The sequence below is a fragment of the Trichosurus vulpecula genome, chromosome 4, assembly GCF_011100635.1.
Source record: "Trichosurus vulpecula isolate mTriVul1 chromosome 4, mTriVul1.pri, whole genome shotgun sequence".
Classification (NCBI taxonomy): domain Eukaryota; kingdom Metazoa; phylum Chordata; class Mammalia; order Diprotodontia; family Phalangeridae; genus Trichosurus; species Trichosurus vulpecula.
The window spans coordinates 193546864-193691042 of NC_050576.1; the positions used below are offsets into that span (position 1 = coordinate 193546864).

At 42.6% G+C, this 144179-nt stretch overlaps 1 protein-coding gene across 1 annotated transcript; it reads left to right on the top strand.

The window, feature by feature from the left end:
- The first annotated feature begins 10033 nt into the window (after positions 1–10033).
- Positions 10034–113963, top strand: LOC118846982 (corticotropin-releasing factor receptor 1). Its single transcript, XM_036755636.1, has 15 exons — positions 10034–10204; positions 10338–10455; positions 10727–11238; positions 66041–66125; positions 81558–81677; positions 89743–89828; positions 99367–99473; positions 103226–103346; positions 104120–104273; positions 104952–105012; positions 109826–109898; positions 110414–110499; positions 110782–110917; positions 112672–112713; positions 113823–113963. Exons 1-15 carry the CDS (start codon positions 10034–10036, stop codon positions 113961–113963), a joined length of 2013 nt encoding a protein of 670 aa, XP_036611531.1.
- Positions 113964–144179: the final 30216 nt, after the last annotated feature.

Genomic DNA, 144179 nt, shown 5'->3' on the forward strand with positions numbered 1-144179 from the left:
CATTGGTTACCATTGCTGGAGGGTGATAACTGGAAAGTGTGGGACATTTACTATCTTCCCCACTCTGCCTCCAGTCATTTTGGATAGGAATGAATAGAAGAAGAGAGGTCTGGGCCCCTTGCTCCTAGCCAAAAGCAGCCAAAGCTGGTTCTTATTGTATATACTGTAATTTAGTTTTTGTCCCCTTATATTTTCATGTGCTACTTATGTCTGATTACAAACAACAAAAATCCAAGTGGCTGCTGAATCCTTGTTTTGGTGTGATTCATGATGGTAGCAGATAGAGATTTGGGAAGAAACTTTGACCCTTTGAAAGGGATGGATGACATTATCTCTGCTTCACTGTGAGCTGATGTGTGGGGAGTGGGGTGGGGGGAGTGGACACTGATCCCATTTGGATTCCCCACAAGTAAGAGAGAGGTGCCATAATCATTCTCCTAGGCAAACACAGGTGTCTCATAAACAGATGTGTATGAATGCACATGTGCATATATGCATGTGTAAATGTACATATATATGTATATATATATATATATGTGTGTGTGTGTGTGTGTGTGTGTGTGTGTGTGTGTGTGTGTGTGTACGTATGGGATCCATTCCTGCGAGCATGCACAGGAAACCCAGGTGGATGCTTGGTAAGTCTGTTTACAATGATGTGGAATGGAGGGGTGAGTGAAAAGTCTCTTGATTTGTTCCTGAGCCAGAACTAAGTATTCTCAGATAGTTCTGGATTTGCTCAATAAAAGGGAAAAGAGGGCTTAATTTGGCTAGTTTTCCGTCATTTCAGTCACATCTAACTCTTTGTGACCCCGTGTGGAGTTTTCTTGGCAGAGATACTGGAGCGGTTTGCCATTTCCTTCTCCAAATCATTTTATAGTTGAGGAAACTGAGGCAAACAGGGTGAAGTGACTGGCCAGGATCATACAGCTAGTAAGTGTCTGATGCTGGATTTGAACTCAGGTCTTCCTGACCCCAGGGGTATATCCACTGTGCCTCCTAGCTGCCTCTACGTGGTATTTTTGTTATCTCCATCTATGTGTATATGTTGCATCCCCCCCACAGTAGATTTGAACTCAGGAAGACAAGTCTTCCTGACTCCAGGCCTGGAATTCTATCCACTGCATCAACTAGGTGCCCCCTAATTTGTAACTTTGGCTAGTTACTAACTTTTACATGCACGCCAAGTTCTGGCTCAGCAACCAATAGAAAGACTTTTTTTCTCAAACGAACAGGAAGCAATCAGTTGAATACCTGAGCATCTGAAGTGGAGAGGCAGGCCCCTCCTTTCCACAGTGTCATGACCTTCTAGAAGCAGGCTCACCAAACATCTATGAGGGTCACCTGTGTATGCTCCCAGGATTGAACCCTCATTGGCCAATCCCCCACCATTAGAAACACATGCACGTTCACCTTTATACATGTGAATGTAGATATGTTTGTATGTGTTTGTGTGTGTATGTGTGTGCAGCCCTAGACCTAACGTAGATAAGTCCTTCAGGCAAACACAATACTAGTTAGTAACAGCCTCTTGTGGGGTCCTGGAACTCTATGGAGAGACATCTTTGATTACTAGCTGGGTCATGCTTCTTCTAATCTCAACTCTAGAAGATTATAATTTAATGAAGATGTCAAAGGTGGTAAAAAAAAATTTTAAGTGCTTAATGAACTTTTGTATAGCAGAAATAATACAAGAATGAACAGTCAGAAATCCCAGATTCTTGTCCTAGTTCAGGCATTCCCTTTGTGATCTTGGTCAAGGGTCATAGTCCTGAAACTCTGGAGCCTATGGCCCTGAGACCCACAAATCTCCCTTGCAGTTTGCTACTTTTACTTTGGGCACTGGGCTTGCCCTCTCTGCCTGCCTAACACCCTTGCCTTTGAATTTCCTAGAAACTTATAAAACCCATGCTTGTACTCCCTATTTACAGAGGGTTTCTGTGAGGATCACTTGAGATTAATGTCAATGTAAGCAAACTCTTGATGGGGGAGGCAGGGGGGAAAGGAGATTTTTCCCACCCAGAGGTCCCAGCTCAGGCTCAGACCTAGTTTTATCCTGGGGGACCCTGGCCTTTAAAAAAGTACATCAGGCTCTTCCTCATACTCACCAACCCAAAGCTCTGGAGGGAAAAACTCTTAAAACTCTAGTTTGGCTCATATGTAGGTTAGCAAAAGAGATTAGCAGATTCCCTTCTTGATTCAGCGTACAAAGTAGTGATGTCCTCTCTGCCCAGCCTCAATCGAATTCTGCAGAGAGGCTGCCTGAGTCCCAAAAGTCTTGAGAGAAGGGAGGAGAGAGATATAGTGGAAATGATCTTTCCTTGTAAAGACTATGGTCAGCAGTTCTTCCTGCACTGTGGCCAATCATTTTCAGCATGGTTCCTCCATCATGGGATTCAAAGGATCAACCATAGCCGTCAGCAATGACCAGGAACATGTGTTGTGGCTAGCCAAGAAAACTAAAGCAACTCCATTTTTGTCTGTAGTTCCTCTATCTTGCCCTGACCCTGTTTGTATTACAACCCCAACTCTGTCTACTATCTTCCTTACTGCCCAAACAGCAAGGAGAGGCCAATCTATCAGGGTGGGTTTGCAAGAGATAGCTAACCTTTCCTGTTACTGTACCCAGCAACGGACTCTGTTTAATCAAGGAATACAATATCCCCTATTCCTACCCTGGAAGCCCCCAGTGACAGGCCCTGTCCAATCCAGAGGTATCTCATACCCAATTCACCTCCTGCCTCTCCTTCAGAGAGTGGGAGTGGGGTCCCTTGGCGGCAAATACAACAAATCTTGTTGGTTCCTAAATTTCTACTTTAGGGTTTGGTTTTGATTTTGGTTCTGTTTCTAGTTTCTTCTGGCACAGGCAATTTTACTGACAATATCATTGGACACGGCCTTATTGTGGGGCCATCAAAGAGGTCAAGGATACATATCCAACTCCCTGGAAAATGCTTCATCCAGAGCATACATGGAACAAGAAGTAGCCTTAGCACTTGTTCAACTCCATAAAAAGTACTCCAAAGAGCAAATGGAGGGAAGAGCTCCTTTGATGACCTCAGGGTATCTGCAAATCGTACCCTTTAAATGCTACATAAATGTCAATAATTATTATTAATGTGTATGACTACAGATTAGACTAGAGAAGTGCTGAGACGTTCACCATGAGAGGACTGGATACCAAATGACTTTTTTTTGCAATTCATGAAAATTGTCCACTAAGAAAATATGAAGGGAAAGCTAGGAGAGTCCACACAATCTGCACAACTAGGAGTGTACACACTAATGAATCTTGGACAATTTGAAGCATTCAATTTGAATTCTCTGTGCTTTTTCATAGGATTCAGAACACGAAGACACTTCAGAGAAGAACATCGAGCCCAAACACCTCATATAGAGGGATAAATTGAGGCTTAGAGGAGAGGAGGTCACTCGTCCAAAACTATAGGGAGTAGCCAAGCTGGGATTCGAATTCAGGTCTTTGAATTCCAAATCTGAAGCTCTGTCCAATGTACCAGGCTGCCCATGTTGATATGAAAGCTTTGGAGACAGTAATATGGGTTAACCTAGTAGTACTTCCTGGAGAATCATGACTCTAGGGTTAGCTAATTATACTCTACACTGTCTTATACACTTGAGTCCCTCATTCTTCTCCCAGTCCCAAACTTGTCCTATCACTGCTCATCTCTCACCAAACTTCAGTCTGAATGACTCTCACCATTCATCTCCTCTACTCCTACTCCCATGCTGCTGAATAGAGCTGGAAGAAGTCACACAACTGCCCTGACTTTGTGCCTTATAAATTCATGTTATTCAAATTCAACTGAGCCCTCACTACAGCAAGGCAATCCTTTAATTCCTCTGTAATTGATTCCCTATCTCATTACCCAGAGAAGCTATTCCAAACTTTGTCTTCCTTCCTTATTCTATGTCTGCTGGGCTGGTTTCCCTTTAAGGGAGCTGTGAGGCTGTTCTCAAGACCATCATTGGAAAGGCTTCCTTGCTAGCTAAGACATAAAAGGCCTATAGCATAGGCCTTATTCTATGGTAAGTTTGTGTTGGACATTTCTGCAGAAATCTCATTGCCTTGTGGGAATAGCTTTCCAAACCAGAGTGGCCAGTTGTCTTGGGGAATGTGGAGGTGGAATAGCCATTTGATCTGAATTTTCTATTGTTTTTAACCTTAGGAATTGTATCCTTTTACCTTTGTTGTTAGCAAAGTCTCTTCTTTGCTACATTTTATGGTCCATGAGTGTTTTATTGCATTTTAACCTCAAACCTGAATCACTAGACTGGCCTGAGTTAAGACTGACCCAGAATATTTAAGGGGTTGTTTGTAGTTAAATTAATTCTTTGTTAAATTCGATTCAGTTTGCAATTAAATTCACTTTGTAGTTAAATTCATTGTTGAAGTGGGGAGAAGAAGATGTGAAAGACGTAGAATCTTTAGTGACCGGAGGGCCAAGATAGAAGATTCTGGTATCTTGTGGTCTCGGTGTTCTTAGGGGTATGTAGGAGTCTTCTCAGTGGGATAGAGGGGAAACGTTCTTTCTCTTTGCAGGGTTAACACTGTGGATGCTTAAGGAACTTGACAGAGAAAGTAAAAATAGAACTAAATAAACTATTCCTTGGTTCTTATTAGTGACTTTAGAAAAACTAGATTGGTGACAAAAGGAAAATTAAGAATAATTTGTCCTTGCGTATTAGACAATTAGAAGTAGAGATGAATGAGCTTTCATCTTTAAAGAATGTACAGTTTCTAGATCTAGTCATAGGATGGATGAAAAGGACAATGAAAATGGGAGTGGGTACTGATAGGCTACAGATGAGGAGCATGATCTTTGAGTCAGAGGTTTTCTTGGAGAATATGTTAAACCCTGTTGATATTAGGGCTAGAAAGGAAGAGAATGGGAAGAAGAGTAAAGATGGAGACTAGAAACCAAGATTAGTGTGAAGAAAGCCTGGGTAGATTACCTTCCTGGATTGTCTCCCAATATAGGGCAGTCAAGGCTTTCCCTTACAAGGAACTAGGAAGGTCACAAGAGAAGTTTTAACAGCAAGCTAATTTATCATTAGAAGAATGACTAACTCTCTAATGGCTGAATCTCTCTAATGGAGAATTTTTGTCAGTGGTAGAGTTCCATCGGTTTAGAGAATTATGGGGAATTTTCTTCTGTAAAACTAGGTGAACCAGTTAAAGGCCCCAGATGAGGACTGCTCTTTGTCCCATGTTATGGGAAGTTTGACACACTTGGCCTAAAAAGATGAATTCCCTCTGTGTCTTACTCCTTGAGAAGTGATAGCAACATTTTGATAACATTTTAGAGAGATGGGTCTGGTGGACTGGATAGAAGCCATCTCTGCAAAATCCACTACTCCATATATTGTTCTTCAGTCATTTTTCAGCCATGTCCTACTCTTTGTGACTTCATTTGGGGTCAGCAGAGATACCAGAGTGGTTCACCATTCTCTTCTCCAGCTCATTTTACAGATAAGGAGACTGAGGCAAATGGCTAAAGTGATTTGCCCAGGGTCACACAGCTAGTAAATGTCTGAGGCTGGATTTGAATTCAGGAAGATAAGTCTACTTAACTCCAGGCCTGGTGCTCTGTGCCCTTTGGCACCACCTAGTTGCACCTCCAATTCCAGTAGTCGGTTTCTACTATACCATACTTCCTACGAGTTGCCTGCAATTAGATCCCCGCTTTTGGCAAAGTCCTACCTGAGTGCCATCAGAATATAGTTATGGGTCTTATCCGCTAGATCACCATGCGGTACTGGGTAAATCAGTTGGTGAAGCTTTGAGAAAATTGAGGGAGCCTCAACAGCTTTCCAGATAAATAGGAATATCTACACAAAGAGGTGATCTGGGAAAGAAGAGAGAAGGTATGGTGCCTGCCATCATGTTAGACGGGTGATAATGCCTTTTTCTGTAAGGAGCTTTGGGTATGGTTTTTGAAATATGGAGTTGACAAGAAGATGATTGATGGTCAGTCTAGAAGGGTATTAGTGAAACTATATTGGGACATCCAGGACCCAAGAAGTAAGAGTCCTTCTGCTCTGTCCAAATTTAGGACATCTCTGAAACCCTCTACCTTAACTGGTCAATCCCTCACCATGGGAGTTCCTTATATGTTCTGTTCAAGGAACACAGATCATTGCATCTAGATTTGAGGGACCAATGAGATGAATTCCTCTTGGTTGAGGGCCAAGGTTTCCCTGGGACTTGGGCTATTCTATCTCCAGGACCACAGTAGGATTGGAAGCCATTTGTTCAAGGAATTATGACTTAGAAAACAGAGGGGTGGTGTTGTCACATATTCAAAAGCCTTCTAGATCCCGGCAACCAGGTTACCATTATATCAAAGGACCCTCAGTGCATCCATAGGGATATACCACTTTTCATAAGAGGTTTTAGGGGAAAGACTACCAAAGGAAGGAGCATCTTTGCTCAAGTGAAGATGGTAGGTAATCAAGGAAGATGTATAATGGGCAACACAGTGCCTGGCACATAATAGGGCCGTAATAAATACTTGCTGACTGATGAATGTTTTAAGTTTGGAGGAGTCAGATCTTTTAGTTCTCTGTGATTTTTCATAGGATTCAGAACATGAAGACACAGATCTTTATGGTAGCTTCTATTTGGATCATTGTGGATAGAATGGAAGCTCTTGGAGCTACCCTAACTATGCCCCATAGTTAATATTAAGTAATATTAGGTCCAGGTTTAAGGAGTGAAAGATTTTTCCTCCCTCATAATGGAGATGAAGGAGGTTGGAGTATTTTGCTATAAAAAACTCCCCTTATAATAACCCAGTATGGCTGGTAATGAAGCCAGATGGCACTTGGCAACTTAAAGTAGATTATTAGGATATGAATAAAATTGCTATGCTGATTTCTGTAGCCATTCCTGACTTTGTCCATGTGATAACTGGGTGTCCCAGGTCCTGGGTAAGCACTATGGAATTAGTGATCTCACCAATGCTTTCTTCTCCATTCCTGTTGCTGAAATCAGTCAGAACCAGTGGGGAGGCATTGAGTATCACTGCATTATCCTTCCTCAGGGATATTTGAAGAAATCACTGGAGAATTCAGAGCTAAAAGAATTTGGAATGGGTCCACTAAAAATATACATATTTCTCAGAGGTACCACATGACACAAGCACTAATTAAATCCTTTATAGGCCATAAAACAATGAATATAGTAGTAAATAGAATCGTGGTGAATAGGAATTCACATGATAGAAAAGGGATATTTTAACTGACTTGATGGTAATTTTGAGTCCCAGGATAAAGGAACCAAAGGTAACCCCTCAGCCAAAGCCTTTGAAGTGACCAAAATGTATTACCATTCCCCATCGAGTTTCTCAGGGAGAGATAGATTCTGGCTAGATGGCTAGCCCCCACCAAGAGGACGGCAATATCTTGTGAATCTCAACACCCACTCATACCCCAGGACAAATTACATGCAAGAGGCCTATGACCTTTTAGTTATTATGATACAAATGACCAGGACCTGTGATGAGGCTTGGTAACGGTGTAGGAGGCATCATCTGCTGCAATTTGATGCTACTGGTGCTGCTACTGGCCATCAGAGTTGTTTTTATGACAGGAGACCTACTTTGAATTCCCCCTAACATTGCCTCTACTGTATGAATTGTACCTCTGAGAAGATTGTATTGTTTTGTGTTTTATTATTTATGTTAAGCTTTTCCTCTAGTGCTGGTTGTAATGTGATTGTTTTAAGAGTATTTTAGTGATGTAATATCTCCTAGAAAATTTTGGGACCTCGACATTATTGGGTGGGATTTGGGAGGATCAGGGTTTCTTTTTTGTAGTCTGGTTTGATTTCCCTTCAAGGGGGTTAGGAAGCTATTGTCAGTGTCATCATTAGCATAGCTTCCTTGCCACCCAAGGCATAAAATGACCCATGAGTGGGGAACCTGCAGCCTTGAGGCCACATAGGGGCCTCTTGGTCCTCAGACCTGGCTCTTTGATCGAATCCAAACAATAGCACCTATATTGCAAGGCTTTTGTCGAGCTCAAATGAGGTAATATTTTAAAATGTTATTTAAAATATTTCTAAATATTGCAAATATTTGTAAAAAGCCCTTAGCACAGAGCCTGGTACACAGGAGGCTCTGTACAAATGCTTATTCCCTTTCTTTCTCTTCCCTTCCCTTCCCTTGCCTCATCTTCCCTTTCCTTCCCCAGATCTTCTCAAAGATCTGACCACGTCATTCCTCTACTGAACAAATTCTAATGGCTCCCTGTTGCTGCTAGAATCCCATTTAAAGTCCTTTCCAGTCTGGCCCTAGGCTATCTTTCCAGCCTCATTGGACCAGACTGCTTTCCACAGCTTCTGTGATCTAACCAAACTGGCTTTTTCAATACTTCTCAACCACAGAACTTTATCTCCCTTTTTGCCTTTTCATTAACTATTTCCTATTGCTGGAATGCTCTCTCTTCTCACCTCTACCTCATACAGTCCCTCTCTTTCTTCAAGATGAAGTCTTTCCTAATCCACCACCACTACTACTATGCACTCTCTCCCAAACATCCTTGCATTTAACTGTTCGGTATTTATTTTGTTTGTACATATACGCATATATCCTTCTTGTCTCCTTTTGTTGCCCAGTCGTTTTCAGTTGTGTTCAACTCTTCATGACCCCGTCTGGGGTTTTCTTGGCAAAGATACTGGAGTGGTTTGCCATTTTTTTTTCTCCAACTCATTTTACAGATGAGGAAACTGAGTCACACGGTGAAGTGACTTGGCCAGCTAGGAAGATGAGCCTTCCTGACTCCAGGCCTGGCACTCTTGTGCACTATGGTACCTTGCTGCTCTCTTGTCTCATCAGCTGGCATGTAAACTCCTCGAATGTTTCATTCTTTTAATTTATACCTTCAGCACCTAGCACAGGGCCTGTTGCATGATAAATGCCTTTGGTTGATTGGTTGATTTTGAAGGTGATTTGGGATTATCTTTTTATTAAAAATTGATTTTAAAAAAGGTTTACTGATGCCTTTTACATATTTTTTTCAGATATAGATCATTCTTGACCCATGTGGACCCTCCCTTGCAACAAGGAGCAGCTAAGTAAAACTGACACATGTACTAAATCCTACAGTGCATTTAATGTTCCCCTGAGTTGAATCTTGAAGGAAGTGGCAGAGGAAAACTCAGGATAGCCAAGGTATAAACTTGATTAGGATTGTAATATCCCTTACCTTTTGCACATGCTGGTTCTGGAGGACTCTCCCTTTTCCTCCTCCCCACTGCTTCCCCACTCTCACCCCCATCTCCTCCTGTCTTATTCAGACCTATCCTTCAAGGAGCAGCCAAATGACACCTTCTTCATGGAGCCTTCTCTGATTCCCTGCCCTCTTGCTCCAGCCAGAAGTGATCTTTCCTTTTTCTTTACTTGCTTAGCACTGAACCTCTTCCATGGAACATCCTATATTGCCTTGTAAAATGATTCTCTGTGCTCAGGTCACTTCCCCTACAAGATGGTTTGCTTCCCAAGGGTAGGAACCTCATCTTATACTTCTCCCCAGTACTTGCACTATGGTAGACACTCAACGAATTTTTTCTGAATAGAATTGAAGATGGATCCAGGAACCAAATCTCTAGCCCCAGGAAGTGAGCTCAAAGTTCTGTCTTGTATATCAAAGCTATAACTAGTGATCTTGGGGCTGGGGAGACAGACAGTCGTCCTGGCTCTGGGCAGCAAGGATGGGTAACAAGGGCTAAGGAGCCTGGATTGCAATGTTGTTGATATCTTTCTCTCCCCACTGACCAAGAGGAAACTGCACAGCCTCCTCTTGGGGTCTGGGTGGATGGGGGACAGGGAATGTTATCCTGTAAATGAGAAAACTCTCTGAAACATAGAAGGGCTATGCAGGAGTAAAGAGTAGATGCTAGAAAGAGCAGAGAGTGCCCATGCTCTAGCACTCAGGCCTCGAGTCGTAGACCCCCTTCGGGAATGGCAAAGAAAGGAGAGATGGAAGGGCTGAAGCAGAGGAGGGGCTGTGGGGGATGGGTCGGGAAACACCCAAACGCAATCCTGAGCTTCCAAAACTACTGCTAGCCTTCCTTCCCTCTCCAGCAGGGTGCCCAGGAAGCAGTGGTGGAGGGGCACCTTCCACAGACCACCTCACCCCCTCCTGCCTCTGTTCTTCCAATCAGACCCAGTCTGTGTCCCCAGAAGTATGTCTCGCCTGATCTCCCCACTATGTCCCGCAAGTCTCTATGTTCCGTAGCCTTTCCAAGAAGCGAGTGGAAGAGGGGCTCTTAGTGTCCTCTCCCCTCCCCCCACTCTCGCCCCAGTCCCAATCTGTAGGTTCTTCTCGGACTGCGGTCCCTGAAGCTGGCGGCGCAGAAGCTGCGCTCAACTGACTGCTGCACACTGAGAGGGGGCAGGGAAAAGGGGTCAGCGATTAGCCAGGCAAGGTGGAGGGGTGAGGGGGAAGAGCTAGAAGGGAAGGGACGGGAGGGGAGCGCGAGCAGAGAAGAGGGAGGGAGGAGGAAAAGGGGCAGAGGAAGGAGGAGGGAGGGAAGGGGGAAGGAGAGAGGAGGAAAAGGGAGAGGAGAGGAGGAGGTGGGGAGAGGGAAAGAGGCAAGAAAGGACAGGGAGGAGGAGAAGGAAAAAGAGGAGGAGGAGAGAGGTGGCGGGGGCGATGCGGGGCTCCTGACTGCCAGGCGCAGGCTAGACGAGTGCCCTCCCTTAAGAACTGGGCGGGAAGCGGCCGCGGGGACCCGGCTTAGGAAGAAGAGAGGTGGCGCTGCCGGAGGGAACCGAGAGCGGAGCTGGGGGTGGACGGGAGAAGGAGACGGTTGTTGGCAGCAGATGTGACCGGGCTGCGGGCTGCGGGCTGCCCGCGGGGGACAGAGCTGAGGAGCCGGGCGGGCAGTGCCGCCTTCTAAAGGAGCACCTGGCGCTCCGCTCTCTCCCCTCCCCTGCGATCCCCTGCTCGTCCACTGCCAGTGCCGCGGTCCCCTCCCGCTCCTTACCCTACTCACCCCCCCCTCCATCCCTCTGGGCTCCCACTCTCGGAGGCTGGGGCTGCTTCCCTTCCCTACCAGCTGCACTACCTCCGGCTTTCCCCCGCAGCTCACTAGCAAGCAAGCGCCCTAGCCCGAGCTTGGCCGTGCCCTTCTGGGGATGTGCCAGTAAGCCAGGTGTCCCGGGCCCCCAGAGAACCCCGAGGATGGGACGCCGCCCTCACCTCTTGGTAGTCCAGGTAAGAAAATGGGCGGGCAAAGAGACCCCTCCACTTGCTTCAACCCCTCCCCCCCAACAACCCCAGCGGTAGCGGGGGAGAGGGGAAGCTGCGTGCGTAGAGGAGCGGGGGCGCAGGATTGACCCTCTCCAGCCCGCGGCCGGGGGCTAGGGCTGGTTTGGGAACGACGAGGGAGGGAGAGACCACTTTAATGCCCCTGGGGGAAGCCAAACTCTTCAGAATGAATGGACGGTTTTCCGTGGAAATGGGTGGGGAGGACTCAGGTTGGGGCTGAAAGAACGCTTCCCGGAATCCGCAGTGCCAAAGAATCCCTTCCTCAAGCTTCAGAGTGCCTGGGTTGAGTCCCCATTTCCCCCTCCTCTACCTGCCCCCGCACCCGCCGATCATTCTGTCTTGGTTGGGCTTCAATAGTTCAGCGCTTTGGAGGTAAGGTTCTCGCCTGTTTTTTTCCTTAAACACCTTCCTTAGATTCTACCTCCCTCTTCCCCTCTTTTAGGCCGCCCAGTGGCTCCTTTTCCCTTTGCAGAAATCTGCATGTCTATGGAGATAAATCTCTCCCGCTCCTCCGAGCCCTTTGATCAATAGAACAATATTCCCCAGAGGAGATGAAGTGTCAGATGCTCCGTCCTCTTCTCTGGCTATCCTCCCGACGGGGCCCTGCTTGAGCTGGGTCCGAGAATGGGAGCTGATTTATTCCAGTAGAACTAGGAGGCAGAAGCCGCTCGGTCTTGCATCTAGCGTCTAGCGAAGATATTCCAGCTCCTAGAGTTTAGGAAAGTCATCAATAAACCCACCAATGTTTGCCTGCAGAAGTTCAGTGGCAGACAGACCACTCACTCATCCCAAACCAGGAGCCAGTCTTCAATGAGGGAGGATAGCATATTTTAGGGTTCAGAATGGAGTCCGATACCCTCCCTGTAAACGAGAGAATTCTGGGCATCTATTTTTTAGTGGTCTCCAGTGCACACTCGGATAAATCACTTTAATTGATTTCTAGGTTGTTAGGTTTGGGGTTTTTTTTGGGGGGGTGCTTTTTGTTTTTTTGTGTATGTGTGAATCTTGAAATTGCTGAATTTTTTAAAAGTGATTAATAAGTGATCACACGATGTTAAATGACCCATTTGATATATTTATTTTTACTTTTCAAATTGTTGTTGAACCTTTGTCTTGTCTTTTGTGTCTCTACATACACAAAGAAGTGCGTGAGTCAAATCGTCTTTGAAAACTAGCCGTTTAATTCAAGCTGTCTGTGACAGAATATTTAAAAAATAATAGAGGGTTTGACTGAAATAAACCATACTTCCCACCCCCAAAGCCCTTGTAAAACAGCTTTCTTTTAAGTGAGACAGTGAGAAAATTGTTGGATTTGGATCAGGAAGAAAAACCTGGGTTCCAATCTGGTTGCACTACCTGTGTGGTCTCTGGCAATCAATTAAAAAAAACCCCACAGATATTTATTTAGCATCTACTATGGGCTAGACACTACACTTGATATACAAGGACAAAAGTCATACAATTGCATGGCCTGGAAAGCTTACAGTTTTGGAGAGGGTGGAGAGAGGGAGAGGTAACACATATATACATATATGTATATGTGTGTATTTGGTATCATTATATACCAGATATATCGATGGCACCAGAAGCTAGGGAGGGGCAGGGGTAGAAAAAATTTCAATGTGACACGAGTTGGGGTTTGAAAAGGAGTCAGAAGGGAGGAGGGAGTAAACCCCAGGCATGGAGGATATAGTCAATGCCAAGGCACTAGAAATGGAAGGTAGAGAACTGTAAGTAAGGAACAAGAGGAAGACCAATCTGGCTGGAGAGAGGAATTCCTGAAGGGTAGGAATATGTAATGAGTCTAGATAGGGGCCAAGGCTGCAAAGGGTTTTAAGTGCCAGAGTTTGTATTTGACCCTGGAAGTGGAAACAGTCAGAAGAGATGGGCTGAAGTTTGAGTGTGGCAATGACTTGGAGACATATGCAAAGGGGAAGATCACTGTGGCATGAGTGGTGGGAAAGATGGATTGGAGAGGGGAGAGGGGAGAGGCGTGAGGCAGAAAGACTAAGGAGGTTACTGCAGTAGTACAGGGAGGGGGGATGAAAGATTGAACTGCTGTGGAAGTCGTGTGAGCAGAGAGAAGGGAACAGGTCACTGTCTGCCCCTCGACTTCGGTTTCTTCATCTCTAAAAGGAGGATGTTGAACCAGAAGACCACTAAGGGGCCTTTCTGCTCTGAATCTTATGATCAAGGAAGTGGGGGGGGGGGGAGGAGGGATAGAAGGATTATGGTAAAAAAAAAAACCTCAATAGATCAATAAAGAATGAATGGGGGAGGGAGGAGTAACTGAGTGAGGACATGAGAGGATTTCATTTCTATTTTCAGCTTTTGTTTGAAACTATTCTAATATAAACTTTAGACACACACCCTCCCCCTAACATTACTCCATCTCCTAAGAATTAAAGGATCATAGGATTTAGAGCTGGAAGGGACCTAAGAAATGGTCTAGTCCAAACCCCTCATTTCCCAGAAATGGAAATTGAAACCCAGGTCATAAATAATGATTGACCCAGGGTTCTAACCTACTGACAACAAGAAGACTAAGGAACCAGGAAAGCAAAGAGGAAAAGCAAAGGAGGCTTTAGCAAACTAGGCAAAGAATCCAAGCAGATCAGTGAGGGCTGCAGAAAGCATTTCTTGAGCATATACTTACTGTGTGCCCAGTGCTCTGGGCTTAGAGATAGGACTCCAAATCTAGCACTTGACTCACCGCCTTAGTTAAAAGATGAGGTTTGTTTTTTATTTATTTACTTAGGGGTGGGGGCAGGGGGAGGGGAGGGTTATTTCAGAAGAGAGGATACTGTAAAGAAAATGGACCATGTATCTCCTTTTTCCTACAAATGAGATATTTGCATGACACTTAGCACTGTGCCTGCCACATAGTAGGCACTTAACTAGATTTAAGGGTGTGAGGGAAAGGAAGTGTCAAAGAGACAGTGTCCCTACCTTCTGGGAGTTTATAATCTATTTGGAGCACAGAAAACCAGAACTGGAAACAATTAATTATAGTTACCAAACCAGGTTATAAAGACATGATAATGAAATGTAAGCTGGGGGGAAGGGAATGACAGGTAAAGGTTTGGGATAAGATAATTAGAGAAGGCTGCCTGGAACAGGTGAGTTAGGGATGAGCTAAGACTAGAAAAAAGAGGTGGGTGCTTCTACTTCTTGGGAGAGTAACCTTACAGTGTCAGAAACAAACTCTTGGAGTGAGGGTGATATAGGGAGTGGACTCATGGCTAGAGAGTGAGCAAGAGATGAGGCTGGGGGTATAGCACCAAGAAAGAACATGAACCACAGACTAGAGCTAGAAGAGACTTTGAGATCTTCTGGTCCCACCCCTTCATTTTCAATTTACCCAGAGGGGAAAGTGACTTACCCAAGGTCACACAGCAAGTCGTTTAGACACATGAACACACCCATTTTACATCAACTCATAGAATAGAAATAACTTCTCCAAGGTCATACAGCAAGTAAATGTCAGACCTCGGACTTGAACAAGGTTCTGGTCTCCATGCCCCCGATGCTTCTTCCACTACACCAGACATTCTGGTCTCAGGACCCCTTTAAAATTTATTGAGGACCCTCCCCTCTCCAAAGACATTTGTCATATTTGAAATTAAAATGTCCTAGTATTATTATGAAAATTTTTTTGTTTATGGATCCCCTAAAAGCATCTCAGTGACCCCCAGATTTCTCCAGATCACACTGTGAGAACTATCTTACTCTTCTTTTATGAGAGGGAAATGGGTTGGAAGTGAGAACGTGTAGTTGATGGAAAACCCTTGAATTCTAAGTCATATAAATTTATCCTTTATCCCAGTTCCGCTATCAATTGACTTATTGTATAATCGTGGACAAATTAATTACCCTCTTAAGGCCTTGGGTTTCTCCTTTGCAAAATGTAGGGAGCCACTGTAAGGGGCACAGGCAAGGGGAGACACCAGTTTAGTCTAGGTAGGAAGGACTTTATAGATTACAAAAAGGCAAGACTCTGACTTGGAGACCACAAGTGACAAATGGACTCTATGGGAACAGCCATTTCTCACACACAGTAATACTTGACTTTTCTGTGGGCATTTAACAACCAGAAGAAATCATTTCAGCTGAAAAGAAAAGGCAGCCATGGGTCAACGTATAATTTATCTCTGAGACTAGGGTTACTTCTTGTTCCATCCCCACCCTGCTCACATTTGTAACTACAGCTCCATTTGTGGCCAATGAGACAAGGCTATCTAGGCATCTCCTAACTCCCAAGCCCCAGCCAGCATTCAAGGGGAAAAGGCTCCTAACTCTCCACTGAGGCAGGAGACAATGAAGCAAAAAGCCTATGACATTCTTGACCTAAGCCAAACAGATGCCCTCCCTCATCTCTGCTTCCAACATAAACCCAACCTTTAAACAAAGGCAGTAGAACCAATACCCCTCTGCATTGCCTCTCCTCTTTCTTTGAAATGACTTTGTGTATATGTCATATTACATCTATATATATTCATCTCCTTCCCCTTCCCAAGTAAAATGTAAGCCCCTTGAAATTAGGGATTATTTCATTTATATTCTGGTATCCTCAGTGCCTGGCACTTAATAAGTGTCTTTTAAATGAATGGTTTCCCATAAAGAAAGGATACCATAAAGAAATGGACCATGTAATTCCCTTCTCATTCAAATGAGATATTTGTTGTTTGCCTTCTCAATGAGGGTGGGAGGAGAAGGAAGAACAGAGAGAATTTGCAACTCAAAATTTTTAAAAGATGAATATTAAAAATTGTTTTTATGTAATTGGGGAAAAATTAAATATTAAATAAATAACAAATGAAATAATATTTGTAAGACACTTAGCTTAATAAATGCTTGTTCCCTTCCCCTTGTCCTTTCCCATTCACAAGAGTTCTGTTTTAATGTAAGCAAGATAACACAAGCTGCTTGACAGAATCTTGAAATAGAGGAATCCTGGTTCTTAATCTCATGGTGCCTCAGTTTCCTACCATATGAAATGAGTTTGATGGCATCAGGGCTTTTTAACTTGGGTTATATGGTTAGATTCCAGAGAGTCCTTGAACTCGAATGAGAAAACTATTTTAATATCTGTATGTGAGTATAATTGATTTTCATTGTAATTTTACAAACATTATTCTGAGAAGGATTACGTAGGCTTCACCAGATTGCCCAAGGGGTCCACGACACAAAAAAGGTAAAGAACATCCAGACTGAATGTTCCTGAGGTCCTTTGAGCTCTGGCCCTCTGGGATTCTAGTCTGGGATTCTTTGGCTGCCTCATCTAGGTAGCTGAGTACTCTATGCAGTAATCCCAGCGTCGAACATGCTATTCATATGGTTTGAAAATGAGATGTCACAAACAGACCTGACCTAAGTGAGAAATTTATATTCCAAACAATTCTTGGTGATGGGCTACTGGACACTGAAAACCAGCCAGAATCCCATCATGGTCAAAACCTCCTGGTTCAGAAGAGGCCGATTCAGAACATGGAATGCTTGTGATATAGGCTGGGCCGTGGCATCCCTTTACTCTTGGAGGAAACCTGTGGAATATTTAGTTTGCTTCAGAGCAAAATTCACTTTAGCTGATGTCATACACGAGATCTGGAAGCAACCTTAGAGGCCATCCGGTCCAACCTCCTCATTTTACAAATGAGGAAACAGGCCCAGGGAAGTTAAGTGGTTGACTGCCAGAGGTCATATATCTAGCTAGTGTCTGAGGCAGGATTTGAACTCAGGTTTTCTTTACTCCAAGGCCAAGTATCTCCACAGGACCGCCTGGCTGAGTTGTATTTATATTCAAACAACAAATGATTCTTACCTATCCATTAAAGTACTCCTTTCCCTCTCTTAGAGTCTCTAAAATGGATGGTCTAGCTCCCTTCCCTCTCTGGTGTCACTTTAAAGTAATAAAACTACATTTAGATTTCTCATACTTTCCCTTTCTCCTTAAATCAGGTAATCTCCCCCAATTAGGATGTTAATGAGGCTTTAATCTATAAAACAATTTAAGGAAGGTCATCAAAGTAAACAATGAAGCATAAAGTGTGGGGTGCCAGACCTTAACCTGGGCTGGATTTCACCTGATCTGAGGTTTGTTTCAATCTTTTTACAATCCTCTGTGGGGAAAAGAGATAAGGAAACCCACTGGGGTCCAATCCAAGCCTGTGTGACCCCACAAAACAGTTTTTGCTTTGTTTTGTTTTGTTTTAAGAAAGCATTTGTTTACGTTTGAGGTAGGACATAAAGAACTTCTACCCGGAAGACACATCTTGGACATTTAATACCTCTGTGACCTTTGGCAAATCCCTTCCTTCCTCTGGGTCTCAGTTTCCTCATCTGTAAACTAAGGAGGTTGAACTAGATCAATGCTTTCCAGACTTTTTTTGATTGTTTACCTCATCAATAAATTTTTTATCATGCACCTCCAATATATGTATATTTATTTATCAATTATATGCAGTCACCACTATACTAACATCTTATATACATTATTAAACATATAAAAGAAGATGTTTAAAAGATGAGATCAAGATGAAATAATCTGTTAAAAAATGATTGTTTATTTTGCTTGTGGTTCAAAAGACCTTTTTGCTCTTGATAAAATGTGATTGCTACTAATCATATTTTGAGATAAATTTAAAGCAATCATTTTAGTGTGAGCAAAAAGGTTTATTATTCATAATCACGTTTTAGCAAGAGTAATATGATTGAATGTGCTTCATTATTTTTGAACAGCCTTGGTTTAACTCTATAGTAGAGCAATGTGTCTTCACCATATGCCCAAAATGGAATGAATGAGGGAGGGCACCACTGTCAACCCCTCCACAATGTGGAGCTGCTGCTCTCCCCTCAGGATACCGCAAGCACAGTGAGGCATGACCATCTGACGCACAGACCAAAGTGTCAATCCATATCTTAAATATTCATCAAGTTTAATTTCTTTTGAATTTAAATTTTTTCTACCAGATTTATAACTTTTCTTCAAATGCATATAGATGCCAATTATATCTTGCTGTTGTGACAATCCTGACTTGCTGTAAGCAAACACGAGGGTGCTCTTATAGGCGAGTGGAAGGGAGCACAGGGTATGTAGGACAGCATTTAGTTTGCTTAAGGGAGTCAAGTTATTAAAAATCTAGACTGGAAACAACAAATGATGGGAATGAGCCTTCTTCTTATTCATTATATCCATCGTTGACTGAAATAATATGGTAGGCAAGTTGCAATAACCACACTAGTCATTGATTTGGGGTGTGCTCTTCTTAAAGTATTGCCTTGTTCTATGTGACTCCCCTCCTCCTCCATGCATAAAGTACTAGGCAATCGCAGCTCCTCAGATATTTTTCATCCTTTAGAAAACCAGGCTATCCGGCCAGTCTTGTTTTTTGTTTGTTTGTTTGTTTGTTCGTTTGTTTGTTTGTTTGTTTTTGTTTTTTGAGACCGGGTCTCCCTATTTTGTCATGGCTGGAAAGGCAACAGCCAGTCACTGGCCTGATCCCACTAATGAGTAGCATGAGAGTTTTTTAACCTGTTCTCTTTCCAGTCTAAGCTGATTGCCCTCCTACTTAAGTAGCCTGGTGGCTTCCTGCTTCCAAGATCCCATTGATGCCACGTTTAGCGTGGGCGTCTGATCCGTTCAGCTCATTGCAGTTCTGGGGTCCTGTGTTCAAGCAATCCTCTAGCCTCAGCCTCTCCAGTAGCCAGGATTACAGACAATTGCCATCATATCACTTATTATCTACCCAGTCTTTAATCTCTTCCTCTGTAGTACATTGGGATGTATTTGGTGGTTGTTCAGATTCCAAAGTTTTGCAGAAATGTGTTTTTTCCCCTTGGGGCACTTTCTTATATTTCTTAGATTTGGGGTCCCGAGATACCTGAGCTGTTAAAGAGTGGCATGTTGTTCACTATTGTAGGAACATCTAAACTTGGCAACAGAACAAGTTCATTGTCCAAATGGTCCACAGTTGGCTTCAGTGGACAGTGATTTTCTGACAAGCCTTTGAAGATCACAGCCTGAGTCTGTCTTTACCTGTGGACACGGAGAGGCTTGATAGCATCAGATATTGGAGTCAAAGACTCGTACCAAGGGCAAACCATCCTCTTGTCATTTTCCATCTGTTTCCTATTTTCTTTGGTTTCATCTGTGTGAGCTCTGAAGGGGCATTATAATGCCTGGGCTAACTCAGCAGTCACATTTAGCCAAAATGATAGATGTAGTCCTTGAAGGGCTCATGCCAAATGACTCACAGTCCTTAAAGAGGTCTGAAATCTGTTTGGGAAATGAAACCCTGGTATCTCATTCATTTTGTTCCCTCTCCATAAAGAAACTGTGAGAAAGAATTACCTGCAGAGCTAATCAGAACACTGGAATCTGCTCCCTCTTTAATTTGTTGTTGTTCAGTCTTTTCAGTCATGTCTGACTCTTCATGACCCCATTGGGGGTTTTCTTGGGGAAGATACTGGAATGGTTTGCCATTTCCTTCTCCAGCTCATTTTACAGATGAGGAAACTGAGGCAAACAAGATGAAGTGACTTGCCCAGGGTCATGTAGCTAGTGTCTGAAGCCAGATTTGAACTCATGAAGATGAGTCTTCCTGACTCCAGACCCAGCACTCTATCCATCATGCCACTTAACTGCCCTCATGATTTACCAAATTTATTTTCTGCTTTTTTCTCAATATCTTGATATACATGCCAATTTGAAACAATCTTCCCATTCATCATTTTCACCTCTTATGCTTCTGTATTACTGCCCTCCTTCACAACCTGTCTCTCAACTTATTTTTCCACCCTTATTACATATTACTCCCCTTCACACAATCTTGTTGCTATTGTTCATTCACTCTTCAGTCATATCTGATTCTTCATGACCCCATTTGGGGTTTTCTTGGCAGAGATACTGGAGTTGGTTTGCCATTTCCTTCTCCAGCTCATTTTACAGATGAGAAAACTGAGGCAAATAAGGTTGTTACTTGCCCAGGGTCGCACATTCTTAGGTCCAGCCAAACTGGCCTTCATCCTGTTCCTCATATGTAACATTCCATCTCTCACCAGTAGGCCTTTGCCTGTCCACTAGAATGCATTCCCCTGTTCCCCCGGCATCTTAGAATGCCAATTTCCTTTAAGGATCTACCCAAGTCTTCTATATGGAGGCTTTTCCTGATCCCTCCTGAGTACCTCCTTCCTCCCACATCATCTTGTATCTATACATATATATGTATATATTATCTAATAGAATGTTAACTTCTTGAGGGTGAAAACTTTCATTTTTGTCTTTGTGTCTTCAGTGCCTGGAATAGTGCCTGACATACAGTAGGTGATTAATCCCTACTATCTTATCCTTCACTCCAATCTCTGATGATAAGGAGGTAGTTCTAATTGCCAAGCCCAGCCCCTCTACATGTATCCTTAATTCTCTTCTCTCCCACCTTTTCTACTAGATCACAACCTCAGTCATCCCCACCTCCAGTTTTTAATATTTCCCTATCTACTGGGTCCTTCCATGCTTCCTACAACCAAGTTCAAGTCTCCTTTTTCCTAAAACAACAACCAAAAAAATCCTTCAGTAGATCCTGCTCTAACCACCAGCTAAATCTCTTCTCCCCTTCTCAGTTAAAAGCCTTGAAAAAAGTCATCCTAGCACCTCCCCTTATTTTACTCACTGTAATTTGTCTTCTAACCTTATCATTCAACTAAAATTATTCTCCCCAAAGTCACCAATGATCTCTTCACTGTCAAATCTAATGGACTTTTCTCAGTCTTCATCTTTCTTGACCTCTCTGCTTTATCTGACTCTATTCTTCTCCTTCTCCTGACCTTCTCTTCCTTGATCTCTCTCCTCTCTGAGTTTTCTTGACTGCTTGTTCTTGGTTTTCCTCCTACCTCACTTTCCTTTTCTGGATTTTAATCCACACCATTACCCACTAACTGTGAATGTCCTGCAAGACTGTCCTAAACCCTCTTTTCACTTGGTGACCTTATCAGCTTCTATAATTTCAGTTATCGTTGCTATGCGAATATTTCTCAGATCTTTATAACCAACCCTAGTCTCTCTTCTGAGCACCAGTCCTCCATCACCAATTGTCCATTGGACATGTTCAAACTGGATGTACTAATTGGCATCTCAAACTCAACATGTCCAAAACAGAGCTCACTGTCTCCATTACCACCTCCAAACTCATTGTTCTCCTGAATCTCCCTCTTTCACTATACCATTCTCCTTTCATTCTTCCAGGCTGGCAATCTTTGCATGATCCTGGGCTCCTCACTCTCCCTCATGCCACATACCCAATCAGTTGCCAGATCTCATCATTTCTACCTCTTTAGAGTCTTTTGCATATGTTGCCTTTCTTCACATCCAGCCCTCTAGTTCAGGCCCTTATCACCTCTCTCCTGGAATACCCCAATGGATTTCTCTTCCTCAAGTCCCTCCCCACTCCAATCCAACCTCTGCACAACTGCAAAAGTGACTTTCCTACAGCATCTCATCATCTCCTACCTCACTCAATAAATTCAAATGGCTCCCTGTAGGATCAAAAGTAAGCTGTTTGGTATTTAAAGCTCTTCACAAATTGTCCCCTTCCTACTTTTCTAGCCTTTTAACCCATTATTCCTCTCCACGTAATCTATGGTCCAACCACACTGTGTTACTTGCAGTTTCTAACACACAATGCTCTAACTGCCATTTCTATTCTTTTCCCTCACGCTTCTGGCTATCCCCCACACCTCTAATAATTTAATTCCTCACTTCCACCTTTCGGCATTATTGGTACCTTTCTCTTTTTTCTTCTTTTAAGCAGTATTTCATTTTTTCCAATTACATGTAAAGACAACTTTTAACATTCCAAATTTTCTCCTTCCTTCCCTCCTCCCTAAAACAGTAAGCAATTTGGTATAAGTTATATATGTACAATCATGTGAAAAATATTTCCACATTAGTCATGTTGTGAAAGAAGAAACAGATAAAAGACATGAAAAATAAAGAAAATGAAAAATAATATGCTTTGATCTGCATTCAGACTCTGTCGGTTCTTCCTCTGGATGTGGATAACATTTTACATCGCAAATCCTTTGGAATTGTCTTGGATCATTGCATTGCTAAGAACAGCTAAGTCATTCACAGTCGATCATTAGACAGTGTGGCTGTTACTGTGTATGATGTTCTCCTGGTTCTGTTCACTTTGCTTCACATCGGTTCATGTAAGTCTTTCTAGGTTTATTTTTTTTTCTGAAGTCAGCCTGCTCATCATCTCTTATTGCACAATAGTATTCTATTACAATCATATACCACTTGTGGTTGACTTTTCCACAACTTTCTGTGTTTATTGATGTTTATTGACTGACTGATAGAATATGGAAAGTTTCAGGGATGAGCTTCTCTCAGAGCTGGGCCCTCACCCAGAGAGTGCTAGGTTACTCTGTATAATCCTAAGGGCTCAAGAAGGCTTTTCTGATAGACAGGTTTTTGAATAAGTAGAGGTAGCATCATTTAGCTATCACACCCCAAACCTAAACCTCTCCTTTGGGGATGCTGAGGAGTGGGATGAAAAGGATGTTTGGGAAATCTCTATTTCCATCAGGGCCTTTGGTTGGGAATTTGGGGTTTGTCTACGAAGCCATTCATCCTTTCCCTTTGTTTTTTCCCAGCTTCATTCAGCAGCTTGCCACTTGTCAAAGAGGTGTGAACAGCTTCCTGGGGAAAGCAAGAGCCAAGGGCTGGGCCAGCTGGCTTTCTGGGGTGCTGGGAAAAACATGGAAGCCTCCCAGGAAGCTTCTCCATTTCTTGTTGGTGATAATGGAGCATTTTAGCAGGGCAAGGGAGAGGGGAAAGGGAGAAAATTGTCTTTGAATGTCATAGGATTCTTAGAGCTCTAAGGAACCTTAGAGATCATTCAAAGGATGATAATATTGAAATCTGCAAAGTATCTCAGAGATCATTCTGTTACAGGATAATAATAGATTTAGAGCTGGGAGGGATCTCCAAGGCATCTGGCTCCAGCCTCTCATTTTAAAAATTTTCTTTTTTTATTATGAACTCAACAAACATGAATATTTCCATACATAAGGAAAAACAGAAAAAGGGTATTGTATATGAAACTGTGAACTTCTATTACATATAATTTTTAGAGTTTTAAAAAATGTCTTAAATTTAACATAGTACCAACAATGCCCTGTTTTCTGAATGAAGTTTATGGTACCATCCTGTTCAAAGGATCATAATGATTTCTAAAATGAAATGTTACTGGAGATTTCTGCAGTGGTATAATTGCTTAGCTGTAGCTTCTAAACCTTCTTTAGCATTTTTCAGCCTAGTTTTCAGGGGCAGCTAGGTTGCACAGTGGATAGAGTGCTGGGTCCAGAGTGAGGAAGACTCATCTTTCTGAGTTCAAATCCAGCCTCAGACACTTACTAGCAGCTGTGTGTCCCTGGGCAAGTCAGTTAACCTTGTTTGCCTCAGTTTTCTCATCTGTAACATAAGCTGGAGAAAGGAAATGGCAAACCATTCCAGTGTCTTTGTCGAGAAAACCCCAAATGAGATTATGAAGAATCTGAAACGAACAAATGTTTATTTTTCAACATTTCAATGATTTTTCCCTTTCTTCCCTCTTTTTTATATCACCATCACTTCCCGTACCTGTCCCAACAACTCTTCATTCTCCTCTGTAAATAAAAGCCCTTCCTTATAACAAATAAGTATAGTCAAGCAAAATAAATTTCCACATTGGGAGTATCTGAAAATGTACATCACGAACTTAATCAAGGTCAGAGGCAGTAAGCACCAGACATAGGATTTGAACCCAGGTCGACTACCTCCAGAGCTAGTGTTCTTTCTATTTAACCATAGTGAATATCAGCACCAATCTATAAGATGCTCTCCTAGATCTCTGTCTACCCCAAAGTTAACTGAGATTATGGTTTGTGGTTCTCAGCCGGGGTTCCAAGATTGCTAATTACAGTTCTGTACAAAGATAGAAATACGTTAGGTTCCTGTCCTCAAGGAAGCTTACAGTCTAAGAGTGAGAACAAGACATGTATGTAAATAACTATGATACAATCAATCAATCGACAGGCATTTATTAACTGTTTCCTATGTGCCAGATACTGTGTTAGGCTATAGTGACAAAAATGAAACAATCCCTACCCTCGAGGAATTCACATTTTATTGGGGGAGACAACATCTACAAGTATAAGTATACAGAGAAAAAATAGGTCTACCTCAGAGGAAAATTACCTGACTACACCACACTCCCTTGGGAACCACTGTCTGAGACTGGAAGGACCTCGGGGATGACCCAGAATGGGATTTCTTGAATTCACGTAACAAAGAGAAAGAGATAGTATGGAGAGAATGAGAGGGAGGGGGTGGAGGAAAAAAAGAGATTGATTCACCTTGGAGAGGCCAGCTGAATCTTCATCACTATCAATGGGGGAGGGGAAGGCACTCTCCTACCCTGAGCTCCTTTCTAAGCATCTTCTGCAGCTCTGCCTCAGCTGCCAGTGATCCCCCAAAGGGTGGGCCAGTAGGAGCATCCCAAGACTGCAGCTGTGTTATATTACAAGCAGTTAGCCAGCTGTTTGGCTTCCCCAGTACCCAGTCAGCAGCCGAGAAGAGGAGTAGCACAAGGTCTGGTTTTTATATCCTGGCCACATGCTAGGGAATGAGTCAATCATGCAGAATAGGTAATAGCATCTTCTGGTTGGTGACTCCCCTAAGAAGCTAAAGATAGGGTAGATGCCACTCTCTCTCTCTCTCTCTCTCTCTCTCTCTTTCTCTCTCTCTCTCTCTCTCTCTCTTTCTCTCTCTCTCTCTCTCTCTTTCTCTTCTCTCTCAATTTCTCTTCTCTTTATTTTTTCCTCTTCTCTTGTCATTCTCTGTTATTCTTTCTCTATTTCTCCTCTCAATTTTTCTCTTTCAATCTCTCTTCTCTCTCCTCTCTCTGTATCTCTTCACTCTCTCACTTTTCTCTTTTCTCCTCTTCTTTCCTCTCCTCTGTCTCTGTCTCTCTGTGTATCTGTATCTGTCTTCTGTGTTTCTTTGTGTTTCCTGTCTCTGTCTCTCTCTGTCTTCCTTCTCTCAATTTCTCTTCTTTTTTCTCTTCTCTTGTCATTCTCTCTTCTCATTTTTTCTCTATCTCTCTTCTCAGTTTTTCTCTTTCAATCTCTCTTCTCTCTCCTCTCTCTGTCTCTCTTCACTCTCTCACTTTTCTCTTTTCTCCTCTTCTTTCCTCTCCTCTGTCTCTGTCTGTGAATCTGCCTCTGTCTCTCTCTGTTTCTCTCTGTCTCTGTCTTTCTCTGTCTCTGTCTCTCTCTGTCTCTCTCTCTCTCTCTCTCTCTCACACACACACACACACACGGAAAGAGGGAGAGAGAGAAAGAGAAAGAGAGAGAGAGAGAGAGAGAGAGAGAGAGAGAGAGAGAGAGAGAGAGAGTCAAATAAATTCAGAGTTTTCAGGCTATGCTGCTAGTCCAAATGGAGGAATAGATGAGATAGTCTGAAAGTCATGATCAAGAGGAGCACAGAATGAATCCTGATCCTAGCCCTGGGATACAGAGGTCTAGGAATGAGGATAAGGCTGGGGTGGATCCTAGGGATTGGGTGCCATCCTACATGAGCAGAGGAAGGCTTGCAGGAAGTCAAATCTCCATGAAGAACTTTTTCATCATCGACGGGTATTTTGGAGGCTTTGGCTGGGGAGCTTAAAACAATTAGCTTGTGGAGTTTGGGAACTAGAACTGCTTAATTGCCTCCCCTGTTTTCCTCAATAATTCAGGTTCATAAAAAAATGAAAATGAAAATGACCCTATTTCTATAGAGCTTTAGGAAGACCTGAATTTGAACCTTGCCTTCGACACTTACTAGATGTGTGACCCTGGGCAAACCACTTGACCTCTCTCAGTCTCAGTGTCCTCATCTGTTAAAAGGGGATCACAATCACACCTACCTCACTGTGTTGTCAGCATTAAACAAGAAAACATATGTTCCAATAACCTAAGTTTCAACCTTGAAGTGCCTTATAAATGCCAGCTATTATTATTTCATTTGCACAGAGAACCCTGGGAAAGGATGCGTATCGGCATCTTCTCTGTGACTTGGAGAATTGCAGAGAGCAATGAGAGGTTTGAGTGACCCAGGATCGCACAGGTGAGATGCAGCAGAACCCAGGTCCTCATGGCTCAGAGGCCAGGCTTCAATCAGCCCTGTGAAGTGATCTCTCTAGGATCATTTAAGGGTTTCAAAGCACATTTTTCATCACATGCTGGCGAGGGAGGTAAATGTACAAATGCTATCGTCCCCATCTTACGGAGGTGAAGACTAAGACTCAGAGAGACTCGCCCCCAGTCAGGTCTCCTGACTTCAAGTCCAACACTGTCCTGTTATATTACCCAGTCTCCCTCTTGAACCCAGCTCAGATGAGCCACGCCAGTGATTTTTACACCTTCTAAAAGATCCCAGGCTGGCAAGAGTGCCTCACTCTTGTCCATTCCCCCTTACTGAAGTTTATAGACCACAAGAAAACACAGTCCCCGCCCATCCTGTGTGACACAACAAAGCGAAAGCACCCAAAGTTACAGGTCAGGCGGCAACATTCCCCAAGATGCCAATGTTGTATGCTGAGCCCTGTACACACATTGTGGGGATAAGGGCTACAAAAGAAAGAGAAGATGTGATCCCTACTCTTGGATCAGAGTGGGACCAAAAAAATGCTGGCATAGCTAGCCACTTTTGTGCCTCTGTTACAGTCAGGCCATATTTGTACAGAAAACTCACTCCAGTATCCCTTCCACATCATAGGGGTTAGGGGTGGCGATCTGGAAAATCCATGTAAAATTTTTTGGCCCTCTCTTCGTACCAGAGAAGAAGTCTGAATTTTTTCTTTTTCTTTTATGGGGTGTTTACAGTACCTAATTACAAAATCTTGGTTAAGTATTTGGCCTTAGTTTATATATAGGTCAATGTTAAGTAAAAATACTATATGAAAAAGAACTTTTTGTGTCATCTGCTGGCCTTCAAGCATCATCTACAGCTTTCAAAAAACTCCCTAAAAATTCCCATCTAATTTCTTATGCTGACCTGCAAATATTTTGAAACCATGAGGGGGAAAGTTGTGATGTGGAAGGGATAACTGTAAAGCCTAGCCTAAAGTGTTCATGGCCAGTCCAAAAGGATCCCTGTCAGGGTACCCCATGTCATACCCAGATAATTGCTTCCTTGTGAAAGGAAGGGATGCGTTCCTGGTTTAGGGAAAGTCCAGTGATCCCCAACTCTTAGTACACTAGGTACCCACACTTCTTCTCAGTAAAGATTTCCTCAACAGCTCAACCCAGATCCCTGGATGGGATTCAACTCTGCTCTTGTTCACATGCAAGCAACTCCCTCCAAACATTGTCCAAACTGGGAGAATGGAGGGAAGAGTCTGGATTGCTAAATGTGAGTGAGCATCAGTGGGTGTTGGAATTACATTTTGTTAAGTGATTTTTCAGACTCTTCATGACCCTCTTTAGGGTTTTCTTGGCAAAGATACTGGAGTGGTTTGCCATCATTTTCCTCTAGCTTATTTTACAGATGAGGAAACTGAGGCAAATAGAGTTAAGTATGCCCAGGATCACACACCTAATAAGTGTCTGAGACCAGATTTGAACTCACAAAGATGAGTCTTCCTGATTCCAAGCCCAGTGCTCTATTCACTATGCCACCTAGCTGCCCCTGGGACTACATAGTTTAAGGTACTGAGTCAAATTCACTAGCAAGAAAGAAAAATGAATTGTCTGCTGAGCTTATCATTCTTATGATTGGATCACCAGAACATCTTTACCATAATGTATAGCCATAAATGTTAGTCTGGGAAAAGAGAGAGGGAGCACATACCCTGCATCCATGCCCCATATGGTCTTGGGTGACTTGTTTAGTCAATAAGTATTGATTTAGCCAAATGGGATAAACCCTGTAGTCATTATTCAGTCATTTTAGTTGAATTCAACTCTTTGTGACCCCATATGAGGTTTTCTTAGCAAAGATACTAGAGCAGTTTGCTGTTTGCTTCTCCAAGAAAAAGACCTAGTCCCTACCTGTGGAAACTTACAGACAAATTGAAGCAAAGAGACAAATGCATGTGAAAAGATACAGGACTAGTCACTAAGCAGCTAGAAGGACCACTGAGCAGGGGTAGACTTCAGGGGATCCATGAACTTGGATCAGAAAAAAATATACCTTTATTTTCACTAACCTCTTATATTTAGCATTTCCATCAATTATGAATTTTTTTAAAATGTTATTCTGAGAGGTGGTCCATAGGCTTCCAAAAACTGCCAAAGAGGTCTATGACCAAAAAAAAGGTTCAGAACTCCTGCTGCAAAATAAGGAAGTTCAAGGTCCTCCTTGTACCTAGCCCTCCATCTACAGATTGTCAGGCTCTCTACACTGCCCTAGGCACAGGAAATCTCCCTGATGGATGGGCTTTTGCACAGGTCGAAATAACATTATTTAGCCAGCCAACTCCACACCTGTAGTTCTTCTTTGGGGATATTGTAGAGTCAGGTGAAAGAATATTCCAAAAATGCTTGCCTTCATCAGGGTCTTTGGTTGGGGATTTGAGGCACCAAAAAAAGATTAAGATCCCTTGATCTTTGCACAGGAGGAAAAGAAGGGCCAAAAACATCAAGTGGTTTGCTCGAGATGGGGGCAGATGGTAAGTAGGAGAACCAGAATTTGAACCCAGGACCTCTGACTCCAGGTCCAGCACATCTCCTCCCAATATACCACACTTCTTCCATGATGAAAGCAATTCAGTTAACTGCTGAGTTTGCCTCTCTGAGGAGAACCTGCAATCCATCCTTTTGCTAAACAGTATCTTCTTCATTGTTCTGAATTCTACCCTCTGAGGCCAAGAAGAAACAGTCACATCCCTCTTACATTTAAGGGAAAAATAAGACATAACTAACTGGGGATGGGCTTTGTCTTAGAGGTGTGGTGAGTTGGATGCTCCTGCATGTGATGGAGAGAGAGGCAGAATGAAGCAGAGAAGGCACTGTAGGCAGGGACCTGAAGGCAAAGTGTTGTTGCTTGAGAGGGGTGGTAAGAAGAGCAGCTGGGTGAAAGTGGACCAATCAAGGTAGATAATAATGATAGGTGACATTTGTGGGCATTAGAGAGGGGAAATATTTGATGAGAGGTTTTGAATTCCAGGTTAAAGAAGATAATTTTGATTCAATAGATACTAGTGGACCTCCTGTGTCTTCCTGGTCACATTTTGCCACTAGATTAATTTCCCAAAATACCACTTTTACCACAGTCACTCTCCTGTTTAAAACCTTCAAAGGCTCCCTTGACAAGGCAAAGCCATTCAATCAATCAGTAAGCCTTTATTAAGCACCTGTTATATCCAATTAGGGGAGACAAAGACAAAGGCAAAAATAGTCCCTCCCTCAAGGGATATAGACAGCTAGGTGGCACAGTGGATAGAGCATGGGGACTGGAGTCAGGAAGACTCATCTTCTTGAGTTCAAATCTGGCCTCAGATACTAGCTGTATGACTCTGGGCAAGTCATTTAACCCTGTTTGCCTCAGCTTCCTCATCTGTAAAATGAGCTGAAGAAAGAAACAGCAAACCACTCTACCATCTTTGCCAAGAAAATCCCAAATGAGGTCATGAAGAGTTGGACACAATTGAAAAGTGACTGAACAACAAGGGATATATAGCCTAGCTGAGAGAAGTGACATATGAATTATACATGTACTTGCCCCTTTCATATAGGAAGGGTTTGATTGCTAAAAAGAAGAGGAGAAAATTGTGTAAGGAAAACTGCTAAAAATCAACTTGAGAAGAAACATAATCTCTCAGATAAAATGATGAGGAGAGACACAGACTGTTCTGGAGACCAGATCGAGAATTACCCCTCAGATGAATGTACTGAGATGAACTATTTGAAGGCAGACCAATAAAGGAGCTAATGATGGCTGCAAAGCATTTTGGTCTATCAGCTCATTTGCATATGACTGTTTTTTAGAATTTTGAAGTTTATAACTGAGAATATGTAAGTAAAATAACCATTTGGAAACTATGGGAAGATTCTAGAAGAATTGTTGGGGTCATACTGTACAGAAAGGAGGAATTGTTTTACGTCAGAAGTTAGAGAGGATGACCACTTTCAAGGAAGCTCTGAAACCACCATTGTGGCCTTGGGGAAGTGAGCAGGGTTTAGGCTAAATGGTTTTTGAGGGCCTTTCTATCATATAGGTGAGAATCTATCATCTAAGCAGGGGAAAGCATTATAGGAAGAAGCCAGCATAAGAAGAGGGGGAAAAGAAGCGTGGGAAGGGGGAGCCTGAGCATAGAAGCTGCTGTATAGGAGGTATGAATAAAGCTGCTTACAGAAGACAAAATACAGAAGCTGGTAGCAGCTGAGCCCTTAGAAAAGTTTTACAGCTGTTTCGTTGGAAGCTGTTCTGATTAGAAGCTATGCATTGCTTTACTGAGAGCTCATTGGAAGAGAGCTGAAACCTGCTTTCCTGTGAAGGGCTCTCTGGGCTTTATGTTCCCTAGTGCCATCTATAGCCTGAAAGAGGATGTACCCCTTAGGGGTGTTTGTATTTCTCCCTATTGTCCTCTCTCATTTGAGAGGGATAAATACTGAGGGTAGGACAAGTTTGCATCCACTTTGCCATGGTTGGGGGTGGGGGGTGAAATGGTTTGACTAGACAAAGTAGAATCCTCTGTTATCTGAAGAGCTGCCTGGAGAAAGGCTGCATGACCTTGCTGCTTGAGAGGAACAACCTTTTTAGAGCCCCAAAGCAGATCTGAGGAGCTTGGTAGTTTTCTAGCTTAAGGATACTACTTGTCATTGAGAGTAACACTTTCTCAGCATCCCACCAAGGGTGGCTATGTGCTAAGAGAAAGTTTGTCAATGTTTCAGTAACCAGAGAATAGCAGAGAAGTGGCTTTGTTTGTCAAGAAAGCCATGAGGATCAGTAGTGGAGCAGATGGCAAAGAACGTTTATGCCCAGCAGGTAACATGTGTTGAAGATTGTATTAAAGAAACCAAAACATTAAGACCCACTAACCACAGTCATGAATTGCTCTAGGTGCATTATATGTCTCCTTGCTAGTTTTCTGTAAATGTATGCTTACTCTCTTCCATGGATTCTGTATTAGAGGAAGATATTTATGGGTGAACTATTATATTTTGATTATTCCTGTTCTTTTATTCTACTGAATAAATGTTTTTATTATCACTTCTGCCTTATTTAGTAAAAATTATGCATAAGAGTTAATAGAGTCACAGAGATTAATTTTGTGTAATTGGGAAGCACACTAATGGGGTCTCAAGAGCTACAATGGGAAGAAGTAGAATTCTCTACACACCAAAATTACCACCAGGACCCAAAAAGAAAATTGAATTTTAGAAATGTGATATACCCCACTCTGTGAACCCCAACCCTGTCAATATGAGAGCCAGCCCAGAGACCAAAAGTATGCCACATTCAGGCTATTATGAGTATATAGAACAGATACAAGGTGATTTTGAGAGAAAAGCATTAGCAGCTAGGAATCAAAGGAAGCTAAATACTTTGAGAGATGAAGGTGAGAAAAGTATATTCCAGGCATAGGGGACAGCCAGTACAAAGGTATGAAAGTAGGTAATGGAGTAAAATGTTTGAAGACCAGCAAAAAGGTCACTTTGGCTGAACCACAGTGTGCATGGAGGAGACTAAAATTCAATTAAGCTGAAAAATAGGTTGGGACCAGGCTGTAAGGGCCTTATATTTCATTTTATTTATTTATATTTTATTCTAGAGATAGTAGACAGTGAAGACTTTATGGGGAATGACCTGGTCAGAACTGTACCCCAGGATCTGTTTGGCGGCCGTATGAAGGATGGGTTGGAGTGAGGAGAGATTTGAGGTAGGAAGACCAATTAGGAGACTGTCTGAGCGAGAGAAAGAAAATAAGATCTTGAACTGTGGTGGTAGCTATGTGGGAGAAGAGAAAGGGACAAAGGCAAAAGATGTTGTGGCGGTAGAAGCAGCAAAGTTTGACATGTAAATGGCTATGTGATGTAAGTGAATCAAACTGATGGCCCATCATGACCTTTTTGGATTCTGATTCAGGCATCCATTTGTTAGTTATTCTTTTCATGAAAGCTTTGTATCATCAAGTTTGATGAGCATGCTATTTGTGCCTTTATCCAAATCGTTAATAAAAATGTTAACTAGCACAGAGCCAACCACTCCACTAGTGATTTCCTGCCAAGTTGTTACTGAATTATTAACGATTACTCCTTGTGTCTACCTTGCTTATCAGTTCCAGGTCCATGTAAATCGCTTTATCTTCTAATACATCCTTCTCCATCTTTCCCATGAGAATGCTATGGGATACTTTATTAAATGCTTTGCTAAATCTAGGTAAAATGTTGATTCAGCATTCCTCCGATCTACCAGTTTGGTTATCCTGAGCTGTGTTTTTTTAAAGCTCTTTGTTCTTTCTTCTGAACTTCTGTAATACTTATTCTTTGTAACCCTCATTAGGCCCTTATCACGCATAACCTTTTGCAGTCAGATAATCTTGTCAATTAAAGTTTTATTTTTATATTGTGGTCATTTTTTAATATACTGCCCCCCAGGGAACCTACCTTTATAACAAAGAAAAAAATTGTTAAAGCAAAAACAACTGACCACGACTATATAGGACAGCATATTCAACATTCTGCCCCCGTTACCCACTGCTTCTTATCATTACATAGCATTCAGCTTCAATTTTAGCTTATTATTTGTTATGTTATAGTATTATTTACGTCAGCTATCTTTTTCATTGTGCTAGCCATTGTACACATTATATTCGAGGTTCTGCTCACTTCATGAAAGTCTTCACATTCTTCTTCGTTCCTATACAAAGGCAGCTTCGTGGATAAAGTTCAGTAAATAAAGTGCCAGGCCTGGAGTTAGGAGGACCTGAATGCAAATCCAGCCTCAGATACTATGTCACTTAACTCTGTTTGCCTCAGTTTCCTCATCTGCCAAATGAGCAGGAGTAGGAAATGGCGAACCACTCCAGTATCTTTGCCAAGAAAACCCAAATGGGGTCATAGAGAGTTGGGCACAATTGAAAAAACTCAGCCACAACAATATTCATATACCACAATTTGTTCAGCCATCCTCGAATCTATGAGTACCACCTTTTCATGTATGTGCATTCTGTCTCCACAACTAACTTATAAGCTTCTTGAGGGCAAAAGACCGTGTCACATAGGGTTATGGAACCTGGGGTTAGAAGGGACCTCAGAGATCATCTAGTTCCACCCTTCCATCTTATGGAGGAGAAAATGTGTCTAGAGAGGTAGTGATTTGTGCAAAGCCACAAAGCTATTTGGATTTAAACTCACTTCTTCCGCTTTCAGATCTATTGTCCTTCCCATTATTGGTGTCATTTGGTCATTTCAGTCATGTTTGACTCTTCCCCGTTTGGGGTTTTCTTGGCAAAGATACTGGAGTGGTTCGCCATTTCCTACTCCTGCTCATTTTACAGATAAGGAAACTGAGGCAAACAGGGTTAAGTGATTTGTCTAGCATCGCACAGCCAGTAAGTGTCTGAGGCTAGATTTGAACTCAGGTCTCCCTGACTCCAAGCCCAATACTCTCTATCCACTGTATCCTGGCTTCCCTCTATCCATTAGAATGATATGATAATCCTCTTTGTAATCACAGTGGTTCCTAATAAAGGGATAGATACATAGAAATATTGGTTGGTAGAGTAATCATTTGGTCTGAGAATGATCTTTTTGGAGTGGTAAGAGCAGGGTCTGGGGAAGGAAGAGCTACATTTATCCCTCCTCCCAAAGCTGACTCAGTTTGCAGTGTCTCTGCTTCATATCATTGTCTCTCTCCCCCTCCTGCTGGGTACCATTTCTCTGCCCATCAGCACCTCATCCAGTTAGGGGCAGGGAAGGAAGATTAAGTAAATTCAAGTATGTCCTTTGGGCTGCTTCATGACCAGTTAAGGCTCATCTCTGCCCAGGGAGCCACAATTCCCTACCCAGCTGGAGGGCAAGTACATAGGCAAGGGAGAATGGAATCAGCACCTGAGGGGCCTGTGAGCCCAGCTAGGAGTGCAAGTCTGAATAGCTCTTAGGAAGACATCCCACAGTGATTGTACGGAACCTTTGTAACCTGCTATTTGCCAAGGTAAATCAGATGACTAAGCATTTCTCCCGATGCTGGGCTGGTCCTCTCCAAATTCCTACAAATGGGGACCAGAGCTATACTCTAGGCAACACCACCACTGGATTAATCTTACTCAAATACTCTTTTTGTCTTGTCTGACGTGAAGTCTTTCAATCAACCAACAGGAATTGGAACTCATTCTGTGCCAAGCACTGTGTTACATGCTAGAGCTCCGAATATGAAAGTGAGACAGTCCCTACCTTCAAGGGGGTCACATTCTTTTAATACATTCATACTTCTTCGTGTCATGAAGGAGACCCAGGGCTCCTGAAAGTTACACTGAAAAAAAGTATTGCTTCTGCTGTTTAGTCATTGCTTACTCTTTGTGAGTCCTTTTGGGGTTTTCTTGGCAAAGATACTGGAGTCATTTGCCATTTCCTTTTCCAGGTCATTTTACAGATGGGGAGACTGAGGCAAACAGAATTAAATGACTTGATGTAGTAGCAATCTAGATTTGAAGATCTTTCCCACCCATTGATGGGCCATGTGGCCTGCTTATGTCACAGGAAGCCTGGGTCCCATGTGGACCTTCCTGACAGGAAAACAAAGTTATGTCGCAGGAAATGGAGAGAGAGAGAGAGAGAGAGAGAGAGAGAGAGAGAGAGAGAGAGAGTGCAGTTATGGCTGCTAATGGCCACCATTGTGATAGAGCTGAACAGGCTGACTTAGCTGTGCTGTGAGTTTGTTTTGGAGAAGACGCCAGCAGGGGGTCAGAGAGGCTTTGGGATGTTGTGATATTGTGTACGAATGTTTTACGGCTCTGATAGATTGGATAAATGGCTTGTGGGCTATGACTCTCTGGTGTCTGAATAAATGGTTTCCTTCTTCTACCTTCTACTTGGAGAGTCTCCGATACTTTGCGATACAGAACCACATAGGCATTTTGACAATTATCATCCACATTGTTATTACTGCCTTACCGATACACTTGACCAGGGTCACATACCTAGTGAGCATCTGAGGCTGGATTTGAACACAGGCCTTCTTGACTCCAGGCCTGTACCACCTAGCTGCTAGGAACTGCTAGTTCCAGTCAAGTTTAACAAGCTTCAGATCTAGGCTCGCTGGTGAACTATAAATCTATTGCCTGAGAATTGGTTGAATCAAAGGGAGAGAGAGGTTCATTACTGAAAGGCCGGCCTCTATGGAAGGGAACTATGGCATAGATGGAACCAAAACACAAAATGACTAATAAATTACCTCTATTTGTCTTTGAAAGGCAGAATTACCTGCTCTATAGGGGTAGTGAAAAGGGTGTTGGACTTGGAGGCAGGAGAACTGGGTTCAAATCCTGGCTCTAGTATGTACTTGCTGTGTGACCAAAGGCAAGATATTTAAATTCTCTAAGCCTCAATTTATCATCTGTAAAATGGAGACAATGGTACCTCTACTGCTCCTCCCACAAGGTTGTTGGGAAGAAAGCAATTGGTAACCTTGAAAGCAGTAGCAATATGGGCTGTTGTTGCTATCACTACTATTATTATCATCCATACACAGGTTTGGTTTCATTTTTTTTGTTGTTTTATTTGGTTTTTTGCAGGAGAGAAGGCAGAGCAATTGGGGTTAAATGACTTGCCCAAGGTCACACAGCTACTAAGTGTGTCAAGCGTCTGAGGCCGGATTTGAACTCAGGTCCTCCTGACTCCAGAGTCGGTGCTCTACTCACGGCGCCACCTAGCTGCCCCTTGGTTTTATTTTTTAACTCAGAGAAGTTTATTTTCAAAATTTGAGGGTTTCAAACATATACAATGAAAAGGATCTAAGGAATTATTATTTGGGAGGGGGACGAGGGCATTTCGTGTTCATATTAGGATAAGAAAAAAGGAATCTGTAGATATAAAGGAGTTGGGGGTAGGAAGAGAATGGTGATTCGGGAGGATTAAGGTGAGCAGAAAGGACTAAAGAAGGGAAAGTAAATTGATGGCCGTGACATCACCACCACCACCACCACCCTCCATGTAAAGTCTGCTTGACTCTCCCTGAAATTTCACTGTTGCTCGTTAATTATTTTGTCCTTAATTTTTTTTATTAAGAACTTAAGGATCATCTCAATAAGAATAAAGAATAAAACCCCAAACGAAACTATATAGGGCATCTGAAAAAATCTTAGTGATATGAAAGCTTAAAAATCGAATAAAGCTTTATAATAACTAATAAGCTTTAAACTCTAATGCAGGCACACTTTGGAGGTGTTGTAGGTTCCATTCCAGACTACCACAGTAAAGTGAATCATACGAATTTTTTGGTTTCCCAGCACATATAAAAGTTATGTTTACACTATCCTGTAGCCTATTAAGTGTACAATAGTATTATGCCTAAAAAACCCCCCAATGTATGTATCTTAATTAAAATATTTCATTGCTAAAAATTCTCAGCATCGCCTGAACCTTCAGTGAGTCGTAACCTTTTTACAAGCGGAGGTCTTGCCTCATTGTAGACGGCTGCTGATTCATCGGGGTGGTGGTTGCTGCTGTGGCAATTTCTTAAAATAAGACAACAATAAAGTTTGTGACATTAATCAACTCTTTCTTTCACTTGAACACTTAGAGGCCATTGTAGGGCTATTAATTGGCCTCATTTCAATATTGTTGTGTGTCTGAGGGAATAGGGAGGCCTGAGGAGAGGGAGAGAGATGGGGAACTACTGGCCGGTAGAGCAGTTAGAACACACACACACACACACACACACACACACACAAAATATTTGTTGATTAAATTTGCCATCTTATATGGGTGTGGTTTGTAATGCCCCCAAATGATTACAAAGTAACTTCAAAGATCACTGATCACAGGTCGGCATGACAGATATAATAATGATGAAAAAGTTTGAAATATTGTGAGAATTACCAAAATGTGACACAGAGACACAACATGAGCACACGCTGTTGGAAAAATGATGCCGACAGACTAGCTCAATGCTGGGTTGCCACAAACCTCCAATTGGTAAAAAATACAATATCAACAAAGTGCAGTAAATAGAAGTGCAATAAAACAAGGTTTGCCTGTATTTCAAAACTGCACCAGGGCTTTTGGGACCCCCTGTATAATGGTTTAAGCCAATATTAAGGAAAATTTGTATTTCCTGAGCCTATAAGGACAAGCAGAAGGTATCAAAGCATAGCCTAATGGATAGAATGAGGGACCTGGAGTCAGGAAGACCCGAATTTAAATCTGACCCCTCGTATTTATGAGCCGTGGGACTACGGGAACATCCCTTAATTTCTTTGGGCTTCCATTTCTTCTTCTATAAAATGGGGGCATAAAAAACCTATAGTGCTTTCTTACAGGACTATTAGGAGGACCAAATGAAACCATATCTGTAAAATACTTGGCCAACTTTCAAGTGCTATATAAAGTCAGTTGTTATGGATAAGGCTGGGGTCAGAAAAGGGGAGCTAGGCTGATTTAGAAAGTTGGCATTACAGAGCCCTGGACCTGAGAATCTATAAGATAAAATAATCCAGCTCCATGTCTTTAGACAGATGGATATCTCACCCACTCAGAACAGATGGCTGCCTGTTCTAGGTCTCTGGAGCAACTACTCCACAGTTTCTTGAGCGACATGATGCTTATGACCTTGGACAAGTCATGTTCTCTCTTTGGGTCTTATTTTCCTAAGCACAGGGGTTATGATAGGAGAAAGAAAGGGTTGATAAGATGATTATAAGATAGCTAGCCAGCTAGCTAACTAGAATGTTTATTAAGCATTTACTATGTGTTTACTTTCCTTATCTGTTAAATGGGGACAGACACTGTGCTAAGCACTCAGGATACAAAAACAAGCTTATCTCTGCTCTCAGGAAGGTTATGTTCTAATAGTGGAAGACAAAACACAAAGGACAGCTTGGGGGAAAAAAAGCGGGAAAAAGAGCAGGAGAAAGAGAGTATACTCTCAAAGAGCAAGGCAGCAGATGGGAAGGTGTACTAGTCTGGACCGTTAGTTGAGTTGAGAATGAAGCGCATAGTATGGCTGGGGCCCCCTCGAGGAATAGTGGTCCTGGCCAGGGACTCAGCAATCAGAGAGAGACCTCAGGGTGTCACCATCCTGATGTGGACAAGGAGAGGTGGAATAGATCCCTTCCAACCCTTAAAAGTGCTGTGATTCTGGCTGCCATTTTTCCTGCCAAGATAAACCTATTTTTTCTGGTAGCATCAGAGTGGGGGGAACCAATTACAAAGCATCTGACTTATGGAAATCCTTTATTTTCTTAAGACAGATATGAAATTCTCTCTATGCCTTCCCTTCTACAGGGTAAACATCTCCAGTTCCTTTCACCCATCCTAAGATTTAGATTTCACGTCCTTGAATATTTGGTCTTCCTTCTTTGGATACATCCTTTCCTAAACGTGGCTTTTTTTCCTCCCTGAACCTGAAATTTCCATCACTGCTCTGTGGTAGGAAAAAGCTAGTGTCAGGGAGATTCAGGTTGGCGTACCTGATGGTGTCAGGTGGATAGCAGGAATCTTCTGGACTGTCCATCACGGATGTGCTCTCAACCCCTTGTCTCCTCTAGTCACATTAGCAACCTTTTCCAATATAGAAAAACTTCCTTGGGGATTATAAGAAACTCCCCACCTTCCACAGAAGGATTTTCTTTGTTCCCCTCCCCATACACTGCTAGTACAATGAGATTATCTTTCGTTTATACTGTGTATAGCTAGGTGGTTCAGTGGCCAGAATGCCAGGCCTGGAGGCAGGAAGATTCATCTTCCTGAGTTCAAATCTGGCCACAGACACTAGCTGTATAACCCTAAGCAAGTCACTTCACCCTGTTTACCTCAGTTTCCTCCAGTATCTCTGCCAAGAAAAAACCCGAATGGGAACATGAAAAGTAGGATGTGACTGAGAAATGACTAAACAGATAAAATAGCCTGTGGGTACATAGTTTGTATGTTGTCCCCCTTGTTAGAATGTGAGCTCCTTGAGGGAAAGGATCATGATTTTGCTTTTTTTTTTGATCCCCAGTGCTTAGCACAGTATTTGTAACACAGCGATTGCTTTAAGGAATGCTTGTTGACTAGGTGACTGACTGGCTCTATGAGAACCCAATAAGACACACGAACACCATGGGGACTGAAATCCAAATTCTTTGTATCCCCAGTGCCTAGCACATTATAAATGTATAATAAATATTTGTTTATTGACTTATTAATACTCTTTGTGAACCAAGTTGAGGTACAAGTGATGAGTCGAGAGGAAAAGGAAAAAGGCCCTTGTTCAACTATCTTCCCCATCTGTCCTCCTCCACCCCCTACCTGGAGATATTATTGGAGAAAGGCTAAAAGTTGAAAGTAAGACCCACTCCAACAAGGGTGCCTTTGGGGACAAAGAAGAAGGAAAATGGGACTGAGACTAGGAGAAAAACTGAGGGACAGAGAACTAGAAGAGATACAGGGCAACTGGGACACGTCTGCTTCTATGGGTTCAACAATCATCCCAATATAAAAGACTTTCAGATTTCTATATCTTTGTTTGTATATTCAGATTTTTATGTCCTGGTATCTCTTGAGCTCCAGTCCTGCATCGCTAACTGCCTATTGAGTGTCTCATACTGGATGTCCCATAAGCATCTCAAAGCAATACGTCCAAAACAAACCATTATTTTCCCCTTCAAAACCATTCCTTCTTCCTCACTTCCCTCTTTCTGTCGAGGGCACTACCATCCTTCTAGTCATACAGATCTGTAGCCTCCAAGTTATCCTGGATGCTTCCCTCCTCTTCACACATAATCAATTGTCAAGTCTAATTGATTCTACTTCTTTAATATATTTTGCATCTGTCCCCTTCTTTCTACCCTAGTTCAGACCTTTATCACTCTCACCTTAACTATTACAATTCTGTTTTTCAGTCATGTCTGACTCTTTGTGACCCCATTTGGGGGGTTCTTGGCATAGATACTGGAGCAGCTTGCCATTTCCTTCTCCAGTTCATTTGACAGATGAGAAACTGAGGCAAACAGGGTGAAGTGACTTGCCCAGGGTCACACAGCTAGTAAGTGTCTGAGGCTGGATTTGAACTCAGGCAGTTGAGTCTTCCTGACTCCAGGCCTGGTGCTCTGTGCACTATCGTGCCACCTAGCCACTCTTGACTATGACAATAGCCTCCTTATCAAGCCTCCATATATGTCTATTCCTAAAGCACAGTTTCTTACTATGTCAATTCCCTGCTCAAGATGCTCCAGTGACTCTTTCTTGCCTCCAGGTTACAGCTCAAAACCTCTGCTTGCCTCTTAAAGCCCTTCCCAGCAGAACTCCAATCCACCTGTCTGGGATTATTGCATGTTAACCTTCTTAATACACTCTACATTCCAGCCAATTCCTACCTGCTGTTCTGCATGCAAATGTTGCATCTGCTGTTCTCTATGCCCAGAATGCACTCCTTCCTCCCCTCCTTCCCCTCTGACTCATGGAATCCTTAGCCTCCTTCAAATCTCAGTTGAATTGCTACCTCCTACAGGAAGCATAATTTAATTGCTCCCCCCAACCTTGACCCCACTGCTAGTATTCTCTCCAACTTTGAAATTACTCTACATATGTTTTTTAGTTATCTGTGTATTTAGCATCTAGATATGAAGTAGGTAGACCCACCCAGTCCAGCCCCCTCACTTTAAAAATGAAGAACCAGCGGAGAAAATTAAGCACCAGGGACTGAGAGAAGTTAAGTGACCTGGCCCAGGTCACAGAGGTAGTGAGCATCAATGTTGGGGTATGAAACTCAGGACCAATACACTCCCCACTGAATCTTGCTGCCTCCATGTTGTTCTTGCTTTGAATTTTTTTTTAATACCCATGCCAGGCACATGGTAGGCAGCTAACAAATGCTTGGAATATTGAATTAAAATGAAGAAAAGAGTCTGGAGGGGGAGAAAGACAAGAGGGAGGGAGAGGGAAGGAGAGGGAGAAAGAGGGAAGAGGAAGGAGGAGAGAGAAAAGAAGAGGGAGGGAGAGGGAGAGGGAGAGAACGGGGGCAGGGGAACAGAGGAAGTGAGAAAGAGGAAAAACCAGAACTTGCTATTGAGACAAACACACAGAAAAGAGAGCGAATGAGGATTGAGAGTCAGGAAGAGAGGCAAATAGAGGGAGGGAGTACAGTGTGACATTATGCTAGAAATAATCTAGGTCACAGCCACAGCTTCTTTAGTCCTAGAGCAAGAAGAGACCCTCCTGGATGAATATCATTACGTGCTCATGTCCGTTCCACAGATGTTTCTATCCCAACAGACAACCTTTTGTAACAGTCTTTTGTTGATTATGTTACAATGAGCTTATCTATGGTGAATAATTCAAAATGATGAATGTTTTGCAGTAGTTTGTCCATGCAGCAATCATGTGATAACCAAGAATATTTCTAATACCTGCCTGTCCCCACAGTGGTCATCCTCAGTCATCCCTGGGAACCCCTGCAAAGCATCTGTTGCTGCCCTGAGTCCCAACACCACCAGTGCCAAGGTTGCTGACATATTCAAATGCCCATCCCGCAGTCAGAGGCAGTTGTATGATAGATGGGGCAAGCAGACACCATATAAACAATGAAATAAGATGAAAAAAAGTGGCGAGAAGGCAATCTATTTGGGAACGCTGGGCTGTGTATTAGGAATTGAGTCAGTAAGTGCTGAGGAACCAAACATAGGACAATAGGGTAAATGGCCTCAGGTGGGATTAGTCCAGGAAGACTGCCTCTGAAAGAAGATGAAATAATCAACCCATCAACAAGCATTTATTAAGCCTTTACTGGGTTCCAGGCAGTACTTAGTGTAGGGGATACAAATAAAGATGAAAACAATCCTTGCCCTCAGAGAGCTTACATTCTAATGGGAAAGACAACATGTTAATGAAAAGGTACCTAAAAGATAAACACAAAGTAGATGGAAGGATGGAGAGAAAGTTTCAGCTGCTAGGAGGACTGGGAAAAAACCTCCCATAGAAAGTAGCATTTGAGTTGTCTTAAAAGAAGCCAGAGATTCCAAGAGAGAGGAGGGAAAGCAGTTTAGGCAAGCCATGAGATGCAATGAGGCAGCTAGGTGGGTCAGTGGATAGAGCTCTGGACCTAGAGTCAGGAAGACCTGAGGATTTTTTGTTTTTGTTTTTGTTTGTTGTTTGTCTGTTTTTGTCAGGGAATAGAGTTTATTGTGTCAATTTTATAACTGAATAAATCAAGCCACAGAGAAGAAAACTCGACAATTCTGGTTTTTTGCAACATCCGTTATGTAATCTTGAATTTGGCATTCTTTTCATTCCCTTGATGCTCTTCTCTCTTGTCCCAAGTGATTACAGCAGTAATTAGGGATACCTTTTGATCCTCGTGGCCATTGGCCTGGCTGTAGGGTACTGTAGCAGAGAGAATGTTGGCTGAACACAATGATGCTATGTCTGTGTCTACTGTGTCTACTATCATCAAAAACTCAGGAGGCAGACTTGTGGTTACATCATCAGCTTGCCATCAGTTCTCCTCATTTACATATGTGTGAAGATGCCATAATTATATATGCTTTCTTTGGTGAGCCAACTCTTTATTAGTAAATTTGGAATTTTATAGGGCAACATTCAGTGTTGAACATTCGCAATTGGTAAATTGACTTCTTCCTTTTTTATGCCCCATCAGTACATGCTGTTCTATTAAAATTCATAGTTGGAAAATGGTAAGATCCAAAAAGATGTTTTTTCATCTATTAGGTGTGTTTTGGCCATATCTCTGGGAAGTGCAGTCATGTAATTACCAATACTTTAAAAAAATTATTTGATATAAATCAGACACTTACTAGCTGAATGACCCTGGGCAAGTCACTTAACCTCTATTTGCTGTAATCCACTGGGGAAGGAAATGATAAACTACTCCAGTATCCTTGTGTATCAGCAAGGCAATAATCACAGCATTGACTATAATTGTGAATATGCCTGTGTAGTTCTGTATCACAAAATATAAGAGACACTCCATATAGAAGGTAGAAGAAGTAAAACATTTATTCATATACCAGAGAACCAAATCCCAAAAGCAGTAAGTCCAAACCATCCAAGCAGCAACCAACTCCAAAAACCAGTAAGACCACCTTATCATAACAGCAAGGAACTTAAAACACAATATCACAGCATGGAGCCTCACCATCACAAAACCTTCTGGCCCCCTGCTGGAGCCTTCCCACAAACACACTCACAGCACAGCTAGCTCACTCCTTGCCTGCGTCCTCCTCCCACAGTTCTAACTCACTCTGAGCATTTCCTGTTCCTCTCATTCAGCAAGCTCCTCCCACCACATGTGACTTAGGCTTCCTGTGTTGTAAGCAGGTCACATGGGCCTATTAATGGATGGGGGAGATCTTTAAATTTACATTACCATTATACCTTGTCAAGAAAACAGTATTGGCATGCTGTGCTCCCTCCAAACACCTATAAAAATGGCTCTGAACAAATTCTAGAACTGCAGAACCCACAAAATAGCAGAGGGAAGCAGGGCTCCAGCTCAGGACAGCCTGGATGGTTGCTGGGTAAAGTCTATCACATGGAGCTGAGAGGAGAGTGGAGCAGAGCCCAGCGTGGGATGTGCTCGGACCAACCAGACCAGGAAGTGGGTGGAACAGGCCCCAGATCCCTGAATCAGTGAGCTATGGCAGTTACCAGACTTCTCAACCCACAAACACCAAAGACAACAGAGAAGGTTAGTGGGAAAATCTTCAGGGACAGAGTGAAAGGAGTTCACAGCCACTGCCCTGGGGGCAGCAGAGGTGGTGCAGCTCTGAGGCTGCTTACAGAGCTACAGCTACAGTTGCTTCCGGCCCCAGGCCCACCTGGTGGGAGGATTTAAGTGGCAAATCTGAGCAGGAGTGCAGAGCCAGTCAAGATTTGAGTCACAGTCCAGGTTGGCAGTTCTTGGGGGAGGAGTAGCACTGGTGGGGCAGAGCTTGCTGTGTAGAAATAACTCTGAAAACAACAGCACAGCCCCTCAAGCTTGGGACAAAGTACTCTATACTCTACAAGCAGTCATACCCCAACAAAAAACTCAAGGGTCAGGTAAGTTGACTGGGAACCAGGCAGCAAAAATGGACTCAGATTCAGACTCAGACTTTGGAGTCTTTCTTGGGTGACAAAGAAGACCAAAACATACAACCAGAAGAAGTCAACAAACTCAAAGAGCCTACATCAAAAGCCTCCAAGAAAAACATGAACACATGGTCTCAGGCCATGGAAGAGCTCAAAAAGGATTTGGAAAAGCAAGTTAGAGAAGTAGAGGAAAAATTGGGAAGACAAATGAGAGTGATGTGAGAAAACCATGAAAAACAACTCAATGACTGGCTAAAGGAGACCCAAAAAGATACTGAAGAAAATAACACCTTAAAAAATAGACTAACTCAAATGGCAAAAGAACTCCAAAAAGCCAATGAGGAGAAGAATGCTTTGAAAGGCAGAATTAGCCAAATGGAAAAGGAGGTCCAAAAGACCACTGAAGAAAATACTACTGTAAAAATTAGATTTGAGCAAGTGGAAGCTAGTGACTTTATGAGAAATCAAGATATTACAAAACAGATCTAAAGGAATGAAAAAAAATGGAAGACAATGTGAACTATCTCACTGGAAAAACCACTGACCTGAAAAATAGATTCAGGAGAGATAATTTAAAAATTATTGGACTACCTGAAAGCCATGATCAAAAAAAGAGCCTAGATATCATCTTTCAAGAAATTATCAAGGAGAATTGCCCTGATATTCTAGAGCCAGAGGGTAAATAGAAATTGAAAGAATCCACCGATTGCCTCCTGAAAAAGAGCCCAAAAAAGAAAACTCCTAGGAATATTGTCACCAAATTCCAGAGCTCCCAGATCAAGGAAGAAACATTGCAAGCAGCCAGAAAGAAACAATTTGAGTATTGTGGAAATACAATCAGAATAACACAAGATCTAGCAGCTTCTACATTAAGGGATCGAAGGGCTTGGAATATGATATTCTGGAGGTCAATGGAGCTAGGATTAAAACCAAAAATCACCTACTCAGCTAAACTGAGTATCATGCTCCAAGGCAAAATATGGATTTTCAATAAAATAGAGGACTTTCAAGCTTTCTCAGTGAAAAGACCAGAGCTGAATAGAAAATTTGACTTTCAAACACAAGAATCAAGAGAATCATGAAAAGGTAAACAAAAAAGAGAAATCATAAGGGACTTCCTAAAGTTGAACTGCTTCGTTTACATTCCTACATGGAAAGATGATGTGTATGATTCATGAGACCTCAATATTAGGGTAGCTGAAGGGAATATGCATATATATGTGTGTATGTATATACATATATGTGTGTGTGTGCTTTTGTGTATATATATGTATATATACACACAGACAGCACAGGGTAAGTTGCATATAATATCTAAAAAAAGTAAAATCATATTAAAGGATGAGAGAGGAATATATTGAGAGAGAGAGAAAGGGAGAGATAGAATGGGGTAAATTATCTCACATAAACATGGCAAGAAAAAGCAGTTCTGTAGGAAGGGAAGAGGGGGCAGGTGAGGGGGAATGAGTGAATCTTGCTCTCATCAGATTTGACCTAAGGAGGGAATGACATACACCCTCAGTTGGGTATCTTACCCCACAGGAAAGAAGGAGGAAGAAAATAAAAAGAGGGGGCAATAGAAGGGAGGGCAGATAGGGGGAGGAGGTAATCAAAAACAAACACTTTCAAAAAGGGACAGGGTCAAGGAAGAAAATTGAATAAAGGGGCATAGGTTAAGAAGGAGCAAAATATAGTTAGTCTTTTACAACATGAGTATTGTGGAAGGGTTTTACATAATGATATGCTTGTGGTCTATGTTGAATTGCTTGCCTTCTTAGGGAGGGTGGGTGGGGAGGGAAGAGGGGAGAGAATTTGGAACTCAAAGTTTTAAAAACAGATGTCCAAAAAAAAGTCTTTGCATGCATCTAGGAAATAAGATATACAGTCAATGGGGCATAGAAATTTATCTTGCCCTACAAGAAAGTGAGGGAAAAGGGGATGGGGGGAAGTGGGGTGACAGAAGGGAGGGCTGACTGGGGAACGGGGCAACCAGAATATATGCCATTTTGCAGTGGGGGGGAGGGTAGAAATGGGGAGAAAATTTATAATTCAAACTCTTGTGAAAATCAATGCTGAAAACTAAATATATTAAATAAATTAAATAAATAATTAAAAAAAAAGAAATGCCTTTGGAAACAGCAATCACTGAAGTGGTGGTAGTGGTGATACCTTGCAGGGGTCCATGAACTAGGATACAGAGGAGTAAGGCAGCGGGGTCCAGATGGGTGAGTGCCTTCTCATCATCCCAATGCCCTGCTGGTATCTGCCAGGTAAGAAGGCAGCTGAGGGGGTAGGGGGGCATGGAGAAGGCTGGGAAGCTGGAGCATACTCTGTAATTGTAGGCACTCGATTTTCTTTTTCCATTTTTTTTCTGTCTTGTACAACAGTGATTTAAGTTAATTAAATGTAACAATAAATTATTCCTCATCTGCCTTGGAATGAACTCTCATCATTCATTGACTCGAGGAAGAACAGATCCATGGAAGGGGAAAGGATGCTGCCCTTAAGGAAAGAGGGTGCTAAAAAGGCAGAGCAAGGCAGGGAGTTGTGTGGAGAGGACAGTTTCTCAGGTTCAGCTTTGGGCTGGGTGCCGGATGGCCATGTGCTTCTCTTACCTCATGTATTTTACCCCAAGGAACAGCATGATCTTGAGCACCCTGTGTTCTGTTATCTGTCTACTCAGCCATGATGGAGAAATGTTTTCTCCAGAGAGACCATGAGAGTAGGCAAGCATGCAGTCAACCCTAGGTATAACTCCCTTCATGTATTAGGCATATTCCTGAAGAGTTCTTTGCATGGGTTTAATTTTCTTTTCTAATTTGAATCTCATTTTAGATGGATTGGGGGCAGAAGTTCACTTTTTAAAGGAACCATTCAGGGAATATTTTCTTCAGTAAATGGGCATCTTCCTCTCTTCTCTTTAATTCATTGTGTGTGGGTGGGTGGGTGGGTGTGCGTGTGCACGCACACACACACACATGAATGCATGCACACCCTAAATCATGACTTCCATACATTGGTTTTGCAAACATTCAGTGTAATTACCAGGGAAAATAAAAACATAAGGGTCTTCTCACCTTCTGCCCATCCTAAGGACAATCTTCTGATAAAACCCTCCCTATTCATCTGGAGCTAGGTGGCTTGCTAGGGACTATCTTTGCCAAACATGAATCCAGTACAGCAAGCACTAATTAAGCTCCTACTGTGTTCTAGGCAATTTGCATAGTGAGGGGATAGGAACTGGACCAGTGATTTCTTTAATATAGGGAATTTCAGGACGAGGAAACTCTCCATTTATACAAGGCAACACCTCCTTTGAAACTTATAGGGTATAGAGAACTCCCTGATGAGATAACTTCACCTACTCATGCAGGTCAGCACCTCCTCTGCAGCATGCAGTCTTATAAAAATACAGAATTGCCTAGCACAGAGGTCCAGAAGTGGGCCTTCCTTTAGTTTTTGTATGGCTAGTGAACTAAAAATGACTTTTACATTTTTTTAAACACAATAAATCTTTATTTAAAAATGCAAAAACCATTCTTAGCTCATGTGCTTACTTTGACCCATGCGTTGAAGTTTAGGCTCTGCCCACTCAGGTACACCAAAAACTAGTGCAGTTTCATGATGTGTTGTGGCAGAACCATCTCAAAGAATTCAGAGTCAGACCACCTCTAATCCAAGTATAGGCATTTATTGAGATTGATACCTCTCATGAAGAGAGCTAAGTTCCAAGAGGAACCAGCGACTTCAGAGAAAGCAAGATGGATTTTTGTAGGGTAAAGATGCAATTACATGATGGAATTTATGAATATTAAAAAGACAGGAGAGGTTTGTTAAGGGATTAGGTAGGTAATAGGGGAGGGATCCCAGCCACAGTGGAACTGTGTATGCAATTACCCACAATGCATACAGAAAAACCCATTGTGGGGGGGTGTATGTATGATAATGATATTATAATAAACCTCTCTACATCATAAGTTCACTCTACGTCAGTTCTTTACTATTACTGCTCAGGTGCTTACTTAGGGAAAGTCCCTTCCATTGTTTTGGGGTCCACATCCTGCTTGGGCATCCTGGTGGTGCTGCTTTCTGATTGGCTGAGTATTGTAGTCCTAAAGCTAGATGGATGTGGTTGTGGTTGAGTACATGGACACACTTGCTATTTCTGTGGGAAATATGAGGAATGGGTCTGGGGGCAGTGGCTAGTTAGAGGCAGTGGCTGGGATCCCATCACATGGACATGCCTGCTGTTCTGTGAGAAATATGAGTTCATGGGCACACCTGTTGTTCTAGTGAGCAGTGAGGCATATATGAAGAAGTTAGGATATTGGGGGGGTGGCTGGTGAGTGCCTAGGTAGGGGTAGTGGGCCTGCTGTTCAGTGGGACCTATAAGGAAGTTAGAATACTGTGGCTGGAGGCAGCTTTATTGGGATTCCATCACATAGGTTACAGTTTGCTGATGCCACCAGATTAAGTGACTTACCCAGGGCCGTACAGCTAGTATGTGTCAAAGGCAAAACTTGAATTCAGGTCTTTATGGCTCCAGATCCAGTTCTCTGTCCCCTATTCTATATTGCCTCTCACATAGAGACAACATTTTTTAAAAGATCCTTGCCCTCAAAGAGCTTAGATTCTGTGGGGATACACATAACTGATGAGTATATAATTAAGGACAGGAACTGAGGTTTTGCTTTTCTTTGTATCCCCGGTATTTACTTAGCACAATGCCTGCATGTGTTGTTTTTCAGTCATTTTCAGTTGTATCCAACTCTTCGTCATCAAATTTGAGTTTTTTGGGCAAAAATATTAGAGTGGTTTGCCATTTCCATTTCCAGATCATTTTACAGATGAGGAAACTAAGGCAAATAGGGTTAAGTGACTTGCCCAGGGTCACAGAGGGAGTGTCTAAGGCCAGATTTGAGCTCAGGAACATGAGAGCCCAGCACTCTAGCCACTGAGCCACCTTGCTTAATGGATGCTTATTGATTGACTAACGCTATCATACCTGAGCCGCTGGTACAATGCAGGTGGTGCAATGGCTAGATCGCCAGACCTGGAGTCAGGAAGACCTAAGTTCAAATCCTCAGATACCTGGAGAAATCAAATGAGATAATATTTATAAAGCACTTAACACAGTGCCTGGCACATAGAAGGTGTTTAATAAAAGCTTAGTCTCTTTCCTTCTTGTGATTTGTAGCCATATGGTGTCCCTAGAAGAACCTTTTTGACAAATTGAAAAGCCTGGGTTTTTGGAAGAAGCCTGTGGTTGCGAAAAAGCACTGTTGAATTGCCCAAAGGCAATCCCTCCCACTCTCCTCACTCCTTTTCAGTTCTGAGGGGCTTTCCATGCTTGGCCGTATCCACCACACTGCCACTCTAAAATCTCCGGTCTTCTTAAGTAAGAGTGGCCCCGAGTGAACTGGAATCATCAACCTTTCAGTCAACAGCTGAATGTGCTAACAGATACCACAGAGACTGCTGCTGATAATGTCACTCACTCGATGGTCCCGAGTGCCTCCACGTACGCCGTCTCATTTGATGTGAGCTACAAAAGCTCCAGGCTGGCATTTTAAGCCCTCCAACCTTTCCAGACTTATTTCCCATAATCCTTCCTCTTCTCTCCCCCTCCCCCAATTCCTGCTGCCACTGCTTTCATAAAGCTCCCACCAATCTTTCTGAACTTACTTGCTATAAACCCCCTTTCATACCCTCTCTATTCTAGACAAACTGGTCTGCCAGCTGTACTTTATAAGAAGAGAGGAAGGAAGGAAACAAGTATTTATTAAGCTCTTGCTTTATGCCAGGCACTGTTATAAGCACTATACAAGTATCTTATTAGATCCCCATGACAACCCTGGGAGGTAGATGCTATTATTATCCCCATTTTACAGTTGAGGAAACTGAGGCAGACAGGTTAAGTGACTTGCCCAGGGTCACATACCTAGTAAGTGTATGAGACAGAATTTGAACTCAGGTCTTCCTAACTCCAGGTCTAGTACTCCATCTACTGTACCACCTCCAGACAGAAGCTCTTAACCTTTTTTGTGTCTCTGGTTTAGGTATTAGGACTACATTTGTCCCATAAAATGAGTTTGGTAGAATGATTTCTTTATGATTTGGGAGGGATAATTTGTACAGTATAGGTATTAATTATTCTTTTAAAATTTGATAGGATTTTCCTGTAAATTCATTTTGACCAGGGTTATCTTTTCCCCTTTATAGCCAATTCAGTTTATGAGATTACATTATGTGAGATCTCTCTTTGGTGTTCTGTTGATTGACCATTCAATATGTTTACAGATAATCCCCTTTTGAATCCTAAATTTGCTAGCATAGAACTGTTAGATTATTCTTATTTTGGGGGGGGGGTTGTGATTTCATCTTCATTTTTATTTGTTAATTGATTTTACTCACTATTTAATCAAGTTAGCTAAAGATTTATCAATTTTGTTAGTCTTTTCAAAGAACCAGATCTTAGTTTTTTTTGTTTTTTATCAGTCCTATTATCTTTATTGTTTCAAAATTATTTATTTCTCCCTTAATCCTCAAGATATCTTATTGTGCTTATTTGGGGTTTCTAAGTTTTAAAATTGCATTAATCTTCATTCTTATTTTGTTAGCATATGTTTTAGGGATTTAATTTTCCCTTTGAGGCCTACTTTAGTTACATCCTGTGAATTTTGGTATATTTTGTCATCATTATCCATCTTTCACATGATTATTTCTATCATTTGTTCTTTTACCCACTAACTAGTTAGGATTTCATCATTATATCTCTATTTTCTAAATCTGTCATTTTTTTCTTGAGTTCCATGTATTAACGATTATTGTGTTGTGGTCTCTAAAATGTATCTTTAGTATTTCTGCTTTTTAAAATTTTATTCACAATGTCTCTTTGCTCTTATACATGGTCTATTTTTAAGGGTTCCATGTTGTGATGAGAAATATGAGATTTCTTTAATGTTTCATTCAGAAAATTTCACAGATCTGTTTAGTTCTAAAGTCTCCAACAGATTTCTGTTAGTTCTGGGTTTTTTTCCCTTTTAAAAAATTTCCTATTGGATTTGTCTAGCTCTGTCTGAGAGAGGAATGTTAAAAATCTCCTATTTTTATTGTGCTACTATCTTTGGGTTTGGTTTTTCTTGCAATTCAGTTGATTTTTCCTTTCTGAATTTAGATGCTATACCATTTGATGCATATAAATTTAATATTGAAAATGATTTCAAGCATATTGCCTTCTTTATCTTTATTGATAACTGTGAATTTTTAGTTCTGTTTTGACTGATTGTGTGATTGCTGCTCCAACTTTTTTGCATCACCTGAGGCATGATAAATTTTGTTCCAGCCTCTCATTTTAATTCTGCGTGTGTTTTTGCTTTTATATGTATCTCATTTAAGCAACAGATTTTAGGGTATTGTTTTCTTAACCATTTTGCAACTTTCTTGTTTTATTGGAGTATATTTATAAGTTATGAGAGTTAGGTTTGTGTTTTCCTTTACTATCGGGATTAAAAATATTTTTTTCGCATCCCTTTCTTCTAAGTCAATACGTTGTGCCTATGGTTTTGTTCAAATTACTTTGAAGCAACTTTATTTCAATAGGCTCCCTTCCTGCTCTAGTCCTTTCATTTGCCTATCATCTTCCTGGTATGGAGATTTTGCTTAAGTCATTTATTTCTTTTTATTTTTTTAATTGTTTTTTCCCCTTTTTTGTTCCGTCTCATTCCTCTCTCAGTTAACTGGTTAAGTCAAAGCACCCTCCTTCTCCCCTCCAGCCTCTTAAGTTTGTTAGTTTTGTTTCTTTGGAGACTTTTTCTAAGAAGTTTTTCTTTGCTTTGCTCTCTTTATTAATTCTCTTCCCTTCCAAGCTATTCAGAAACTTCATTCTCTTATTCATGGTCTATAACCTTATTTATTATTTAATTACTCTGTGTTCCTCATAGAACTAAAGCTTCTGAGTTACCAGGTTTGGGCTTCCTCTTATAATTCATTTCTCTATTACTGCCTTTATTGATCTTGCCCTATCATTCTTTTTCTCCAATGTGCCTTTTTCTTAGAAGTATCAACTTGTGAAGGATGTAATGTTGGCTAAAAATAGCACACCTAGTAATAGCACACCCTGTTCTCAAATCATAGGACCCAATTCTACTCTCTACTGTCCAAGGGATTGTTCTCTTTCTTAATGGCCTTGCCATCTCATATTGGGCATGTTCCACAACCATTCCAGGTGACAGTACCCTCTAGTAATTCACACATTCCTTCTTCTGGGTCAGAATGTCATCCATGGAGCCACAACACTCTCTCAGAGAAAGTGGTCAATCAGTAAATTTTTATTAAGTGCCTACTATGTGCCAGGCACTTTGCTAAACACTAGAGACTCAAAGAAAGGTAAAAGATAGCTCCTGTTCTCAAGGTGCTCACAGTATAATGGAGGAGGTAACATGGAAACAACTATGTACAAATATGTCATATACTGGTTAAATTGAAAAGAAACAACAGGAGGAAGGCACTAAAATTAAGAGGGCTCACTCAAAGCATCAAAATCCCCAAAATTAGGATGCTGCCTACTTTGGCCATAACCATACTCTCTTTCCCCTCTTTAACAGGACACCTTTCCTCACTAGGGTGAGATTCCCCCCTTTCATTCTTTCCAAATTAAATTCTTTCATTCCTTTCTGTCTCCTTTTCCATTCTCCAGTAACTTCTCTTCTTTGCTAGGAATTATTTTCTTTCTGTTCACCCATGGACTTTGTTAAGGTTGCCTCCCCCACGGAAAACACCCGTGTATCCTCTACCTCCTTGTTCTCCATTTATGTATTTTTCTATTCCCAAACTCCATCCCACAAAATACAGTGACTTACTTGTAGTGGACTTGTGAGTATCCACTATACTTCACTTCAGTTCTTCCATCTTTGCTTCCATTTCTTTAAATTCTCCTTACTTCTGTACCTCTGATGCCCGACTGCAAATCAGCCTTTGCCTCCTTCTGTGTTGGAGGATTTAGGGTTTGCTGGCTTGGATCCTTGCCCTGAATAGCCTCTGAGGGGACAGGACTAACTCCAGCTGGGTTTCAGTCCCTTTTTGTTTAACCCTATTGCCGCCTGACTATTTGTTAAGATGCACAAATAACCAGATCAGACATGTCATCAGAGCTGTTGAGTTCCAATGAAAATGTGCATCTTTTGGTTTCATATTAAGAAGTTATCATCTTGAACTTTGCCATAACTCACAAACTAACTTCACTTTGGCTAATGCCTTCCCCATCTTCCCTTTGATTACCTTGTTTCTCTTCCTTTCCTTCTCCAATTGGGCTGAATCAGTGTCTGCTGCCTTTTGAAGAATGGGAGGAGAGCAGGGATGGTACTATGGACAGAGTCTTTGCATCATTAAAACCTAATTCCAGGCCCCAGGTGAAAGAAAGGCAATATGTTTTCAGTCCTCCCCTACCTACTACCACATGTGCAAGGTTGGGCAGAGTCAATGTCTATCATTTGTTTTAGGGGTGGGGATGTGTTGGCAGGATTTTTGCACTGAGAGAGAAGTCTCTCAATAGATGCTAGGCACAAGTCTGGGGATTAATTTCTGAGACCATGCCAGGTATATGGATAATGAGACCTAGAAAAAGTGTCTAATCTGCCTCTTGTTCATCCTGTAACCTGGAACTCTCTCTCTCTGTCTCTCATTTTTAAAAATTTACATATGTGATGTTCCTTCTAGAACTGTCCCCCAACCTACACTTGCAGGTTGGGTCTCCAGGGGACATGACTACTCCAAGGTGCTAGTATTCTGAAGGTCTACGCTCTTAAAATTATAGCTAATGATCCCCCCAAACTTGTTCCTCAGATCTGACTCCTACCTTGACTATTATGCACAGACTCCTACAGGGCAAGTAGTTATGCTTCAAAGAAATCCTCCTCTACTCCCTAAATCCCACCCACCCAAGTGAGGAATGATTCCCTCTCAAGTGCTAGGTTCTTCTTCCATGGCTGGCTCTCTTCTTTGCTGCCAGTGGTCATACCTCTAGAGTTGTCTCCTGCCACTACTGCTCCCTAGGAAATGTATCCTGCTTTTCAAAGGGCTATCAGAGCCAATAGCTAGATGCCCTGCATTTCCATCAAGCTCAACTGAAGAACTTCTGATAAAGAGATAATAGAATATAGACACTTTTTTTCCTTTAAGACTTTAACACCTCATTGTCTCTCTTATTTGCCCCTTGCCTTCCTTAATTCATCAGCTGGGAAGGGGGAAAATCAATTGAATAGGGTGTCCTGATCATCTCCCACACCATAGGTTTGATCTCTCACAGCATACTATGCTAACTTGTGCACCTGCATCCCTTAATAAAATATAAGCCCTTTGAGGGTAGAAACTAGTTCATATATTGTTTGTCTTTGTAGCTCCAATTTCTAGTGTAGTACCTTGTACATAGTAGGCAAATAAATGCTTATCAAATCTAACTGAATAACCTTGTGAAGTAAGGATCATGCCATTGTTATCCCCATTTTATAGAGGAGGAAGTTGAAGCCCAGAGAGGGGAAATTTGACTGGCTGGTTTCTGGCTCATTATCATCATTGCTAACATTCATAGAGAACCTATTAAGTGCCAGGTACTGTGCTAAGCACTGTGGAACTATTTCCTTTGAGCCTCACAACAACCCTGGGAGGTAGAAGCTATTATTACCCCACTTTACGGAAGAGGAAACTGAGTAACCTCATGTTGAATGATAATGAAGGGGTGACAAGGCTGCCCTCTATTCTTGATGACCAAGGTGGATTGCCCGGGTTGGTGATCTGGAATCTCTCCCAAACCCAGTAGCAAAGCTAGTCCCTAGAAAGAGAGGGTAACAAAACAAATGAAGCTAGAAATGCAATCCAGCCAGCCTGGCCGTCAGTCCCAGTTCCTCCTCTCCTCTTGTTTCTAATTAACCTTTGTGGAGGTGGGCAGCCCTAGGTGTTCTCTCTGCCACCCTCCCCCTCACTCTGCCCTTTCAGACCAGCCCTGAAAGGTTAATTACCAAATCAGCCCATCCAGCGAAATTTTGTCTCTGTGCCTTAAAGACCAAATCACGCTTTGGCAATGTGGTTATTTATGGCGTCTAATAAGCATTTTTCGGAGTGATTAACCTTTATGCCAAAGTCACGTTGGGAATCTTGAGCTCCATGCTTGTTTGCTGTGCCTGAGGGACAGCCCGAGGCAGGATGTGGCAGGTGCAGAGCTTGTGCAGCTGTAGGCTGTGCCATCCTGGAATATCAATGGCTTCAGTCCAGGGCCTCCCGACCCCCACTCCCATCCCCTCAGCCCCATCTCTACCCCCCAACCCCCATCAAACTGCATCCTTCTTAGGATCACAGGATTTCAGAGCTAAAGGAGAGTTTTGATATCATCTAATCTAAACAAAACCTCTTCGTTTCATAACTGAGGAAATTGAGGCCCAGAGAAGTCAATTCATTTGCCCACAGTTACATAACTCAAACACTACAGAGCTGGGATTTGAACCCTGGCCTGCTGAGTCTGTATCCAGTGTTCCTCGCACTACTTGATGCTGATCTTTGCTTTACTGTGGTCATATGTCTCTTACAGTTTCTAAAGCACAGGGACCTGTCCTCAGTTCCTTCTCTCTCCCTTGACACACCCTGCTCTCCACCATAGTAGGTGCCCTGTGAACTGCCGAATCCAGAGGTACTGTTGTATCATAGGACTTAGAGAAAAAAGACCCAGGTTCCAGCTCCAGCCCTGCCCTGGATCTAGCTGTTTGACGTGGTGGAAATCAGCTCCCTACCGTGATCCTTAGTTTTCTCATCTATAAAATGGGCATAAACTGTTTGTGAGGATCAGGCAGAAATAATGGATATAAATAGGGAGCATTTATTTATATAGCTTTTTAAGGTTGGCAAAGCACCCAACCTATGTTATCTCACTGGATCCTTATAACAATACCGGAGGGCAGGCACCATTATCATCCCCATTTTACAGATTCAGAAACCGAATCCAAGAAAGGTTGTGACTTGCCCAGGGTCACACAGCTAAGTGTCTAAGTCAGGATTCAATCTCAGGTTTTAATGACTCAACGTTCCAGTGAGTTGCCTCATGTGTACTTTGGAAGCTGACAAGTGTTAGGTAAATGTCAACTCTTACTGCTGTTAAATCCAAGGCTTGCTTATTCTCTGGTCTTTGGAAGTGGGTGGAAACATTGTGGACTGGAAGTGTGTGCACTCTTTCGGTGCCCTCAAATCTTTCCTCCCCCACCCAGTTGTTAGGGGTGTCTGTCTTCTGCCCCTGCCCCCAGCATCCCTCAGTCCCCCACCAGCACAACATCAGCTGCTCGAGGACAAGAACTGTTTTATCCGTGTCTTTTTATCTCGAGCACCTAGCATTGTGCCTTTCTTGTACTATGCCTTTAATAAATGTTTATTGAACCACATTTCCTCTCTTCTGGCCTTTGCCCATGTACCTATAGCCCTGTGGATGCTGCACAGATACTAATAGGGTTTGTAGAGGGATTCTTATTTACTCATGGAATTGCATTATTTGGTTACCAGAGTTCTTTCCAACTCTGAGATTCGTGGTAATGTAATATATCCTAGGTGCTTTTGCATTTTAAATAGGGAGTCTTGAAGATCGTTATTTCTGATTCTTCATGACCCCACTTGGGGTTTGCTCGGCAAAGATCTACAGGGTGTTCCTAAAGTCTGGACACATAGGCAAAAATGCATATTTTCAAGAAATGAAATGATTGAAATTTTCAACAACGTTTTATTTAATTGGAATATTAACAAATAACATCTTCAATATGACTCCCATCATTTGTGATGCAAAGGTTCACGTGCTTTACAAGATTTATTTGAACTCGATGCAATAACTCAATAACTTCACATTGCTGTCAGTTTTAGCACATTCACTCTTGGAATATGAATAGGAAATCATAGGATGTTATTTGAAGTTGAAGATGTTATTCGTTAATGTTCCAATTAAATATAATGTTGAAAATTTCAATCATTTCATTTCTTGAAAATATGCATTTTTGCCTATGTGTCCAGACTTTAAGAATACCCTATGGAGTGATTTGCCATTTCCTTCTCTAGCTCATTTTACAGATGAGGAAACTGAGCCAGAGAGGGTTAAGTGATTTGCCCAGGGTCACAGAGCTAGGAAGTATCTGAGGCCAGGTTCGAATTCAAGGAAGATGAATCTTCCTGACTCCAGACCTGGTACTCTCTCCAATGCACCACCTATCTATCCTGTTCTTGAAGACCGGAAAGGCTTTAACGTACAAGGGAAGGATAACAGGCAGTCGGACTGATCACTGGGAGAATGTGTCAGCCTGAGAACCTCTCAAATCAAGCTAGCTAGACGGCCTGTAAATGTTGCTAGCCCTGGACTCAGACTGGTTTCCTTGTGGTTTGCTTCTGCCCTTGGAGGTATGCAAATAGGGCAAGAGGGAGGGCCCCCTACCAAAAAAAATTTGTGTACAGGGGACATGGTTTCAAAATGGAAACTTTCCCCTCCCCCTCTAAGAGGCTAGCTATATGGTCCTTCACTCTTACCATTTGCAATTCATTGATTACAGGCCATGGATTTTTCTGGCCATAAAAATGTGCCTGTATAAAAAATGAATATTAAAAGCATCCCTAATTGTACCCTCCATGTGTTGTGCTACTGGCCCCCTGTCTTACCTACACCTAGTCCTAGCTCTGAACAAAGGGTAAGAATTTGTATAGAGTCCAGGAAGTCTTTATTGTACGTCTAGCTAGGCAGGAGCTCTGGACATGCCATCAGCTGAGGCCTCCTGAAGGCATCTAACATTTTCTGATGTGTGGTGGGTGGTGGGAGGTTAAGGATAGGTTCTCTCTGTTGAGGCAGCAGACTCTGAGAAAGACCCTTCTCTCTGCTCAGAGACCACAAGGAAGGAAATGAGAAGCTTCCATCCGTCTTTGCCTTGGTTTTTTGTTTATGAAATGAGGATAAACACTAGAGTTATTTCCTAGGGAGGAAAACCAGGGAGGCTGTGATGTTTAATTTCTGGTTAACAAAACGTTAGAAGTTCCTTAGAACAAGAAAATCATATGGGCCTGCTGTAATATATAGTACATATGGATGGTCCAAAAAGGAAGAGAACTTGTCATTGTGTGACAATGTGTGACAATGTGTGACTTGACATTGTGTGTAATGGCTCACATGCTTTGTGGCTATCGTCAAGTTATTATTATTAATTATTATTAATAACTAACACTTATACAGCACCTACTTTGTGACAGGTGAGGGTAGCCAGGTGGCCCAGTTGATAGTCTGTTGGGCCTGGAGTCAGGAAGACTCATCTTCCTGAGTTTGAATCCTGCTGCAGATGCTTACTAGCTGTGTGACCCTGGGCAAGTCACTTCACCCTGTTTGCCTCAGTTTCCTCATCTGCAAAATGAGCTGGAGAAGGAAATGGCAAACTACTCCAGTATCTTTGCCAAGAAAATCCCAAATGGTGTCATGAAGAATTGGGCATGACTGAAAGATGACTAAGCAACAATCTATGAGGCACTGTGCTAGGTGCTACAATTATCTCATATGATTATGCTACAGTTACTATCTCATTCAATCCTTACAACAACCCTGCAAGAGAGGTATAATTATTAATTCCACTTCACAGATGGGGAAACTGAAGCTGACAAAGGTTAAGTGACTTGTCCAGGGTCATAGAGCTAGTAAATGCCTGAGGCTGGATTTGAACTCATCTTCCTGACTCTAGGCCCCAAACTCTGTCCACTTGCTACCTAGCTGCTCCAGAACCAGAGAAAGCCTTCAGTATCCTAGGACATAGAATCAAAGGATAAAACTATCCAATTTTCCTCTCCCTGACAATGAGTAGAGAACAGAGAACGTGAGTATAATGAGAGGAGACATGGGTATATCCAGAGAGACAAAAAAAACACACAAAAAACCAGAGGTACTGTGGAAAGAACACCAGCTCTGATGTCAGAGGACCTGAGTTCTAATCCTGTCTCTGTTGCTACCTTGGGCAAGTCACTTAACTTCCCTAGGGTTCAGTTTCCTCATTTGTAAAGTAAATCTTAAACTGAATCCCTTCCCCCTCAGGATGTAGGATCTATGAGAAATCATAGAAAGTTACAACTGGAAAGGACCCCAAAGGTCATATGTTCAGCATCTCTTCAGGTCCGGACGCCTCCAACTCCTCAGCGGCCACAGCTACTGAAGCCCCTGGAAAGAAAGTGTCAGTGTCAAACTGTTCAGCCTCATAAAGGCATGTGGCTTTATCAGCAGAAATAACATTAAATAAGGTGAATTACCATCTGCTTTGCTGTCATCCCCTACGCATCATGGGATCTTTCCAGCTGACTTGAAGCTGAAACCTTCTATGTTTCCTATGAAACATCCTCCCCCTATTACTATGTAACCTCCTCCAGGGTAGGGAGTGTATTTGCTTTTCTTTTTTATTATAATTAAGATTTTTTATTTTTAGTTTACAACACTCAGTTCCACATAACTTTGAGTTCCAGATTTTCCTCACCCCCCCCCACCTCCCTCCCCAAGACGGCATGCAATCCGATATATCTTCTGCATATAACTTCGCATTGAACTTATTTACACAATAGTCAGGTTGTAAAGAAGAATTATGACCAATGGAATGAATCATGAGCAAGAAGAAACAAAACTGAAAAAAAAACAAGAACAAAAATAAAAGAGGAAAAAAAATTAAAGGGAAAAAAATGGAGAGCATATAGTATACCTCAATCTGCATTCAGACTCCATAGTTTCTTCTTTGGATGTAGACAGCTCTCTCTATCATGGGTCGTTTGGAGTTGTCTTTGAACCCTGTATTGCTGAGAAGAGCCAAGTCCATCAGGGTTAGTCATCACAGAATACATATATCTGTGGTTGTGTATAATGTTCTCCTAGTTCTGATCCGCTCACTCAGCATTACATCGTGTAGGTTTTTCCAGGTTATTATGAAGTAGGTATCTTCCCCATTTCTTATAGAGCAATAGTATTCCATTACCTTCATATACCACAACTTGTTCAGCCATTCCCCAATTGATGAGCATCCCCTTGATTTCCAATTCTTTGCTACTACAAAAAGAGCCGCTATAAATATTTTTGTACATATGGGTCCTTTTCCCACTTGTGTGATATCTTTGGGATACAACCCTAGAAGTGGTATTGCTGGATCAAAGGGTATGAACATTTTTATAGCCCTTTGGGCATAGTTCCAAATTGCTCTCCAGAATGGCTGGATCAGTTCCCAACTCCACCAGCAATGTAACAACGTTCCAATTTTCCCACATCCTCTCCAGCATTTATCATTTTTCTGTTTTGTCAATCTGACAGGAGAGATGGTATTTGCTTTTCAATTTGTATCCTCAATGCTTAGCACAAGGCTTGGCACATAGTAAATACTTTTTCATTCATTTATCGTAGATCCGCCCCAGTATCAAATGCCTCCGCATTTTTCTTTTCTAATTCTATTTTCCTCTTTAAGAAGAAGCCCCTCCTTTCCCCTGGTCCTTGACTTAAACATGCTTATCATAGATTGCTAGTTACATAGCTGAGGTTGCCTCAGTCCAGTATTTACAGGCTGCCTCAGAAGACTTCTTCAGAACTTATTTCGGTAACAGAATTTGAAGCTACAAAGTTGTCCGAACATTTTGACCAGCCAAATAAACCAAAGATAAGAAACCATTCAACTATTTTCATTATTTTTTGAGGGAGAAATGAAAATTTAAAAGTGGGAATTTAGGGAGGAACAGAGTGCTTGATGTATATGTTCCTCAAGATGCATTGCACCTAGTAGGGACTTTCTTCTCAGTCTCTTTTGCTGGTTCATCATTCTTACCCTGCCCCCCAACTGTTCTTGTACCCCAAGGCTTTGCTTAGGCTTTTTTCTTTTCTCTCTTCACATACCCACTGATAATCTCATTAGCTTCCACATGTCCACTTGTCATCTCTGAGCATATAACTACTAGATCTATCCTGTCTCTCTCTTGAAGGCTCTCGAAATCTCCTATCACCAACTCCTTGTTGGACATTTCCAACTGGACGTTCCAAAGACATTTCAAACTTAAAATGTTTAAAGCAGAACTTATTCTTTCTCCCAATAACTAACTGTCTTCATAACTTCACTGTTTCTGTTGAGAGCACCACTATCCTTCCACTCACCCAGGTTTGCAATGTCAGAGTCATCCCTGGGCTTTATTCTCTCTCAACTGCCATATCCAATCAACTCCTAGGTCTTGCTCTCACTTCCTTCCCAGCACCTCTCACATCCATTCTCATCTCCCCACTGACAGGGTCACCACCCCAACTGCATGGTCTCATCACCTCTCACCTGGACGATTTTAACTCATCTCTCTGCTTCCTCCTCCTCCTAACTGCCAAAGTGAAATTCCCAAAGTGAAGGTCAGATCATATGGCTCCCTTGTACAGAAAGCTTCAGTGGTTCCCCCTTAGCTCCAGGCTAAAATAAAAAACTCCTCTGTTTGGCATTTTTCATATTTTGTCTTCAGCCTACCAGGCTTATTACACATTTCTTCCTTTCATGCACTTGACAATCCGAACCCAATTGGTCTTAGCTTTCCTCACACAGATATTCCATCTCCCCCTTTCTGTGCCTTTGAATGGGCTGTTCCTCCTGCCTGGAATGCTCTCTCCCTTCCTTCCCTCTTCGCATCCAGAGACTCAGCTGAGCACCAATATATGAAGCCATTCCTAATCTCTCCCAGCTGCTAGTGATCCCCACAACAAATTACTTTGTATCCAGTTTGAATATTTAAAAAGGCACCTACTATGGGCTAGTCGCTGCTAAGCGCTCTACAGTTATCTCATTTGATCCTTACACCAACTCTGCAAAAGCAGCTGCTGCTATCAGCCCCACATTATGGTTGAGGAAACAGGCTGCAGAGTTCAATGAGAAACTTAAGGTCACACAGCTGGGATATTTCTGAGACTGAATTTGAACTCAGGTCTTCCTGACTCCAGGCTCGGCGCAGTATCCACCTAGCTACTTTTATACCTTTATACACCAACGTTACAATAAGATTTTTATCTGGGTCCAGTGGGGCTGGAGGTGATTTACCTCCCTTGTTTTCCACTAAGGAGTCCCTCTCAGCTCTGGACTCACATGTGTACAGACTGTGTGCACAGCTGAGGAGGGGCGGGGGACTACCCAGAGTTTGCTGCATCATATCAAAATGCCAAATCCTTTCAGGACTGAGCTATCTGTTTCCCTGGGAGTGGCCAATGCACAGGCTCATCGCTCAATGGGGGTGAGCTCTATAGAAGGCAGGGTGATTGCTGTTTCACCTTCCTGTCTGCATATACACATACACATAAATATACATCCGCATGTTGTTTCTCTTCATTAAAATAAAAACTTATTGATGGCAAGAACTGTTTCATTTTTGTCTGTATCCCCATCACGTAGTATAGTGCCTGGCATACAGTAGGTACTTAATATATGCTTGTTGAATTAAATCGAGCATAGCTAGGTACTCCATTCTGCCTAGAATTCATAATGCCCTCTGACCTTACGCACATCTTTGTTGTCCACAACTTTCCCTACCATGGTGCAATAAGCTGGGGCTTCTCCATGACCTTCATTAACCCTGGGGGCTCAGCAGCAGCCAGGGTAGTGAAGGGATCCTTAGAAGCAAGAGATCACAAATATTCCCTGGAATCCAAGGGCAGGCAGGCAGGCAGGAAGCACAGGCCCAGATCCCCAACACATTTATCACCAACGAGCAGGGTGGGCATGTGTGAGCACACTGGGAAGTGCCTAATTAAAGGGAGACTTTGAACAGCACTACTGCAGCTGGGAAGGGGCAGGGCTGAGCTATAATGAGTCTCTAATATTAGCAGAAGGAACTCAGTTCTGCCTGCCTGGTGGGGTGGTGCTGCTCTGCTCTGCAAGGAGGGAATCCCAGGGGAATTGACTCTTTAAGAAGAGTCTTCCTTTCCCCGGTAGATCTGCTCTGGGAGACAATATAGTTGGGGAGGGGGAAAGCACAGCTAGAAAGTGACAGAATTTCAGGCACGAAAACAAAAAAGAAAACTGTCAGAATCCCTCCCCCTGAAAATGAGTGGGGAGAAAGGAATATGAGTGTAATGAGAGGAGATGTGGTTATATCCAGAGAGATGAAAACAATGTGGTACTGTAGAAAGATCATCACTGGCTCTGAGGTCAGACAATCTGGGTTCAAACCTAGCCTCTGCTACTTATTACCTAAATGACCTTGGATAAGTCACTGAACTTTTTTGAGTCTCAGTTTCTTCATTTGTAAAGTAAAGCAATTGAACTAGATAGGCTTTGAGATCCCACCCATCTCAGGGTGTGAACACAGTCTACACGTTTGTGGGTCCAAAGCTGAGAGGGGGTCCTTAGTGGAGAACAAGGAAAGAAAATGACCCAGCCCCACGGGGCCCAGGTACAAATGAGGAGAGGTCATAGAAAGTTAGAGCTGGAAAGGACTCCTAAGGCCATATGGTCCCGTTTTAGAAGAAGGAAGCTACGGCCCAGAGAGGTGAGATACTTTGCCCAATTTCACACAGCTAATTAATAGCAGAGCCAGAAGAATTTAGTTTGGTCTTTTGACCCTTATATGGGACTGCATCTCAAATTCAATTCAACAAACATAATTCTTCTGGAAAGTGGGATTTAACAGCTACTTTAGCATCATGGTTTAGTCCTAAATCTTGGAAGAGAGATGAAGAGCAAATATTCCTAGCTAATCCCCCTAGGAATAGCTCTCCTTTATAGACATAGCCCACAAGCTCCGAAGCACTTTCCTCTCTCTCATGCAGGCATGAGCTCCATTTTACAGATGAGGAAACTGAGGCTCAGAAGTGAAATCACAAGGTCACACAGATAATAAGTGCCAGCACCTGGATTTCAGTCAAGGCTTTCTGCCTCCAAGTCCAGGGTTCTTTCTACTACCTCCCACTCCCACAAGAAAAATCTCTGTGCTATGGTTCCTCCAGTTTGTCAACAGCACTCCCTCTGGCAGGCCCCCACCCATAGCTTCCTATCAGAACAGAAGCAGGGCTTTGATGTAAGAACAAAGGATACTAAAGGGGGAAAAATAGAAAAAGGAAAAGAAAAAGGGAAGGTTACAATGGATAGAGAAGAAAGGGAACAAATATTTATTAAGCACCTACTTTGTGCCAGGCACTTAGCCAAGCACTTTACAAACATTATCTCACTTGAACCTCACAATAACCCTAACAGGTAGAAGGATAGGATGCGGGGCAGCTAGGTGGTGCAGTGAGTAGAGCACTGGCCCTGGAGTCAGAAGGACCTGAGTTCAAATCTGGCCTCAGACACTTGACACACTTACTAACTGTGTGACCTTGGGCAAGTTGCTTAATCCCAATTGTCCTGCCTTCCCCCTCAAAAAAAAAGAAAGGATAGAGTGCCAAACTTGGAATCAGGAAGACCTGAGTTCAAACGCTGCCTCAGACATTTACTAGCTATTCAGCCTCATGCCAGCCACTTAACTGCTCTCTGCCTCAGTTTCCTCAACTGCAAAATGGGGATAATAATGGCACCTACCTCCTATGGTTGTTGTGAAGATCAAATAAGATTCAAAGTGCTTTGCAAAACTTACAGTGCTCCATATATGCTAGCTATTGCTATTATCATTATTATTATATTCAGGATTCCCTTCACAGCAGTTTGATTTTCTCTGCTCTATCCCAGGGCAGTTGGGTATGGCACAGTGGATATTCAGTGGGGACCTAGAGTCCAGAAAACTCTTCTTCCTGAGTTCAAATCTGGCCTCAGGCACTTGCTAGCTGTGTGACCCTAGACAAGTCACTTAACTCTGTTTGCCTCAGTTTCTTCATCAGTAAAATGAGCTAGAGAAGGAAATGGCAAATCACTCCAGTGTCTTTGCCAAAACAAACAAACAAACCCAAATGGGGTCACAAAGAGTTGCATGTGACGGAACAACAACTAAAGCTGTATCCCAAGCTAAGTCTTAAGTTCTCACTCACTTGGCAGTTTTTCAAAAGACCAAATGCATCCATTAGGATGCTGTAGGATCTGTAAGAAATGGGAACCTAGGGCTGTGCTTTCTGCCCACTGCAGGATGTTTACTTTCCTTACCATAGAGAATAATTTCATGCCCCATGCTGGACTTTTGGGGAGGCCTTTTCCAATGGAGGGAGGATAGCTGACTGTTTTGCACTTGATAAAGTACGCCATTTTGGCTTGGGTACATAGAACTTAAATGTTTAGAGGCAATGTGGTATAGTGGAGTGAGCCCTGAGTTTGGGGTCAAGAGGACCCAGGTTTAAATTCCAATTCTGCTACTTGATGTCTGTACGACCCTGGGTAAGTCACTTCTAAATGTGCATCCTCATCTATAAAGTGAAGGCATTGGACTAGATAACATCTGAGGTTCCTTCTAGTTTCGGCTGCCTTGTCCAGAGTGGGCTCTCTGGGAACAATTGGAGTATCCTAACCATGTTTCTCTTTTCTCATGACCCCTACAGGCCCTTCTTCTGTGGCTTGTACCAGTCTCAGCCTTACTCCAGGATCAGTACTGTGAGAACCTATCTTTAGTCAACAATACCACTGGTGAGTACCCCAACTGCTCCCTAAACAGCTTGCACCAGAGTTGGAGAAATAATGGTGCAAAAGCCATACCTCTTAGACCTCCATGTCTTGGGGAGATTCCCTGTATACACACACACACTCACACACACACACACACACACACACACGTATACATATATATGTATATGTATATGTATAGATGTATGTATGTATATGTGTATATATATGTGTGTATACATATATATGTATTTGCCAGAAAAATCTTCACTCAATGCCATTTTCATCATGTCCCTCCCTAGCTTAAGAACCTCAGTATTATTCCCCATTGCCTAATGTATCTAATTCAAATTTGTGAGCCATCTCTTGAAGCCCTGATAATTCTCGAAGTCCATCTCTTCTTTTTGCCCATATTGAGGCATTACCCCATCCTACCAACTGATAGCAGGAATAGGCATTCGAGAACTCTTTCTCTTCCTTACCCCAATCCCAGCCTGGATGCTGACCTCTCTCCACCATCTCTGTCAAAGGTAACCCAAAGCCCCACTCCAGTTTGACCCTTGGGCCCATTACTCCCTTCCCAAGTCATTGGTCAGGGACCATCTGCCCTGCCATGGCTAACCAAGGTCCACGTGGTCTTATCATCTTCAAGGCTTCTCCTACTGGACCCTTAGTTCCACCTGGCCCTTCTATTTGCCATGAAACCGAACCCTCTTTTATGTGTCGTCTCCTTTAATTAGAATGTGTTTGTGTTTGTATGCCCTGCATTTGTCACTCTGTTTGGCACAAAGTGCCAAACACATGCTTTTCTTTTCCATTCCATGAAAATCATGGTCAGGGCTACCTTTCTGAATTGTACCAGCAGAGCTTGATTCTGATTGCCCAATCCCACACAAGGGTGCCTAGCCGTTGGGTACCAGGCTTATGTATCAGATGGGAGAAATAGAGAGATGTGCCACCTAGAGGCAGAAAAAGGGTGGGAGCAGTGGATGAGAGAAGGAAGGGTAACAGAAGATTGGTCTCCCTTGTACCCAATTATTTAATAAATTTTTATTGAGTACCTACAGTGGGTGGAGCACTGTATGGATTGTAATGGGAGAGAGACAGAAGAAAGAAGAAACAGAACCTGACCACGGTCTGATGGTGGCAGCAGGGGAGGACAACTTGGGGAGGGAAGAGCAGAAGGTACATACCTGAAATAGCTTAGACATAATGAAGATAAACACCATGAAGTTAATCTCTGTAGTGGGTTTTTTATTTCCGAATTGATTAGTTTCAAGTAGGATGTCAATAAGTACAAAATCCTTTCCTGCTAACCAAAGAAATGAGTGCTATATGGAGGTAGAATGAGGGATTTCTTAGACTAGGAATGGAAGTGATCTAGGAAGACTTCCACATATACTTTACATTCAGTCCTTATAACAACCTTGTGAGATCAGCAGTACGAATATCATTCCGATTCTTTTTACAGATGAGAAAATTGGACTCAGAAAAACTAATTTAATGGTAACTCATTGCACTAGGCAAGGGAAGAGGGAATGATATAAACAAAAATTTGGAGGCAGGATCTACCAAGTTGTGTACAGAGAATGAACAAGCAGTGGCCCATGGTTGAATGAGTGGCTTCAGTGTGGACAAAAGGAAAAAAATGGGCCTAGAGAATCATCGAGGGCTCAGCTGATATGTGAAGGAATTTGGATGAGACATATCAGGCCACAGGGTGCTGCTGGGGTTCTTGAGTCAAGGAGGAGCATGAGAATGGCATTGGTAGGCATGTATGAAGAGGAACAAGAAGCAATGAGTCCCTCCAGGAAATGGAGGCCTCCTAATAGGAATAGCCCTGGTGACCCATGACAGAAGGAATGGCTGGTCGGGCTCCATTAACTCATTTGTCCTTCTCCTTAAAGAAGTCTATTCCATAGCTTACTGCCGTAGGTGTCAACTGTCCTTGGAGGTGGTGATAAATGGTGTTCATTCCCCTGTGATTTATATTCCCTACTCCCTCTTCTCACCTCACCCCCACCACTGCCTCCCTCCCTCAATCCAAAACTGGCTTTATGGTGTGCAATCGATCACCCTCTGCAGAAGCCTCTGATCAGGTGCCATTTTTCTTCCTCCCTCCCCGGACCTGTTCAGACCAATGGGCACAGGGAGAGACAGATGGAGAGTATGGGGAGCAGAGAGGGACATTGACAGATGGATGGTCAGTCTGGCTGCCTAGTGACACCAAGACATTGGTTTTCTGTGGGGAGTCCCCATCTTCTTTTCACATGGCATATTCCAGGACCAAGGAGAGCACCACTGGGAAATAGACTGGAGTTTGAGCTCATCTGTCTATCTGGCACAGTCCACATAGGTCACAAAATTATAAAATCATGTAATTGTAGAATAATAGCATCGGAACCATGGTATGTTATATAAGCTCGCATTTACATAGGGCTGTAAGGTTTACATTGCATTTTGTATACCTCTCTTCATTTGATCCTCACATCTGTGAGGTAGATGGTATTTGTATACCCATTTTACAGAGAAAGAAATTGAGGCTGAGTCCAGGGTCATACAGGCATGAAATATCATCATGGAAAAGAAAATCCACTAATTACAATTTAGAATACAATCAAATAAAAAGCTTTGTTCCATACATTGTTACAAACCAAGGCAGAGAAAAGCAATAGTTAGAACATGGAGAAGTGTGTTTCTGTGAGGCAAGCAGGCTTCTAAATATGAACCATTTTCCACAGGTATTTATGGAATACAGAAAGGCATATAATCAAGCTGCAGTCACAACTGATCAGCCACTGACCTTGGGGACAGTGGGGGACAGTGGTTCAAGGGAAGGAAAAGAGACTTTCTACTTTTTTAGTCTGTTGTTGGCCTCAGGGATCCAAGACAGGTTGTACTCCATGTTTTGTTCATCCTTTGCATACAAACTGGGGTAAAGGAAGGCAAAAATATAGAGGTTAGACATGGCTGCCTGTTTAACATTGACAGGAAGGCTTAGTCTAAGATGGAATTATTTATGCCAAGAAAGAAGAAAACATAGTGTCCAGCTGGGTATGAAAGACAGGATTTGAACTCAGCTCTTACTGACTCAAAATCACAGTGATCTACCCACTGCCTCATGCTTCCTCTGCAAATTAATACCTCATTAAGTTGGAAAGGGATCTTGGGAGGTCATTGGGTCCAGCTCTCTGCCTTTAGACAAGTAAATTGCCTAAACTAATCAGGTCCAGTTATGTTAACTGTAGAACAGATATGCATCCAGAGGGCCCAGTCTGTCCTTAGTGGGATGATGAACTTGTCAATTCTTTCCAATTCACTATCCCTGAGAATGGTAGTGGTTGAGGTGGTTTTGGGGGTGACTGATGGTTCAATCTGATTGCCAAAGAACCCCAGGGAGTATGATAGCAAAGAAGAGACTCCCTCTGCCCATAGAACCTGGATTACAAAGTTTCCCCCTCATCTACTTTATATATTGCCATGGTTAAAGGTTACCCACTTAGCCCTCTCACTGTACCCTCCAGCCTTTCCTACCACTAAGAAAGAGAACAGAACCTTTCCTACTGACAGATGAGTGACAGAGAAGGGCAAAAATGTGGGACTAGAATTAGCAACCACTCTCTGTGATCTTTGGCCTGACCTCTAAGACCTGAAACATACTCCCTACTGGGAGACAATGAATGAGAGGCAGCTTGATTATAGGTCATTAAGCCATCCCCTTTCTCCTCTCTCACAGTCATTGCCCTCCCACTTTTCTGTGGTCAGGTAGTGCCAAGTGTTCTTGGCCAACTCTGATTGAATGCTCACCATATGCCATGTGTGGAATAGAACACTGCTGATATATGGTCCCTGCCCACAAGGAGCAGACGAACGTCTAACTCAGAATTTCTGGGAGCCATGTAAAGTCCAAGAATTGTGCCCCAGTTCTGCCCTACTGCTCAGATTCACAGAGCCACTTCATGGGGAGATGATTTCCTGGGTTTCCAAGACTAATTCAAAACAATCACAGCAATAGTTCAGTCGGCAGCATTTCCTGAGGATCCGACTGTGAGGGAACTGAACACCAGGTAGGATTGGATCTGGCCCATTTTCTTGGGGTTGGAAGCCTATTACAGAGTAAAGGAACTCTCAATGAGGGTGTTCTGGGGCTTAGCTACGAATGGTGGACCTTTCCAGCTTTGGTGGAACGATTTTTTTAAATCCCACAGAACACCCTCTAGGGACCTGAAGAGGGCCAAGACCCCCTTAGGTCTTAGAGAAAATTCGAACAGAGGATCAGAAGGAGATGGATTAGGACCTTTCTTGGCATTCATGTTGTTTCCATCCCCAGGCAGGTCATAGAGCATAGGTGTCTTGTTGCCTTGTCTCCCTGCCATTGGTCACAGTAAGACTACTACTATCTAGATGGGTTGGGACCAACCTTGAGTTTGAAGACTCAAAGCTGATCTAATTGGTAGCATTCAGAAACTCTAGGAAGCTTTCAGCTTAACTTATTTTTTTAAATTGTGTGTTTAAATCAGGCCTGCACTCGCCTGTGGCACACCAAAGGACTTCCTCTAAGTACAAAGGCAACTAGGGTTGAGTGACTTGCCCAAGGTCACATAGCTAGTAAATGTCCTCTACATTTTTCGAGGGCCGCCTGAAATCCTTTGTCCTCCTGTAAGTGGCCTGAGGGCCATAAGTGGCTCTTGGGCTGCAGGTTGTGCGTACCTGGTTTAAACCAAACGCATCTCCCATCTCCAAGCTTGGGATAGAAGGTGAACTAGATATAGGGAGGAAATTATTCATCCCTTCTGTTCCTTTCGATTTGGAATCCATGACAACATGGGGCAAGCTCAAGATTGCCTTTGTACTCCCTGTGAAGAAAAGGGGCTAACACCAAAAAAATTATAGTTGTAAACAAAATTAAAGTGGGCCTGTATAGCATATAAATGCTTTCTTATGACTTTCATAGCAGGTAGTAAAGGTTCCACTTTCAAGTGATTCTTCTCTACCACAGTGATACCTTTAAGCTACTCTATGCTCCAAAAAGTAATAAAACTAAATTAATTTTTAAAATGTTATTATCAAATTAAAACCTTTCAACAATTCAGTCTGGTCATCCCCCAGTTGATATGGATTAGGGTTGTTGTTGTTATTTCGTTGTGTCCAACTCTTCATGACGCCATCTGGGGTTTTCTTGGCACTTTGCCATTTCTTCCTCCAGCTCATCTTACAGAAGAAATGGAGATAAAGAGGGTTCAGTGACTTGCCCAGGGACACACAGCTAGTAAATATCTGAGGCAAGATTTGAACTCAGGAAGACCAGTTTTCTTGACTCCAGGCCCAGCACTCTACTCACCTACTTGCCCCATGGATTAGGGTAGTTTGATCGTAACTGACTTTAGCATTCAGTATCTAGGGCTCTCTGTAGCCACCTGATATGACATTGAGTGTTTGGGGGGAGAAGGCAATTATGTAATAAATCAACAAGTGTTAATTAAGCACCTACTATGTGTCAGGCTAGGGCAGCCAGGTCAGGAGTCAGGAAGACTCATCTTCGTGAGCTCAAATGAGACCTCAGATGCTTACTAGCTGTGTGACCCTGGGCAAGTCACTTTACTGTGTTTGCCTCCATTCTTCTTCTGTAAAATGAGCTGGAGAAGGTAATGGCAAACCACTCCAGTATCCAGTATCTTTGCTAAGAAAACCCCAAATAGGGTCATGAAGAATGGGACACAACTGAAATGACTGAACAACAAACTATGTCAGACATTTGCTAGATGAGGGGAATACCAGTTCCAAGAATAAAATAATCCCCAGTCACAATGAGCTTATTAGGCAAAGACAGCATTAAAATGTTTTCAGCATAAGGATAAAGTTAAATAAACAAACAAATGAATGAGTGAATGAATTTGAGAGGGAGGGCGCTATCAGTTGGAGGAATCGGGAAAGACTTCATGTAGAAGATGGTGCCTGAATTTCATCTTTAAAGAAGAGAAGGACTCAGAGAGGCAGATTTAAGGAGGGAGAGCATTCCAGGCATGAAGGATGGCCAGTGGAAGGGTCTGGAGATGGGAGATAGAGTGTTATGTGTAATAGAGATTAGTCTCTAAGAGGCTGGATCAAAGAATACCATAAGGAAAGAAAGTCAGGAAGGTCATATTTATTTATGGCCTGCTCACCACAGGCCAACCTTACCAGCACTAGTTGAGTGTGAGCAGACCTGCTTTGAAACAGCAGCAGGACTCCAGGCTTTATTGGACACAGTATATCTGGGGGTAAGGCTGAGAGTTGGGGGTGGGGCTGGTTGAGGAGCCTCCTGCCTAGTGAGCGTTCTGGACTGCTGAGTATGGGAGGCTTATTTACAAGGTTGGTTGAGTTTCATTCCTGAAATCTTCTAAGGCCAGATCAATATGGAAAAAACCTGAAATCCCCATCACATCCCCTGTGGCTTGGTATTGAGGGAAAAATGTGTATTTGTCTCAACAAGACTTTGCCCTGTTTTCCAAGGCGCTTCCAGACAAACAATGGAACCCTGCAGTTTCTGAGTGGAGAGGGGAGTTAGCTTTGCCTCTGTGATCTTTAGGTTTAACTGATCAGTCCCCTGCTTGCTCTGCCCCTCCCCCACCCCACATCCCCTACATCTAGGAAGCAGAGCCATTTTGGCACTTCTGTCTCTGTAGCTAGTCCTATATGTCCTGGATATCTTGGTTTCCCTATAGTTCTTTCATCTCACTCACCCTTTCCATTTCTCCTGACCCCAATTTCTTTCTCCTTTTCCTCCTCTTTTTTCTATATAATTTTTCCTTTCCTCTGCTTTTCCTCCTCCTTTCCCACCTCTAAATTTCCTTCCTTCCTTCCGTACTCCCTCCTTCTCTTTCTTCCTCCCTCCCTCCCTTCCTTCTCATCTTCCTCGCTTGCTTCATTCCTTCCTTCTTTACTTCATTTTCTCTTTCCCTTCTCCCTTCCTTCCCTCCTTTGTCCTTTCCTTCCTTTATTTCCCCTTCTTCCTTCCTTGCTTCCTTCTTTCTTTTCTTCATTCCTCCCTTCTTCTTCCCTTAATTCCTTCCTTTTTCCTTCATTCCCTCCCTCCCTTCCCCCTTCTTTCCTTCATTCTTCTCTTGCTTTCTTCTTTCCTTCCTTTATTCCTTCCTTCCTCCCTTGCTTCCTTCTTTCCTTCATCCCTTCCCTCTCTTCTTCCTTCCTTCTTCATCCCTCCCTTCTTCCTTTCTTCTTCCCTTCCTTCCTTCTTCCATTCCTTCTTTCATTTCTTACATCCTTTCTCCCCCTCTCCTGCTATTTTTCCTTCTTTTTTCTTTCCTTCCTTTCTTCTACCCCATTCCTCTGTAGTCTCAGTCCTCTCCCCTCTCTGAACTCCTTTTTTTTCTGACAGCTCTATGTTTTGCTCTATTCAGATGGTACCGCTGAGCTGGCTCCTGGCTCTGTCCACTGCCTAATCAGCAGGTACCCACCCTTCTGAAGGTCTCTCCATCTCTCCCAACTCCCCAGTCTGTCAAAGGAACAGGGTTTAGGCTGCCCAGAGGGTAGGAAGTCAGGCTGATGTGTTTATGCGCAATATTTTGAAATCCTTGTGTATGAGCAGCAAGCAGCTGCAGTGGCCTGCCCAGAGGGCTCATTAAAGGGAACCCTTCCTGATCAAAAATGCTGAGTTAGCCAGGAGCTACATCCCAGGATGTTTGGAAAGTAGGGCGTGAATGGGATGAGAAGAGGGGCAGCAATGGAAAGGTGGTCAGACATCCTACAAAACAGAGAAAGATTTCAACTTCCTGTGCCTAGTGACAGTGTCATCCAAAATATTGCTTACTGACACATTTAGTCCCTGTGCCCTGCTGCCTCCATCATTCCCTTCTTTGTCTGGCTTTCTGTCTCTCCCTCTCCATTTTTCTCTTTTCTTGTTAAGCCACAACTCCTATATTTCTTCACATTCAAAAGGAATTCCCATAGCTAATCCCGGCTGCCACTCCTGATTTGTACCCTCTTTTCTCTGGTCACATACATCACATTCATTCCCTTTCTGGATTCACCCACTTTTCCTCAATAAATGTCTTTCATTTAAGTTCTGTACATAATAAACGAAAAAGGATCTTTGAGGTGACCTAGACCAATCCCTTCATTTTACAGAAGAGGAAGTTGAGGCCCAACAAAAAGTGCCATGGCCAAAGTCATACATCATTACCTTCCATCCAACATGGACTTGTGCCAGGGAGCCCCCCCAACCCCCTTACAGATAAAAGATTCTTACTGTCCATTTCTACGACCTGCTGCATTGTCCAGTAGGAACTGTGGACACTATCAGATGGGGGTGGGGAGGATGGATTTTCTATTCATCGGCTGTTTAGCATTCATTCCTCTATCCCTCTCACCCTCCCGATCTCTCATGCAGACATTCCCTAAAGGATTTTCTAGAATCTGAATGTAAAGGTCAAAAAAACAATGTTGGCATCTCATTTCCCCCTGTCACCTCCATATTTCTTGCAAGTCTGCAATGGGGATGGAAGGGAACAAAAGTGAATGACGTTTGTGGAGAAACCAGGGAAGAGCCAGGGAAAAAAAGATCAAAACAAGAAAAGGGGCTAGATATTAGGTGCAGAAAGGAAAGATTATTGGATCTCTGTAAAATTAGATGACTTAGGCACTCTCTAAAGTCCCTTCTATCTTCACCTATCTGATTCAATGATCCTATGAATGGGATCAAGCCCTAATCAGCAAGGTATCTGCCAATTATTCACTTCTTTCTTCAAGACAGGCAAATGTTGAGTATTGTACACAGACACACAGACACACAGACACACAGACACACACACACACACACACACACACACACACACACACCTCCCCGGACAAGTTGTGGGTATGTATCCAACCTATAGCTGGCTCTTGGCTTAGTCTTGCCCAAGATATCCAGATGTTTTCTGGTGTCCCCTCTCCAAAGAGGCGGAGAACCAGAGAAGTCAATTAATCACCCTGTCCAGCCCTGCTTGCTACACAACCCTGGCCCTTAGACTACACTTGGTAATTGTTCCTGCTTTTCTTTTTGGCTTCCCCAGACAGGGATTTGGTGGTAGCTGAGGCTGATGGTACCCAGAGGTCAGACTGAGACAAAAGACTGGCTAATGAAGAGACAAGAAGGCTCCAGAATAACTTACATAATGTCTTCAAGTCAGCATTTGGGTTTTTATGAGAAGGTTGTGAGAAGTTGTTCTTCATGTCCACAGGGGAATGAATAAAAGTAAAATTACTTAAGGTTAAAGCAGAAAAAAATGCAGTCAGACATAAAGAAAAACATTTTATAATCCAGAAGGATCAGGCAATAAAGAGAAGCTGTAGAACCTCCATAGGGAAAGACTAGAGAGCTACTTATCTGCTGACTTAGCTAGTCTCCTCTCATGATCTCTCATGTTCCTAGCTCTGAAGTTATGCTAATCTACTGTATAGATGAGAGGGTAAGGCAGTGCACATATCATGAGATTTAAGAGTACTGATAGACTCTACCTGCCTCACCATATGTGCCTTGCTGATGTTCCATGGTGTCACCCTCCACTCCTACCTGACCTGAAGTTTCCACCATCAAAGTTAGTTTCAGGCAGTATCAGAAATTTAGCTATTTCCAAAATCCCAGTACACTGAATGATCAGTGCCAACTGTTCTCTTCTCTGCCAGCCTGTCTACTGACACATTTTCCTTATTCATTCTCACCTTGGGTTCAAATCAAGGGGTGTGTTCTTATATTTCCTTATATATTGCTTATGTATTTCCTTATAAATTGCTAAAACTGAAAGATATTTCTCATTAATCAACTAGCTCCCATCCAGAATATTAAATATTACTTATTAAATAAACTAGAAAGACCTCTTTTCCCATAAACTTTTATTCATCTCTATATGTCATCCCTTCTAATTACCTAGTCTGAAGTAATTATTAAGGTTACTGGTGATACAATTTATTGACAATGCAACAAACAATAAAATGATTATATAAATAATTGTTTACAATGTATCCACTCTAAGAAAGATCACAGCCAGAGTCATCTCTAACCATTATTACTACTGACTTTTCAATTCCGGAAACAGAAACCCACCATTTAGTTCTCTCAAGATGCCAATGAAGTCTCTTCTCAAGAATTCTCTCCATTGTATTTTTTCACAAGAGTTAAAACAGTTCTCTCAAGAAAGAAGTTATCTTAGTTCTTTCTATTTCACTCAGTTTCTCTCCAACTATTACAGTTGACAGTCTGTCTATGACAACAATCAAACTCAGCCTCACAAAATTATAACCCTTTTTCATTTAGCAAAGGCATTTACTCAAATGGTATTACAATAATTACAAAGTATTTTCCCCAAAACTAGAGGCGTACTCTCCCACATATTCATACAGAGTCTGTACTCTGTGGGTGGAAAAGTGGGCACTAGCTTTTTAAAAAATTCAATTTTATTTTATTTTTAGTCCCAAATTCTCTCTTTCCCCCACTCATTGAGAAGGCAAAACCTAGTACAAATATGTATATTCATACAAAATAATGCCCACATTAGCCATACTGAAAGAAAGTAGGAAAGGAAGAAAGAAAGAAAGAAAGAAAGAAAGAAAGAAGGAAGGAAGGAAAGAAAGAAAGAAAGAAGCAAAGAAAGAAAGAGAGAAAGAAAAGAAGGAAGGAAGGAAGAAAGAGAGAGAGAGAAAGAAAGAAAAGAAAGAAAGAGAGGAAGAAAGAAAGAAAGAAAGAGAGGAAGAAAGAAAGAAAGAAAGAAAGAAAGAAAGAAAGAAAGAAAGAAAGAAAGAAAGAAAGAAAGAAAGAAAGAAAGAAAGAAAGAAAGGAAGGAAGGAAGGAAGAAGAGGAAAGAAAAGAAAAAGAAGAAAGGAAAAGAGAGAAACAAAAGAAAATGCTTCGGTCTGTACTCTGAGACTATTAGTTCTCTATCTGAAGGTGGATAGCGTGTTTCATAATGAGTCAATTGTGGCTGGTCATTGTGTTGACCAGAAAGATAAGCCTTTTAAAGTTAATTGTCTTTATAATATTGATGTAACTGTATAAATTGTTCTGGTTCAGCTCATTTCACTTTGCATCAATTTATACAAGTCTTCCCAGGTTTTTCTGAAACCATCTTCATCATTTCTTACAGAACAACATTATAGTATTCCATTACATTCACACACTATAACTTGTTCAACCATTCTCCAATTGATGGCTATCTCCTTAGTTTCCAATTCTTTGCCATCATAAAAATAACTGCTATAAATATTTTTATTCATATGAGTCCTTTTCCTCTTTCTTTGATATTTTTGGGGTATATTCCCCTTTAAAAACACAGTAACTATATCCATAGTCTCTGTTGGAAAGGCTATTGAAGCTGGTATTACATATTTACCTAATCTATCCCTATATCTGGCATCTATCTATCCATCCATCTATCTATCTATCCATCTATCATCTATCTATCTACAATCTATCCAGGAATGAATCTATCTATCTATCTATCTATCTATCTATCTATCTATCTATCTATCTATCTATCTACAGTCTATCAGTGAATGAATCTATCTATCTATCTACAATCTGTCCAGAGAAACTGTCTCTATCTGTCATTATCAATATCTACCTCTGTCATTATCAATCTACTGTGTTAGCTCATTTGATCCTCACAACTCTGGGAGGTAGGCAGTTCGTATTATTATCTTCACTTCATGGAAGAGGGAACTAAGTCTCAGAGCAGTGAAGTGATTTTCTCTAGTCCCATAGTCAGTAAGCACCAGAGCCAAGATTTGAACTGAAGCTTTTTCAATCCACTTCCAGTGTTCTTTCCACTATATCTAATCATTAACACCATTGACTTGGTGCTACTATTTGCAAGGCACTCTAGCCTGTCCCTACCCAAAGTAGATACTGTATCTAAGGGGCAAGAGAGAGCTGACAAGGATAACCTCCCCTAGCCCAGTCCTTGGAAAGGATGGGAATCCCACTTTTGCAAGAGCCTGATGAGCTAACCCCAATAATCCGGCACTTAGGCTTCCTTAAATGATCTTATAATTTTCTGCCAATGAAACCACTTGACTCAAAGGACTGGCCCCCTCCAGCCCTGATTTTGTGTGTCCTATGAATAGCTTTGATTAGAAAATAAAAATTAATGGGGTACAAGTGTTGCTTAGAGCTGTCCTAAGCCCAGCCCAGAAAGGAAGCCAATATAAACCAGTGCTGTTTCCCAAGTAATCCTGTTGGGAAGGGCTAATTTAGGAAAAAAATGATTGAGATACAGCCTTGAACAGAGCCCAAGAGCAAGGGCCGGTCATTAACTCTGAAGTAGCTGCTTTGCCCTCATTTACTCTTGACTCCTCCACACACGTTAATCTGTCTCTATGCCAGTCCCTGGGTGTTAGCAACTGACCTTTACTAAATAAGCTCTGATGCTTGACTGGGGTGGTGTTTGCCTCTTAGTCAGGCAGGGTCATAACTAGACGGGTTCCAATAGTGTAACTGTGTCTTGGTCAACTCGAGAATGGGGAACCAAGCTGTTGGCTCATCTCCAGCCTCTCTCTTCCATTCCATTCCCAACTCCTCCACCCACAGTGAAACTCTCTGAAGTCAAAGGATTGCGCCTTTTTCAAAAGACCAACATTAAAGTCCCAGCTAGCCAGTTACTAACTGGGTGACCTCACACATTACTTCTCATCATTTGTTCTCTCATTCTCCAGCACATCTGTGACCTCACTAATGGGACCCTTCTCTACCATGATACGTTCGTTATGACTTCCCACAAGGGCAGTTAGGTGGTGCAGTGGATAGAATGCTAGACCTGGAGTCAGGAAGACCTAAATTCAAATTCAATGTTAGACACTTACTAGCTATGTGACCCACTTTTTTGCATCAGTTTCTTCATCTGTCAAAATGAACTGGAGAAGGAAATAGCAAACCATTCCAGTATCTTTACCAAGAAAACCTCAAAAGTGGTCACAAAGGGTTGGACACCAACTGAAAGAGACTAATCATCAACAACAAAGTTCACAAGAGGTCTGCCCAATATTCTGGAGGCCTTCCTCAAGTTCTCTTGACAGCTTAAGAATATCAATGGAGTATATTGGCTTCCTATTGGCTGTTGCTTAGTCTCAACACATACCAGACAATGACACCTTCTTTTGACCATACGTTTCTCAGATGGCATCCTTTACACTGATTCTCCTTTATTGTTTCTTGTTTGGGATGTTTTGTGGACTATTCGGGACCATCATGTGCCTCTCCGTTGCCCTTTAGTTGGTGCTCAGCTTCCCTTCTCATCTATAAAATGGGCCAAATCCCATATTTCCCCATGTATAAGATGCTCCCATGTATAAGACACACCTTAATTTGGGGGCCCAAAATTTGAAAAAAAAAATGTATTGCATAAAGTTATAGAACTCAAGTTTTATTCATCTGCTCATAGCTTTCAGGCATCTTTTGGGCAAGTCTGGTGCATGTACGCATGCTTAATCCATTCTGTTTCATGAACCTGAAGCACCCATTGTGTCCTCTTTTGAAATCAGTAACTTCTTTTTCATCAGCAGTTCTTCTTGCCTCATGCCGAACCATCTTTGTGGACACAGGAATTCCAATTGCCCTTTTCTCTTCATATCTTCAATTCCCTCTCTAAATCAGGCCATTTTGCTGACTTGCCTCTCATGGCCTTCTTCTGCCGTGGCATTTTCTGTAGGGTTTCTTCTTCCTGTAGCCAGTCTCAGATGTTTTTCTTAGTTGGAGGAGGACCAAACTTACATTCAGCAGCACGATTTCCATTCACTTTCACAAACTGGATCACTTTTAACTTGAATTCAGCACTAAACGAAAATCTTTTCTGAGCCATTTCTGGGCAGAACATGGCAAAACGCAACCTAATATACTGGTAACAAATGCCAAACAATGAGCACAAAAACAAATGCAAAAAAGCGGGAAATGTTAGTAAAAAAAAATCTACAACAATGAGCACAAAGGCAAAAAGCGGGAAATGCAAGTAAAAAATCTACAACCACTGTATAAGATGCACCTAGTTTTTATACCCCAAATTTTTCGAAAAGGGGTGCATCTTATACATGGGGAAATACAGTAGTACTCTACTGCTCATCTTTTATAGGCCTTTAAGTGTTGAGAAAATGTGAGCTATTATTATTTTCTGGGTGACGTGTTTCCTGTGGTACTTAGTACAATGCTCTGTGAAGATACCCCAGGAACTAGATAAATGCTCCCGCCTGACTGAAAGTTTAGTAATTTTTATGTAGATATGCATTGGCAGAGATAGAGTTGTTTTCCCCATAATGTGGTTATGTAAATTTGGGCCAGAAGCCAAGGGGATCTGGACTTGCATAAGGCTAGAAGGAGCACAAATCTCGCTATATTACTGGGCTCCAGTCACCAGCTAGAAGGGGCTGGGGGTGGGGTTGGGAGGGAAGGGAGGGAATTGGCTTCAGGCTATAGAGCTTGCTGCCTGGGGAAGTGTTCAACCTTCCTCTAAAATGACAGCAGAAGATCTTAACAACTTTTAATTATTCCCTTTAACCTGAAAAGATTTACCACTTCAGTTTCCTTGTCTCTCTCCTGCTCAAGAGCATAAATGGTTCCCTATGGCCACTCATGTCAAATTTATACTCTGTAACCTGGCAATTAAGCCCTCCCTTGAGTACACAATACCTCCTCCCCCAACACACACATTCTTTTTTCCCTTTTTAAAAAAATATGAAGACTAATTTTAACGTTCCTTATAAAAAATTTTTGAGTTCCAAATTTTTTTCCCCTCTCCTTTACCTCCCCTCCTCCCTAAGACGGTAAACAGTTTGATATAGGTTATATATATGCAAGCATGTAAAACATATTTCCACATTAGTCATGTTATGAAAAAAGAAAAAAAAACATGAAAAAATTAAGTGCAAATAGTATGCTTCGATCTGCATTCAGACCCCATCAGTTCTTTCTCTGGAGGTGGATAGCATTTTTCATTAATCATGAGTCCTTTGGAATGGTCTTGGATCATTGTATTTCTGAGAATAACTAAGTCATTCATAGTTGATCATTGTTCAATGGTGCTGTTACTGTGTACAGTGAACTCTGGTTCTGCTCCCTCTCCCTCTCCCTCCCTCCCTGCCTCTCTCTCTCTCTCTCTCTTTCTCTCTCTCTCACACACACACACACAAACACAGACACACACACACATACACACACCCACACTCTTAACCCCTAAACCTGTTCTCCTCAGCCCCCTTGCTCTAGCCAGATCACTATCTTTTCCTCTTCTGGATAAGATTTGCTCTTTCCCACCTTGATGTTTTCCTTTAGGGTCTCTCCCGGTTGGTGAGGAGAAAGTGCAGGATAAAAATAGAGTGTGAAAGGTACTATTGGTTATTCTACCCTCTTTGGATAGATAAGAGGACTAGGGTAGGGTGAGGGGAGGACTAGGGTCTACCTCACCTCCTCTTTCTCTCTCTCTCCCCTTCTTCCCCCAGGGCTCCAGTGCAATTCCTCCATTGACCTCATTGGGACCTGCTGGCCTCGGAGTGCAGCTGGCCAGCTGGTGGTTCGGCCCTGTCCTGCCTACTTCTATGGAGTCCGCTATAACACAACAAGTAAGGTCCCGTTTTGGGGAGATGAGGTAGCAGGGAGATTGAGGAACTTTTCACTGTGAGAAGGGAAGGTGGAACAGTGAGAGGTAGAGGGACAGATAATGCATTATGCTGAAAAAAGACCCTTCAGTGCTGGGGCCACATCAGTAACTTTGATGCCTCCAAAAAGCCAATGGAAAGCCAACTGGATTTCTAGTAAAAATATCTGAGTTTGAGTCCTGCCTCTGATAGGTACTAGTCAGAAGACCTGCATTCAAATCCTAGTTTTGTAATTTACAATCCATGTGACCTTGTGATCTCCTTCCTCATAAGTCCAACAGTCTATACACTAAAGTGGGTAGGGAAATTAAGGGAAGGAGGGGAAAAGAAAAGAAGTAACTCCAAATAGAGGGAGGCATCATGGTATAACAGAAAAAGGATTGGCTTTGGAGTCAGAGAACCTGGGTTTAAATTCAACCCCTGGTACTTAATACCTCTGCAACCTTGGGCAAGCCACTTAGCTTATCTTGGCCTCAGTTTCCTCATCTGTAAAAATGAAGGAGTTGGACTAGATGGTCTCCAACGTCTCTAAAACCTATGACCCTCTGATTATGGGTAATTCATTTAACTTCTCCCATTTAGTTTCCTTAGCTGTCAAGTAAGGATAGTAATACTAGCACTCGGTACCTTATCTTACAGGGTTCTTGCGAGGAAGGCACTTTGTAAATCGCCAAGCCCTTTATTAATGTCAGCTGTTAGTATTTTCCATCTCTTGGTGAAGAGGGAGGGGTTGGTCGGCACAGGGCCATCTCTGACACCTGATGCTGGCAGCCCCTGCCTCTCTCCTCTCTGGCCCCATGACTCAGGGCTTTACAGCTTCTTGCCGGAGTTGCTGATGTATTGTTCTGCCACCTGTTTCTCTCCGAATTAATTTGCTTGTATCTCTCAGTCCCCGTCTATCTATAGATCAGTAGCTGCAGGGTGGCGGAGTAAGAGCCGTATCAAGGATAGAACTGGGTCTGGAGCACAGAGTTCTGGGGGTCAGGTTTCCTCTCCGCCAGGGGAGAGGGACCTTAGCCCAAGCATGTGATTTCTGATTGACCTCCCCCAGACCTTCCTTTAGTTGGGGTGGTGGTAAAGTGTACAGCTCTCCCATAAGCCATTGTAGGGTCTAGGTTCATTACATGGCCCCCTTTTGTCTCATGGACACTTTGGGTAGTCTGGTGAAGTCTGTAGACCCCTTGTCTGAATAATGTATAAAATAAAACACCTACTATTACAAAGGAAACCAATTATTTTGAAATAGAGTTATGAAAATATTTTTAAAATAATAAGATAACATGCCCCAAGTTCAGAACCCCTAGTCTAGAGAGAAATTGGAGACCTTTGTGCCTCACATCTAATTAAGGACCTGAGTTCATGTCTCACTCTACTTATTAGCCATGTGACCCTGAACAAGTTGTGAAATTCTGGAATGACACAGCTGGAAGAGTGGTCAAAGGTCATTTAGCCCAACCTATACCAAACTAACCAAACCTTGTCCACTGTATATGGGAAATGTTCACCCAGCCTCTGCCTGAAGACCTTCAGTGGAAAAGAACCCATTTCTTCCAAAGGCAATCCAGTCCACTTCGGGCCAGTTCTAATTATTAGGCCTGGAGCCGCTAGGTGGATAGAGGGCCAGGCTTGGAATCAGGAAGACTCAACTTCTGAGTTCAAATACAGCCTCTGACACTTAGCTGTGTGACCCTGGGTAAGTCGCTTAACCCTGTTTGCCTCAGCTTTCTCAACTGCAAAACAAGCTGGAGGAGGAAATGGCAAACCACTTCAGTATGTGTGCTAAGAAAACCCCAATGGGGTCACAAAGATTTGGATACAATGAAAAAGAGTGAACGACAATAACAAAATTATTAGGCAATTATTCCTTATGGCAAACTTCAATTGGCCTCTATTTGACTTCCAGCCATTTCTCCTAATTTGCCTTTGGGAGCCTAACAGAATGAATCTAATCCCTGTTCCATGTGACTGGCTCTTCAAATAATTGAAGGCAGCTATCATGCCCCTGCTAAACCTCCTCATTTCCAAAGTAAATATCCCCTAGAAGCAATCTTTATATGCCATGAACTCAAAGTCCTTTACCATTTGGATTATTCTCCTCTGTCTGCACTTGGTTACTCTTCTCTAAATGATCATCAGTTTTTCAGTGTTGTAGGTATTAAATGGGTAGGGTGACCCATGCTGGAGATTCAAATAAGATCCAAAAATCACTTTTAAGTGGCCTATAAATGACTATTTTAATGTGAATTTCCCCAGGACTGGTGGTCCCTATAGGATATAGGTCACATTAGCGTTTATATTGTTCCTACTAAGTGATTTACAATTATTATCTCATTTGGTCCCCATAACCACCCTGGCAGGTACAAATGAAGAAACTGAGGCAAAGGTGAAATGAGCCACCCAGGGTCACACAGCTAGGAAGTGTCAGAGGCTGAATTTGAACTCAGATCATCATTCATTTTTGTTTGTTTATCTTTGCTGAGAAAACCCCATGGATAATGTCAGGTAGAGTCAGACACGGCTGACTGACTGAAGCACAATAATAATGCTAATAGCTAACATTTCTATGGTTCTTACTACGTGCCAGGCACTGTGCTGAGTGCTTCATAATTATCATCTCATCTGATCCTAACCACAACCCTGGGAGGTGGTGACGTCATAATTATCATCTCATCTGGTCCTAACAACAACCCTGGGAGGTGGTGACGTCATTATCCTCATTCTACCGATGAGGCCAATGCAGCTAAGTGACTTGCCCAGAGTCACACAGCTAGTAAGTGCCTGAGGCTGGATTTGAACTCAAGGCTTCCTGACTCCAGACCTGGCACTCCATCTACTACACCACCGAGTGGTACCTCTCACTTTCCAAGAAAGGTAAACCTCAGGGAGCCACGGAGAGGCTTTCTGAGCCTTACTTTTCTCCTGTGCAAAGTGTGGATAGCAATACTTGCATTCTAAAAGACATTGTGAGATTCGAATAAGATAATGCCTTCAAAGGTGTATTGTAACTCATGAAACACTGTGTAAATATAAGCGGTGTTAATATTAATAATCAGATAGGCTTAAAAGGATAGGAGGGAAACATAGAGCCGGAGACAAGGTGTCAGGTCAGAGCCGGAAGGCCCAATGGGGAGAAGTTAAGGACGTTGTCATGGGATTCACCTGGAACTTGGACATCAACCCCCGGAAGGAGCTGGAGCTGGAGCTGGGCTGAGGCTGGAGCTCTTTCTTCTAATAGCTTTTTGGCTGCTTTCATTAGACTTCCTTACTTCTCATCTACAACCCAGCAGGGTGTCCCTGGGATGACAATGATAACACACATTTCTATGGTGCTTTCAGACTCACAAAGCATCCTCCTCACAGCAACCCTGTAAGGCAAGCAGTACAAATAGCATTATTCCCATTCAGGGGGTGACAAAATCATATCACAGCTGAGGAAACCATATTGCATATCATACCTTGGCCTCTTGATTCTTTTTTTAATTTTTATTGAAGCAATCGGAGTTAAGTGACTTGCCCAGGGTCACACAAGCTAGTAAGTGTCTTGAGGTCAGATCTGAACTCAAGTTTTCCTGACTCCAGGGCTCTTGATTCTTAAGCCTAACAAGTAATTCACTACAGAAAGTAGAGAAATTAAAGAGAGGGAAGAAGAAAGGAAGGAATATTAGGGAATGGGAGAAGGTATGGTACAATGGAAAAAGCCCTGACTCTTGGATCCAGAGGACCTGGGTTCAAGTCCAGCCACTGGTTCTTATTACCTGTGTGACATTGGGCAAATCACTTAAGTACTTTGAGCTTCAGTTTCCTCATTTGCAAAATGAGATTGTTGGAATAGATGGCCTCTGAGGTCCCTCCTGGCTCTAGAGCTATGATCCTGAAGATGTTTGAGGGGATTGTCAGACAGTCAATTAGCATTTATTAAGTATTTGTTCTATATAAACTACTGTACTGGGAGGGATGGGGTTGGGAAACAACATGGTGAATTGGGGTATTTGATTTTGAACCTAACGACCTAGGTTTTAATATTGGCTTGGATGCTAACCCTATGTCCTTTGATAAGTCATTTCCCCATTCTGGAAAATGAAAATGTTGAATCATAGGTTCCCGAAGCAGGCGATACCACCCCCTGGGGGTTCTGGAACTATACAGGGGGTGGTAGTAGCCTCAGGTGCAATTGAGGGGCATTGAATAAAAATAAGGGCTAACCTAACATAACCCGGGTGGTGGGGGGACGCTGAGTAATTTTTTAAGGGGGGCAGTAGGCCAAAAAAGTTTGGGAACCTCTGGCAGATAAACCTTCCAGCTTTAAGTCTCATGTTCCAGACTGAACTCTCCCTACCTTACTGGGTTCTTATGCTGAAATTCTTCCTAAGGGAAGCCTTTAAAAGCACTGAAGAAATGAGTTAATGATGATAAGGAAGAATATACACCTGAAAGAATATTGAAGTGCCCATGCCAGCGTAGGCTACTTGCCTGATAAGAGGCAGAAAGAGTTTGAACGTAACAGAACTAAGCCCTAAAGGATGTTAAAGATTCAGAAATGAGGCAGAAGGACATTCCAGGGATGTAGAGAAGACTAATACAGAGCTAACCTTAAGGGAAGGCTGGAAAATGACCCTCTTGTTTCCCAACCCCCCCTAAAAAAACAGCAGCTAAAGTGATTAGGATCATGCTAGCACTACCAAGAACATCCAGGAACTCAGAGTCACCTCTAATGATGAAGTAATAATTAATTCATTGCTGAGTGAAGCTCTCTGGGTATCCTTACTGTGTTCCCTCTTCCCCTTGGCATCAGGCAGCTCTTCTAAGTTTTGGGAAGGATTTCCAAAAATATCAATTTCCCATGATTCCTAGAGGGAGACAGCTTGAGCCCAGTAGGGGCCATTGATTAAGAAGGAGGAGGTCATTTTCCTCTTGGGTTTGTATTCAAGGCTTAATTGCACTGTTTTCTTTCACCCTCCACCTCACAGGGCTTGAGATGGTTGGTAGGCCTTCTCGAAAGCCACGGTTCCTATCTGCAGAGACACTAAGAAGAATTCATTCAGTTGAACTCTGGCCCCTGGTCTCAGCTTCCCTGGGTTGGAGAGAGAGCAGAGGAGATGGCCCTTCCCAGGCACAAGCATTAGATTTCCCAGGCTGGGCTCCTGACTGCACTGGCCTTTCAGAAAACCCAGTTCCTCTGCCCTTATTCCTCTGGGTCACTTCCCCCTGATTTAACAATTAGAGGCCAATCTCCTTGGGGAGTGAATGGAGCCAAGGCCACCAGTCTCTGTGGTGCCCAAGGGCCTGGGCTGTTGCTGATGGAATTAGGAAATAACATTAAAAATTCATTTCCCCTGTCTTCCTTAAGGAGGGTGTTACAGCAGGCCTTGCAGAGAGAGTGGGGTGAGGTGGAATGGGGTAGATGGATTGGAACTGTGACTGGGAGGCTGAAGGAAATCCCCATTTAGAGCTGGTTTATTGATTCACCTTCTGTGGCTCTTCAGTACCTGGGGAATAGGGTCTGGTCCCCTTAACCTCCAGGTGACAGATACCTGGCCTACTCTGGTTGCAGAAGAAGCTTTACCACCTCACCCCACTCTTCTCTCAACTCCTCAGGGAAAAAGAGTACCCAGTCAGCCTCAGGCCCCCTAGCTCAGGAACAAGCCTTCCTTGTTTCTGCTAGGGTGCTTTGTGATCTGAGGAAAGAATAAAATACTTCTGAAGCTAGGAGGAACGGAGGAAACTGAGTCCCAGATAAGGTTAAATCTTAATATTTTTCCCCAGATCCTCCAATTTCATCAATTTAGGGAACTCCCTAGGTGGAAACTCCCTCCCCCAATATAAATCGAGAGTTCATTCATCCTTATAGCTGCCTGGAGCCCACATATAGCATGTGTCAGAAGCAGGCCCTGAACCCAGGGTCCCTCTTATTCCAAGCCTGGCCCTTCCTCCATAATACCTCGTGCCTTTGAAGTAATAACAGTAGCTTCTATATATATCTTGTCTCAAAAGGTTTAGTGCAGTTTGAAGCTCTTAACACTGAAAAGCATAAAGAACTCTTAAAGTTTAAAGCTGCACTAAGATTTTTGGTACACCTTCCAGGGCTGGAGAACCTGAGGCCTCAAGGCCACATGTGGCCCTCTAGGTCCTCAAGTGCAGCCCTTTGCCTGAATCCAAACTTCACAGAACAAATCCCCTAATAAAAGGATTTGTTCTGTAAAACTTGAACTCAGTCAAAAGGCCGCACTCAAGGACCTAGAGGGTCACATGTGGCCTTGAGGCTATAGGTTCCCCACCCCTGGACACTGCTTTGAGATTCCAACCTATTTTCACATCCATCTGACCTTTGTACAACTCTGTAAAGCAAGAATTACAGGTATCGCTGTTTCACAGATGAGAAAACCAATACTGACAAAGGCTGAATTATTTGCCGGTGTCTGATCCAGTGTCCCAACTTCAGTCTTTTGGCTGCAAGTATAGTGCTCTTGTCTCCCCACACCAGCCTGCCCCTTTAATGAGAGCTCAGACTCACAGGTGAATTCAAAGAAATTTGAATTTTGCTTCTGATTTGAACCACACAACAATTTTGTTAGCTAGGTGAAGTTATTTTTAATCACCATTTTACTGATAGGGAAACTGAGGCCATCAATGGTCAAGAGACTCATCTCCAGGTCCCATCACTATGAAGGAGCAGAGTCCAGATTGGAAGCCAGGTTTTCTGATCCCCAGGTCAGCAGTCCATGCTGGGTTTGCAGAAATATTCAGTCTCCTAATCTCTCCCACCCCATCCCCTTTCCCTTGACTTCCTGGGGTGGAGGTGTGATCTGACAGGCCAGAGATGGGCACTGGAAATTCCTAAGCAGGGGAGGGAAGGTGATGAGCGATGCTGTGCTTATCTGTCATCTACTCTTCTCCACCCCGAGTCAGACCTGTGAAAAGGAAGCTCACTGAAGCCTCCTTCCTTAAGCTGTTAATACTGCTAATGCATCCAGCAAAGTGTCAGCAGGGACTGGAGCAATGCTAGGAGGAGGAGGAGGAGGAGGAGAAGGAAGACTCCCAGCTTACTTCTCCTTCCCTGCTGGGGTCCCTCTGGCCCCTGTGCTCCAGGATGGGGACTGGGAATCTCCGGCAAAGGAGGATGGATTGGTGCCAGCTGGAGAGAGGGTCAGGGAGGCATGTGAGAGAGCGGAGGGCTCAACAGAAAAGAAATCAAACTGACAAGTCCTTCTCAAAGGAAAGGGGGATGGTGTGAGGGTACAGAGCCCAGAACCAACAGTGCTAAGGGGAAGCTCACTGCTGCTCCCTCGTCCTCCAGGCTTTGGAGAGCAGTAAGAGCTCTTGGTGGGCAGCTAGGTTGCCCAATGGTTAGAGCACTGGGCTTGGAATCAGGAAGACTCATCTTCCTAAGTTCAAATCTGGCCTCAGACACTTACTAGCTCTGTGACCCTGGACAAGTCACTTAACCCTGTTTGTCCCAGTTTCTTCATCTGTAAAATGAACCGGAGGAGTAAATAGCAAACCATCTTTGCCAAGAAAACTCCAAATAGGGTCATGAAGAGTCAGACGCAACTGAAACGACTCAACAGCATTATTATCTAGAGGGAGGTTCCTTACCTTGGGATTTCCCTATAGCTCTAAGAGTCCTGTCTCTGTCCCCCCATGTTATCACCCCGTGAAAGGCTCTGAAGGAACCACATCAGAGGAGCTGGTCTAGGCGAACCCAGTGTCTCACGCCTTACAGAGAAGTAAAGCTTTAGTCTCTCAGGCCTACACAAATGCCTCCTTGTGACTGGTCTGGTGGGTAGCTAGTGGGCAGAAAGATTCATGGCAGCAACTGTTCTGCCCCTAGCATGCCCCTGTCAGGCCTGAAGTCAGAGCTGCCCTCAGCAAAGCAAGGTCCCAAAAGCAGAGATGATGCCTCACCTTAATGGTTTCTTACCTTGAAAATCCTGATCAGTCCCTTCTCTGCAGGTTGACCATAAGGGATGGGCTTCTCCCCAAACATGCTTCGTGCATCATTCCATCAGCTCTCTCTTTTTCTCTTTTCCAGACAATGGCTACCGGGAGTGTCTTGCGAATGGGAGCTGGGCAGTACGAGTCAACTATTCCCAGTGCCAAGAGATCCTTAATGAGGAGGTACAATTTGCCTCAATAAGTTGATTCCCTGGAGGATGCACCCTGGACTGGAGCTGGGTGGGGGAAGACTGGAGGACAGGGAAGGTAGGGAGGGAAATAGCTCAGAGAGGAATGAAGAAGAAGGAGAGAATATCAAAAATGAGAGGGTTGATCACAAAGGGGGGCAGCTAGGTGGTGCAGTAAATAGAGTGCTGGGCCTGGAGTCAGGAAGGCTCCTCTTCAAGAGTTTAAATCCTACTTCAGACACTAGCTGTGTGATCTTGGACAAGTCACTTAACCCTGTTTGCCTCAGTTTCCTCATCTGTAAATAAGCTGGAGCAGGAAATGACAAATCACTCCAGTATCTTTGCTAAGAAAACCTCAAACGGGGTCAACAAAGAGACCAACACGACTGAAAACTCAATGACAACAAATAGTAAAGGATATTAACAGTGGAAAAAACAGTGGGACTTGGCATCAGAAGACCTGGGTTTGAGTTCTGGCTCTTTTATTTATTACCTGTGTGACCCTGAGCAAGTTGCTTGGCTTCTGTGGGGATCTCATTTTCCTTCTTTGTAAAATTGAAAGGGCTGGACTAGATAACTTCAAAAGTTTCTTCCAGACCAAAATCTATGATCCCATGATAGACTATCTAATTTAATCCTTCCAACAGTCCCATGAGGTAAGTACTATAGATTGTATGATCTTAGTTTTCCAGATGGGGAAACTGAGATACGGAGAAATTAAGTGACATGAAAATAATAGCAACCATTTACAGGGTGTCCCAAAAGTCATAGTGCAGTTTTAAGCTTTGATAACCTAAAACTGCAGAAAGACTTTTAGGGAATCTCCATATTGTAACATTATAAAAATCATATTAGGTTATATATTATAAATTCATTTAAAATATATTATATTATACACTTATTAAAACATATTATGAACTTTAGATATATTGTGAAATTATTTAAAATACATTATAAACTTATTTACAATATATTACAAACTTATTTTAAGGACATTATATTACAAACATATTTAACTGTATTATATTATGAAATTATAGCTACCATAGTTTGCAAAAAGCTATGCATATCTAATCTCATTTGGTTTTCACAATATGACTTCAAGGAAGGTGATGCTGTTATCTCTCTCCATTTTATAGATAAGGATACTGAGGGGGCTGAATAAGGCTAAGTGACCAGTTCCAGAGTCACACAGCTAGTAAATGCTTGTGGCTCCTGCATTGCAAATCTAGAATGCTATCTCCTGTGCCCTAGCCCCCTTTTTAAACATTGTAATAAATGGGTAACAGTATCCTCACTGGAATGAGGCTACAGGAAAATCAAAGTCAAAATTCAAAAATCAAAATCAGATTCAGAGTCAAAAGTGCGCCAGCTTTCAAAGCATCAGCACAGAACACAGAAATCTTGTGATTTTCATCTCATGGTGGAGAGGCAAATGAGACATCTCCCCTAGGTAGTAAGAGCATTAACTTTTAGAATCAAGAAATCTGGATTTCATTCCTGGTTCTACCATTTCTTGATTGTATAACCTTAGAGAAGTTATTTCTCTTCTCTGGCCTCAAATTTTTTTTTCCATAAAAGGAAAGGATTGAATGAAATCGTCTCTAAAGTCCCTTGTAGCTCTGACGTTCTCTGTTGGTGTTTGACTCAAGAGTTAGACAGGAATGGCATTACAAGAGTAGAGACTCCCTCCTGGGAAAGATGACTGTAACTAGAGAGAAGATGGACTGGACCAGAGGGGAGGATCAATAGGAGAGATGGATGAGGCCAGTTGTTGGAATTTTTCTTTGAAAGTGGAAATAAAAGAAATATACAAGTTGTGGTTTGGAAAGTAATTATCACTCTCCTGAGGAGAGAGAGACATTAAAGCAGTGGCTCTTAGACATGGGTGGGATGGGGCATTTCAAAATCAGGAAGTAGGAACCTTGGCCCAGTTCTTGGCACCCAATGGCCCTAGAGACCCAGGAAAGGAATTGAAGAGAATTATAGAGAGGCGAGTGCTCTGACCCAGCCTTTAGGACAGACAGCCATCTCAGTGTTCAGTTTTCTTAAAGATCTCTGAGGAAAGAGTGCCCTCCTTCACCCTCCTTTACTGTTTTTGTTCCCTTGGCTATCCAGGAGTTCTTGGTTATATCCAAGCTAAATCTCTTCTGTTCTAATTTCAACTCCTTTCATCCTGTTAGGCTTTTTTTCCTGACATAGAAACCAGTTTTTCAGCATCACCATCAGAGTCACCCATCACTGACTTGAAAACAGAAACTGATGCCCCCTGAACCTTCTCTTCTCCAAGCTAAATGATCTTTCATCTTTTAACTTTTCAGTATAGTGCAAGGGTTAGCACCTTCTTCCATGAGTAAATATAATCATAAAACTTAGCTTGTCTGAGCTGAGAGCAGCTAGATGGTACAGTAGATAGAGCACTGGGGTGGGAACCAGGAAGACTTATCTTCCAGAGTTCAAATCTGGACTCAGATACCAGCTGTGATCCTGGGCAATTCACTGAGCACTGTTTGCCTTAGTTGCCTCATCTAGAAAATATGCTGGAAAAATAAATGGAAAACCACTCCAGTATCTTTGCCAAGGAAACCCAAAAATGGGATCACAAACAGTCAGACACAACTAAACAACAATGATTGTGAGCTATACAAGACTACCTTAAAGACCTTATAGTCTGGTAGGGCCAAACTCAAATAGAAACAGTGCCCACTAAACCATATACAAGGACCCATCATAATGACTTAGAAAAGTACATATTACCGTTATTTATATTCTGTGTATTTATTATCAGTTTTATGCTTTGTTAAATAGTTCCCAATTCCTTTTTAATCTGGTACAGACTGCATTCAAGAGTGTTGTGGGCCACATGTGACCTGTGAGCTGAGAGTTTGACACCTCTCTTTGACACTAGTTTCCGTTAAAAAAATTTTTTAAATATATTTAAAGTTTTGAGTTCCAAACCCTATCCCACCTTCCTTCCCTCCACTCCCCCTTCCCTGAGATGATAAGCAATCATATATAGGTTATACATGTGTAATTATATAAAATATTTCCATATTAGTCGTCTCAAATAAGAAGACTCAAAGAAATAAATGAAAGAAAAAAAGAAAGTGAAAAATAGCCTGCTTCAGTCTATATTCAAACAATATCAGTTCTTTCTCTGGAGGCAGATAGTATGCTTCATCGTTAGTCCTTTGGGATTGTCTTGGAGCGTTGTATTGCTGGGAATATCTAAGTCATTTGCAAGTCTTCATCGAATAGTATCGTTTCTGTGTACAACATTCTCCTAGTTCTATTGAATTCACTTTGCATCAGTTCATATAAATCTTTCCAGGTTTTTCTGAAATCATCCTGCTTATCATTTCTTAGAGCAAAATAATGTTCCATTACAATCATATACCACAGCCTGTTTAGCCATGCCCCAATTGATGGGCATCCCTAAGATTTCCAATTCTTGGCCACCACAAAAAGCTGCTAGAAAGACTTTTGTACAAATAACTCCTTTTCCCTTTTTTAGGTGTCTTTGAGATATAGACCTAGCAGTGGAACTGCTGGATTTTGACCCTAGTTTCTAGTCCAAGTCCATCACTTTATAACTGGGAACTCAAGATTTCAGGAAGTAAAATGATTGTGAGTTTTGGCATGGCTGGAACACCTGGTTTCCTAACTCCCAGGTCAGGGCTTTTCCCATCACTCAATCAATAAGTGTTTACTAAATGCACTGGTGATGCAGATACAAATTGTTCTTCATATTTACCCCTAAGGAGCTTACAATCCACTACACAAAGCTTCTTCAAATTAAAGAGATCTACAATCTTTTGGCTCCCCTCTTTTTTCTCCCCAATCTCATTGACCTGACAAGACAGTGCTGTGTTGGTGGCTTCTAACCACATTCCAGTCTGTCATAGGTGCCCATAATCCAGGATTTAGGGAGATGGGGTGGGGCTGGCAGACAAAAGGAGGGGCAAGTGTAGTAGTTTATACAGAAGAGAGATAATATCATGTAGCCAGAAAATCCTAGCATATTTTCCTGGCTCAGCTGTTTACTTACTATGTGCTCAAGGGCAGGTCACCTTCCATTTACATGGTACCTATCGTGTATGTACAATTTTTGCACATTGTCGCTCCTATTAGCTCCCTGAGGGCAGAGACTCTTCTTTGTTTTTTGCCTTTCTTTGTATCCCCAGCACTTAGCACAGTGCCTGGGCACATTATAGGCACTTCATAAATGCTCGACTGATTTCCTATCTTTGAGCTTCACTGTCCTATGTGAAATGAGAGGGCTAGACCAGATTATCTTCCTCTTCTTAAACTCAATGCTTCTGTGAGTTGATCTGGAAGACTGACCAATCAGTCATTCTCAAGTTGTTGAAGACTCCTGCCCAAGGACCTAGCCTCCAACTCTTTAAATCTTTAGATCTCCTCTCTTTGTACCCTCTCCAATTTCTCCATATTCTCCTTAAAATTCAGGGACCAAAACACAATCAGTCCCTACTGGCCTGTCAATCAGCCCTACCATCATAAACAATGAAAGTGCTGCCATCCACATCTGCTCTGCCAGCCGCTACCATCCTGCACAGTTGCTTAGTATTCAATATAATCAATTAATTTAATTAGTAGAAGGACCATCCCCTTACACTAATTCCCTCCATTTTAGCCCCTCGCTCCTATCAGTTGAGATCTTCACCCCTAGACCTCTCCAGGAGCTGAGAGGAAAAGTAGCCAATTAATTGAGCCGATAGGTTTCTCCAGCTTCTAGATCACCTTGGTGAAGCCTTAATTAAGTGTCAGTGCCCCTGGGGCATTTCAGATAATAGATTCCCTGAAAAGTTCATGTGAAATGGGACTTGTGAAGACATAGGGAGACCGGGAGACATTGACTGTGGGCTAGAAGACATTTAGCCTCGTTTACCACCAAAGCACCAGCTTCTCTGATTCAGCACCCCTCCTCTCTGGACAGCAACTGTCTTCTGCTCATTGTACATCAACCCCTCCTCCTCCTGCATCAATCCCTATCTCCCCCACCTCATCCCCACCCATAATAGCATTCTCCCTCCTTGTAGTAATTCCCTCTAATCACACTTTTCCAGGCCCTCAGCTGTACCCTACCACATAAACTCTCTCTCTCTCTCTCTCTCTCTCTCTCTCTCTCTCTCTCTCTCTCTCTCTCTCCACCCAAAGGGGGAAATCTTTGCTCATGTTCCGGTACTTATCTGTTCATTGGTAGAGTTGAGGGTGTAAAAAGCCCAGGAAAGATAAGTAGGGGAATGACAATTTCAAGAAACAGACTGAGGGTGGAGGCATGGGAGTTGGGGGAGGAGGGGGAAAGTAGGACAGGGAGAGAAGAAAGGAGGAAAAGGAAAAGAAAAAGATCAGGGCTAAGAGGGTTCAAATGTGTCAGTGAGGGATGCTTAAGGGATCCCAGGATAGACAAGATGGAAATCAAAGATATAGGACTATTTTGCCTGACATAGGAAATTATGGCTTTATTAACCCTGATCAGAACAGGAGGGTGTAGGTAACTTGTTAATTCTGCTGCTCAGGTGGCCTCCCAGGCCCTTGAAGACAAGGTTGGTGTCACCCAGCAAGTCTGGCAGCTTGTCTCTGAATTGGACAAGTTCTAATTGTGTATTGAATTCTGGTTGTTGCTGGCACAGTGAAGGGGCCCTGACCCCTAATACCACCCTACTAAGAGGAGGCCCACAGCTGGGTTATGGCTCCTCTGATCTCAGCAGCAGTAGTTTGCCAGTCTGGGACACCCCAGGACAAAAGCAACAACTGCTGCTTGGACCCATAACCCAGGGGCCCAGAGGCCTGCCTCTGACTCCAACTCTTTTTCTGTCTCCATCCATCTCTCTCGTTTTTCTAGCTGTCTCTACTTGTCTCCAGCTATCTCATTACTCCTCCCTGACCATCTCTCAGATTATCTCTTCAGTTGTATCTCAGGCTGTCACTCCTGCTGTAGCTTACGCTATCTCTACTTGTCTCTCTGCCTATATTTCTCTAGCTATAGCTCAAACTGCCTCTCCAGCCATCTTCACTGGCTCCCCCATCTCTCAAATAGTTTATCCAAGTATCTCCTTGATTGTGTCTTTGGCTGTCTCTCTAACTAGCTTCGTTTCTCTCTCTCTATCTCAGGCTGTCTCTCTGGCTGTCTTGGGATGGCTCCTCATTCACTCTTTAAGTGGCTATGACTCTCCAGCTGTCTCTGTTCCTCTCTCTCAGGCTGTCTCACCAGCTGTCTCCACTCTTCAGACTGAGCTCAGAGACCTCAAGCCTAATAGAACATGTAAAGAGGGGGATATTGGATGGGCACACTGCTTCTAAACCCCAGATCTGACACTGAAGAAACCTCTTTCTCCTCACCCCTAACCCCTATCACTAATATTGTTGAGCCTTATTCTCCCCTTCTGGTTCTTTGGAAAGAAAGCCTGTCAGCCATTCATGTCATTGGCGGGGAGAGGAAAAAGCCAATATTTCCCACCTTAGCAGAACCACAAAGGCCCCAAGACTGAGGGAAGAACTGTAGGATTCAGAAGCAGAATGCACCTTAGAGATTATCTAGCGTGACCCCTGGGGCAGACAGGTAGTGTAGCAGTTAGGGTACTGGGCCTAGAGTCAGGAAGACTCATTTTCCTGAGTTCAAACGCCACTTTAGACACCTACTAGGTGTGTAACCTTGGGCAAGCTCCTTAACCCTGTTTTGCCTCAGTTTCTTCATCTGTAAAATGAGCTGGAGAAGGAAATGACAAACCACCCTAGCATCTCTGCCAAGAAAACACCAGACAGGGTAACAGAGAGTCAGACATGACTGAAACAACTGAATAACAACATTCAGTTTGAATTGTCCAATATGTGGTTGGTGATGTGTGACTGGATCTCTTGAAAGAGACGGGAGTTGAATTTATGTAGATTTGGGAGTCATCTGCATAAAGAAGACATTTAAACACATTGGGACTGATGAGGCCACTGAGAGAATGTTGATAGAGAAGAGATGAGAGCGCTGTAGAGAGCCTTCAAGTTGTTAACCTAAGCAACCCCAGACAAGTTATATAATCTCTAGTTTTCTGTTTCCTCATCTGTAAAATGAAAGGGTTGGACTTTGTTGTTATTCAGTCATGCCCAACTCTCTGTGACCCCATTCCTAGCAAAGATACTGGTTTGCCATTTCCTTCTCCAGTCCATTTTACAGATGAGGAAACTGAGGCAAACAGGGTTAAGTGACTTGCCCAAGGTCACACAGCTAATGAGTGTCTGAGGCTGGATTTGAACTCAGGAAGAGGAGTCTTCCTGACACTAAGTGGGGCACCACCTAGCTGCCCCAAGCCCTAGTTTAAGGCATCCTCTTTGCATCCAGGATAAAATATAACCCTAAGCTCTTCACAACCTGTCCCCAACCTGCCACTTCAGTCTCAGTACATCTTACTCCTCTATGGTCCAGCCAAATGCACCCTTTTGCTGTTCCTTACACACGGCTTCTCCTTTCTCTGCACTGGCCATCCCCATACCTAAAATGCAATCCCTCCTCACTTCCATTTCTTAGAATTCCTTATTTCTTTCAAGACTCAAGTACCACTTTCTACCTAAAGGCCTTCCTAGAGGCAACCAGATGTCACCATGGACATAGTGCTGGGCCTGGAGTCAGGAACACCAAGTCTATTTCAAATCCAGCCTCAAACACTAACTAGCTGTGTGACCCTGGGTAAGTCACTTAACCATAGTCTGCCTCAGTTTCCTTAACTGTAAAAAGGGGATAATAATAGCACCTATCTCCCAGGATAGGTTTGATAAGGATCAAATGAGATAATATTTGTTAAGTGCTTAGCACAGTGTCCGGCACATAGTAGGCGCTAAATAAGTGTTTATTTTCTTCCTTCCTGATATCTTCCAACCCCTAGTACCTTCCTTACCTAACAATCTTATGCTTATTTTGTGTTTATTCTGTGTGTATATTTTGTCTCCCCTATAGTATATAAGGTCCTTAAGAGCAGGGACTACTTCATTTTTGTCTTTGTATCACCGTCACTGAGAAGCGTGCTTAGCACAGAGTAGTCATTTACTCAACGTTTTGTTCTTTGAGGGATTAATTGAGAATTGGAAAGCCAGGATTCAAATCCAGCTCTGCTGGTTCCAAACCTTCCACTCCACTGCCTTTCCACCAGAGGAGACAGTTTATCTAGGCACTACCCCACCCCCAGTCCATTCTCTCCACTCCAGAGCTGACCCACAGCCCTTTGGGAATAACTGGAGGCTGAAAGAAGGATGAAAGGGTTAGGACACAGCGGAGTGGAGGGAGGGGGCATCAGGAAGGTGAGCATTTTGTGTGCAGCAATGTTTATCTGCCAGGATTGGGCCCTGATGGACAAAGATGGGCCATGTGTGGGCTATGGCACCAGAGATGCTATTATCCAGTGCATTTTTGATGTGGGCTTCTGGAAAATTTAATAAAATGAAATTAAGAAACAGTTCCAGACAGACTGTGATATGTATCTTCCGGATGCTCCCGGGCTCAGCCTCTATTGCTTTGTGGGCTGAGAATGTTTCCATTGACATTAAGCAATTATATCTCGCCATTCTTCCTCCTACCACCATTGACACACTCGGTATCAATCCAGTCAGTTGCCCACGATACTGATCCTCTGGGCTCTTAGAGTTTACTTTGCCCTCCTCTTCAGGCACCATCCTGATGATATTTTCTGGGACCCTAAGCCTGAAGAGTAGGTAGGGCTTCCTGGATGCATAGGGGTTAGCACCTTCTACTAAAGATTCAGCTGAGTTGTTTTCTCAGTAATAGGAATTGGAAATACTGAAACATCATCTGTGCCCTGTCTCCCTGTTTCCTTCTTGACTAGATCATAGCCAGAGTTAGGCCCACATATGTCTGTAAGGTAGCTGTTCAAATTGTGGAGTCCTAAGTCATTGTCGTTCAGTCATCTTTTTAGTCACATCCTACTCTTCATGACCCTATTTGGGGTTTTCTTGGCAAAGATACTGAAGTAGTTTGCCATTTTCTTCTCTAGATCATTTTACAGATGAGGAAACTGAGGCAAACAGAGTTAAGTGGCTTGCCCATGATCTCACAGCTATTAAGTGTCTGAGGCTGTATTTGAACTCAAGTCCTCCTGCCTCTAGGGGTGGTGCTCTATCCACTGTGCCACCTAGCTACCCCTAAAGACAATTTTTAACCTTCATTTAAAAATTTCTTTTGAGTTGCAAATTTTCTCCTTCCATCCCTCCTTCCTCTCCCCACTCCCTAAAATGGTAAGCAAATTGATACAGATTATAGATATGTAATTATATAAAACCAATTTCATATTAGTCATGTTGTGAAAGAAAAAACAGACCAAAAAGAAAAAGCCATGACAAAATAAAGAAAATGAAAAATAGTATGCTTCAACCAGCCTTCAGAATCCACTGATTCTTTCTCTGGATGTGGATAACATTTTCCATCACAAGGTAGATTAAATGGTAAGTGACTGGGGACACTGTTCCTCTTTTCCACTTTTTCCTCATTTCCTCCCTTTTCTTTTGTATAGAAAAAAAGTAAACTGCACTACCATATCGCTGTCATCATCAACTACCTGGGCCACTGTATCTCCCTTGGAGCCCTCCTCATGGCCTTTGTCCTCTTCATGCACCTAAGGTAAGAAGCTGCTCGAACCGTCGACGGGAGTTATCAGGGACTTCAGAGAACATCAAAGCCAACACCCTCCTTTTACCAGGGAGGAGAACTCAGCACAGAGACCTTAAATAACATTCCCAAAGTCATATTGCTAGGAAGTGTCAGAGGAAGGATTCAGAACCTACATCTTCCTGACTTTAAATTTACTGCTTCCTGGTATTCCCCAATTAGGGCTAGAACTAACATGCTCTGATTCTGTCCCTCCCACTCTGCTCCCCCCAACACATCTGGGTACAATTAGGTTAGAGAGCATATCATATCTTAAAGGGAGAAGCAACTCCCCCAAAAGCAGCCTAAATGAAGTGGGGGCAGGGGCGGGGGGTGGGGGTGGGGCGGAAATGTGACCAACCTCCTTCACCTTAGCAAGGTGGATGAGGGTAGGGAGAAATGGGTTGATTATATGTATTTAAACTGTAGATTTTTTCTGATAATAATAATAATAGATGCTATGTAGCTAATAATAATAATAGACAATTTGTAAATGCTAATTAGTATTATTAACAACAGCAATAATAATGAATACATATGATGATTTAAGGTTTACCAAGCATTTTACATCTATTATCTTATTTGATCCTCACAACAAACCTGTACAGTAGGCATGATTATTATCGCTATTTGACAAACGGAGAAATGAAGGCTAAGAGTTTTTGCCCATGGTCACATAGCTAGTAAGTATGTAAGGCAGCATTTGAACTCAGAACTTCTTGAGTCTTAAATCTAGCATTCTGTCTACTTTGCCACCTAACTACCTCACTCTGATAAATTGCCTCTCTTTCCCAGCTCTTTGCTTCTTTTTTAACTGTTTAGCTGCCGTCATGGGGGGGTGAGGAATGAAATGAGGCTCTAATTGGCTACTCCCAAGGGGCGAGATGGCTCTGCTTCACTCTCATCCACCCCAGAGAGCCCTCCATCTGCTCTGCCCCCCATCTATCCACCCAGGGCCAGGTTGGTGGGTCAGAGCAAGAACCCCCTAGTTAGGAGCCGACTACTGGCAAGGCCTTCAGCGGGCTGGCAACAGTACCCCTCAGACGTGTGTGTGGCAGCAGCAGCGCCTGTTGGCAGGGATGGAGGCCTCAGTGCCAGACCTTTCTGTGCCAAGCCCCAGTCAGTACCACATTGCTATGGAATGGGATGAAGAAGGATGTGAGAACTGTCACTCAGAGCTAAGGCAGATGCTCCTGGTGAGGGAGAGCCAAGCCTCCTGCCTCCAAATGACCCTAGGAACCAAGAGCTATTGTTTGCCCTGAATCCAAGGAATCAACAGGCTCTGGTGCAGAAAAGTCAATGGTGGGGGGCAGTTTGGGGGCTGTTTGCCCTTAGTCCCAAGGAACCAGCCAGCTCTGGGTGCAGAAGAGTCAATGTTGGGGGGCATTGTGGGGGCTGTTCACCCTTAGTCCCAGGGAACCAGCAGGCTCTGGTGAAGAAGAGTCAATGGTGGGGGTACAAGAAAGCCAGATTCCCACATGTCTAGCATTGCCAACTTCCCTACATTGACACCTCATTTGAGAAGCTAAGGACAACAGCTACAGGGGCTGGATTGGGGGGTGGAAATGGGCAACGATCAAAGAAACTTGTCTCTAGGGTTCTTTATCCCGTCCCAGTAGATTCTTCTCCATCTTCTGGTCATTTGTAGCCCTGGTGGATCCCTCCCCATAGAACTGCTTCCTCCCCAGTCCCAACTCATACTTCTTCTGCTCCTCTTCCTCTGATACCGAATGAATATTGACTGTTCTCCACGTCACAGAATCCCAGAATGCCAGAAATGGCAGAGTTTATAATTCCAGTCCTTCATGTTCTAAAGCAGAGGTCAAACTCATGACCTTAGGGCCACATACATTCCACAACACTCCTGAGTGTGGCCCAAATCAGATAAAAGTGTAATTGGGAAATAGTTGACAAATTTAATTAAAAATTCAATAAAATGTAGATATCACATAACTAAGTCAATATACAGCCCACAGGAATCTGTATGTATAGATTAGTGGCCTGGGTATTTGATTTGATACCCCTGTTTTAGAGAAGGGAACTAAGATCCAGAGAGAAGAAGTGATTTGCTCTAATCTTCCTCCAGGGTACCTGACAGGACACAGTTCATTGTCTTACTACCTATGTGACGCTAGGCAAATTAATTCCCCATCTCTGGCCTCAGTTTTCATAAATGTAAAATGAAAGTATTGGACTAGATTAGAAGTTCTTAATTGGGGGTCCAAGAACTTGGATGGGAAGAAAAGATTACATCTTTATTTCAATATGGTTTGTTTTCTTTGTAATACTATATATTTTATTTGATGCATTTAAAAACATTCTTCTGAGAAGGGGTCTGTTGGCTTCACCAGCCTGTCAAGGGGGTCCATGATACAAAAAAATTAAAAACCCCTGAACCAGATGGTGGCTTAGTGGATAGAACACTGGGCCTAGCATCACGAAGACTCATCTTTCTGAGTTCAAATCTGGCCTCAAAAACTTACTAGCTGTGTGACCCCAGGCAAGTCACTTAGCCCTGTTTACCTCAGTTTCCTCATCTTTAAAATGAGGTAGAGAAGAAAAATGGCAAACCACTCTAATATTTTTGCCAAGAAAATCCCAAATAGGGTCACAGAGATCTGAACAACAAAATTTCTGTTAGCTGTCTATTTTGAATGCCAAATCCTTATCAAGACATTTGGTTTTTCCCAGTCAGCTGAATTTTTTTTTCAATTCAACAAGTGTTTTTTGAGCATGTACTGAGTATTCAATGTTGCGCTTGGGTAGTGCTGGAAGAATAAGAGAATTGTGGGACACGATGTCTGTCCTCAAACTGCTTACTGTTTAGCTAGGGAAACAAAACTTCGACAAGTACAGACTCTGAGAGGCCTTGTGGAGGGTTAGAAAATGTGCTGGACTTGAGAGTCAGATAGACCCAGGTTCAAGTCTCCCCACCTCGCCCCCCACCATCAGCTGTGCCAAGGGACACTGGGCAAAAGCCATTTCACTTTTCTGGTCCTCTGTTTCCTTATATGACAAATGAGGAAATTGACCTCTATCATTCCATTCTACTCAACCATTCTGCAGTTCTGAGAAGTACTAGGAAAGGAGGCTATAAGATATCACAGCAGAAAGGGACTGAATTAGGGCTTAACTGGATTCTGCTTTGTAGAACCATTTGTTTATGGAACCCCTGGCTTATCCCAAGGTATTCTAGTGGGCCATGCAAAGCAATAGGACTTCAAGTACCCTGCCCTGCCAGAACATCTAGCCCTTCAGTGGGCCTTCCCCTTGGCACCTTCCACCCAGTTGACATACCCAGTTCTTAGGTGATGGTCATCCAAAACAGATACTCATGACTTTGCCCCACCCAGTCTCCTTTGCCAGGGAGAGCCACCTGGGCACAGGGATCTAGAACAATAGGAGACAAATTTGGGGAAGGGGGTGAGTTTACTGGAGGAAAGAGGAGAGGGAACAAGCATCTCCCTGCTCTGTCTAGTCTCCGACAAGTATTTATTTAGCACCTACTGTGTACAAGGCACTGTGCTGGGGGTATGAAGACAAAAAAAGGCAATGCTTGCCTCAGGATGGGTAGGGTTGAAGTGCTGAGCTGGGCAGGGACTAGGGTTGGTCAGGTCAAAGAGGGGTTCACTGCCTTCTGTGGCTGACTGCTCTACTTTTTGCCCTCTTCTTCCACCTTCCTATCTTGCTTTCTATATCCCCTCCCCCTCTCTACCCAAACAAAGGAGCATCCGGTGTCTTCGGAACATCATTCACTGGAACCTCATCTCTGCCTTCATCCTACGCAATGCTACCTGGTTTGTGGTGCAGCTCACCATGAGCCCTGAAGTGCACCAGAGTAATGTGGTATGTATATCCTGGCCAGGACATGGTCTAGGCCTGGGGGCTGGGACCTGCTCTGAAGTGGGAGAGGGGATTGGAGGGGACAGGACTAGAAACAGGGGACACGGGTAGATGCCCTCCAGGGGGAATAAAGTGGGGCTGATATTTGACATACAAAACAAAGGTCTTTTCATTTGCAGACCAGCCATAGAAACTTAGAGTCAGAAGAGATTTGAGATCATTTAGGCACAATCTTCCCCCTAGCGTAGGAATCCCTCCAGAAGCAGCCCAACAAGTGGTCACAAATTAGGTCCAAACCTTGGCTGTCCAAAATTGGATCAGACTCAGAATCTTCCTCCTTCCCCTTTTCCCTATTCCTATCCTGGAGTTAAGGCCATGTTGGGGGACTGAATCCAGAATAAAGATTTGGAGGAGCTGATGAGTACTCCCCAAGTCTTACTCAATGGAAGAGCAGAGGCTTTGTTATTGGCCCCCTCATCCCCTCTCCTTCTAAATGCCCCCTGGGAGCCAAGGCTGTTGTTTGCCCTTCCTCCCAAGGGACCTGCTGGCTCTGGTGTACAGAAATCAATGGTGGGGATAAAGCAAGTCAAGGACCCAGTTTCTCATGTCCCTGCTATCGCCAATTTTCCTCTATCATAATTCTAATTAGGAAGCTAAGACCAGTAGACACAGAGGCAGAATTAAGGGCTGGGAGTGGGCAATAATAAAAGCTGTTTCTAATCCTCTGCCCTACAACCTGTGACTGCCTAATCCCCTATGTCTCCTCTGCTGTGTAGGCCTGGTGCCGACTGGTGACAGCTGCCTACAACTATTTTCATGTTACCAACTTCTTCTGGATGTTTGGAGAAGGCTGCTACCTACACACAGCCATCGTGCTCACCTACTCCACCGACAAGCTCCGAAAGTGGATGTTCATCTGTATTGGCTGGTGTGAGTGTGATAGTCGAGAGTCGTGTCTCACTGGCCCCTCAGCAAAGTGCCCACCAGCTCCCATCCTCCCTTCCCACCACCACACACACACACACACACACTCATACCCATGTAGAGAAGGAGAATGTGGAGAGGAGAGACACTGCCCTCTGGAGTTTCTCCCTAGAGATGATTCCTCTCATCTTTGTGTGACTCCCTCTGTACCAAGGCTTCCCATTCCTCTTCTCCAGCTAGAAAGATGGCTCATTTGGGGAACCCCGAGGGACAGAACTGGGGAAGAAAAGTGTTACCCTAGATGGGACACCTCAGAGGGATGCAGGGCATATGTCGAGGTGGGATACAGTGGGGCACTTAGCCTCTTTGATGGAGCTGAGAGCAAACAGTCACCTCAATCCCTGGACACCCTACCCTGTGGCCTGGCATCCAAACCAATTCATCAAATTAATTTAGGACCTAGTATGTGTTGAGCAGGAACCATGATATGCCTGAATCACCTTGTCCTGTTTATAGACAAAGGGCTAGATTGCATGGATTTCATCAAATCCCCAGACCCACAACTGATGATTCTAAGATTCTTAGATTTAAGATGAGTGATTCCTAGCTGAATGTCCTAAAATGAGTAACACTAAGACAGAAAGCCTGGATCCTACCTTGGTATTGACCCTATCTCTTTTGTAGGTGTGCCTTTCCCCATCATCGTGGCCTGGGCCATTGGGAAACTGTACTATGACAATGAGAAGTAAGTAGATGCCTCATCTTTAGCATTCTCCTCTCTTCTCTCCCCCCTTTATCATTAATAGTCTAGAGCAGAGGTATCATCTTTAGGAAGGCACCAAACTATGGTGAGCAGAGATCCCTTTTTATCCCCCCACCACTCACCCCAAAACCAAAAGCATATGGGAGTGGGGAAGTATATTTTACTTGAGTCCAGTGGAAGGAAAAGGGATCAGATTTCTAAACTAAATTGTGACTCCAAAATTGTGGCTAAAAGTCATGATACCTGAGTTCTAGTCCCACCCCCCCACCCCCACCCCCGCCCCCTCCAACACACACACTAATCAGCTGGGTTGCCTTGGGCAAATCGCTTTCCTTTCCTGAGACTTAGTTGTCTCATCTGTAAAATGTGTATGTGAAGGGGAAGGCGTTAGATCAGATTTTCAGGCATTCCGAGAAGCCTGATGTCCAGAACAAGGAAGATAAGAGTCCTGCTGTATTCTGCTCTGGTCAGACTGTATCTAGAATATTGAGTTCATTTCAGGGTGTCACCTTTTGGGAAGGAAATTGACAAACAAATGCAACAGAGAGAGCAAGCCTGATGGTAGGAGAACTGAGAAGCAGGCCATTTGAGCGTGGACTCTTAACCTAGGGCCTGTGAACTTGTTTTTAAAAATGTTTTATATCCGTATTTCAGTCTAATTATTCTCCTGTGTAATTCTACATATCTTTATGCATTTTTAAAAACCTTATTCTGAGTAGGAGCATAGGATTCACCAGACTGCCGAAAGTGATCCGTCACACACGTGTGCGCGTGCGCGCGCGCACACACACACACACACACACACACACAAACAGATACATACCCCAAGAACCTTGACTTAGAGGACAGTTGATGGAACTGGAGATGTTTAGCCTGGGGGTAAGAAGGAAAATTTAGTATGAGAGTTTAGATGTTCTCAGACACTCAAAGGGCCACCATAAGGAAGAGGCGTGAGATATATTGGTCCCAGTAGTGATCACTTGAAGTGGTGGGAGCAAGGTGGAGAGAGACAAGTTTAGGCCTGACGTAAGGAAAATTTTCTTGACAATCAACGCTGCCCCAAAGTAAATGGGCCCTCTCAGGATGTGGTGAGTTTCCTCTCATTAAAGTACCCCAAGCAACAGCCAGATGACCCCTTTCACAGACAAGATTCCACCTTTCTATTGAAGATTGGATTAAATAAACAATCTTCGAGGTCCCTTCTATTGTTCTGTGACTGAAAAGGGAGATACAAGAGACAAGAAGACCCCATTAGGAGACTGTTACAATAGTCCAGGCAAGGTGAGATGAGTCTGACTAGAAATATTTTAATGGGAGTAGAGAGGCGGGAATGGGATGTAAGAGAGATTAGGATGATAAAACTAACAGTATTTGGTAACTAAGTGGATTTGAAGGAAGGGCCTTGTATGGCCTTGGGTAAACCACTTAACCTTTCTGGACCTTGTTTTGGGAAACACAGGTAAAATAAGAACCCCAACATGTAAAATGAGACTGTGTGGCTTTCCAGCCACAGTTCTATTACCTATTATCCTGAAACAGAAAGGATTCCACTTTGTTCTAGATTACTAGAACATAAGTGAGGTGTGCTGACTGACATGGAGCTGACTCTCAGTACTGAGAATCAAGATCTCTGGGTTCTCAGGGCTCTGCCTTGAGCCTAGGAAAGACGTGTTTCTATGAATATGTACAGAGAGATGCCTTTTCCCAGTGCTTCCAACCCCCATGACACCACCTGACAACTCCTTAAACCCAACTGTCCACCTGCCATCACAAGATTGTTTCCTTACCCTCTCATTCTCAAAGAGGACTAGTGACATCACGAGGGTGATATCTTGACTTGCTTGTGAGCTGGGTATGAGTGAGACAGAGCTGCACAAAGTCATCAGCCTCACTCTCAGCTCCTCTACTCCAAGCTTCAGATTTCCCATCTGAAGAATGGGCCCAATCACCTTTATGAGCTCAAGAAGCATCCGCTTCAGGATGTACCAAAGCTCTGACTTCCAAAGCAACAGTGGTGAACGAGAAGACTACTGAGCTAGGCATAAAGAGATACAGATTCTAATTACCATCCTCCCACCCACGGGTTGTGTGACCCTGAACGAATCACTTCCCCTAAGTGGGATTCAGTTTCTACCTCCATAAAATGAGCTGGTTACACTAAATGGCCTCTAAGGTCCCTTTCAGCACTGACATTTCATGGTTCTGTTCTAAGAAAGACCTCTCTCTGCTCCATCTCCCTAGAGAAAGGAAGAAGGAATGAGCACAGACACTAATTGGGGTCAAGAATAGAGGTTTAACAACTTTGATAGACTTAGCTCTTCTCAGTAATACAAGGATCTAAGACAATTCCAAAAGACTCATGATGGAAAATGCCATCCACATCCAGAGAAAGAATTATGGGATTTGAATGCAGATCGAAGCAGAATATTTTTCCTTTTGTTTTGTTTTGTTTCTTTCTTGTGCTTCTTCCCTTTGGCTCTAATTCTCCTTTACAACATTACTAATATAGAAATATGCTCACAATGATTACTCATGTATGGCCTATATCAGATTGCATACTGTCTTGGGGAGAGGAAGAAGGGGGAAAATTTTAAAACTCAAAATCTTATAAAAGTGAATGTTGAAAACTAAAAAAAAAAAAAAAAGAATGGAGATTTAAATGATTTAGATTTTAATGAATGAGTTAGTAAGCCACCACAGTCCTCTTTGAATAAGTTGTCCTATCTAAAAGATGCTGAGCTTTGTGGATGGGCTATAAGACCTCTACAGAGGCCACGAGATAGACAAGATCGACCTCCAGAGGGGGCCTTGATCCTGAGAATGAAGCTTTATGACCTACCCGTCCTTTGAAAAATTCAGCTTAAAAATAATTCCCATTTATCACATGCTTTAGGGTTTACAAGACATATTCTTCACAACAGCCCTGTGAAAGGGTCCTGAAGGTAATGCTATCTCCATTTGAGGATTCTGTCACTTAAGGAGGTTGTGACTTCCAAGGCCGCAGAGCTTACACGTGTTAGAGCAAGGCAATCTCCTAAGTTCATGTCTTCTTCCCACTGTTCCATGCTGACCCCATCTTAGCAATTTCACATTATAAATTAAGATAGAGAGGTCCAGAGATATCAGCTGATTACCCAGCTAGTCATTTACTTAAAGTGTTAATGCAACACAGTCCTCTACAGAGGCCGCATTGGTTGTACTGGCCTTAGGGTTGAGTAAGACCTGGGTTCAGATCCTGCCTCTAACACTTATTAGTTGTGTGACCACAAGCAAATCACTGAACCTATCTGAGCCTTGATTTCCTCACCTGTGAAATGGGGCTAATAATGCTTGCCTGAATGACCACGCAGGGATGTTGTAAAGATGAAATGAGATGATGTGTGTAAAATGCTCTGTAAATTCAGATATTATCACTTTCAACAGCTCTTCGATTCCAGGACTTCCACCCTTCTCTTTTTTTAGGAGTGTGTATGATACGTGCATATCATTTTGTGTGTATTATGTTGTTTGTGTGCTTATTTCTCTGTGCCTGTGTGCACACGGGTGGGTAGGCGTGTGCGCATGGATGTATCTGTGTTCGCATGACTGCACAGGTCAAGACTATATGAGTCACTTCTATTGTCTTATGCTTTTGGTATACACAGTAGACTAAGCAGCAAAATCTGTTTTAAAGCGGACATAGTTTTATTGTTAGAGTGAAAGGCTGGTGTCTGTGTTACATCTCTGCGTAAGGGTGCACGCATGTATGTGTGTTTGTGTGTGTGTGTGTCTACGTCTCACATCCGTGTGTGCATTTGTAGGGATATGTGTGCCCACAAGCACAGGCTTCCTTCCCCCAGCTCTGGATTGGTAAATATGGCCCAGGCTTCCTGTTATCTCAGCCGTCAGCCCCTCCCCCCATTCCTTTCCTTACTCTCCCCCTGAAGAGGCAGTCTGCCCGGGAAATGGAGACACCTCAGCTGTACTGGGAAAGACAAGGAATCTGAATATGTTCCATATTTATCAGGGTGACTCCTGCCTGACTCAGAGGCAGCCGGGTGATTTCTTGCACATTCCTGGGACAGCAAGCTCCCAGCTGGAAAGGCAAGGAGCCTGGCTTGGCTGGGGGAGGTGGGGGGTTAGGTGGGGGGAGGCAGAACAGCATAAACTTGAGTGTCTGAGGAATACCTACCTAGTAACACTGCCTCCCTCCCCCACCCCCACTTCCTAGGCCTCTTCCAGCCTCAGGACTAAGAGCTAATCCTACCCCAATTAATTGGGATAGCAGCAAAATCTACCCTGAATGCTTGCCTCTTTCCCACACCTAGATAGAACTGGAATGAATAAATGATACCAGAGGCAGCTCTGATTTTCTCAGTGAGGTTCCTAACCTGGGGTCCACAGATAGATTCTCAGGGCATCTGTGAACTTGAACAAGAAAAAAAATCACATCTTTATTTTCACTAACCTCGAACTGAAATTTGGCATTGCTTTTGATTGTTTAAAAATATTACTCTGAGGAGTCCACATAGGCTACCATAGGAGTCGGTGATACAAAAAAAGTTAACCCCACCCCCCTGCAATCTGGAAGGTTGGTACTCATAACCATTTTGTAGATGAAATAACTGAGTCTCTAGTTGAGGATTTTAGCTGAGGTTGAGAATCTCATCCCTTTTGCGGAGCTGGGACAAGGTCAGCTATGCACATTGTCTCCTACCCTTTCCCTCCTCCCCAGGCTCATAGGTCTCATGTAGGTCAGAGGCTGAGGTCCTTGATACCTTTTGTCTCCTCCTAACCATGCCTTCTGGTCTCCCAGGTGCTGGTTTGGAAAGAGGGCTGGAGTGTACACCGACTACATCTACCAGGGCCCCATGATTTTGGTCCTGCTGGTAAGAACTTAGTAGGAGTCTAATTTGTTTGGGATGAGCAGGTCAGCTGTCTCAGGAGTGGCACAGAATGGAGCACTGAGCAGATTAGGAACCTCAAAGAAGCCTTCTGGTGATTTGGGTGCTGGGTGTACGTGGGACAGACATCAAGCAGGCCTGGGAGTAAAACAAGAACAAGGATGTTTGTATCTGCTTGGGGAATCAATAGTAGTCTGAAACCCAGTCTACTTTCTGCACTCCACTGCCCTCGTGCCCAAATTTAAAACACCCATCTAACACCCTCTAACATCAGGAAGCTGATTCTTTTGCTATGATGAGGATGTCATCAGCCTCCTCTCATAACAAAGATGGTCAGTATGCCTCCATCCCATTTTTGGGTGGTTGGTCATCCCACTGAAGCACCAATCTCTAGGCACTAGACCCCTTAGAGATGCCAATGGCCCCTGAGGGAATGGAAGAGAACTGTTGGGGAGAAGCCATGGCCAGCCCTTAGCCCTTCTGACTCTGGTCTATTTCAGATCAACTTCATCTTCCTCTTCAATATTGTCCGTATCCTCATGACTAAGCTCCGGGCCTCAACCACATCAGAGACCATTCAGTACAGGTGAGTGCTTTCCTAGCGCCTCCAGAGTTTCATCCTATCAAACATGAAATTCCTCTTCCCAAGATTCCCATCTAGAGATGCTCTTCCCCCTACAGATCCCAAGATCCCCTCCCACCTGCTCTGAAATCTCCTAAGTAAAGATCCCCTCACCTTCAACTTGTCATGGATATTGTCTCCAATGACCTCCAACAGGTCTTGTAGGAGGGTTCTGCTGGGATGCAAATGAGGCTTCCATCCACAAGCTCCTGATTTCCTATTCCCCATTCTCTTCTCTCCCTTCAGGAAAGCTGTGAAAGCCACCCTCGTGCTGTTACCTCTTCTGGGTATCACATACATGTTGTTCTTTGTAAACCCTGGGGAGGATGAGGTCTCTCGAGTTGTCTTCATCTACTTCAACTCCTTCCTGGAGTCCTTCCAGGTACCGCTCTCTTCCCCAGTCTTCCACATTTGATGGAGGTGGGAAGAGAAAGCATGGGGGTTGGTGACTGCTCTTCTTTTGTATAGCAGGCAGCCCATCTGTTAACAGAATTTCATATTGTTTGAGTACTGCTATGGCTCCCACCAGAGAAGGAGAGAGTGCTGTCTCTGCCTTCCAATAGCTTATGATGTAGCTCTGGAATAATATTGTGGGTGTTTGTTCTTCATTCTCAAAGAGGACCATGACATCAAGAAGGGGATGCCATGACTTGCAAGTGAATTGGATTGAAGTGAAGCAGGGCTGTGCAAGGTCACCAGCCTCACTCTCTCCTCTGGAGCATCTGGGTCCAATGGCAGGATATAGATCAGGACAACTGGAGATGGTCCGTATGGAATAATGAGAGGAGCAGAGGACTAGTAATCCCAGGGTCATAGGGTCAGAGCTGGAAGGGACCTTTAGAAGTCAGTGAGTCCAACCTCACTTATTTTTACAGTTGAACAGACTAAAAGCCAAATGCCTTGGCCAATGTTGTACAGGTTGTAACTGGCATGGCAACTTGGGTCTTCTAATTTCAAATATCTTTCTCAAATAGGAAACCAGAGTTGGAGTGTAAGCCCAGACATTAGCTGTGTGACTTTGGATAAGTCCCTTAACTGCTCTCTGCCTCCGTTTCCTTATGGGTAAAATAAGGGAACCGGGTTATTAGGTTTCTGTGGTCAGCTCTGATATGTGATCAAGGATAGACAAAGAGAAATCAATGAAGGAATGAAAAACGGCATTTATTAAGCATTTCTTATTATAAGCCAACTAGGCAGCTAGGTGGTACAGAGGATAGAGGGCTTGGAATCAGGAAGACTTATCTTCCTGAGTTCCTATCTGGCCTCATACACTTACTAGCTGTGTGACTCTGGACAAGTCTCTTAACCGAGTTTGCCTCAGTTTCCTCATCTGTAAAATAAGCTGGAGAAGGAAATGGAAAACCACTCCAGTATCTTTGCTAAGAAAACCCCAAATGGGTCACAAAGAGTGGGACATGATTCAACAACAACAACATTATGTGCCCAGGACTGTGCTAAACCCTAGAAATACAAGGAGTTTGTAATCTAATAGGGAGAGACAACACCTACAGGAGAATGATGGCCTGGGGAGGGAGTGTTCTGGTCTGGTGAGCCACACAGATAGTGAGCATGGGACCATAGGGAAATTAACTGACATGCCCTTTCCAGAAGCAATAGCAGTACTAGGAACAGTCATGGTTCCTAGAACACTAAATAGAAAGGGGATAGTATACTGATGCTACAGCTGAATAGTTGGTAAGATAACCAGGTAGTTGGCTAGACAGAATGTGAAGCATGGTCTGGTATGGGGCCAGCTGTAGTGGGCTAGGTGAGTTTGCATTCACTCATCAATCAAGGCAGCTGACCCCCGGGCCAGTAGCTCACCCAGAGAATAGGGGGTTTTCTGGAGGTTTCTAGAGGGCCAGTCTAGAGGTGGCAAGCAATAGCTAGTTACTGACTAGTACAAGAAACTCTGACGAGCATCAATGACACAGAGATGGCTAGTTAGAGAAGGCTTCCAGAAGTGAGTTGGATGCTAGCTAATTTAGGGAGGATGATGTGCAAAGAGCAGAGAGGGAGTTTGGGTGGCCAAGGTCAAAGCTGGAGAGATGGAGTGAGCAAAGCTTTCTAAGTGAGAGCAGGCCAGCATACTGCTCCCTACTCTCAATAATGTGGCCTTTTCCTTCCTTCTACCAGGGTTTCTTCGTATCTGTCTTCTACTGTTTCCTCAACAGTGAGGTAAGGAATGCCCCTCCCCAGTGAAGGAAACCTTTGAGGTTACTGAGAATTGGGCTTTCTACTTGACTGTTTGTGGGGTGATAGGATGGCATGTTAGGGCCACAGGTGATATATAATAGCCTCCCTGTTTTCCCTTCCCTCTCCTATATTTGTGGGTAAAATTATTTTTGGAGGAGTGAGATGGCTAGGAGCCTGCTTCTAGCTTCTCCACCAAAGTGAAGGTCTTGGATATAAGTCTTGGAGATTCCTCCTTTCCCCTTGCCACTATTTGCCCAGTGGCTACTCTGTTCAACCATTCCTTTGCACCTTCCCTTCCAAGAAGACTGCTCAGCAGGTTGGAAGCCATGATGTAACAACAATGTTGCTAGCAACCACTGTGGCTGTGTAAGACCAATAACATCAGCACACAGAAGGGCTGCCAACACAGGTTCTTTGATCTGCTTTTCTAAGGAAAGCAACTTTAGGGGGTTAACAATCTCAGTTTAATCAAACATACATATATCATTCACTTAGTTCTGGGGGAAATATCAGCCCCCTGAACTTCAAGGCAAACATTAACAGAAATTACAAACACCGACAGACCTTGTCTGATTCAAATCACAATTCATGGTTACCAAAGAAGCACCAATCATCTCTCTGGGTTATCAAAGCTGGGTGGGGGAGTTATTTCAATGGCTTGCCCAGAGTCTCGTCACCTATAGTCTTTCAATGAGTGTACCCCCAAAACAAAACACCAACCTCAGATCTTACATACCTGTCTCAGGGGCCTGGGGGCTGGAGGCTCACCATTTAGGGAAAGCTTCCGAATCGCTAGTACCACATCATATACAATTCAATGACTCTCAATTGTCTTAGTGCTGAGAAACATTCCAAGACAAAAAAGATCCCACTTTACCTGCACATTCAAAGAACGGTGAAAAGTCCCATTTTGCTTGCCATTACACATGACTTTGATGTTTCATCAGTGAAACTAGGTCTTACTTTCCATAGTCTAGAAAATAGAGAAATGGTAGAATCCAGGAAGAGTGGACAGGCCAGGCTATCTCTAAGATTTATGAAGTAGCTGTCTTCCCACCCCAGTCTTAATGCCCTCCATTCTTTGCTTACAGGTCCGCTCAGCTGTCCGGAAGAGGTGGCATCGGTGGCAAGACAAACATTCAATCCGTGCCCGAGTGGCTCGGGCCATGTCCATCCCTACCTCCCCTACCCGAGTCAGTTTCCATAGCATCAAGCAGTCAACAAATGTCTGAACGGAATGGGGAACACAGGGGTGGAGGGTGGGGACACCAAAAGGGACAGAACCTAGAATCTAACTTTGATTATTGCAGGGAACACATCATTCAGTATGCTCTCCCTACTGTCCCTCATGCCTGACTCTTCCCAATCCGTTCAGGAAAACAGTTCCCTCCTCAAACTTTGGTATACTCCAGCACTTGCTTGCCCAGAACAGCCCTAAGAGCATTGGAAACATTGGACCCATGAGACCCAGACAGAGGTGGGAAACTGGTGATGATCAGCATATAAGAGATGGATGAGAAAGCAGGGTTTTCCAAAAGACCCTGAAACTGAAGCCTACTGAGTCTCAAACCTAATTTGTTCTTCTGTGCTCCTTGTCTGCTCTTTGGACAGTCCTACCCAAGGGACAGTATGGAAGATTAAAAGCACATGGACAATGAAAACTGGTGACCTATATTGTCATCTTGGAGCACAATGTAGCCATCCAACTGGAAACCACAGGATTGGTTGGCTGCCATCATCAGCCTTAGAGATGTCACCAGTTGGTATTAGAGCATCATTGTGAATTTCTTCATGAAAACCATTGTGACATCATCATAAGGACACATGAGGAAACTGATATTCTCATCAGAATTCCTGACAATGATTTTATCTTTGTTTGTGGTGATGTCACAGCAACATCATTGGAAAGTCCAGTGATGCTACCATGAACCATAGCCACATCATCAGAACCCAATATGACATCAGCAAAAAGAGACTATGTCACTGAAAACCATAACAACCCCACCAGGAACCTAAGCACTCCTCCCTCCCAGAAGTGACTGGCATTGTTCCTTGCCCATTGCTCACTTTTCTCTGGCTCACTATTACAAGAGGGGCAGGTGCCTTATGAGTGGTACTACTCTTCCCTAAATGGGGAAGAAGAGACTATTTTTTGCCTGAGGGCTCTGCTACCCCCAAAAATCTATTACTGTAGGGATTATTTCTCTAGAGTAACAAAATGACTCATTCCCTGATACATGGTCTCGAGCACATTGCTACACAGACCTCTTTTTAAAAGTTGCTTTGTGGGCATGTATTGTGAAGCTGTGGAAATAGCTAGGGTGTCAAGATTACTAGTTACAGTTCTGGGTTCAACACAGAGATCTTATGCTGCTGGCATTTTCTGAGGGCAGGAAGAAAGGCAAGGGATAGAGCCTAAGGGAGGAGGAGAGAAAGGATCCTAAATTCTAAATCACACTGGCTCCATCAAAGAGGGTATGCCTGTGGGTATTGTGTGCATGTGTCTGTGTGTGTGTGTGTGTGTTTGTGTGCAAAATAGAACCTTGGAATCTGCAAGACTAGACAGGTTAGGAAAGAAAGGGGAGTTGCCCTGAATGGTCCCCAACAGGGATTGGGGGGTCAGCCTGGAAAAGGTTATTGGAGCCAGAGAAGATATGGATGCATGTCTTGGGGGTTCCAAATAGAAGAGGCTAAGAATCAGGGTTCCCCTTGAAAATGGAAACAAAATAAAACATTTTTTAAATGTAACCATGTGAGGAGGGAGCAAAACCTGGAGAAGTCGGTGAGGGGCATTTGGAGGAGGAAAGACACATCAAAGACAGAACATTGAAACCCCAGCCTGTCTCACCCACTCCATGAGTTATAACCACTGTAACTACAGGGGAGATCTCGATGTAGAAAGGCCAGAACAGTAGGAGGAACACGTGGAAGGCATGTGTGTGGGAAGAAGAAAAGTGATGGGAGAATCTGTTACTCAATCTGGGGCAGAGGGCTTCACAAAAATATGATGGAAGAAAATGAGAAACAGGATAATGGGTCCCTGCTGACAAAGGAGGAACATGAAATGACTAATGAGTCTCAAACGGCCACAGCAGTAAAATAATTCTCAACTTTGCCTTCCACCAAAGGAAGGAGCTGGGAAATTTAGAAAATTAGGTTTTTTTGTTGAAGGAAGGGGAGGGGAGAAGTGGAGGCAGGCAGGCAAAGGAGAAGGCAGGCGGGAAGGGGAGTGGAAAGAGGATGTGAGAATGGGAAGAAAACTGTTCAGAAATCTACTTTGCCTGGTGAGGCAGAGAAAGGAGACTTGGATTCCAAAGCAGGGAAATGCCCTATCTCCAGTGCCCCAAGGTCCAGGACGATGGTTTTGGACACCTAATGGCGGATTGGGAGCTTCATCGTATGGGAATAAGGAGTTAGTTTTTAAAAATGCACTTATTAAGCACTTTCTGTGTGCCTGACACTATGTTAAATGTTGGAGATATGACTTAGAACACAACGGTCCCTGCCCATGAGGAGCTCAAATTTTGAAGGAAAAGTTAATAGAGTTAGAGACTATCATAGCAGATAAGCTAAAGAAGCAGTTGCAGAAGTTGATTCTGGAATGGGGTCTTTCTCCACGGCCAACCAGACTGACTTCTAGTCAGTCTTTTAAAAACATTTATTGAGCCCAGTCCTGTACAGCTAGTTGGTACAGTGGATAGAATCCTGGACCTGGAGTCAAGGAGACCCGAGTTAAAATCCTGCCTCATACACATACTAGCTGTGTGACCCTGGGCAAGTCACTTAACCTTTGCTTGCCTCGGTTTCCTCATCTTTAAAATGGGGGTAATAATAGCACCTATCCCCCAGGGTTGTTATGAGATGTAAAGGGGATAATATTTGTAAAGCATTTTGCAAACTTTAAAGCACTATGAAATGCTATCTATTATTATTGTGGTTCATATTATTATTGCTGTTGTCATTATTACAAAACAATATACTTTCACATTGTACTGGTGAGCGCAGAGGTGACTGTCAAGTAAAGGAAGGCTTGAACAATGAGATCCAGTCTGGCTTGAAGGAGAGGGTGGCTATGGATTAATGTGAAGGAGAGACAAGCACACCACGGGTGGCCATGTTAGCCTAGCTTTATTTAGATTATTCGAACTTGATGCATGATGGGGTGGGAGGAAGAAGAATGAGAGAAGGAGGAGGAGGAAGGAGAGGAGGGCAAGAGAAAGAAGGGGTAGAACGGTTCACATTCCATCTCTAGTGATTACTACCTGTGTGACTTTAGGTTAGTCACTTCTTGGGCCATCTGAAGTGAAGGGGCCCTTTTGGTCCTTTCCATTTCTATGCGTGTGATAATATCTGTTATTCTATACTCAATATACTCTATACTCTATACTGTAGATAAGGGTACAAGTAGAGTGACTGTTTATCCAAGGTCTTGAAAAAAAACCAACCCAAATTCAGAATATACTCCAGAGCTACCCCTGTCAATTAAAAACACCTAGAGCCTAAAGAAATATACATTCCAAATGCTAGGGGCCAGACTTTAATTTTCTTACCTTCTTTTCCCACCCTCCATACCCAATCTGGAAGTTATCATGGTATAATGGAGAGTGGACCTTGAAGCCAGAAAGACCTGGATTCAAGTCCTTCCTCTGGCATACACTGGCTGCGTGAACCCAAGTAAGTCACCCTCTCAATGTTCTAGTCCAGACAACTCTCTAGGACAATCAGCTGTAGAGGAGATGCCAACCTGCATTGGTAAAGGGAGTTTCCTCACTTGAGAATGCACAATACCAATGAAAACACAGGTCTGTTCCCCCATCTGGTGTCTTTTGCACTCTATCTTTGAGCCTGGCCTGGGAAAGATACTCTATATATGATCCCAGAAGGACTTTTTGTTATCCAACCTTGATTAGGGGAAAGAATGGGGGCAGAGTCAGGGGGAAGGGATAGAGAAAGCCAGGAGAGGGTTCAATCTGTGTTGAGTGTATCAATATAAATACACACATGGACCCCAAAGGGTCTTATTAAAAGAGAAAAGGCATTGGTGCCATTAATACTCTCCTTTGATTTTGTTTTTTTTTTCCTATGGCCTTTCAGATTTGTGCCAACCTTAGGACTGGGAAGGTTGCAATTCATTGTTATGTTCCTCTCTAAAGAAACTCTTCCCTCTAGTGCTTCTCCTCCTCTTCCTCCTCTTCCTCCTGCCTCCTTCCCCTTTTACCTATCCGCTTTCACCTCTGCTGCCCCTCCTCCCCACCTGTCGCCTTTCACCTCTGCTGTCCCTCCTCCCACCTGTCCCCTTTCATCTCCCCGTCTTCTTCTTCCCACCAGTTCTCATACAGCTTCACCTTACTCTCTAGCTTCTCCAAGTGGGCCAGCCCTCCACCTCCAGAGGAATGGACTAGACCAGGCTCAGAAGAAAAAAAATTACAAAGTGTTGCTTTGGGCTTTCCACTTCAGTCCCTTTTTTCCCAAGAAGCACATGACAGATGATACTCATCCTGTTCTCCACTCACCCCAAGCCTATGGAATGCTCAGCTGGAACATTGAGGGGTCTCCTTAGGCATACTTGAAGTGGCCTCTTCAGCTGCTATTGGTGTTTCAAGGTGGTATCTCAACATATGCTGGAGTAAAGAGCATCTGATCCTAGGAAATCAGGTCTTGGAGAAATGCAACAAAAGAGCCAGATCACAGGGAATTGGGATGGGTAGGGTGGGGAGGGTTTCAGAGGTTTTGATTTTGGATTCAGCCAATGACTTTTCTGGACAAAAGCAGCAATTGTCTCATAAAGAACCATTCTCCAGCTAATTCTGGGAAAGCTTCAAGCACAGGCCCAGAAGAGACTGGCAGTACTTACTGCCTTCCTCTATATGGAAGTATGAGTGGTATGGGGAAAAGCCGTATAATCTCTCCGCCTTTCTCTGCCCCGCCACTAGACCTCCTATCAGCTGTGCCTACCCCCACTGCCCACATTGATTAATTAAAAGAGCTTTAATTACAGAGCTAGGTTAATTGCAATGGCAAAATTTCCTCCTGGGGGTAATGTGAGCTGTTCTCTGAGTTCACAGATTTAATATTAAGTTGTATTTTAGGTGAGACCTCCAATTAGTGAGATTCTTCCTTCTGCTCTGCCTTAGGTTCTCAACCTACCCCACAAGGGCCATAGTTCTGCATCATGATCAGGAGAGGAACTTCCAGAGGTCATTTCCTCCAGGCCCCTGTCTCTGAATAGGACTTAAAGACACAACCACAACAAATGAGAATCTCTTCTTCAAAGGAAAAACACATTACCGCATACATTACACACAAACATTACAGAATATAGTTTAAGCTCAAAATTGATATTTAACATAAATATTAAAGGTTATATGTTTTAAAAATATAAGAAAACAATGAGAGGAGGTGCATGTCATCACTGTGGCCAAGGGGAGAATTCTTAACCAAACAAGGGACAGAGGCAATCATAAAAGACAAAATACATATTTTTGATGAGTTTTTGCACAAATAGCATCAATGACATTAACAAAAGAAACTGTCAAATGGGAAAAAATTTACATCAGATATCACTGATAAAATATGATTTCCATATTTCTATAAAATATGATTTCCAGATAAAGAGAACTGACACATGGATGAGTGGTCAAAGGCTATGAATGGTTTTCAAAAAGAAGAATTACACACTGTAAATGGCCACTAGAAAACGTGCCCCAAATCACCATCAGAAGGAGAAACACAAATTAAAACAATTCTGTGGTTCCACTCAATGCCCTGAAAATGAGCAAAGATGACAAAAATCAGGAACAATTCATGTAGAAGAAGTTGTGGCATTGGAATGGACTAAGTTTTGGTTAAGCACCTTTTCTATGGCGGGCTCTGTGCTAAGCACTTTATAAATATTATCTCATTTGTAGAAATACAGTAATCAGACTTAGTAGAACAATGAATTAATTGATACCTCTCTTCTTACACTTTTCTTAGAAATTCTTATGAATTTGGAATTTTACAAGAAAAATGATGCAACAGTCCATAGCCTCTGACCCCCAGCAATTCCAATCCTAAGCAATACCCCCAAGGAAGATGATGGCTGAAATAAAAGTCCATTATAAACCAAAATATTCATAACAACCACACTCTGCGGTAGCAAAGAGCTGGAAATAAAGTAGGTGCCCGACTCCTAGGGAATGGCTGAAAAAAGCTGGCATATGAATGTCATATATATTATTATACAGTAAGAAATGATAAATACAAGGAATTTGGAGAAATATAGGAAAATTTGTATAAACTGATGCGGAGTGAAATAATTAGAACCAAAAGAACAACATGTACAATGACCACAGAGATGTAAATAAAATAACCTCTAGAAGGAAGCTAAACTCTGAGTAATTAAAAAACAACAGGAATACTCCTGGGAATTTCTGTCCTCGTGGAAAAAAGTGAGAGGTTATAGGGGCAGAAAGCTGTATATAATGTTTGATGTGGTAACCACTTTGGGTGTTTTTACTGACTTGCTTTCCTTAGTTAGACAGGAGTATTCAGTCTAGAGGAGCTTTGTTGTTGCTGGGTTTTATTTTCCAGAAATGACTATGATATAAATACACAAAAGGCATAAATAAAACATTTTAAAGACACTGCTCACTGCTCATCTACTGTCACCCCCTCCCCCCAAGGATACCATCATATCCATTAATTTCTTATTCTTGTATCTAATGACATCCTTAAAGACAACTTTTTTTAAACTGACCCTGTGGAGGGGAGGAAGGCCCTAACAAGTGTGGATTCAAAACAAAATGAGTTCCCACCAACTAAGTAACAACTGGAAAACTACAGTACATAAATGTAATGGAAAACTGTTATGCTATAAGAAATTACAAATATGAGGAATTAGAGAAATTGTAGGGGAAGCTAGGTGGTGCAGTGGATAAAGTTCCAGCCTTGGAGTCAGAAGGACCTGAGTTCAAATCCAGACTCAGACATTTGCCAGCTGTGTGACCCCAGGCAAGTTGCTTAACCTCAATTGCCTACCCCCGAAAAAAAATTTTTTAGAAACAAGCTAATGTGGGCATGATTGGCAAACACCAAGTCCCAGATGACCCCTGGCCTCTAGTCTGGTCTAGTATCAGCCCTCCACCCACCACCTTCCCTTGACTCCATTTCTCTATTCCCCACCCAACTCTTAATTAACATTTTCCACTTCCACTCTTCCCCATCCAAGTCATAATTGACAACCTCCTAATGGAACTTTGCTTGATAATCTGCCTTGAACTCAGAAAGATGATCCTTCCTGACTCCAGTGCTCAGGCCCAGTGCTCTATCCACATGCTCCATCCACTAAATATACAACTATAACTGCATACGTACACATATGTATATATAGACACATACATATAGAGACATACTATATATAACTATATATGCATATGTAACATATAACATATCGTATACAAGTTGTATATAACATATAACTAAAATCTCCTTGTAGGAGAAGAAAGGGAACACCAGGGATATTTCTTAAATAATAGTTTATAAACAAAAAAAAAAGGTGAGGTTGGGAAAAGCTATTAGGAGATAATAGAGTCCAAGCCATTTTATAGCTTGGAAAACAGGCCTAGAGAGGTCAAGTCACTTGTCTAAGATCCAGAGATCCCCTTTCAACCCCAGTGCATTTTAGTTCCATAAATAGCTTCCAGTTCCAAAAGTCCATTGCCTGGTTGAGAGAAAAGGCAGGCCAGTTGCTCTGGCTCTCTGTACATAACACACACATGCCCCAAGGGTTGTATTAGGGATGTAAGTGGGGAGTGTGCTGGTAAATGTTTAATAACCTACTCTCTTTTAAAAAAATTATACCCAGGACACACTTTTAAGTTTAATTTGCATTATTAACATTTACTCCATCCCTTTTTAAAGTTTAAACAATAAAAAAAATAAATAAACCAATCCCTGATTTGTAGTTTTTGCCAATTCCTGAGATGTAAATTTAACAACCGGTTCTCTAGAGCCCCTGGATATGAAGCATCATCAACCTTCCCAATCCTGCCTCTTGCAAAGTTCTGTTCAATAGAACAAATGTGCGTGGGGAGTATGGGTGCTAATGGTATAGGTTATTCTGTAGTAGTCAAGTTAAATATAGTAAAGATGAGCAAGTATAAAGGGGATATTGTGGTAAAAGGAGAAAGGAATGAAGGGGGTGGGGAGGAGCTAAGGTCTTATCAGTACTGATTCCCAAGGGGATATCAATGATCAAGGGTTTAGGCGGCAATAAGTCAGGGGAGACAGAAGCCTTCCTGAAGACCATTATGAAGCTGTCCCTAAACCTCTACCCATAGCTAAATGACCCTGAATCCTGCGATAGAGGGACAGGATTTGACTTGGTGTAGGGAAAGACAAGCAGTTTTTATTGCCTAAGCCTCAGTGTGTTCATCTGAAAAGTGAAGGTAATAATACTTAGCCTATAGGAAGAACCTAATGAATGCTTCTTGACTGACTAACAATATTGTTGTTGTTCAGTTGTTTCAGAGTCTTTGTGACCCCACTTAGAGTTTGCTTGGGTTTTTTTTTTCTTGGAGTGGTTTGTCATTTCCTTCTCTAGTTCATTTTATAGATTAGGAAATGGAGGCAAATAGGGTTAAGTGACTTACCCAGGGTCACATAGCTAGATTTGAACTCAGGAAGATGAGTCTTCCTGACATCACCCTGATGCTCTGTGCACTATGGAGCCACGTAGCTGCCCTTGACCAACAATATAGTACCTCCAATACAGTCACACTCCCTCATAGAGGCATCATAAAAATGTTTTGTGCTATGTGAAAGCCCATTTACAATGTTCATTGAACTCACAAAAATTCAACTATACACACAGGGAAGAAAAAAATTAGCTTAAATAGTACAGGTAGTAGCCACTATTGTGCTTCCCTACAAACTCAGTGAGAAGACTTGGACATCTCACTGATTGTGATTCTAGGGTCTCCTATTCTTGATAACCACAAACAACCTATATATTCTGTGCAGTCTGGTAGAGCTCATGAGAGGCACAACCTTGTTTGGCCTTCCCAGTATTCCTGGACAGCTAAAAATCCCCCTACCTACTGGGTTCCCTTTGACGTCTTCATGTCTTCTCCTGCCTTGTGGTCAAGCAGGAAGAAAAAAATAGTTTTTTGATGGTGTGATCACCTTCTAATAAAATCAGAAAGTCCTTCTCTTCAGAACTTTATTCCTCCAATCATCAGGGTTCCTGCCAGTGAAGTCTTGACTGTTTTGTGTTTTCTTCTATTTGAGTAAAAGTCTTAAAGGTTCCCATTTCTCTCTGAATCAATAATTTAGCTGATTATAGATTCTAGTACCGGCTGCATTCCTTACTAGCCTGCTGTGTGACCTACTAAAAGGCAGCAATGGTGTAATGGAAAAAGCCCGAGCTCCAAAATCAAAACCTGGATTCGTTGTCCCCCTCTGATGTCTAGTACAGGTGTGCGACCCTAGTCAAGTCATATAACTCCCCTGGGTCCCAGTTCCCTCATGGGTACAAATGAGGGAGTTGGATTTGATCAAGGATTCTTAATGTGTGTTCCACAGATTGCTCCCCCAGATCCATGGATAGATTTCAAGGGGTCCATTAATTTTTTTTCTAGTATTTTGATAACTGTATTTCAATATAATTGTTTTTCTGTAATCCTATGCATTTTGCTTTATGCATTTAAAAATTATTCTAAGAAGGGGTTCCTAGGCTTTACCAGACTGCCAGTGGGGTCCATGACATCAAAAAAGGTTAAGAAACCCAGGATTAGTCAGTTTCTGAGGTCCCTTTCTGCTCTGAATCTGGACAAATCACTTTCTGTCTCTAAACTGCAGTATCCTTATCCATTAATTGAAGAGGATTGGATTAAATGATCTCTGGGATCATTTTGAGCATCCCATTGATGCCTGTGATTTATGGAAATGAGGAGGAGAGCCTTTAGATTAATTTATTTCTTTTTAGTTTTCAACATTCATTTCCACAAGATTTTGAGTTACAAATTTTCTCCCAATCCCTACCCCAAGATGGCATATATTCTGACTGTCCCTTTCTCCAGTCTGCCTTCCCCCCTATCACCCCACTCCCCCCTTATCCCCTTCCCTCTTACTTTCTTGTGGGACAAGATAGATTTCTATACCCCATTGCCTGTATATCTTATTTCCCAGTTGCATGTAAAAACAATTTTTAACATTTCTTTTTCCAAATTCAAGGAGAGCCTTTAGTTATAAATGTATATCACACCCAAGCTGTGTGATCATGGAGATCACTGCCCATCACTGCCCACTTTTAGTCTTTGAGAGTTTCCTGAATCCCGGGGAGGTTATATAACTTGTTCATGGTTATGTAGTGAGGGAATTGTGGGAATTGAGTGAGCCACGCTCACTGAATCTTGTGTTTCAGTTCTGGAGCTAGCTCAGTTCCCTATCTATTCAATCATGGGTCTAGTCCAATTTCCATCTTCAGAGAAAACTTTATTCCATTATGGGAATTATTTGAACTTAGCCTTGTTTGGCTGGGAAGCTGAACCACCTACACCTGTTGCTTAGGTAGTTGCTTAGGTAGGTAACTAAGGACCTAGGTTATGCTGACCAGAAACCAAATCAGATCCAAAGATTGGGGCAAGGAGTTTTCTCACAATTAGACATCTCAAGCAGCCCACATGTCTTGGAAAACTCGCCCTGTACTGGTCAATCAGTAACTGTTTCCACGATTCTTTGATTGAATATAGACACCTGGGGGGAGTGAGAGATTTCTTTTTCTGATCTCAGAGAATTATACCTGTTTGCTCTCCATCTCCCAACTTGGAAAGTCCCTAATCTTTCCTCCAATTTGAAATAAGATTACCTAATTTTGTATCCTGGTTAATTGCTTTCTTTTAATTTATTGTCCTTATTTGATTAGTTGTTTTTAATGCATAAAAATCTGTCTTCCCTTGTACTCGGAGTCCAGTGCCAAGCTGAGGGTGTCGGGGCTCAATTTGTTATGCAATTGGCATGCATTGCTTAATAAATCAATATTCTCAGAAGCTCAAACCTTTGTTTTCTCGATCATTTCATCTGTCACCCACTTCATTAGCTAATGTCAGAAGCAGGATTTGAACACAGGTCTTCCTAACTTCATGACCAGCATGTCTACTATGTCACGCTGCCTCTTCCTTCCCCCTTATTTTTTCTAGAATTTTCTCATAGGCTATAGACAAGTAAGTGTAAGGAATCTACAACAGGGTCCCAAGACTATGACAGTCAGGAGGTATAGCGCTAGACCTGTAATCAGGAAGTTCAAATCCAGCCTCATACACTTACTAGCTGTTTACCATAAGCAAATCATTTAACCTCCAGCAGTCTTAGTTTCCTGATCTGTAAGACGGAGATAATAGCAACTACCTCCCAGGGTTGTTGTAAGGATCAAATGAGATCTTTGTAAAGCACTTTGCAAGCCTTAAAGTATGTTATGTAAATGTTAGCTATTAGTAGTAGTAACATTATCTCCTTGAAACATGCAAAATAATTGGCAGTAGCCTTTGTATCCATCTGCCTCCCCAGTCATTTATTTTGCATTTTAAATCACTGTCAGTTCTCTATTTTAAATCATGCTTCATTTAAAGAGCTTCCTATTCTGGAGAGCAGGTTGGAACTATGCCCAAAGGACTATAAAGCTGCATACCCTTAGACCCAGCAATACCACTACTAGGTCGGAATCCCAAAGAGATTTTTAAAAGGGGGAGGGAAGACCTATATGTACAAAATACTTACAGAAGCTCTTTTTGTGGTGGCAAAGAATTAGAAATTGGAAGGATATCCATCAACTGGGGAATGGCTGAACAAGTTGTGGCCTATGGTTATGATGAAATGCTATTGCGCTATAAGAAATGATGAGCAGGATACTCTCAGAAAAGCCTGGAAAGACTTACATGAACTGATGCAAAGTGAAATGAGCAGAACCAGGAGAAGAGTGTACACACTGACAGCAATATTGTAAGGATGATAAACTGTGAATGACTTAGTTCTTCTCAGCAATACAATGGTCCAAGACAATTCCAAAGGACTCATGATGCAAAATGCTATCTGCCTATAGAGAAAGAATTGTTGGAGCCTCAATGCAGATCAAAGCTTTTTTTAAACTTTCTTTATTTTTCTTGGGGTTTTTTTGGTATGTGTTTTCTTTTGCAACATGACTAATATGGACATATGCTTTGCATGACTGCACATGTATAACCTTTATCAAATTGTTTATCTTCTCATTGAAGGGAGAGGGGAGAGAGGAAAGGAGGGAAAGAATTTCGAACTCAAAGTTTTCAAATCAAATGTTCAAAATTGTTTTTACATGTAATTGAAAAAAATTTTTTTTTTAAAAAGAAGCTTAAAAAAATAAAGAACCTCCCTAAACCTTCCTACAAAGTGGCAGGTGGGGCTAAGGCAGGAGTGGGGGAACCTGTGGCCTCAAGGCCAAATGTGGCCTTCTAGGTCCTCAGGTGCAGCCTTTGGACCGAGTCCAAGTTTTACAGACCAAATCCTTTGGTTGAGGGTATTTGTTCTGTGAAGTTTGGATTCAGCCAGGGGATAAAGTTGAGGGCTGAGGGCCAGGGGCATATGTTCCCCCCATGTACTCACACCCTTAGACACACCAATGTGCCACACACACAAAAGGCAATATAAGGCAGGAGAAAGAGCATTGAACTCAGAGCTGAGAGACTCAGCTCCCAATGCTGACTCTGATCCTCACTTTCTGTGTGACCTTGGGTAATTCACTTCCTCCTTTTCCTCTACTGTAAAATTGGGGGCAGAGCCAGGGAGGGGGTTGGACCATGTAATTTTGAGTCAGACAACCTGGTTTGAGTCCTCAACCAAAGATATATTAGCTGTAGGCAAGTCATTTCTCTTTCTGTCCCTAGATTCCTTACCTGTAATAATAGTAATAGGAATAAGCCTTTATATACCTTTTACCACATACTAGTGAATGGGATGGATAATTGTGAAGACTTCACAGGGTATGTCTAATGGAGAGGTTTTGGGATTTGATTTGGCTTTGTGATTTTGGAAAGTGAGGGCCTGGAACTGTGGGCGTGCCCTTCCCTCCCACCCCCCTCTCAGATGTTAGAAGATAATGAACTTCCTGTGAGCTATTTGTTCTCTGCTCCAGGAAGGGTCTCTCCTCCCCGCCACCCCATTTCTTCTCCTAGACTTTCAGACACCACCCTGGCAGTTGAGTTCTGATAGGGAAAAACCTGAATGGACCATATCAACCTTGGTCCTCTGTGTAGTTTTCATGCCTAGACTGTAAGCCCACCTCCCAGCCAATGGTGAGAAGGGATAGAGGTGGGTGGGAATCTTTTTCATTAAGACTATAAATTAAGGCAGATTCCCTTTTACCTCACCTCCTCCATTATGGAGGTGTGCCCGAATCTTGCAAGGTTTGTAGAATAAATTTACTTTGTTCCTCCTAAAGATGTCTCTCCTATTATTTAAAAAGTCTGTCCCATACACTAGGTACCATGCTAAGGGCTTTACAAATATTGTTTCATTTGATCCTCACCCTTGGGAGGGAGGTGCTATTATGATCTCTATTTAACAATTGAGAAAACTGAAGCAGACAGAAGTTAAGTGGCTTGCCCAAAGTCACACAGCTGGTGTCTGAGACTGGATTTGAACTTAGGTCTCCCTGACTCTAAAGCCAACATGCAATCCACTGAACCACCCACATCACAAAAGTCCCTTTCAGTTCTAATTTGCTATGGATGATACACACACACACACACAGACACACAGACAGACAGACAGACAGACAGACACACACACACACACACACCATCTGCCCTCTTCCCCTGCTCTCTTCTGCTGCTGGTGGAAAGCAGCCCTCAGCTGGGTGTTTAAATCAGTGCTTCTGCAAAGGTCACTTTGATCAGCAGCAGTAGTTTAACTCACCTTCCCTGTGATCCCCCAGACCAAAACTCCCTTCCCTGGCCACTGCTCGCCTACAGCAAGACCCTTACAGCAAGAGAGGGTAAGTTCCTTGAGGGCAAGAACTGTCTCTTTCTTTATTTGTATTTCTCCTAGATACATGGTCTTCCCATTTAGAATGTAAGCACCTTGAAGACAAAGACTGTCTCTTTTCTATCTGCATCCTTAGTGCTTAGCCCCATGCCCCAGCTGGTTGGTGTTCTTCAGTCATTTCGGTCACATCAGACTCTTGGTGGATCCATTTGCCATTTCTTAACAAAGATATTGGAATGGTTTACCATTTCCTTCTCCAGCTTTACTTTACAGTTGAGAAACTAAGGCGAAACAAGGTGAAATGACTTGCCCAGGGTCACACAGCTAGTAAGTATCAGAGACCATATTTGAACTCAGGAAAATGAGTCTTCCTGACTCCAGGCCAGGCACTCTATCCACTGTGCTACCTAGCTGCCCTTTCCCCATGCCCTAAGCAAGCACTTAATAAATGCTTTTTCATTCATACATTCATTAATTCATTCTTTTGGTTCAGTCAGAAACAAAGAGGGAGAAAATCATTCCCTGCTTCTCCCCATTAGTACAAGATAATCTATGGTTTCCCTTCTTCAATGTCATAGTCTTCCATATTGTGTTCGACAGCAAGGGGTGTGTGTGTGTGTGTGTGTGTGTTTTGGAGGTAGCAGGAAAAGGAAGCTAAGCAACCTGGATATCCTCTAGCCACTGCCAGGCTGAGGCTAATCTTCAGATTAGGCTGGGCTAAGTGGTCTCTGCTGTTCCTTGGCGCTACTGGCCAAAAAACAGAACCATCCTGGTTCCCCTTCTGCCATGGTATGCTCTCTCCTTGAGAGCAAATCATTGATCTGAAACTATAGGGACTTTAGAGGTCATCTAGACCAACACCTTCATTTTATAGATGATGAAATGAAAGCCAATGAGATTAAGTGACTGGCCCTTTCACAATACCTCATCCCTGGATGACTCCCATAATTCACCTCCTTTGCTTCTACTCACCCTCGGAAGAATGAAGCTGAATGAAATCCTAACAACTCTACTGACTGAATCCACTAAAAACTTAAGCTATCTATGCTCAGCAAGACCCTCACCACAGCAAAACCAGACTTTTATTCCTCCTGAATTGATTCTCCACCCAACTCCCTACAGTAACTATTTCAAACCTTCTCTCCTCAAGCATTTCATATCTGCCCTCCCCTCCACCCTCCCAGCTGGGGACCTTACTTCATACTTTACTGAGAAAATAAAGGCTCTGTGCTATGAGGGCTCCCTCTTCTTCCCTTTTCTAAATTTCAAAATCTCTTGACATCATTCCTCACTCTCCCTTTCTTTGCTCTAGGCTCTGACAATGAAGTGGCCTTTCTCTTTGCCAGCTCCTACCCCTCGATGGACCCTAGATCCCATTCCCTCCTGTCTTCTCCACCACAATCCTCTATCTTACTCTAATCTTCAAACTCTCCCTCTCTACTCACTCCTTCCTCTCTACTTCCATAGTATCTCTTCTATCAGTCCCCTTCTCTCTACCCACACAGCTCCCACCCTATTTCAGGTCCTCATCCTCTCTTGCCTGGACTATTGCATTAGCCTTTGAACTGCCCTTTCTTCCTCAAGTCCTCCCCCATCTCTAGTTCATTCTCCACAGAGTTGCCAGTAATTTTCCTGAAGCATGGAGAGAAGCTTTGTTCCAGGGTAAAAAGAGGCCCCAGCCCCACTCTCAGGAGTCTGACTTTGAACAGGTGCATGCACGGGTGCATGCAGGCAGATGTCAAGTGGCAGCTCAGTTGCTCCCTACTCAGTTCTAGGTCATTGATCCAGAGCTGACTGAGGAAGGGGTCTGTACACAGAAGTGGCATTTCAGTTGCAAGCATTAGACTGTGTATCAAGCAAGGAATAAGTTCAGAAGCTAGGTGCAGCTGGTTAGTTCTGAAGCCAGAAAGTGAGCAGGGTCTCAGTTCCAATTTCCAATCCAGTCTGAAGCCTGCAATGTAATAACTAGGGCAAGAATAGCAAAACAAAGAGGAGCCTACAGTTTTGTCACTCTAAACCAACAGAGTCTTCCAGCTTGCTGATAGTGGCTGAATTGAACAGTAGTTTACTAGAATTCCTGAAAGGGCAAGCCCACAAACATATTTTTACTTGAATATATTTTATTTAATCTTAATTATTTTTGTTACATTTTAAGTTTCGAATTACCCCCTTCCCTCCCCACCCTGCACTAGAGGAGGCTACCATCTGACACAGATATACATATATACGTAAAACCATATCATGCAGACTTCTATTAGTTCTTTCCCGGGAGGTGGATAGCACCTTCCTTCATAGGTGCTTTGTGGTTGGTTTGAGTATTTATAACACTCCAAATAACTTAGTCATCCACGTTTATTCTTCAAACAATATTGCTGTTACTGTATACAACATTCTCTTGGTCCTGCTCATTTCACACTTCATTATTTCATGCAAATCTTTCCACATTTTTCTAAAATCAACCTGCTCAGCCTTTCTTGGAGCACAGTAGGATTCCATCACAAACAGATACCACAACTTGTTTAGCCATTCCTCAACTGGTGGGCATCCCCTCAATTTCCAATTTTTTGCCACTACAAATTGAGCTTCTATAAATATTTAAGAACATATAGGCTCTTTTCCTTTTTCATTGATCACCTTGGGAAACAGTCCTAATAGTAGTATTGCTGGACCAAAGGGTATACACAGTTTTAAGACTCTTTGGGCATAATTCCAGATTGTTCTCCAAAATGATTGGATGACTTTACAATTCCATCAAGTTATTAGAGTCTCAAAGCCGAAAGACATGTTGGTCAGACCCAAATCCAGGTTAAGTACTTGAATAACTCAGACCAGGGGGAAAGAAATCGGACATTACCCTGGATAAGACCACTTTGCGAGCACTGAATGTTTGCACATTCCTAGCTTGAACTGTCTCTAAGATACGGGAAAAATACAATGCTCAACAGGCCCAAGAAAGCAGTAGCAGGACCAGCTCAAACATTCCCTCTAGAAGTACATGGTCTAACCCTAACACAAAGTCTAAAGTCAGGAAAGAGGCCTGATGAATGAACAAACAAAAAAAATCCCATCATAAAAATTGTTATGGTGACAGGGATGCTCAAGACACAAATCTAGAAAGAGAAAATGACCATATGATATCTATAAGCAAAGCCCCAAAGAAAAACATAGCTTGGGCACAAGTTTAACTAGAATTCCTGGAAAAATATGAAAAAAAAGGTTTTTTAAAGAGTTTTAAAATGCTTTTTTATAAATTAAATGAGGGTGCTAGAGAAAAAAGTGGAAAAGAAATAAGAGCTATGTAATAAAGAATTGAAAAAGGAATTAACAATTTGGCACAATAGGTATAAAAGCTTACCTAACCAACAAACTCTTTAAAAACCAGAATAGACAAACTCCATGAAACAACAAGAACTATTAAAACAAAGTAAAAATGAAAACAACAATAGAATACGTAGACTATGTAGGGTATCTCATAGCAAAAACAACTGACCGGGAAAACAAATCAAGAGAGATGAGTTAAGAATCATCGGACGACCTGAAAGCCATGCCCAAAAATAGGCATCCTAGTTCAAGAAATAGTAAACGAAAACTGCCCAAATCTCCCGGAACCAGAGGGCAAAGTAGCAAAAGAAAGAATCTGCTGGCCACTTCTGGAAAGATTCCCCAAAATGAAAACTCCTAGGAATGTTACAGACAAAATCCAGAGCTTCCAGGTCAAAGAAAAAACACTACCAATAGCTATAAAGAAAGAACTCAAGCACCAACGAGCCAGTCAGGACTAAACACGATGTAGCAGCCACCACTATAAAGGAGTACAGAACTTAGAATGTGGTATTTCAGAAGGTTAAGGATTTCACCTTATAACCAAGAACTTATCTAGCACAACTGAATATAATCTTGGAGGGGAAGAAATGGATCTTTAATGAAAGAGAAGACCTCCAAGCATATGAAAAGATCAGAGCTGCATAGAAACTTTGAATTGCACATACAGGAATGAAGAAAAAGATAAAAAGGTAAACATAAGCAAATAAGGGACTAAAAAAGGTAAAAACTATATGATATGAGGAGATGATACATCTGTCCTCTCAGAATTTTATTATTGTTTAATTAAATAAAGACCCTGGGACTGATTCTATTATGTTTTAATGATACTTTTTTTTTAAAAAAGAATGGAAAGGGAAAGGAATACATGGGGTGGCATGGGGAGAGAAAAGGGACAAGGAAGGATTGGGAAAATTATCTCACATAACTGAGATTTGCAAGTAGAAGTCTATAGGATGTGGTGAGCAGAGCAGAAGGCACTTGAACCTCACTCATCTGAACTGGTCAAAGGATGGAAGAATATACACACAGCTGCGTACAAAAACACGTTTCACTCAACAGGGAGACAAGAGAGAAAGGGGAGAAGGAAGAGCAGAAAATAAGAAGGAGGATGGATTAGGTGAAGAATTGGTCCTAAGCAAGATGAATTCTAACTAAGGAAGTACAGAAAAGAACTTGGAAACTAATGGAGTGCCTACCAATTAGAGAACGGAAAACCAGTTTATGGCATATAAATATGATGGAGTATTCTTGTGTTGTAAGAAATGAAGGGTATAGTTTCAGAGAAATCTGTGAAGAGCTGTATGAAGTGATGTATACTGAGGTGAGCAGAACCAGGACAATGGCTTATACAGTGACAATGATGTTATAAAGAAAAACAACTTTGAAAGACAGGAATTCTGATCAATGATTAACCATGACTCTAGGGAATTAATGATGAAACTCATCCCCTGATTGAGAGGTGATGAAGTCAGAGGGCAGATTAAGGCATATTTTTGGACATTGCCAATGAGGCAATTTATTTTGGTTGACTGTTATGGATTTCGTTTTTCTTTCTTTCTAAACTGGGGAAGGGAGGTGGAAACAGAGGAAAGGGATATATGTGTTGACTGAAAGAAAATTTAGCTTAAAAAAATCTCCTGTCCTATGACTTCAAATTTAGCACTCTCCAGTGCACCACATTGCCACCAAGGACTCGATTTGGCATGTTGTTGACTCTCTCCCTCTCCCTTGGTCCAGTCCCAAGGGTTAAGAACAAGAGGTTTTAAATAGAGATAAAAAGGAAATGAATGGTAGAGAAATGGTCTCCAGAGACAGCCATGGCCCAGGAGGGATTTGAATTTCCACAGAGCAAGGCTAGGGGAGAATATGTCTGATTCTTCTGTAGACCATATAAAAAGGCAGTCCTAGTCCAACTCCCATAGCACAGAAAAAATGAAGTCTCCAAGGGGCAGCTTACTCAGATTTCTAGAGATAAAACTAAAAGATAACATAGTTTCTTCTTATTTTATTGGCTCAAGCCCCTAATGCTGTGTGTTCTCAATATCGATCACCAGTATCAATTAATATCATCTGTATCTTTGATATCAATATCATCAACCACCAATTAACACCAATTAGCTTTTACAAAGGGATATTTATTGAGAAGACACAGCAAGAACAGAAGTACAAACACATCATCTCACCCCACTCCTTGGGGCACACTTCTTCTCTACTATCTTGGTTCCTAGGGATAGTAGATTCAAACTTCAAGGTTTTCTACAAAGCATTTGCCCTAACAAATTCACTTCCAAATGTAGCATAGCCAATGGAGAGAGTCATTCCTTTACTTACAGTACATGGTGTCTTCACTGCCAGGCCAACCCACTGCTGGACTGGATCAAACAGATAATTCCCCAGGCTTCCCTGGTATACTAAGCTAAGCTTCCAGTAATCTCTAGTACGGAATCCACTTCCTGGGCCCCTAGTGCCTTTTCTGACCTGTTGAAGCATGCAAGGTATTATACTAAAGCAAAGAAGCCACAAACAGGAGGCAGCCATCCATCCCAGGCAAAGGATTACTTAGGAGACCATGTGATCACCAGCTGGTCTAATGGAAAAGAAAGGAACATCATCTCTCTCACATGTGCTCCTCCGGAGCTCAGAGACTCCTCTTTGCAAACAGGAAGAAGAGAATTTCTCCGTTGGAGATTTTTGTTTTCCACTCTCAGTTCTTGCTCAGCAGTCACTCAATAGGCTCCCCTTCATCGTAAACTAAACAGGTCATCTTGAGTTTTGTCTTGCCACTGGACTTCAGTGACTCTGAAGGAGTCTGAAGGACTCTGAAGGAGGAGAGACTGAGGCTGACAGCTTTGCACAGCTCCACCTCACTTAAATCCAATTCACGTGCAAGTCAAGACACCACTCCTTGGTCCCCTTCTAGAACAAGGACAAACAACAACAAGTCAAAAAGAATCAAGCAGTCATAGAGTACCTGTGCATGCTCTAAAATGGAGAACAATACCCCTCATTACACCTGTAAGGAAACAGACCCTCCAAGATTTCCAGTCAGTATGCAGCTGTCAGAAGGCTGTCCATGCTCTAATCACCAGGACCTCACTGGCCAGTCCTCCCTGTTATCCTTACTCAGTGCAGAAGAAGGAAGGAAACAAATATTTATTAAGAGCCTACTATGTGCCAGGGACTGTGCTAGGCCCTTTATCTCATTTGATCCTCCTAATAACCATGGGAGGTGGGTGCTATTGTAATTCTCTCATTTTACAGTTGAGGAGACTGAGCCAGATAGAGGGTAAGTGGTTTGCCCAGAAGCACATAGCCACTAAGTGTTTGATTTGGTTAGATTTGAAGTCAGGTCTTTCTGATTTCAGGCCCACTGCTCTGTATACTGCACCTTATGGAGGTGAGTCTTATGGAGGTGAGTCTTAGACAAGGAGAGGGTCGCTCTGAGGCTAGGTCATATACGAGGTCTGGGTCTCCAGAGAGGCCTATGCAACCTGGAGCATGAGCAACAGAGAAAGACAGCATGAAAGTGACTGTCAACATGATGTAATGAAATGAGCACCAAACTTGAAAATCAGGAGACCAAGGTTCTAGCACCAATTGTTTTGGTAATATTCTGTGCGACCTTGGTCAATCCATTTCTCCTCCCTTGGCCTCCTATTTCTCCTTTGTGAAACAAAGAACATGGTTGGACTACACGATCTCAATGTGACGGGTATCCCCTGTCCACCTCCACCCCCTCAAGCTTCCCTGAACAGGCTATTATAGGTTCTTTGCTTTTGGATCCCATAGCACTGAGCACAGTGCTAGCCACACATCGAAGGCTCAGAAATACTTGAGGGATAGCTGACTGATGATAGATCTAGGTTTCATTAATTCATGGAAACTTTTCTTGAAGCTATGTCGATTTTCAGCCTGTTCCACCTCTTAGGAGCAAGACTGTGTCAACTGCTATTCTCAGGTTTTGAATACTAGTTTAAGTAACACTCAGGGCTTCCCTTGGGTTTTCTTTATGAAAGCCTTCATTGACAGTGACAGAATTGGTGAATAATTCAACACATTCAATTAAATTTTTAAAAATTTATCAAGCACTTGATATTCTCATGCACGGATGATGTTCTCTCTATAAATGACATGTCTAGACTTCAAAAAGTTGCCACCAAGTTGGTCCAACTATTCTGGAAAACAATTTAGAACTTGGACCAAAGGGCTATCAAACTATGCATGTCCCTTGGCCCAGAAATACCACTACTAGGTCTGTACCTCAAAGAGATAAAAGGAAAAGGACCCATATGTGCAAAACTATTTATAGCAGCTCTTTTTATGATGGCAAAAAATTAGAAATTGAGGAGATGAGCATCAGATTGGGGAATGGCTGAACAATGTGGCATATGGTTATGATGAAGTACTGTTGTGCTATAAGAAATGATGAGGGGTGTAGTTGCAGAAAAAACTTGGCAAAATCTATATGAACTGATGGAGAGTGGAATGAAAAGAACTGGGAGATCACGCACAGTAACAGCAATGCTGTAATGATGGTTAACTGTGATCAATCCAGTGATCCTTGGTGGTTGTCCTTCATTCTCAAAGAGGACCAAAATGACATCACTATGTTGGGGTCAAGGCACAGTGTGTCCGACTGTGGCTGATCAAACCAACAAGAGCTTGAAACACTCTACTACAGGTGGAGCACAAATAGTCCATAAGCACATTTGGAGTGGAGATGTCTCTAAATTTGCACATCTTAGATTTCTTTTGAGCTACTCAAATTCTGCTTTGCTCACAGAGTGCAGAACCTTCTCTGATGTAGGCACACCATGCTGGGTGGTCCTGTGCCAGTGTTGCCCATGTCTCACAACTGATTCCAAAGTTCTTCAGAGAGACCAATGATCCGAGGCAATTCCAAGGAATTCATGTTGAAAAACTGCTCTCCACCTCCAGAGAGAGAACTGATGAACTGAGTGCAAATTGAAGTATAATTTTCTAACTTTCTTTTTTTTGCTTTTTTTGAAGTATGGCTAATATGGAAATATGATTTGCACAATTTCACGTGTGTAATTGATATCATATTGCTTTCCTTTTCAGTGGATGGGGAAGGGGTGTGAGGAAGAGAGAGGATTTGAAACTCAAAATTTTAAATGGAAAAAAGTATAAAATAAAAAATAATGAATTAGAAAGTTTTAAAAAGAGTTGCCACTGAATGGAAGGATGATTCTCCTTGGAGAGGTGAATAAGGAAAATGCCAGTCAGCTTCATCATGTAACCAAGAGCAACGAGAACGATAATTTCATGGGACACTTGGTAATGTCACTTTGCTTGCTCAAGATGAGCATGAGCCAAAAGAATATATGAAAAAAGGATGCAGCGTATATGTCAACCTCTCTTGGTAAAGAAGGAAGAAGTAGGGAAATTCTTTGTAGAAATTGACAAGATCCTCCTAACCAAGGTAACTTATCTCTTGATGACTTTTTACTTTAAAAAGTATTATTTATTTATTTTTAACGTTCTTTTCTTTTTAAATTTTGAGTTCCAAATTATCTGCCTCCCTCCTGCCCCTCCCCCACCCACTGAAAAAGAAAGCAATAGGATATCAATTATACATGTGTCAATCATTTTTCTGCGTCAGCCATATTTCCCCAAAAAAGTAAAAGAAAATAAAGTGAGAAAAATCATACTTCAATTTGCACTCCAGAGTTCACCAGTTCTCTCTCTCTCTGGAGGCAAACGGCATTTTTTTCATCTTGAGTCCTTTGGAATTGCCTTGGGTCATTGGTCTCCCTAAAGAACTCTGGAATTGATTGTGAGACATGGGAGACACTGGCACGGGACCACCCAGCATGGTGTGACTGTCAAAGAGGATACTGTACCCTATGAGCAAAGCAGAATTGCAGTAGCTCAAAAGAAATCCGAACTGTATAGTTTTAGAGATATCTCCATCCAGATGTTCATATGGACACTGGGCCCAACCTGTGGTAGAGCATTCTGAGCTCCTGTTGGTCTGATCAGCCAGTCAGATACCCTGTACCTTGACCATAGTGATGTCATTTTGGTCCTCTTTGAGAATGAAGGACAACCACCAAGGATCACTGGATTGATCACAGTAGCCAAGTCTTTCACAGTTAACCATCATTACAGCATTGCTGTTACTGCGCACGATCTCCCAATTCTTCTTACTTCACTCTCCATCCACTCACCATGTTTTTTCTGCAACCACACCCCGCATCATTTCTTACAGCACAATAGTACTTCATCATAACCATACGCCACAAATTGTTCAGCCATTCCCCAATTCGATGCGCATCTCCTCAATTTCTAATTTTTTGCCATCACAAAAAAGAGTTACTGTGAATATTTTTGTTCACATAGGTCCTTTTCCTTTTTTTTTCATCTCTTTGGCATATAGCATATCTCTTGATATCCAGCGACTTCAATGTACAGGTAGGCATAAGAGAGGATGGACGCAAAATATTTCAGGATTCAAAAACAAAAGAGGCCAAAGGTCTCTATGTCAAAACCTTGGGCCTATATATCATGGATTAGGAAAAGAGCTTCAAGAAAGAGATGGAAGTGTCCTAGTACCAAACAACATCACCCAAAAAGGAGAGAAAAGAAATTGGCTCTATCTTAATGGACAGGAAATGAGTGGTCTCCAACATGTGCATCTTTTCAGAATTATCTCTGTACATCCAGACCATCAACTCTTTGGAACGATAAAAACCAATACCAAGTTAGAAGAAAAGAAAGATGAGGCTTGTTTGATGTACCTTCCCTCTAACCCTCAGCTGGGACAGTTGTGCCCCAAAATTTACAGTTCTGAGGTGATAAGATCAAGGGCACAATTGGAAGACCTGGCCTTAGAAAGGAGGGTCAGGCACCTCATCCTCTGAATTGGAACCAAAAGAAGAAAGGATAGGTGGGTGAAGACTTAGAGAGGTTCTGAGGTACAGAAGACAGGAGAAAAGCTCTTTGAGAATAGAGGTTATTTCATTCTTTGTATTCTCTAGTGCCTAGTGTAATGCTGGGCACACAGTAGGCATTTAATAAAGGCTTGTTGAGTGATTGTTGGGGCTCTTCATAACAGATTGCTTATTCCTAGAAGCCCATTCAGTCATTCCTTCAGTTTACAATCATTTAGCAAGTGCTTACTATATGCAGTTCAGGCTCTGTGCTAAGAACTAGGGTTAGGCCAAATCAGCCCTGCCCTCAAGGAGCTCACATTCTAATGGGAATATTATATTTTTAAGTATATTTTTATTTATTCCATTAAATACTTCCCATTTACATGTAAGAAAATCTAAATACTCTTTTTCTAAATTCTGAATTCCAAATTCTCTCTCCCTCCCACACTACTCCCACCCCTCGAGAAGATAAGCAATATAATTTCATTTTAATATATTTTCCCCAATTACATGTAAAAACAATTTTAACATTCTTTTAAAAATTTTTGAGTTCCAATTCTCTCCCTTCCTCCCCTCCCCTCCCTGTTGAAAAGGCAAGCAATTTGATATAGGTTACACATGTGCAGTCATGCAAAACAAATTTTCATGTTAGTCATGTTGTGAAAGAAAACACAGACAAAAAATATAAGAAAAATAAAGAGAGTAAAGAAAAAGTATGCTTCAATCTGCATTCAGACTCCAATAGTTCTTTCTCTGAAGAGTGATAGCATTTTTCATCATAAGTCCTTTGGAATGGTCTTGGATTGTTGTATTTAAGCAATATGCTATCAATTACACATTGAAGTCATACAGAACATATTTCCATATTATCCGTGTTGCAAAAGAAAACATGCACATACACAAAACAAAAAAAGAATAAAGGTTTTTTAAAAAAATATGCTTTAAACTGCACTCAGAGTTGATCAGTTCTCTCTCTCTGGAGGAGCATTTATCCTCATGGGTCCTTTGGAATTGTCTTGGATCATCTTCTTAATCAGAGTAGTCAAGTCTTTCACAGTTGATCATCCTTAGAATATCGTGTTACTGTGTATGATGACTTTCTCCTGTTTCTGCTCACTTCACTTTACATCAATTCATATAAATGAGAAGATTATATGTAAATAGGTAAGTGCATACAAGATATGTAAAGAATGGCTAGGCTGTAATTTTAAAGAGGGAGTCCCTAGAAGTTGGGCAGTAGAAGGGGGAGCACTGGAATAGGCCTCCTAGTGGCATTTGAGCTGAGTCTTAGGAGGAGCAGAGGATTCCAAGAGGCATGAACGAGAAAAGATTGCATTCTAGGCATGGGGAGGCCAGCAGAACTCAATCATAGAGTACATGAGGGGGAGTCAAGTATAAGAAAATTTGAAAGATAGGAAGGAGCCACAGGAATCTTGGAAACTCTGGGTAGCTTAACCTGGCCACAGGCAGGGGACCCTGGATTCCCTCAATGCCTACATGAGTGGGACCAACCTCACCAAGGAGCTCTGGAGGAGTAAGGCTGGTGACTTTGCACAGCCCTGCCGCACTTAAATCCAATTAACTTGCAAGTCATGGCATCACCTTCCTGATGTCATGGTCCTCTTCCAGAACAAAGGACAAATAACAACAACAAATCTTTTCAGTAAAGCGGGAGGGCTTGAGCAAACTGTGGGGTTAACTGTGGTGTTGCATTTTTGCAACTCTAACCCTGAGAGGCATCATTTATATTGAGTTAAATGAAACTTTGCCAACCATTCTAAGACTTCTTGAGTTAAAATTTCCACAAAATGTCAAGAGAGAGAAAGAGAGACAGGAAGGAAGGAGGGAAGGAAGGAAGGGAAGAGAAGGAGGGAGAGCTGGAGGAAGGGAAGGAGGGAAGGGATTTTCCTTGGCTTCTGGTGTTGTAAATTGATTTTCTCATTTTTCTGATAACCTTTCTAGGACTTGTTTCCTCACTTGTAAAATGAAGGGGGTGGAAGTTAGAAGATAGACTTAGTCCCCAAGGTTCCTTCCAACTCTGATCTTTCTGTGATTCTCTTGAAATACAGTATAGGTTTAAAGATGCTGGGTCCCTGCTGCCTCTCTGAATGGAGAGATTCCAATCTTGGTAGTCCTAAATGTCTGTGATTTGCATATCTAAAGACTTTTCACCAAGACTTCTTTAAGCCGTCTTCTTTTGTCTGTAGGCTTCAGAGGCAGGATAGGGGCCCACTAAAGTGTTGTGTCTTCCTAACAGCAGTATCGAGTCCTGACTCTCTGATGGTTATTGTCAGTGCCCTAAGGACCAGGAGTCATACAGTATTCCTAGGGTTGTCTAAACAATTGGATTTATGTTATTGTTCTGGGAATTGTTTAAAATTCTTTCCCCCTAATCTCATCTGCTCCTAAAGAAATGTGCTCAAAAGGTTATATAAAACATTTCCTCTTACCATGTGTTGGCCCTTCTGATTGAGAGCCATAGTTTATCACCCTCCCCTAAATTTCATTATTGTTATCCTTTTCATTTTTTTATCCCTTATTCATTTTATTCCTTATTTCCTTATCCTCCCCTTTGCTGGAAGTAAACTTGGGATTTAAAAAATTTTTTTGAAAACTATGTTCCAATCCAATTGGTGTCTTTTATAATTCTTTTTGTTGCTGTTCAGTGGTTTTCAGTGGTGTCTGACCCTTCATGACCCTAGCTGGGGTTTTCTTGGCAGAGATTCTGGAATGGTTTGCCAATTCCTTTTCCAGATCATTTCATAGATGAGGAAGCAAACAGGGTTAAGTGACTTGGCCAGGGTCACACAGCTAGTAAGTGTCTGAGGCCAAATTTGAACTTCGAAAGATAAGTCTTTCTGACTCTAGGCTCGCCATTCTATCCACTATCCATTATCCACTAGCTGCCTATATATTTTCTTTCATATATATATACATATACAAAAATATACACACACATACATACATACATATATGTATGTGTGTGTGTATATATACATATATATATATAATATACATACATACATTCATTATTCTGAGAAGGGGTCAATAGGTTTCACCAGACTGCCAAAGGGGTCCATGGCACAAAAAAAGGTTAAGAACCCCTGACATACTGGGTAGTGAGTCAGGAAATCTGGTTTGAATTCTGTTTCTGATACTTAGCTGTGTGACCCTGAACAAGTCTCTTGGCCTGTTTCCTAATCTGCAAATTGGAGATAATAATACCAATAGTAATTATCTCAGAGTTTCTGTGAGGCTTAAGTGAGATGAAATATATGTGTGTGTTTGTATGTATACGTGTATACATATATGTGTGTGTTTATGTATATATATGTATGTATATAAGCATGTGTGTATATGGCTTACAAATTTTAAAGCATTGTTTTATTTCTATTGAAAGACAGCTGAGCAGAGAACAGAGACAGCCAGTGTCCCAGCCAGGAAGGCCTAAGCTTAAGTCCTGTTCTGACACATACTGACTGACTCTGGGCAAGTCACTTAAGTGACCAAGAACTCCAGCTGCAGAAAAGGTGGTGATCTATCTTAGAAGATGGTGTTTCCTCATTTGATAGATCTCTAGGCCACTGAAATCACAGATCCAGTCCCTACTATTTACATAGAAATAGGCTATTCAGAGAGTCTTCAAAAAGGGATACCTGTCTTCGTTAACATCTGGGGAAAATACTGTTTTGAATGAAGTTCTCATTTCCCCTTACCTCAACCATCTCTATTCAGGAACATGTTGAACACATAGAACTGAGGGTTTGCTGGAGCCAGTTCCAATGGGCTCAGAGAGCCAATTGTTAAATTTTCAAAAAGTGGTTTGATTGTTTCATTGGTTGTCTGGGCTTAAGAAGAACAGCCAGGTGGCTCAGTGGATAGAAAACTATGCCTGAAGTCAGGAAGACCTGAGTCCAAATCTGGCCTCAGACACTTACTAGCTGTGTGACTCTGGGCAAGTCATTTAACCCTGTTTACCTCAGTTTTCTATGACTCTGACCAAGTCACTTAATCTCTGTTTGCCTTAATCCAATGGAGGAGAAAATGTCAAACTGTTATGCCGAAAAAAAGCAAGCGAGATCCAGATATAAATTTGGATGTGGATTTATTCAAGCGTGCCACTGTTCAGAGTAAAGACTCAAATCAAATAGCCCTGAGCAGGTGCAGGGATAGGGTACTTAAAGGGAAACAACACAATTTGATTTCTGTGGGGATGGGAACACAAACAGTGGGATCCATGGAGATGGGAGTAAAAACAGTGGGGTGAGCTGGGGCAAGATGGAGAAACTGGAGGGGGAGGGTAGGGCATAACAAAAGACCAACAACAGTAGCACACAGAAGGGCTGCTAGCACAGGTCTTTTGATCTGCTTTTCTAAGGAAAGCAACTTTAAGGGGTTAAACAATCTCACTTTAATCAAATATACAAACTTAGCTCAAAGGAAAAGTCAGCACCCTGAACTTCAAAGCAAATGTAAACAGAAATTACAGAGAAAATATAAACACAGCAAATAACACAAATCAACAGACAGGCTTCTAGCTGTTTGACCAAAGCTATACATACATAGTTACCAGAGAGAAAAGCACCAACATCTGGGTTTTCAAAGCCAGGGGCTCCTTAACGGCTACCCAGAGTCTTCACACTAACACTCTTCCAGTGAGTGAGCCCCAAACCAAATTCTAACCTCAGAGTATATATACACTTCTTCAGGGTCAGAGTGCTTCACACCTCTCGAGAGTTTCACACCTCTTGAGGGTTTCACACCTCTCATGACCTAACTAGCAAAAAGGTGTGGGCCTTCCTACAAACATAGGCAAGACTCACTCAAAGGTACTTGATTACCTTAGTGCTGAGAAGCACTCCAAAACTAAAGAAAACAGAAAGCCCCACTTTACTTGCCATTACAAAATCTTACCTTAGATACTTAAAAGCTGTGTAACCCTGGGTAAATTACTTCACCTCCGTTTGCCTCAGTTTCCTTGTCTATAAAATGAGAATAATCATAGCACCTCTCTCTCAGAGTTGTTGTGAGATAATATTAATAAAGCCCTTAGCACAGTGCTAAGCACATGACAGATGCTGTATAAATGCTAGTTATTATCATTCTTGTTATAGTCTATCCTCTAAGACCAATCATAATTCTATTCCATTCCAACGCTATCCATTCTCCAAGGTTTATGTCTCATGCACTCAGGAAGCTTCTTAATCACACTAGTCCCCATCGACCTCTTCTCTTCTCTGAATCCTGCTATATTTTTTACCCATATCATTCTTGACACCATGTTAGCCTGACAGAACACCAATCATTTCTCAGGTTCAAATTTTAAGATGCTAGAAATGACTACAGAAGACATTCATGATTCTAAGGCAAGGGGTATTTTTGGAAGGATACACAAGGTTCCCTGGCCTGGTGGATGCAGAGTGATGGAAGCGAGAAAAAGCTGACCAAACCCCCTCTCTGATACTACTTTCTGTGTGACCAAAGGGCATGTCTCTTTAAGTTTTGGACAACTCTATGATAGATTTCTTTGCCCAGATAATAGACTGGAAGCAGTTTGTGTCAGTGGAGGTAGTTCCACACTGAGGAAATCATAGATCCTTGATCTGTACTGGATCAGGTACAAATTGGTAGCCCTGTAGTCCAATCCCATTAACCCTGCAGAGGAAGCTCTGGTATTTAGCACCAGAGATTTTCTCGCGCTCTGAGATGTGCTTCATGGCTCACTACAAAGCTATGTCCAGCACCGGACAAGAAAGCTAGCACCAACAATGAGCAAATGCCATCCTCCTGTGGTCTCATCAAAGAAGTATACAGAAGACCAACCAGAAGACCAACCAGCTCATACCAATCACTTACTGCTGTGGCGACTGATCACTCTCTAAAGTCCCTAACCTGTCTGCAAGCCCCTAGGCCAACTCCATGGAAAGACCACCAGCTCAATGGAGAAAGGCAGGTCCCTTCCTTACTTTGTTCTGGGCAGCCAGATGAACACGTAAATCAACAAAATGCTATAATTAACAACATGTGGACTGTAGCTAAGGAGGAGAAACAGCATATATCAGAATCCAAAGAGGGTTCATTGGCCAATTCTGAGCAGGGCGTGGATGACAGTAAATCTGTCCCCTTAGTACATAATTTATCTCTTCTGAAATGATCTTACAAAGGACAGCTAAAGTAACTTGACAAAACTGAGGAGCTAGTGGTCCAGGCCTGCCTTATCTCAGAAGGAAATGA

Excerpts from the sequence above, each read along its gene's own strand:
- LOC118846982 (XM_036755636.1), top strand. The coding sequence starts at position 10,034 with ATGGGTCGGGAAACACCCAAACGCAATCCTGAGCTTCCAAAACTACTG. Across the intron at positions 10,205-10,337 it reads CCCAGTCTGTGTCCCCAGAA|GTTCTTCTCGGACTGCGGTC; the intron begins GTATGTCTCGCC and ends CCCAATCTGTAG. Across the intron at positions 105,013-109,825 it reads CTGTACTATGACAATGAGAA|GTGCTGGTTTGGAAAGAGGG; the intron begins GTAAGTAGATGC and ends CTGGTCTCCCAG.